Source organism: Sciurus vulgaris (genome assembly GCF_902686455.1).
Source record: "Sciurus vulgaris genome assembly, chromosome: 6".
Classification (NCBI taxonomy): Eukaryota; Metazoa; Chordata; class Mammalia; order Rodentia; family Sciuridae; genus Sciurus; species Sciurus vulgaris.
The window spans coordinates 172,662,040-172,790,791 of NC_136466.1; the positions used below are offsets into that span (position 1 = coordinate 172,662,040).

Below are 128,752 nucleotides of genomic sequence, written 5' to 3' on the forward strand. Positions count from 1 at the left end.
GCTCCTCTCCTTAGCCCCCTGCTCCCCACTGCTCCAGCTCTTTGCCCTGTTTGTTTGCTTCATGTGTTCATGTCCCATTGCTGTCCCCTCTTCAAGGTGGCAGGGCTGTCTCCTTTGCTGAAGCCCAGTGGCTGGCGCTTGGCAGACATGTGTAACAGGTCAAAGCTCATCACGTTGGTCATGGCTGCCACCCAGAGGTACCTGTGCAGCTGTTTAAGGAGCTGCTACTGTTACTCCTGAAATAAAAAATGAACTCAGCCCCTGAAGGAACACAAACGGATCAGAACCCAGTAGGTGTAACTGGGTTTGAGTCAGGGAAGTTTCAGGATGGTCTTTGGGTCTTGGAAGCAACACAGAATCTAGATAGATTGTGGTAGGGAAGCACTCTGCGGGGAGGGCATTGCCGGGGAAGCTGCACAGAGTACAGGAATCTGGGCAGGCAGGTCCAAGTTCCTGAGTGGAGGAAACGTCCACCAGCAGGAACAGTGTGTGCTAACCACCAGGATTTCAGAATTGGTTGGACTGATGGGGAAACTGTTGCCTTAATAAGCCAACAGGAGGCAATCTTCTACTGTGTTATCAGCTGCTAGATTTCATGGGACTTCTTGAAGACCAGCCAAGATGGTTCAAATGGAAGAGTCAAGATGGGAGGGAGGGGAGGTGCCCCACAACTACAGCCTGTGCCAGCTGACCAGCAGATGCAGCACTGCAGTATTATGCCTGCTGACAGCTGACCCTCGCTTTATTTTTTTTTTAATTTTTAGTTGTCAATAGACTTTGTTTTAAAATTTATTTATATGTGTGCTGAGAATCGAATTCAGTGCCTTGCCCATGCTAGGCAAGTGCTCCACCACTGAGCTACAAACCCAACCCTGACCCTCACTTTATGACCACCTTCTTTACCTAGTAACTTCAGTAAACATCAACTAGTTGAGCAATGAATAAATGTAAATAAAGAGCTTCTACTATGTTTAAAATTATAATTGTAAAGACGTTTTGAAACTAAGAAAAAATTTTCCAAAATGACCAAAGCCGTAGGACTTTACTTCAGACACTGACGTTTAGTGCATGCCCATTCTCTCTCAGTCTGGTAGGGTTTGAATGTACAGCTCTCACACGTTCCTCGGTTAACCAGGATGCGCAGAGATAGGTTGTCTCATTGCGAATTTTAATTCATTCTTCCAGCCACGAAGTATTAATTAAAAATCTTTCATGAGGGAGCGGCCCCTGTGTTGTGGGTTCCCGCAGGCAGCCGCGCCGAACCGGCCGTGCCGGAGCGCAGCACCACGTTTCTGGGCAGCGGGATAAAGGGCGAGTACATGAAGCGCTACCCGGAGTCGCGCTGGCAGTGCGCGCCCTGCTACCGCGCGCTTCTGGAGCAGCGACTCGCGCCCTGGCTCCGGAACGCCTAGCGCGGCTACTGCGTCCTGCGCCTCGGACAATGCGGACTCCCTGCCCAGCGCAGAGGTGCTGTGCGCACTCGCAGACCCTGCGGAGACCTCTGCGCGCCAGGAGTCCCAGCGGGCCGCTGGGGAGCAGGGCACCAAGGCATGGGACGAGCAGGACGCGGTGCAGCCAGCACTGCCAGTAAAAGATGTAGAAGAAAAATCCGACCAACCAACCAGGAGGAAAGAAACCGACAAGTTACATGCAGGTTCCTGGAACCTCAACAGCAATCACGTACCTTATTTGCTAGAGGAAATAGGAAAGTGGCCCCAAGTCCCGGAAGATCATCCAGTAAAAACAAAACAAAACAAAAAACAAGCACCCTTTTTCTCTTTAAGGCTGGGAGAAAGACACTGGAAGACAGAAGACTCCGGACATCAGTGTGTGCCCAGGAGCAGGAGATTCATGGACCAGCCAAGAACAGGAGGCAGGTGCGGAGAAGGAAGCTGCTGTCAGAGGCAACCTGTGCACTCATGGAGGTGGAGAAGAGCAGAAAGGGGAGGGCCCCTCCACAGAGAGACCCTGCGTGACAGTACGTGCTGCTGCTCACCAAGCACGCAGACACATGCCTGTCCTGAAGAGCTCACCAAGGGACCAGACAGTTGGACTAGGACCTGGGCCGAGACCTCCATCATGTAAGGCCTCTCAGAACGGCCAGAGGCTGTCGTGTCGATGGATCCTGTCACCTAGCTCGGCAGTGGAGAAGAAAGCTGAAGCCATAGACGCTTGGCTAGCCCACCGGCCCCTGCAATTCTTGTAAGAGTTTCTCAGAGACTCCCATCTTTGAGGTGCTGACACCAGATGCCTTTCATGAGGCTTCCGTCCCACGGGTGGTGCAGGTAGAAAGTGTCACCCATCCCAAGGGCCTCTGACTCCACACGTGAGGTCCTTGTCTTGCATGAGACTCGCATTTACTAATGCATGTGGTTTCCTTTGTGAGAGAGTACCAAGCAAGCAGCACTCACCACTACCTGGAGTCCACATGTGGAGAAGCAGGGCTATAGTGGCTACTGACAGGTAAAGAGGTGCTTGTGTTTCAGCTCACACAACTTTCACGTGGGTCCTGGTGTTCAAGGATTGGGCTGCAGAGGCCCCACTTCTCTGAATGGCTTCTGGGCACTCTCCAGTTTAACATGATGCTCATTCCTATGGACACAGTACCAGTCACTGTGTCTGGGTGGTCATGAAGTTGCTGTGGGTCAGTCGCACCTCCTTTTAACTACAGCATTTCCCTTTAGAACATGTGAGCTTCAGCCAGCCGTGGTGACAGGCTGTGGGCTCTAGCCTCTCCTGCGATAGCCGGCAGAACTCGTACCCTGAAACTACATGGTGTAACCTGGGATTGGCCCGTGGGAAGGCGCAGTGCGCAGTGGAAGACGTGGTTAGAGACGCCGCCACCGCCGCCTTCTCCGCTCTTCTTCCGCAGCACTCAGTCTTGACGGTGTGATGTTCGTGCTTCAGGTTGAACCGTCCGTTTGGTCCTGGCCAGCACCTTTCAGGAGTGCAGGGACCGGAGCAGGCACAGCCGTGTCCCAGCAGTGCTGGTCCTGTTTGCGTTTGCCTCCAGAGTGGAAGATGGTCTTCATGCTCATTTCTCAGGTGGTGGACCTCTCCACCGGCGAGGCCTGTCCAGGAAGGACCAGGGCAAGTGCTCTAGGGGCCGAGCCGGTGCTTGCCTCCAGCTTAGCACCTGCGGGGGTGAGTGGAAGCTGGCGTCGCGCCCGAGGCTGGGCAGGCCTTGGTTCTCACTCGGGGTCTCCGAAGTCCAATGCTCTGGGCACACAGCCAGTTCCACTCACATCAGTCACCATCTTGTCACTGTGTCATGCTGTGAGAGTGCATCCTGGGAATCTGAGCATTTGCATGGTCTCAAGGTGGATTCTGCATGGAGAACGCGCCTTGTTAAGCAGTGTGCTCACCAAGAGGAAGTTCTACACGTTGTCCAACACCCTGGCTAGGAAGTCTGGTGAACTTTGGTTCAACCTGTCACACATCTTCAAATGCTGTGGGGACCTGTGGGTCACAGGATCCTGGCACGGTGATGGTTTGGCTCCGGCAGTTTCACCCACTGGCTGAGCCTCAGGTTACATCTGACCATCGCAGAAAGATGGCTGGGGCACAGGCCAGGCTCCCGCTCCTCCAGGCCGGGGTCCACTGGACGCCTAGAAAACACACTTGTTTTCATGTGCTCTCCCCCGAACTCCAGGCAGAAGTGAGCCTGGAAGGCAGATGGGCCAATTCTTCCCTTCCTTTTAAGTAGAAGACAAAGGAACAAGGTTCAGGATGTGCGTGAACGACAGTACCGAGGGTGGTCCCTCTGCCCTAGCCCTCCGCGAGCAAGGTCATCTTTCCCTTTTTCAAGGGCACAGTTTCCTCCAAGCCTATGAATTTTTGAGTCATGACAATGTGATGTTCCTACATTCTTATTACTGGGGGTATTTGGCAGATGAAATGAAAGAAAAGCCTTCTGTGACCCCCCGCCCCACCCAGGGATGTTAGGTGAACATAGCAAGTGTCCTCGTAAACTGGGGTGGGCCGGACACAAGTGCGAGAGGCTGCGGCGGGGGGATGGAGTTGGGGGGGCTGGAGCAGGGCTCTGCTGCCCAGCGGGCACGTGAGCAGCCTGCAGCCCAGGCTTGGGCTTTTAGATCCACACAGGGCAGGGCGGGCAGGCTCTGGGGCCCTGCAGTGGAGCATCTTCAGTGCTGGACCAGGGCCTGCTGCTGGCCTGCCTGACTGCTGGACTCAGAGTCCAGAGAGCCCTGTGCTCAGACTCCCCTCCTTACCCTGGGCAGATGAAACCCCGGGAGGCTTCCTGGTCCTCCTCAACCCCACTGGAGCTACTTGGGAGCCTGAGGCAGAGTGCTGAGGAGTTGTTCTGGGAGGACAGAGATCTTGCTTCTCCCCAGCTTGGACGTTGTTAAAGGGGCATGTTAAGGGATAGCCACTAAGGAGACAGAAGTGTAGCTTCCCACCAATTGGAAGTGGGAGAAGGAAGAGAGTGCCCGGGTTCCAGAGAAGGCCGGGAGGAGCGACCGGACCACAGGACGCCGAACCCCGAGAGCTGCGGAAACGCGAGTCATCACCAGTCAGGGCGTAGGTCAGTGAGTGGACGCGAAGTGGATGTGTTTGCAAGAGAACATCTACAGGTGCAGACCAGGGAGGGGCTTTGGCACGCCAGCCAGCAAGGCTGAGGAAACTGGCAGGGTGATGCTGCCAGAAGGGTGGGTTCTGCCAGAAGTCACAGCCACAGGCAGTAGGAGGACACAGAAAGCCATGGAGAAAGACACCAATTCGCTATGTGAAAAAGCTAAACTGCTGTGCGGTGCAAGGAAAATACCCTTCAATGCAGAGAGGAGCTACGGTGGAGAGAACATTGGACGTTTGTAACTGAGTGGAGATTGCCAAGCGGGAGAAAGAAACTGCAAGTGACCCAAGGGTAACAAGGACGGTGGAGACAGCTCTCATTGGAGGCCAGACCTTGCCTCCCTTGGCCTCTGGGAGGGAGCCCTGGAGTCCCCAGCCTTGGCCCCCTGCAGCCTGGCTCCCCTGGTCCTGGGGGAGTCTGGTTCACAGGCCAGGCCTGCACCCCACACCCCAGTCCTGCCTGCCTTGCCCTTAGCTCCAGCCTCCCTAGGTGCAGCTGCCCGCCACGCATCTGTACCACACCTGTGCGCTTCCACACAGCACAGAGTTCCAGTGCTCCCTGCAGCTGCTGTCAGCTGCCCACACCCCCAGCATGGCAGCAGCAGGCCCTCCGTGCATGTGGCTGGGACTGTGTGGGTCTGTGCTCCTTTTGCAGGAGGCCCCAGCATGAGTGTCTGAGACCAGGCAGGGGACTCCTCAGAGACAACAGGATTAGTGAAAGGGGCAAGTGCCTGTGAAGTAGCTGCCCTCTCACCCCTGAGAAGACGCAGTTGGGTGTCAGGTGAGGAGAGTGCCAGGGTGCTGCCATGGGAGGAGCCCCATGGCACCAGGTGAGGGGACATCTCCATCTCCCAGCCCACTGTGGCAGCTGGGGCAGTGCCTGGGCCAGTGGAGCAGACAGACACCCTTGGCTCCATCACCATCACTGGGAAGGTAGGCCAACCCGTTTGGGTCCTGCAAACCGCAGAGCTAGCCCAGAAGAGGGGCCTGGCTTTCTCCCTGGGGGGTTGTGGTGAGGCCTGTTTTGATTGCCCCTCTGTAGTGAAGTGCCTGAAACCCATTCAATCAGGGTGGTCTTTGACCAGAGGAAGTGAAAGCCCAGTTCCCAGGCCCTGCCCCTCCCACACACCTGTCACCCATGTCCTGTGACAGGGTCCCCCAGAGTACCCTCAGCTCTGCCCTTACAGGATAGTTCAAGTCTGGGGGTCCTGAGGTACCAGAAGGTCCCAGCCCTTGGGGACGATGGGGGAGGGCCTGGTGAGGGTGTGGTGTTCCCTGTGCCCTTGGCTCCAGCATTTCCACCTGGGGGGCAGGGTGTAAACTCAACACCTTTGTCTCTCTTTGGAAATCCACCAATGACCCCACTGACACTAGACACATGCACCTGTGGCATTTTACATGGATTTTGCAAATGTGTGACAGAGGCAGTGCATGGAACTCTGCTGAGCTCTTAAGGCCCCAGGGGCACAGAGTGCAGGCGTGGCACAGAACCAAGGAGTCTCCAGTCTAGGTTCTGAGAACCGTTTCTTCCAGTAGAAATTATAAAATACAAAGAACAATTGTGTTCTTCTTCCTCCTTCCAGCACATTCCTCATTACATCTGGCTTTGCTATTTTCAGCTACAAAGGCAGAAGCTACACAGACCTGTGGTCAGCACTTGCAGGTCATCCTGAGGCACAGATGGTGCCTCTGCACCCTTTGCATCTCAGTGTCACCCAGCCTCACTGGTTTCTCAGGAGGCACGTGGTGACTGAGCATCAGAGCTACAGCCTGGAGGATGGCAAGGTGCTGGCCAGATGCAGCACTGGTCCCCACATGTCCAAGGTCCACAGCATACATGGGTGTCCCCAACTATAAAGCCTACAGAGCAGAGGTGTGGTTGCTGACTCAGTGTCCACAAAGCATGGCCTGCCAGGCAGCCCTCTCCTGGCTTCTGTTTGTCCTCCCAGAGGGGAGACAGGTTGAGTTGCCCTGAGGGCAGGACTGTCCAGGCCTCTGGGCACGTCAGCTCTTCGTAGGTTCCATGGTGCAGGGGTAGATGGGGTGTGTCTGGCTACTGTTGGCAAGCGTGAGACATCCCTGCACTCCATCTTCTTGGCCTCCTTTTTTTCAGGTTTCCATAGTTCTAGGACATGGGATGTGTTGACTGTGTGAAGTGTCTGTCTGCTGCACTCTCTGCCCTCCATCGGCCCCTGCAGAAGTGCTGGTGCCTCTCTGGGAGGCAAGCAGCCCTCTTGCGAAGTGCAGGGAGATGCTGAGGACCTGGCCTTGCCAAGCCCTCTGGGCATGCTGGGGTGGCACAGTCATTGAGGGGAGTGTTCTACCACCTGAATGTGAACAGGGCTCTCCATAGTCAGGAGCATGGCATTTGGTTAGAGAAGGAAGAAAAAATCTGGATCCACTTCTTAAGACTAAATCCATAAATTCCCAGAGAGCAAGGCAAAGCTGTGTTGGGCAGAACTGTGTAACATAGGGACACTGGGCCAGTGGGGGCTGAGTGTGGAAGCAGGAGCTGGACTTGGGGGCAGCGCCCATCCTGACTCCTGCATGAGGTGGCAGGAGTGGAGGCTAGGAGCCCTCAGCTCACCGTGACAGAGCAGCACCTGTGTCACCTTTGGAAAGGCTGCTGTGGGCTGGGCAGAGTGGTCGCTGTTGACCCTGGCTTGGGTGGGTGAGTGTTCTCTGTTCTGGGACACATTTGGCCCCATTCCTGCACCAGGAGAATTCTACACACCAGGCAGAAAGGGGGCCGGGCAGAAGACCCGTCCTGCTGACCAAACCTGAGTTTGGTCAAAGAGGATGTGTATCCCAACAGCTTCTGCTAAGCTGGGGCTGAACACTGCCCCCAAGCCACCAACAAGGACACCCAGGAGGTGGAGCCTGGGTCCACGCCCAGCAGGCTGCAGCATTCCCAAGACCCTGGGTGGGTGAGTCAGAGGACGAATGGCCCCTGAGGAAGAGGTGGGCCCCACACAAGAGAAACTTGCCTGTGGGTGGGCTGTGGAGACCCTCCCTTTCTGATTTCCTGGAGTGGACACTGTACGAGTCCAGAACATGCTGGCAGCAGCAGCTGGGAACCTCACCTGGAAGCCCCCAGAGGGCACAGCCTCTGTATCCTGCCTGTGCCTCCCATGGGCTCCATGCCGAGGTGCTTTGTGCCCAGGGACAGAGGAGCAAATAGTCCTCAGCACCCCACAGGGAATGCTGGGAAATTTCTGGAAGGAATGGGGTATGACTAACCCATCCACCTCCATGCCAAGCGTGGCCTCAAGCCCTGACTTGGAACTGCAGAGTACCTGCCACACACCAAGGTGAGAGACCTGGTGCCCTGGCCTCCAGATCCTGCCCAGGGGTGGATGTAGCCACCTCCCCCACGAGGCCAGTTTCACATGTCATCTGTGTGCCTCAGATGTCCTTCCAGCCCTCACTCCACACTGGCAGGTGGCGGGGGGGGGGGGCTCAGGAGGCCAGGAGATGTCACTGGAAGCTTCTGATGGTGGCCTTGGGGGCAAGGGTATCGGCCATTCCCTTAAACATTTTAATTTCTCAAAGAGAAACACTGCCCTCTTTGAGACTCAAGGTTGCGTGTGGTCACCTGTGATACCACAGGGACCTGAGTGCCCCAGCACAGGCACCACCGTGGTCTGCAGGGCCTGGAGCAGCACCATCAAGGGCACTGCTTGGACAGGCTGTGGTCACACCCACCACCTGGGGGAGGTGGCCAAGGCAGACTGAGTGTGGATGGACGTGGCCTGCAGGAGAGCCATAGCTAGGGCTGGAAGGCCGAGGTGCTTTTGGGGAACATCCTGGGCATGGCTCCCTGGCCAGAAGCAGCCCACAGGGCTGAGTCCAGGGGCTCGCGCTTGACAACAGGGGAGGCCCTGGGAGCCCTGCAGTCACAGCCCAGAGCCAGGTGCTGGCCCTCCGGGCAGCCGGGTGTGCAGAGGTGGACGGGGGGCTCTGGCTCCAGGCAGGCACAGTGTGCAGGGAAGAAGGGGACCAGTTCCCTGCTGGGTCCAGAGGTGGCCTGGCTGTTGGGGTGAGCCCCCATCACGCCACACGCAAGGCGTGGGGTGTGGACCTGGTGCCTGCAGTCCAGCTCTGTCTTTAGGTGCATCCTGGTAGGAAAAGTGACCAGCTGTCTCTTGGCTGTGTTGCTGGCTCCCAGCCACACCTGGCTGGGAGTGCAGATGTCCACTGTGTCCTCAGACCCAGAGTCATTTTCCATTTTGATTGGCACTTCCAGCAACAGCGCTGGATTGCATGGGGCCCCCGGGGGTACCAGCAGGCCAGGCAACTTGGCATCCTCTGTGGAGTAGCCCACAGCTGGAAAGCACTGTGCTCCGGGCACAGGGAGCCTGTTCTCTAGGCCACCCTGAGGGATGTGGCAGGGAGGATGTCCCTGTCCCTGCTGGAGGTCCCGCAGGAGTCTGCTCGGCCGGCTGCAGAAGGCACTGGGTGCAGGGCCTGGCAGGCGCGAGAGGGGTGAACTTCTGAAGGTAGTTGTGCTGCTGGCACTGAGCATGCTCTGGGTGTCTGGGCAGGGGACGCAGGAGCCATCGGACATGCCACGCATGGACAGCATCTCGCTCCTGCTGGGCTGCAGCTTCAGCTTGGCACTGCCAGCCTGACCATGCTTCTCTGTCATCCAGCTGGGGTGCCTCGAGGGTGCTGGCATCTCGGAGCAGCAGCTGTATGCCTGCGTTTCCCTCCGGCCCCTCCCTGAAGCACAGCCGCTCAGCACCCTCTCCCGCTCTGCTTCTTCCCCATCCCTGCAGAGCAAAGACAGCGTGGGCAGGGCGGCAGGGTGAAGGGCCTTGCCTGGGGCCTGACCTCTCCCGGAGGGTGCTGAGGTAAATCTGCACGGGTAAGCCCTGGCTAAGTCTGCAGGGGCAGCTGCAGGCCAGGCCCAGGCCACATGGTCCCTGACGACCACCCAGCAGCCTGCAGGCCTGTGCCCCCTCCTGTCCTGCCCCTCAGCTCCCATGGCCCTGAAGCCCAGGTGGGCTCGGCCCACTGCCCACCCCGCCACAGGAGCCATTTCTCTGGCGCATATGCCAGTGTCCAATAGCAGCTGGCTCAGTTCTACCACTGTGGGAGGGCTGTCAAACTGAAAAGCAGCTTCTGCGGCCAGACCAGGTGTGACAGGGGACCATGTGGCATCAGGACCACACCTGCATGACGGGAGACTGACCCAAGAGTGACATGCAGTGGTCAGTCTGGGAAGGGAGATGACTGGTCAGGGCCGAGTGGCAGGAACAGGGCAGCCAGATGGTGTGGTGGGGGACAAGAATCTCCAAGCAAAGCCCACGCCTCCCCACTGTCTCTGGGTCTGGACGCCCTCCAGGCTGGGAGGCTGTGTGGACAGCATCGATGGCAAGGCCTGGCCACCATCAGCCCCTCTCTGCACCCCTCCCATTGGCCTTAGGGGACAGGGGCAGGGTGGGATAGCCTGCGCCACTTACCCTGCAGCCCCCGTGGGGTCCAGGATGAGTCTGGGGCCACCCCTAAGGCACAGGCACGGGGCCCTGGCTGGAGCCCGGGTCCAGTGACCAGTGTCTGTCTGTGACCTGAACAGGGGAACGCAATTCTCACCACTGCTGCTTCCTGCGGGGGTCAGAGGGAAAGGCTGTCACTGGGGTCCAGGAGTAGCCTGGTCTGGGGTGGCATGACCCCCAAGTTCCTGAGACGTGCGACCCGCGTGACAGGAAACTGAACCGGGGGGGCCACCCGCTGCCCTCCAAGTGGCATTTCCATGAGTCCACAGGGCTGAGGGGAGGGCTGCTCTCTAGGGGACAAGCTGTATTTCGCCCCTCAGGGAAAGACACCAGAAGGAACTTCAAGAGGTACCTGAAGGGAAACCGGGCTTTGTGCGAAGGTCTGGTCTGCACAGAGCTGTGGTGGCTTTTGCCCTGTGAAGACAAGAGCGGGTGGCTGAGTGTGCAGACGGGGTGGGCGCTCGGTGACCCTGTCACCAAGGAGGGGCTGGAGCACCCACTTGCTCACTCCCAGGTCTGCCAGGTCCTTCCCCGAGTTACAGATTCCTGGCAATTCTGGAGCACATCCCTGTTTCAGCCAGGCTAAGGAATGTGCTCTGGGAGGTGAATATGCACATGCAACAAGTTTGATTCTGGGCTCAGAAATCTTCTTGGAAGGCCACAACGAGAACAGTGGACTCCAAGCACCAAGGCAGGATTTGTGGCAATGCCAGGGAAGAGTTGGGGCAGCTCCCTGAACAGTCTGCTTGCAGGGTATGAGCGGAGCCCATGGCCTGAGGATTTGTGGGGCCCTAGCCACGGCTCATGGGAGCTGGGCAGGCTCACACCCGCCGGTCAGTGTGCTGAGTTAGAGGCCTGCTAAGGTCTCCTTCCTGCTAGCACTTGCCACCCTTTGAAGTGGGGATCCACGGACAGAAACGCAGGTCCACAGATGATCTCCAAGAACAGCTTCAGGCTGAAGGGACAAGGCCGGGGGCTGGGCAGAGTCCCCAGCCCAGGCATAGAGGAGGTTACCTGGTGGTGAGGCAGGGTCTCTGGCCTTCATCCAAGGATCTGCAGAAGGGGCCAGCCCAGTGCTATGAGGTCCATCCCACCAGGAGAGAGGGGGCCAGACGTCCCCAAGGAGGTCCAGGAGAGCTGCCCACAGGCACAGCTGCCCTTAGCAAGGACAGGGCCTCCAGGAGGAGCCAGGCCCCTTGCTCCCTGAGCACCCTGAGGCTCCACCAGCAGCAGGACAGTGCCTGCATAGGGACGGCCAGATGACTCTGGCTACATCTGGGGTGGCTACTGGGCTGTGCTGGACAGTCCCACCTCTGGCCCCATTTCCTCCGGACCAGGCTGGCCGGGTCAGTGCACCATGGCCCTGGAGCTGGGCGAGCTCAGGGGTCTCCCCCTGGGGCCGCGCTCACTGAGGGCAGGGGAGGGGCTGGGAAAGCAGGGGGTTCTGAGAAGGTATCTCTGCACTCAGTGGGGAAAGTGAAGTCAGACATCTGCCCCCGCCATCTCCCCCAGAGGAGTCTGCCCAGAGGGTGGGAAACCTGCTCTCATGAGCAGCTTAAGTCACTCCCAGAAACACAGGTGGGCCCCATTGTAAGAAGCAGCAGACACGAGTCACCTAGAAAACCCAGCCCTGGTGTCTTCCACTTCTGAAAAGCTGAGAATCCAGATAGGACCAGGCCAGACGGACCAGGGCCCTGCAGCAGCAGAGCCACTGACCCTGGACGGGTCGCTGACGTGAGACATGCAAGCAGAGGGAAGCCCGAGTGGCAGGTGGCGGTGGGGCACTTGTGTGGAGTGGCCCTGTGGCAGGACAGGACAGCTTGGGTCAGTCAGGGCAGCAGGATTTGAAGCTGCCATCTGCACTTGTGAGTTTGAAGCAGTTTTTCCCAACAGTTGTTGCCTACATAGGGCCCGAGGTTTGGAATGTCCAAACTTCTCACCAACTACTTGACAGAAATGAACAAAGATGCTGGGCATGCTGCGTGTGCAGGAGCTTCGTGCGTGACGATCCCTGCTCACCTGGGGTCCACTGTGGCTGCGCTGTCCACCCGGTGCTTGGCCCTCAGAAACGCCCCTTTCATTTTCACCTCCGCCGAGGCAGGCAGAAGGACTGGCACCGCCGTGCAGAACAGGGAGAGCCGGGGTGGCAGGAGGCTCCCCGAGGGTGCCTTCTTCTTCTGTCCCAACAGGAATTTTAGTTTCCCTTGAAACTGCATCGTCTGGAGCGTAAAAGCAGAAAGAAAGGCACGTTCACGGCACGGAAGGACCCGCGCTGAGTGACGCAGGTGAACAGAGCGTGGTCTGTGAGCAGGTGCAGGAGACTGCTCCAGAGGCTCGGACGCCCATGCTCCTGGAGGTCTCCTCCTGCAGACCGGCCGGCGTGTCTGTGGCCGCTAGCCTTGCCGGGCTGAGGGCACTCTCGCGTGAGCGCTCAGGGGTGTGTGTGTGGTGTGCCGACCACACAGGCCAACCGAGCATTTGCTGGCTGCCCAATGAGAGCGCAAGCCACCAGCCAGCTGTCCCATGGCGATTTGCGGGCAGTTCTCTGAGGGTTATTTCAGTTTAGAGGCGCCCTTTCTAAATCGGTGTTCCTTCATTCCTAACACGAGACTCAGGGACGTCTTGACTGCATCAGTCTAGAACGTGTGCCCCGGGTTAAGAAGCCAGCAGCACTTGGAAACGTGGGATGAAAGGGAAAAGCCCTCGCTGAAGGAAGGCTGCTGTATTGCTGAGTTGGTCCCAAGTGCTTTCAGAGCAAGGAGGCCACCAGAGGCCCAGGCCTGCAGGTCAGGCCTTCCTTTCTTCCTCTCCTCTTTCCCTCCTCCATCCCACACTCCATCCTTCCCTTCCTCCTTCATCCACTCATCCACCCACCCATGCCCTCTCCTACCTACTCATCCATTCATTCAACAATATATTCATAGATTAGAAATCAATGAACAAACATTTGTAGCTCTGCGGGAAAAATACCAGGTTTGTACCATTTTCCAATTTCTTTGATGTAAATATTCCCACCATGGCTGATTTCAGGCTACTGACCTAATGTCCATCTGATCTTGAAATCCCTGCAGTCCTAATCGTCAGTCCTGTGGACAGCACCAGCAGCTGCAGGCCAAAGTGGGAAGAGCCTGCGAGGTGCTGCCTGTCTCAGTCAGTCCTCGGACAGGCCTGTGCCCTTCTCTGTGTGTGGAGAGACGGGCCTCCGAGCTGAAGTGCAGTCAGATCCTCATGTCTGCAGATACCACTGCAAACTTTAGAGCTGAACAGATTTCTCTGACTTGTCTCCTGCACTGTCGTTTCTTCACCATTTCCTCCTGGACCGTATTTCAGTCTCTGCTCTGTCACATGGTAAATGTCCCTCCCTGTGGGAAGCCAGCCTCATCTGGCAGAGTCAGACAGCTCCCCGTCTAGTTTCTCTGAGAGAATGGCTCCCCTAACTCACCCTATGCTGTCCCTCACAGCAGAAGCTCCTCCCAGTCGTGGCCCCTTTGCCTGTGTGTCATGAATAAGAGAGTGGGGCCACTCCATGTTGCTAGAGGCCAGAGCCGGTGTGGCCAGACCCGTCACGCCCCTCACTTTAAAACGAGTACTGGCTCCTGTGTGCTTGTTGAGTAGACAAGTCTTTGGATGATCGACTGGTTTATAGCCAACGTAATCCTCTGGCAGTTAACCCTTTTCTTGCCCACGTGGGATGTGACTGAGAGACCCCCACACCTCCCCTAAGCTCGAGCCATCTGGAGAGCGGGAGTTTTAATTAGTCAGGAATCGGCAATCCTCATTAGCCAGTAAGCAATAACCCTCTTAATTCCCACGAGCTTAGACTGAACCACGTCAACACGAGGCCCTCCAGGCAGCCTACTGCTGCGGCGGAAGATGGGGGCCGCCTGAGGCGGCAGACCCAGCGTGCAGGGAGCCTAACGTGTAACTACTCAGAACCACGCTTGAGAAGATGGACACCCATTTCAGACCAAGGAACAGGCGCAGGTCAGCCCTGGGGAGCAGTGACCAGACAGAGCAGAACCGCAGCGGAAACACCACCCTGGCGGGCGGCTAAGTCGCTTACGCTGCAGAGCCGCACATGCTGACCCAGCGACCCAGCAAGCACCCTGACGGGAGATGCTGGGTGTGGGGGCAGACCACTGGGGCGGCAGAGCCGGCCGGCACCGATCCCCAGGTCTGATGGCCCTGCTGACCCAGTGTTCAGAGGTGAGCAAGCAATGAGGGAGTGGGAAGGGGGTGCTGGTGCCGAGTGACTCGAGGGTTCAGGAGGTGGGTGATGGTGCTTAGTGACTCAAGGGTTCAGGAGGTGAGTGCTGGTGCCGAGTGACTCAAGGGTTCAGGAGGTGAGTGCTGGTGCCGAGTGACTCAAGGGTTCAGGAGGTGGGTGCTGGTGCTTAGTGACTCAAGGTTCAGGAGGTGGGTGATGGTGCTTAGTGACTCAAGGGTTCAGGAGGTGGGTGCTGGTGCTTAGTGACTCAAGGGTTCAGGAGGTGAGTGCTGGTGCCGAGTGACTCAAGGGTTCAGGAGGTGGGTGCTGGTGCTTGGTGACTCAAGGGTTCAGGAGGAGAGCGATGGTGCCGAGTGACTCAAGGGTTCAGGAGGTGGGTGCTGGTGCTTAGTGACTCAAGGGTTCAGGAGCTGAGTGATGGTGCTTAGTGACTCAAGGTTCAGGAGGTGGGTGATGGTGCTTAGTGACTCAAGGTTCAGGAGGTGGGTGATGGTGCTTAGTGACTCAAGGGTTCAGGAGGTGGGTGCTGGTGCTTAGTGACTCAAGGGTTCAGGAGGTGAGTGCTGGTGCCGAGTGACTCAAGGGTTCAGGAGGTAGGTGCTGGTGCTTAGTGACTCAAGGGTTCAGGAGGTGGGTTCTGGTGCTTAGTGACTCAAGGGTTCAGGAGGAGAGCGATGGTGCCGAGTGACTCAAGGGTTCAGGAGGTGGGTGCTGGTGCTTAGTGACTCAAGGGTTCAGGAGCTGAGTGATGGTGCTTAGTGACTCAAGGTTCAGGAGGTGGGTCATGGTGCTTAGTGACTCAAGGGTTTAGGAGCTGAGTGATGGTGCCGAGTGACTCAAGGTTCAGGAGGTGGGTGATGGTGCCGAGTGACTCAAGAGTTCAGGAGGTGAGTGCTGGTGCTGAGTGACTCAAGGGTTCAGGTGAGTGAACATACAGGTTAATGGAACCAGACTCTCTGCCTACAGTTCCCAGAGATGGGAACCCCCAGAGCCCACAGTCCAGGTGGGGAGATGGGACCCCCAGAGCTCAGAGTCAGGGTGGGCAGACCCCCAAGCCCAGTGTCCAGGTGGGGAACGGGGAGCTGGGACCCCCAGAGCCCCCAGTCCAGGGAGGCGGGACCCCTACCCTGGGTCCTGTTAGATGAGTCTGAGGTACAGTGGCCACAGGAGTTCACGGGCTGGGTCCTGGAACAGGCCTGGACGTTAAGCCCAGGGTTCCGTTCCAGCCAAGGCTTGGGTCAGAGGCCTCAGGGTGCTGACTGGAGGCCACCTGGGAGGAGGACAGGGCCCTCGGACTCTGAGGACACTGTGAGCCAGGGGAGTTAGGGGGTGCAGGGACCCAGGGGCAGGCTCTGCAGAGGCCAACACAGTGGGCCTGTGAGGTGGGCATGGGTGGGGGCCCTTGCTGGGCTAGGTCCCAGGAGGACGGTGCTTCCCTTCCAAGGAGGTGCTGGAAGGTTCCAGGCGTGGAACCCTGAGAGCGAGTCTGTGAGGGAAGGCTGGGCAGCCAGAGGCCGGGCAGGACTTTGCAGGATGGCTTCCTGTGCCTGGGTCCTGGCAGACACCCGAAGGCTGGGGTATGTCAGGAAGGCTTTAGAGGGAATGGTACCCAGAGGCATGATTCCCCTCGCACACAAAGCTACTCTCCATTTCCAAGTGCCTCACCTGTGTCCCCGTGGGTCCCACCTTCCTCGGCCACCCTCCTGTACCTGGCGGTGCCAAGGCCCTGTGCTGTTTTGGGGTGTGTGGGGCATGCTGGGCCTCGGAAGCCCCGACCAGGGCTCACCCTCTCTGGCCAGTGGGACCCAGATGTCAGAGGCCCGGCGCTGCGGGTCAGGCCCCGCCCAGGCCCCGCCCACTCACCAGAAAGCCAGAGGTGCTGTCCAGCAGGCAGCGCACACGGCAGACGAAGCATCGCGTCAGGAAGGCCGAGTACTCGGTAGGCCAGCCGGCGCCTCCTTCCTGTGCCCTGAGCAGACTTCTCAGCACGCGGTCATCTCCTGCGGGACAGTCCAGGGAGTGGCCAAGAGACAGCCACACGTCCCCAGGACGGCCACACACTGCGTGTGCTTCTGCTTGGGGGTGACGGTGAGCCCCTCCCTCCCCGCAGTCCTGCAGAGACGGCTGTGCCGAGGGTCCACCCTCGGGTCCCCTGCCTTCGCCCTATCTGTAAGACCTCACTGCTTGTAGACACCTGGGTTTGGCTCTCATCCAGCCCTGTGGGTGGAACCGCGCTGCTGCAGGAGGATGGGCCGCAAACCTTTCCAGGAATCATGTCAAGCCTGTGTGTGAGACACAGGGAACGGGAGCCCCGGGGGTGCCGCACCCTCAGAGCCGTTGCCCTGTCCCTCCAGCCCACCATCACCTGTGCCCAGTGGTAAGCTGGAGGCCAGGACACAGGGGAGCTCTGCACACGGGGCACCAGCCCTCGAGAGCCAACACTTCTGGGGGCTTCTTCAGACCTTGTAAACTGGGACAAGAAACTTCTGGGCAGAGAGGAGCCTGAGCAGGTTTGTGAAGAGCTGGGCTGCGCAGCTCCAAGAGGTGGCGAGAACCGGGTCTCCCACCTGGCAGGGTGCCTACGGTCTGTGCCCAAGTGTCCCAGGACCACGTGCTTGGACCCCAGCTTGTGGTGCTGCACTCTAAGAACGAGGGCCTGGTGTCAGGCGCCCAGGGCTGCCCACCCACCTGTGTCTGGGTGCACAGGGCCCAAAGCTGCCCACCCACCTGTGTCTGAGTATACAGCGCCCAGGGCTGCCCACCCACCTGTGTCTGGGTGCACAGGGCCCAGAGCTGCCCACCCACCTGTGTCTGGGTGCACAGCGCCCAGGGCTGCCCACCCTCCTGTGTCTGGGTACACAGGGCTCAGAGCTGCCCACCCACCTGTGTCTGGGTGCACAGTGCCCAGGGCTGCCCACCCTCCTGTGTCTGGGTGCACAGGGCCCAGGGCTGCCCACCCTCCTGTGTCTGGGTACACAGGGCTCAGAGCTGCCCACCCACCTGTGTCTGGGTGCACAGTGCCCAGGGCTGCCCACCCTCCTGTGTCTGGGTGTACAGCGCCCAGGGCTGCCCACCCTCCTGTGTCTGGGTACACAGGGCTCAGAGCTGCCCACCCACCTGTGTCTGGGTGCACAGTGCCCAGGGCTGCCCACCCTCCTGTGTCTGGGTGCACAGGGCCCAGGGCTGCCCACCCACCTGTGTCTGGGTGCACAGGGCCCAGGGCTACCCACCCACCTGTGTCTGGGTATACAGCGCCCAGGGCTGCCCACCCACCTGTGTCTGGGTGCACAGGGCCCAAAGCTGCCCACCCACCTGTGTCTGAGTATACAGCGCCCAGGGCTGCCCACCCACCTGTGTCTGGGTGCACAGGGCCCAGAGCTGCCCACCCACCTGTGTCTGGGTGCACAGCGCCCAGGGCTGCCCACCCTCCTGTGTCTGGGTACACAGGGCTCAGAGCTGCCCACCCACCTGTGTCTGGGTGCACAGTGCCCAGGGCTGCCCACCCTCCTGTGTCTGGGTGCACAGGGCCCAGGGCTGCCCACCCTCCTGTGTCTGGGTACACAGGGCTCAGAGCTGCCCACCCACCTGTGTCTGGGTGCACAGTGCCCAGGGCTGCCCACCCTCCTGTGTCTGGGTGTACAGCGCCCAGGGCTGCCCACCCTCCTGTGTCTGGGTACACAGGGCTCAGAGCTGCCCACCCACCTGTGTCTGGGTGCACAGTGCCCAGGGCTGCCCACCCTCCTGTGTCTGGGTGCACAGGGCCCAGGGCTGCCCACCCACCTGTGTCTGGGTGCACAGTGCCCAGGGCTGCCCACCCACCTGTGTCTGGGTGCACAGGGCCCAGGGCTACCCACCCACCTGTGTCTGGGTATACAGCGCCCAGGGCTGCCCACCCACCTGTGTCTGGGTACACAGGGCCCAGAGCTGCCCACCCTCCTGTGTCTGGGTGCACAGCGCCCAGGGCTGCCCACCCTCCTGTGTCTGGGTGCACAGGGCCCAGGGCTGCCCACCCACCTGTGTCTGGGTGCACAGGGCCCAGGGCTGCCCACCCACCTGTGTCTGGGTGCACAGGGCCCAGGGCTGCCCACCCACCTGTGTCTGGGTGCACAGCGCCCAGGGCTGCCCACCCACCTGTGTCTGGGTGTACAGTGCCCAGGGCTGCCCACCCTCCTGTGTCTGGGTGCACAGGGCCCAGGGCTGCCCACCCACCTGTGTCTGGGTGCACAGGGCCCAGGGCTGCCCACCCACCTGTGTCTGGGTGCACAGGGCCCAGGGCTACCCACCCACCTGTGTCTGGGTGCACAGGGCCCAGGGCTGCCCACCCTCCTGTGTCTGGGTGCACAGCACCCAGGGCTGCCCACCCTCCTGTGTCTGGGTGCACAGCGCCCAGGGCTGCCCACCCACCTGTGTCTGGGTGCACAGCGCCCAGGGCTGCCCACCCACCTGTGTCTGGGTGCACAGTGCCCAGGGCTGCCCACCCACCTGTGTCTGGGTGCACAGGGCCCAGAGCCACCCACCCACCTGTGTCTGTGTTTACAGCACCCAGAGCTACCCACCCACCTGTGTCTGTGTGTACAGCACCCAGAGCTACCCACCCACCTGTGTCTGGGTGTGGGGGCTGCCCACCCACCTGTGTCTGGGTGTGGGGGCTGCCCACCCACCTGTGTCTGGGTGTGGGGGCTGGCCGAGCCCCTGCCGGGGGTCCATGGCCCAGTGCAGCTGCCGGCAGAAGTCCTGGCGATCCTCCACGTGGATGTAGTCGTAGATGTTCTGGTGCATCACGTCCGTCTGAAACGTGGAAACAGCTGTTTGGCCTTACCCCGAATTCGTACTTTCTCCAGTGACCCCCACTCCAGTTGCTGAGCTGTGGAACTCCTGGGTCCGCCTGTCAGAAGCAAGCCACGTTCATGAAGAGAAAGTCCTGCAGAGAGAAGCATTTGATCCCCAGGAAGGATGTCCCCCATGGCCTGCATCTCCTGGCCAAGCGAGGATGCCCACTGCCCACCTTCAGGTGGGGGCTCAGAGACGGGACCTCTTGGGTGCCTATGGTCCCGCGTTCCTTGCTCAGCTCTGTGTCTCTGGTCCCATCACTGTGTGTCGTGGCCTGTAGTCTCCTGCTTCCTGGTACCAGGCTTGACCTGCACACTTGCGATGCCTCCAGGTGCCGCCAGCTCTTTCTGATCCTGTCTTCCCGTCTGCTCAGCACAAATCTGAGCCCCAGGGCGAGGCCAACCCTCGAAGTCACAGGGCCTTGTGGAAGCAGAGGCCTGATGGACAGAGGCGACCCACAGGTGACAGGCGCGGTGGTGAAGGCCTCAGGTCTCCTGGCCCCTTCCCTGTTCCCGCCTGCCCTCGGGACTCGGCCTGCCCTGCCCTGCCCTCCTGCGGCCTCTGTTTGATGGGACTCTTGCAGAACAGGCCACCTCTGGGTATCAGTCATTTCTAATCTGGTCACTGTAACGACCAGAGGTTCTTCCCAAAGAGGGGCGGCCCCTCGGGAATCGAGACCTTAGGAAGTTGTTACCTTCTAGGCTGCAGCTAGTAAGCTCGCCCGGCGTGGCTGAGCTCTGCTGTCTCTTCCAGGAATTCGGCAAGTGCAGGGTTAAGACCTGTGGGCCTGACCTGTAGGGTGGTGGGGAGGGTACCTGGCATGACTGCAGCCGTGACTGAGAGCTGGATTCAATTGCCCTCAGGCTACAGGGTTTTCGCAGAGAAGGGGCATAGAGCAGCTCAGATGTGCCTCGTCCTTGGTCAGTGTTGTCCTGGTCAGGACTCTGGAAGGGAGCCTGGGCCATAGGCAGAGACCCGTCCTGGCTGAAGTGCCCCTCAGGCAGCCTCCCTGCACCACCTGGGGCTCTGTGCTTCTTCAGGAGCTCTGTGAATGCAGTCAGCATGCAGGCTGGTGGGGCCACACTGTAGCTGGGCCATTCTGCAGTGGACACTAGGCTGCTTTGCACTGGCTTCTACAAAGGATGCCAAGTACATGAGGACAGTCACACGTGGCCACTGGGTCCCAGGGCAGGCCCAGGTGAAGGAAAGGCCAGGTGAGGGGACAGGCAGAAGTGAGCAGTTTCAGAGTGTGGAACGCACCCCCTTGGTGACAGCTGGAGCCCTCTCTTCCCCAGCGTGACCACTGTGGTGGACAGGCTTCCTGCTCACTGCAGCTCAAGCATCACCAAGATTAAGAGTGAGTGTCCAGACGCACGCCTGCCGTGTGCTGCCCATGGGCGCGTGTACACACGTGTGTGCGTGCTGCCAGTCTGCCCTTCTTGTGATCACCACCCCAGCTGCCTGTTCTTCCTGTGCCTGGGCTGTGTGCCCTGCAGTCCGACTCCTGCTCTTGGTCTTGCTTAGGAGAGCTTTCCCGACTCTGCCCTGCTGTCTTCTGGGAATGTCAGCATCCATACTCTGGGCGTGCGTGAGGGAGGAGATGAGAGTCCTCTGACTCCCGCCGTCTGGCTCCCTCTGCACCTCTTCTGCACAGAGCACCCTTCCCTCCTGCTACCGCAGCGGTGGACACTCACCAGGATTCCAGGCCCTCTGTCAGAAGGCTGCGGCTTGTGGGTCTGACGGACCTGGTGTGACCCGTGTGGCTCGTAGTCTGTGAAGCCGTGTCCCCGGGAGGGCAAGTCCCCAACAGTTCTCCTCTCCTGCTTCCTTCTGCTCTTTTTTTCTGGATAATTGTGGATGTTCTGGATGTTTAACCTCTGCATTTCCATGGAAATTTTAGAATTAGTATGTCGATGCCCACCAGAAAGTTGTCAAGTTTTTGTTAAAATTTCACCAACTCTATAACTTGGTTTGTAGAAAACTGACATCTTAATAACTAGGTCAGTCCCCAATCCATGACTATGGTCTTGTTGTACCTGGACTGGTCTGGTGCTTTGTATCTTCTGAGTGGAGGTACTGTGTCTAGTTGGTGGGTCGTTCCTTGGAAGGTGGTCTTTCAAACCCTGTTGAATGGCGTATCTTCTGAGTGGAGGTACTGTGTCTAGTTGGTGGGCTGTTCCTTGGAAGATGGTCTTTCAAACCCTGTTGTAATGGTGTTTTCCCTCTGGCTCTGACTGGAGGAAGTGAGGTGCTGACCCCAGCAGCAGGCAGGCGTGATGCAGAGCAGGTGGTAAGAGGGCCGTGACGAACACTCCACTTGCCCACAGGTTTGTGGGTGACCGTGAGCTTTGCAGAGCCACCGGAGGGTGCTTGTCCCCAACACTCTTGGCCTCCCCAGCCTCTCTCAGCTTAGTTAAGGGAAAAGGTGTGTGGGGGTCTGCGGTTTATCACTCAGGCACAGGTGGACCTGGGAGGACCAGCACAACCAGCTAAGGCAAGTCTACAGGCAGGGTGGACTGGGACTTTCTAGGAGAAACAGACAGCTCTGTTTGCATAACTAGTGGACACATCTGACTGCCCAGGTCTTGCCTGGCCTCCCAAGCAGGTCCATAAGGCAGTGTCCAGAGAATAAAGGTAAGAGGGGAGAGGACACACTGCTCAGTAGTGCCACATGGGCATTGCTGTCCAGGGCAGCTGGCCTCCAGCTCTGAGCCAGCACTGGGAAACCCGCTCCCAGCTGGGGCACTTTGCTCCTTCCCACAGTTCGAAACTTCCACCTTTTTGTGCAAGTGTGAGCCTGGCTGCAGAGTAGTAGCTGCAGGGGTCACTGAGTTGGGCAGCCTATGATGGTTCACTTGGTGACAGCTGCCACAGTGACCACGAGGGGCTGGCAGCTTCCTGAGCAGTGTCAGGAATCTAAACCCACCTGCTCATCACAGGCATGCTGGCCAGGAAGGCTTGAGGGACAGCACACTCAGGCCGCCACAGCAAGGAAGGGGTACTGACCTCTGGCAAAGCGTTCTGCGTGAGACGCTCACGAGAGCACAAAGCTGTTATGGCATTTCATAAAACGTTTTGCATAAACTAGAGGCAATGCCTTGGGAACAATTTCTTTAAGATAAAGGCAAAGCTGTTTTTCACTTCTAACACTGGTGGGAAATAAAAAAGCTTCCAGAAAACAGCAATCCCAAGATCAGGTTCCGGCCTGGAATCAAAGCCACTCTGCAGCATCTGCCTGTCCCCAGAGCTGAGTCCCATGTGAGACACTGCCGGGAGCCAGTTCCTGGTGTGCTGAGGGGCTCGTGGGTTGCCAGAGGCAGGCCATGGAATTGAGTTCCCTCTGAGCACATAAAGGCAGGCCCGGGGCCGGCTTGATTTCAGACCCTGAACATGCAACAAAGAGCCCGTGGTCCAGAGTTCTGCTGGGTGCAAGAATCATGTCATTGTGCCATGTCCTCACCTGTCTGTGTCCCTGAGCTCTGTGCTGTGAACAGCACTGGAACCCCACAGCGAGGGAGGCATCGAGTCCCAGCTGACCCTGACAGATGTGTCTCCACTCCCCACTGTGGGAGTGAGACCAGGGATCTGAGTACGGGTGGCCGACACACTCAGGCTGCCTGGGGGGGGGGGGGGGCGCGTGTTATCTGAGGGCTGATGGATTTGGTGCTGCCACCTCAGTCCCCTGGACCCCTGGAGAGCTGATGCACCACCAGGAGACAGAAAGTTCCCCAGCAGGAGACCACGGGGACAGCACTGGGCAGACCTGAGACACCACAGGCCAGCAAGAGCAGCTAAAGAAAGGCTGGGCCCCTCCCTCTGAGTGCGAAGGCTCTGCCCGTGCCAAGGGCTCCTCCTGGCTCCCGAGAGCAGGTGGGGGTGGACAGCTGCCCAGTGCATGGACAGGAAACGAGGCTCAGAGCAGACAGGTGGCTGTTGAACTGCAGAGCCAGCCTCCCCTGTGCTGTGTCCCCCCAGCTGCTGTGAAGCCTGAAGTTCCTGCATGTGGTCTTCCCACCAGGTCCTCCTCAGGGTGATGGGGCTGCCTAGGTCCAGTGATGGGTATCCAGAGGGGCGACCACCTGGTGCGTCGGCGGGGCTGCGTGTGCCCCAGGGTGCAAGCGAGTGTGCACACGAGGACACATGGTGTTCCCAGGGCTTGGGACAGGAAAGGAACACACGTAAGACCTGGTGTCACCAGGTCCTGTAGTTTGCAGGGAGACTGGTCTTGGGCTCAGGTGGCCGGAAGCTGAACTCACAGGCAAGGGAAGGAACTGCCATAGCTATTTCATTTCTGGGAGACTATTCGAAATTAAGTTTTTCTTGGAAATTAGATAGAAGCTGTGCTTGCAGAGGCCTTGGGCAGAGTTGGATTCTAACATGCCAGGGCTCCACACGCTTGAATCCTGGCTTCTGCTGCCCTTGGCTCTGTGCAGGCCTGGTTTTCTGCCTGACAGCGAGGTGCTGGTCCTAAGTACTCCACACGCTGCCTGCCACCCAAGTCTCCTCCACGCTGGCAGAGATGGGAGCCAGCTGTCCTGCCGGGCAGCCCAGCCCCAGGGGCCTCCTCCAGGGCAGCTTCCCTGAAGAGGTGCCTGCAGCCAGTCAGCCAAGGACCTCGGTGACCTCCCCGACCCTGGTCAGGACCTCTCGGCCGGCAGGGGTGTGCGAAGCTCAGCCCTGGGAGCTGCTGCTCCCTCGGTGGCCCTGGGGGACTCTCTTCACCCTGCCACTGCTCCGTGGCAACACTGCCATGTCCTTAGCAGGGCTGCCTCCAAAAGCTGGTCCCAGGCTGGTCCTCGCCCTCTCACTACTCCAAACACGAGACTGCGCAGGTGCTTTGGGGTGTCTGCTGCTCCGTTCTTCCCTGCAGTCCATGGCTCCCCCTGCTCCAGAACTCTGTCCCTCATCTCCGGAGGGGATGTCCCTGTGGGGCAGCCTGCTTCGTGCAATAAAGGGCCCCAGTTCTGCTTCTGAGTGCCCAGCGAGTCCAGGCATATGTGCATTCTCTGCTTGACCTTTTGATTCCCATCTGAATTTTTTTCCCTCCAGAGGTCAAATAAAAAAAAGCTCCTGTCCTCTCTGGGCTTCAGTGGGTCCCTTCTGTCCAGGGCCCTTTCCTGGCTGCTGTCCTCCAGCTGGTGCTCCAGGACTTTCAGCCCTGCTCAGCCTTCTGCCCACAGTCTGGAGCCCCCAACCTGGGCCGGCGAGGGGCCCGCAGCAGCCACAGTAGCAGCCCCCAGGTGCTGAGGATGAAGCGGGAGCAAGACCCCTAGAGCGTGGGTTGGGCACATGAACGCTGGTCTCTGCGGTTTCCTAAGCCGCACAGAACGACAGCCCAGCACCCACAGGGTGGGCTGCTGGCCTCACTTACCTGGTGGAAGCCCAGATAGTCCACGATCGTGGGCGACGCATAGAAGATGATCCCGTCGGCGCTCACAACCAAGGCGAAGCCATCGAGAGACTGGAAAACACAAGAAGGCTCAGCACACAAGCGTCTCCACCCTCTGCTTCCCGTCCAAACCCACGCCTCTGGAAATGCCCTCCAAACTTCAGGCAGTCCTGCCGGGTCCCTGCAGGTGGCCCCGGCCAGTGGTTGGGCCCACAAGGCCACAGGGTCAGTTCTCCTTCCTCTGCAGGGAGTCAAAGTGCTCTTGGAGATACAAATGGCATCACAGGGACCTGAGGAGGTCCCACGGACCAGGCGGAACAGGACAGGCTGCTGAGCTAGCGAGGCCTCCCCACCCTTCTGCCCACTCTTGAGGAAGGTCCCGGCGTCTCTGAGCTTTTGACATGGCAAGCACTGAGCTCCATCTAGTGCTCCTGTATCTGCGGAAATAACCTGGACTCCTCTCGTCTTCCTGACAGCCAGCTTCCGTGCTGGGTGGCCCTTGCATGGCTGCGTCCTTATGTTCTCCTGAAGGAGATTCTGTGCAGTAAGAATGGGCAACCCTCCCCTCCCGTGGTGTCAAGCAAGGTAATCAGGAGGCACCGCCCTCTGCTCATCTCCTGGGCCTGCTCACGCAGAGGGCCCCAGGCTCCTGGAGGAGCTGGTCTCTTTGCCTTATTGCCTTGGCCTGTTGGGGGAGATGCTGGCCCACACGGGTGGCTTCAATGCCACTGAGCGGTGTTTGTTAGTGTGTGCAGGTGTTTATTTTCTTTACATCCACTGTTTCCTGGAAATGCAACCGTCAGGTTTACTAGTGCATCTTATTTATAGCACTTCTTACAGTCATTAAGCCTCAGGCATGCTCACAATTGTGGGTCTTAAAGGCACATGAGCATGCTGTGCTGGACTACCTTTACTGAAGAAAGGTAAGCCCTACACCTTTCATATGTCGACTTGCCAGAGTCACGTCCAAGGAAGACACACAAGGGACCAGAGCCCCTGGTCTTCCATTCACCATATCTATCATCTGTGCATCACCTCTATCATCTATTTATTTTTCATTATCATCTTTCATCTACTATGATAATCATCTATTTTCTATGTAGCTATCCATGTATCCATCATATCTATCTACCCATCACTTCTATCATCTGTTTTTCTATGCTCTCTATCATCTATCAGGATAATCATATCTATGTATCATCTGTCTGTCTGTCTGTCTATCCATCATCTGTCATGCATTACCTGCCTGTATCATGACGCATGGATCTCTCATCGTCCTCCGTGACATCATCTCTCCCTCTCATCTGTCCCTCACCATGTCCAGGGAGCCCTGGTGAGCACTGCCATGCTAAGTGGAAGATCTCTCAGTATCTCATTGCCCTCACGAGTTTGGACCAGCCGTGTTCCCTTGGGCAGTGCGACAGCTGGGGCTTTGGCCCCCTGGACAGCCCTGTTCATAGACGACTCAGTTGTCCCAGTGGGACCCAGATGTTCAGAGCCTGCAGTGTCCATGAAGTCTCTGGCAGCTAGCAGTACCTCGAGATCCATGTCCCTTAGTTGTTTTTCCATATTTCTTATTGGTGCATCACAGTTCAATCCCCTTAGCTCCTGAACACGCTAGACACTTCCCCCCACTTTCTTTTGAACTTTGCCAGTCTGCTAAGTGGAGACTCACTTTCCCACCATGGGTTCCTTTCTGGGATTCCTGATGAGATGGAAGCCTCTCCACGTTCACAGGTGACCTGCTTCTCTCGCATGGTGAAGTGTGTATATGGGTCGTGTGCTGAACTCTACTGAGTTTTTATGTATCTGTTTCCAAGAGCTTGTGAAATGTTGATATGGAAGACCTGGAGGTGCCCAGGGTAAGGGCTGCACCTACATGCAAGCCCCTGTTCACGTGCAAGATGAGGAAGGCCCAGAACTGCTGATGCAGGGACCCAGCCCTGGCCTGCTGCAGAGCAGAGAGTGGCAGGTGTCCAACCCATAGGCTGAGGCTGGCATCAGGCCCAGGGAGCAGGCCCAGGTGCTTCAGGGAGGAGTACAGGGCCCTTGAGACCCATCAGAGGACCCAGGAACTCTTGACAGCCATGTGCCCTTGTTCCTGTAGGACTCCAGGGACCCAGGAGCTCTTGACAGCCATGTGCCCTTGTTCCTGTAGGACACCAGGGACCCAGGAGCTCTTGACAGCCATGTGCCCTTGTTCCTGTAGGACACCAGGGGACCCAGGAGCTCTTGACAGCCATGTGCCCTTATTCCTGTAGGACTCCAGGGACCCAGGAGCTCTTGACAGCCATGTGCCCTTGTTCCTGGAGGACACCAGGGGACCCAGGAGCTCTTGACAGCCATGTGCCCTTGTTCCTGGAGGACACCAGGGGACCCAGGAGCTCTTGACAGCCACTGTGCGCTGGTTCCTGTAGGACACCAGGGACCCAGGAGCTCTTGACAGCCATGTGCCCTTGTTTGTGTAGGACACCCAGGGACCCAGGAGCTCTTGACAGCCACTGTGCGCTGGTTCCTTTAGGACACCAGGGACCCAGGAGATCTTGACAGCCATGTGCCTTTGTTCCTGTAGGACACCAGGGACCAAGAAGCTCTTGAAAGCCATGTGCGCTGGTTCCTGTAGGACACCAGGGACCCAGGAGCTCTTGACAGCCATGTTCCCTTGTTCGTGTAGGACACCAAGGACCTAGGAGCTCTTGACAGCCATGTGCGCTGGTTCCTGTAGGACACCAGGGACCCAGGAGCTCTTGACAGCCATGTGCCCTTGTTTGTGTAGGACACTTGGGGACCCAGGAGCTCTTGACAGCCATGTTCCCTTGTTCCTGTAGGACACCAGGGACCCAGGAGCTCTTGACAGCCATGTGCCCTTGTTCCTGTAGGACACCAGGGACCCAGGAGCTCTTGACAGCCATGTGCCCTTGTTCCTGTAGGACACTTGGGGACCCAGGAGCTCTTGACAGCCATGTGCCCTTGTTCCTGTAGGACATCCGGGGACCCGGAGCTCTTGGCAGCCATGTGCCCTTGTTCCTGTAGGACACCAGGGGACCCAGGAGCTCTTGACAGCCATGTGCCCTGGTTTGTGTAGGACACCCAGGGACCCAGGAGCTCTTGACAGCCATGTGCGCTGGTTCCTGTAGGACACCAGGGACCCAGGAGATCTTGACAGCCATGTGCCCTGGTGCCTGTAGGACACCAGGGGACCCAGGAGCTCTTGACAGCCATATGCCCTTGTTCCTGTAGGACACCAGGGACCCAGGAGCTCTTGACAGCCATGTGCCCTTGTTCCTGTAGGACACCAGGGACCCAGGAGCTCTTGACAGCCATGTGCCCTTGTTCCTGTAGGACATCCGGGGACCCGGAGCTCTTGGCAGCCATGTGCCCTTGTTCCTGTAGGACACCAGGGGACCCAGGAGCTCTTGACAGCCATGTGCCCTGGTTTGTGTAGGACACCCAGGGACCCAGGAGCTCTTGACAGCCATGTGCGCTGGTTCCTGTAGGACACCAGGGACCCAGGAGATCTTGACAGCCATGTGCCCTGGTGCCTGTAGGACACCAGGGGACCCAGGAGCTCTTGACAGCCATATGCCCTTGTTCCTGTAGGACACCAGGGACCCAGGAGCTCTTGACAGCCATGTGCCCTTGTTCCTGTAGGACACCAGGGACCCAGGAGCTCTTGACAGCCATGTGCCCTTGTTCCTGTAGGACATCCGGGGACCCGGAGCTCTTGGCAGCCATGTGCCCTTGTTCCTGTAGGACACCAGGGGACCCAGGAGCTCTTGACAGCCATGTGCCCTGGTTTGTGTAGGACACCCAGGGACCCAGGAGCTCTTGACAGCCATGTGCGCTGGTTCCTGTAGGACACCAGGGACCCAGGAGATCTTGACAGCCATGTGCCCTTGTTCCTGTAGGACACCAGGGGACCCAGGAGCTCTTGACAGCCATATGCCCTTGTTCCTGTAGGACACCAGGGACCCAGGAGCTCTTGACAGCCATGTTCCCTTGTTCCTGTAGGACACCAGGGACCCAGGAGCTCTTGACAGCCATGTGCCCTTGTTCCTGTAGGACACCAGGGGACCCAGGAGCTCTTGACAGCCATATGCCCTTGTTCGTGTAGGACACCAGGGACCCAGGAGCTCTTGACAGCCATGTGCCCTTTTCCTGTAGGACACCAGGGACCCAGGAGCTCTTGACAGCCATGTTCCCTTTTCCTGTAGGACACCAGGGACCCAGGAGCTCTTGACAGCCATGTGCCCTGGTGCCTGTAGGACACCAGGGGACCCAGGAGCTCTTGACAGCCATATGCCCTTGTTCCTGTAGGACACCAGGGACCCAGGAGATCTTGACAGCCATGTGCCCTTGTTCCTGTAGGACACCAGGGACCCAGGAGCTCTTGACAGCCATGTGCCCTTGTTCCTGTAGGACACCAGGGACCCAGGAGCTCTTGACAGCCATATGCCCTTGTTCGTGTAGGACACCAGGGACCCAGGAGCTCTTGACAGCCATGTGCCCTTTTCCTGGAGGACACCAGGGACCCAGGAGCTCTTGACAGCCATGTGCCCTTGTTCGTGTAGGACACCAGGGACCCAGGAGCTCTTGACAGCCATGTTCCCTTTTCCTGTAGGACACCAGGGGACCCAGGAGCTCTTGAGAGCCACCCTACGCTGGTTCCTGTAGGATGAGGAGCTCTCGTTGAGGAAGAGCAGGGTGGGGACTTAAACGGAAGGGGCCAGCCACAGAGCTGTAGTTCCCAGGAGAAGCGGCACTGGGGTGAGGCAAAACCTGACCTTCAGTCATGGCATGAGGCTCTGTCCAACAGGGAGTGAGCCGCACATGAACATGGCCAGGACGACACTCGGTTGTACAGAGAAAATGAGCCCCGAGTCCTGTCTCTCCCCGTGCATCAAAGTTAATTCAAGGTGCAGGGTGGATCAGACCTCAGCCAGAGCCATGGAGCTCCCAGCGGACACACGGGAAGCACTGCCCTCAGCCCAGGCAAGCCTCTGCACCGTGCAGGACTGACCAGAGAAAAGCATCGAGAGCGCAGCGGCGAAGGACGCCATCCAGAGCACACAGAGCACTCTGCACATCAACAGTAAAAGACGAACAGCTCCATTGTGCAAAAATGAACAAAACATTGAATGAATACTTTTCCAAAGGAGCAGAGATGAAAACGTGCTCGCTGCCATCAGTCACCAGGAAGTGCAAACCAAAACCCCACGAAGACTCCATTTCACAAACCGACAGTTCTGCCTGAACAGCCAAGAGCATCACCACGGGATGTGGAAAACGGTTCCCAGGTCCTTGTAAAAATGGTCATATGTCACCCAGTGCCCAAAATGTCCACTCTGGTATTTTTGCACATAATTTATTTCTCTTTCATTTAAATTTAGAAACATCTTAGTAGCACTGTCACAGGACTATGCCACCATCTTTTTTTTTTTTTTTAAATATTTGCTCTGGTGCCTTGGTTTGGGGAGGCACTTTAAGGCTCTGGTAGGGAGAGATTTGGGGTGAGACCCTACAAGCACAGGAGACAAAAGCAGAAGTAGGTAAATGGGGACCTGTCCGACCAAGACGCTCGGCCGGGGAGGAGACGCCCGCCGGCAGTGGCGACCTTGGAGGGGCATCTGCAGGCCACCTCAGCCGAGGTACCACATGCAGAGCACAGCAGCAAGAGAGCAAGAACTGGACTCCAACAGGGCAGCTGGTCCAAGGAGACACTGCTGCCAGGGAGCCATGCAGATGTCAGCAGCTCCTGGACACCACTAGATGCAGCGACCGCAGGCCAAGCTCATCAGAACCAAAAATGAGCGACCACCTCTCCTATGAGGACAATCTTCATCAGAAAGATAAGGGCATTGTGCTGGGAGGACACTCAGGGAGGGCACCCTCGTGCCCCGCTCGGGGGAATGCCACCCACAGTGCCCAGGGGGCAGCTGGAGGTCCCTGAGACCTGCGACCCCAGCCCACTCCCAGGTTCCTGCAGAGGAAATGAAGCTAAGGCAGGACCCCACACTGTCCACCCACTGAGGAATGGTAGAGAAAACCTGGCTCTGTACAGCAGGACACTAGGCAGCCACAAAAATAAGGAAATCCTGCCACTCGCAGCAACATGGCTGAGCTGGGGACACTTGGGAGCGAAGACCGCCAGGCAACAGCACAGGCTCTCACCCGTTGCAGAAGTTAGGAAAGCTGGCTTCCTGGAATTGGGGCAGAGCAGTGGTCAGTAGGGTGGGGGCCAGGGCGCAGGCACCAAACACAGCCACAGGGCAGGGCGACCGTCGTCCACAACGCTCTGGTCCATACAGCTCTGGATGAGGACTTCACATGTCCCCAACACCAAAACATGGGGATGTGTAAAGAATGCAGTGCTCATCACCCAACCTTGATCAGTTCCATTGCATGAACATAATCGATTACTGCATCACACCCCATGGAGGAGCAAGCTCGCTACATCCACAAGCACCCATACCAAGTGTTGACCCGAGAGCATGGGCATGTTCATGGAAATACACCATCAAAGCTGTTCACAGCAGCAGTGTCCGTACAAATCAGAAGCTGGAAATGACCTGGCGGTTATCAAATGCAGGAATGATCGTACTGTGGAATATTATTACACAATAAGAAGCGCATTTTAAAAATCTAGTGATCATGCATAAGCATGAACGAATCTCAGAATCATTATGTTAAGTAAAGGGAGCTGGACACAAAAGCATATGCACCTGGATTGTTTGTGGGAAATCCAAGAACAGACCAAACTAATGGGCAGTGAGAAGTATCAGAAAGTGGTTCCCTGAGGCAGGTGGGAGGACTGAACAACAGTGGAAGAAGGACCTCTAAACAAATAAATTTGAGAACCCAAATAAAGTATGTATCTTTGTAATAAAATATAATTTGACAAAATTGACCCCATTAGAGATACAAGATGCAAAGATCAAATTCTGTAGAAGAAATACATAAAGTTATCAAGGAACTAACTACCCCACCAAAATGCACCAGATGATTTTTACATAGAATTCTACCGAATTTTCAAATATCAGATAATATCAGTGCCCTATGAAGTGCCCCAGAGTATAGAAAGTGAAGGGAAATCCTTTTAAGTATGACATTGATACTTCACTGGGATATGGAAAATTATAGATCAACACCACCTTTGAACATGGACATAAATGTGCTAAACAAAATACTAGCAGACTCTAATTTCACATGAATAAAATGATACAAAGATGACCAAGGGTATTTATTCAGGAATGCAAGGTTGGTTCAATGTTGGGAATCCATTAATACAATACACTACATTAGTGGTCTAAGATGTACGTTCACTGTGAACAAGTCTTCAACAGAAGTCAACACTGTCCTGATAAAAGAAAAAAACTCCAGAAACAGAAATTGTTGATGCTGTCTTAACATTGTGTGTGTGCATCTTACCCTGAGGGAGCGACATTCAAGGCATTCAAGATCAAGAAACCAGGCAAGGTGCCCCCACAGCCCACTCTAGCGGTGTGCAAACTGGTCCAAGCATGGCTGTCATGGGGACATACCACACCAGCTCTTATCTGCTGTTTGCATTCGCATTGCGGTGGCCGCACTGTGGTGGCCGCGCTGCGTGCTTGGAACAGACAGCTCAACCACAAAGCCCAAAGGAATTTCCATCAGGCCCTTAAAGAGGCGCTGCTAGGTCCTGCAATGTGCAGAGCTCAGCAGAGGGTGCTGACTGCTGCAATCAGACGTGAGAGATCCACCAGAGGCCTAAGGAATGGCAGCGAGCAAAGCCCCTCTCTCTGCTTCAGTGCATCCAGGAGGCCCTGGCAAACCCAGGAGGAAACAGCCAACTGAGGAATCAGTGAGGGAGGAGCACCTTTGTCAATAACCTCTAGGAACTAGAAAACTAGCCAAATGAGAGGACACAACAGCAGGTAGCACCCACGTACAGAAACGCCGAGGAAACTTCAAGCGCACCCCGCAGAATGCGCGCAGGACACACAGGAAGCCTCAGAGGCTCGGGGACGGGTTCCATCAGAACAAGCAGGAAGGATTCCCCAGTGGCAGGCGGGGCGAGAGCGCCGCGTAGCCACCTTCCCAGCTCCCAGGTGAACTGGGGGACGCCCTACGACTGGCGTGTCAGCAGCTGCTCATGGCTGGGACAAAGTACCGGACAAAATCCACCTGGGGGAGGAAAGACGCGTGGTTTCGGAGGTCGCTGCCACGGAGGGTGGGCTCCACCATGGGCCAGGGAGAGGCAGAGCACGGTGGAGGAAGCAGGTGGGGGTGACAGCTGCTCAGCTGAGCGGCAGGGAAGCAGGAGGCAGGGCAGGAGGGGGAGGCGGGGAAGCAGCACCTCCAGGACGCACCCCAGGAGTCCCCACCCCCAGCAGCACCACCAACCAGGGACCAAGGCCTCAGCACCCAGCCTTTGGGGAACATTCTGGAACCAAACCATAACCACTGACGAACATCATGGAACTCCCAAGGAGCTGACCATGGAGGTGGCACACACTCCACATGGAGGTGCAAGCAGGTGGCCACGGGTCACTGAGGAGATGCAGCCAGGAGGGGTCACATCTGCCAGCAGCACCACGGAGCGTCCGCCCAGGTCCAGCACAGACTGGAGCCTGGTGTGAACAGGTGCCATCCAAGTCCAGGGCGGAGCCGTCTGTGGCGTCCGTCAGTGTGTTGAGGAAGCACTGAGGAGTCCGGAGAGGATGCTCCCTCCATTCCAGGCTGGCCACTCAGCTTCCAGGGTGGGTCCCTCCTCCCACCTGCCCTCCAGCAGGGGCGGAAGCCCTGTGGTCACCAGGTGTCCCAAGGAGGCTGCTGACTCTCTCCTGAGCTGTGCAGCAGGTCTGGGCCCTAGGCCTCCCCCTCCACGCCTGGGCTCACACAGCTGGGCGTTTTGCTTCTTAATGGTTTCCCAGAGTCTGCCTCCAGACACCAGAGCCCAGATCCCAGCCTCCCCTGGTCCTGGGAGCTCCCGCCGTCCTCACAGCACCGTGAGGACTGTGCAGGTCACACCCTATAGACGGTCCCTGACTCCCACACAGGACAGTCCGGTACGAGGCAGAGCCGGTGCAGGAGACAAACCGGGAGCGTGGGGAGCCAGGGTCTCAGGCCAGGCGCTGCAGGACTGCAGCCCCCAAGCCCTCGGTGGCCCCGCTCCTGCTGGGCCTGGAGCGCCCACCGCCCACCTGCTGCTTCTTGCCCCAGCTCCCAAACCCCTGCACGCGGCCAGGGAGCCTCTGGCTGGCCGAGGGTGGCCAACAGGCCGGCCTTCCAGTGTTTGGCATCAGGCCTGGGTCACATCTGATGGCCAAGCCCATCCTCATCCGCCCCTGAAGGCCGACAGGTTTCCAGAGTCCACACCCACTGGAAACTTGCAAGGAACTAACCAGAAAGGCCTGTGCAGGCCTGGGCGGCTGTGGGCCAGTGCTGGCGAAGAGGGCAGGGTCCTGCGTGGCCACCAAGGCCATCCAAGAAGTGGCCCTTGGTCTGCAAGCATGTCCAACTCCCCCACAAGGCCCGATCCTTCTTGGGGGACATTTGGGATCTGCTGGTGTCACGGAGTGGGAGACCTCATCACTGACCTGCAGCAGGGACACGGCCCGTCCTTCTGGGGCTGGGTCTGCACCAGGAGGGGTGAGGCCCCCTCGGGTCTCCCCACACGGTCAGGGGCTTGTTGGAGGGTGCCGACAGCTGGAGCCACCTGCAGACAGCAGGTCTAGAGGAGGGTCTCCACCTCGGGCCGCTCCTGAGGTATTTAAAATCAAAGCCAAAGACCTCTCGTCCATCCTTCTACAGCTCAGAGGAATGCTTCCGGAGGGTTCTTCTCCTTACGCACCTTTGGTGTTAGCACTTGTGACAAGGCTGCAACCCCTGAAGTCAGACTGCTGTGTCCCTCATGTCACTGAACTCGTGTCCACCTCTTCAGAGACGTGACAGAACACACCAATGTGAGACCCACCACAGTGGCCACTCCCGAGTGCCCAGCTCTGTGGTGAGAGGCACACTCCTGGCCAGCAGCCGGCCCCACTGTCCTCCTGAAGAGCAGCTCTACACCTGGAGGGCCACCCCAGCAGCCCAGCCCGGCGACCTCCACGCAACCTTTTCTGTGCCTCCGGCCCCAGGACCTCCCATGAGTGGAAGGACACGGCCCTTGTCCTTCTCTGACTGGCCATCCGTGTTCAGCGTGTCTTGTCCTTCCTCCTGTCCTGAGTTCCACCTCTGCAGCTCCCACGAGTGAGACCATGCTGGCTTCAGCGAGCCAGCAGTCCTCCAGCTCCCTCTGTGCTGCTGCAATGGTCCAGACCTACTCCTTTTGAAGGCTGAATAGTAGTCCATCCTGCACACGAAGCCCATGCCCCTCACCCACTCACCAGCTGATGGGCATCAGGTGGTCTCCATGTCTCGCCTGCTGTGAACAGTGCTGCAGAGTTTGGAAGTGCAGATGGACCCTCAGTAGTTCTGTTTTTAATAGTAAGCTGTCCATACTCTTCCCATAATGGCTGTGCCTATTCACATGCCCACCAACAACGCAAGGACCCTCCTCTCCACATCCCACCATGTCTCTCTGGCCGCTGCCGTTCTTCCTAGGGGAGGCGCTGCCTCACTGTGGTTTTGATTTGCTGGTCCTGAGATTAGTAAGGTTGAGCATATTTTTCGTGTGCCTGTTGGATATTTATGTTTTCTTTTGAGAAATGTCTTTCCAGGTCTTTTGCACTTTTTTGTACTGATATTGAGCCCAGGGGCACTTGACCACTGAGCCACATCCCCAGCCCTCCTGATCTTGACACAGGGTCTTGCTGAGTCGCTCAGCTCAGCACCTCACTAAGTTGCTGAGGTCGGTCTGAACTTGCAAGCCTCCTGCCTCAGCCTCCCTGGCCTCTGGGACCACAGGTGCAGCCACTGCCCCTTGGTGTGCAGACTTTTGTGCAGTCTGCCTTCTCCTTAGAGTCTGGCGTGTATCTGAGCTGCTGCCTCACATCCGAGGCTGGCTCACTCAGGTCTCCTCCTCTGCTGGCCCTTTCCTCCGCTGTGTGGGAGGCGATCCCACAGGTCTGTTCTGGTCTTCTGTCCTCTCCCATGGACACTGGTGGCCCCCTGTCTGGCCTGGTGAGTACTGGAGGGAACAGGTGTGTAGGCAGCTGGGACAGCTTCAAGGGGGTGAGAGTTCACCTGATGCCTGTCCCTGCAATCCCTGTGGGACAAGGGAAGACTCGGGAGTGTGGACAGCTCAGTGCCCACCTGCTGCCCTCAGAGCTGTGGCTGGCACAGTGGCTGCACCTGTGACCCCAGTGACTTGGGAGGCTAAGACAGGAGGATGCAAGCTCAAGGCCGGCCTCAGAAGCTTAGTGAGACCCTGTCTCAAAATCAAAAGTAAAAAAGGCTGGGCTGTAGCTTAGAAGTAAAGCACCCTGAGTTCAATCCCCAGTACAAACAAATAAATAAAAGGGCAGGTGTCCAGTGTCCACTGCTGCTCAGGAGCCTGGCGGCTCCAAGTGCCCCACCTGGAGTTTCTGCCCTGCCTGCCTCTGCTTCAGGGAACATCCTGGAGTCCAATAAGCTGGTGTCCCTCACCTGGCGTCAGAATCTGGGCACGGATCCCCTGCTCCAATACTCAGGTGCAGATGGGGTGCGAGGTGACCTGGCACAGGCAGGGACTAGTCAGCTAGAGGGCAGTCGCAGGTCCAACGTACCCTGCGGGCCACTGAGGCCTGGCTGACCCGGCAGGTGTGGTCCTTAGCATGGTGCCTGCCGGGCCACACTGGGTTGGGCCGTTGCCCAGTACCACGGCTGCAGGACGTACTGACGTCCTCCTAATAATAGTTCAAAAACCAAAGAAACTTTCAGGGCTTGAGTATATAAAATGTCTTCTTAAAAAAGATTTTATGAGATTAGTCACAAGAAAAAACAATCTTAATTTTAACTCACAAGGCAGAAATTTTTTTTAAAGACCATAAAATGCTGTTTGTGGAATCATATGGATTCAATATCAGACTGACTTTCTGGTCCAAAATTGTCACGCCAAATAGTTGCACACATGTGGGACCATCTCCCAAATGTGCCTGGTGAGCGTTTGTTTTCTTTCCCTTTCTTTCTAATCCTGCAAGGGTTTGGGTTTTGTTTTAACATGGTACATGGAAAATGAGGTCCCTTTTCCAAGTGGAAAAAGGATTTGACCATGGGTTGCATTTTTAAGGGGGGGTCTCCTCTCCGGTCAGTTACTGAACGCCGCGACTCGCTGCACCTGCTGCTTGGGAAGGTGGGCAGCAGCGAGGCCCACTCACCAGGGCCACGGTGGCCACTGCAGGCAGGGAGGCCAGCGCCTAAGCATCTGGACTTCCTTTGGCAAACTCTTGGAATAGCCTGATTTCTTCCAGCCTCAGGCAGAAAAATAGCCTGCAAGTACTTCAAAGATTATTTTTGTCAAGGTCACGCAAAGGGAAAGAAGAGGGGAAAAGGAACAATTCTAAACAGCCCCCTGTGCTCCTCCTGGCAGAGGGGAAGCTGGGAGCCTGTCCTCCCCAGAGAGCTGTTGCCACGGCAACCGAGCAGCAACAGGCCGGCCAGTCACGCGAGCGGGCGGCACAGGCAGGCGGCAGGCAGCTGGCGCGGCCTCCTGGAGCCAGATCACTCGCGGGGCGCCACATGGGGCTCCTGTGCGTGCGAGCAGCCTTCTCGCTGGGGAGGGGAACGCCTGGCTGTTTACAGACCCCACAAACAGTCAACGCGGCCTTGAACCTCTTCCCTGAAGCAGCCTTGGAAACAGACACAGAGGTGTGCTGTGGCCAGAGCCCGGCAGCGTGGCCGTCTTGGCTGGCAGGTCCAGCCGCGGCTCCCCTGCCTCAGTCTCTCCTCCAGGTGAGCAGCTTGCTGCAGCATGGACACTGGGGGCAGAGGTGCTGGACAGGGATACCAGCACAGGCTGCACTAACCCTGGCCCAAGGCTGCCTTCTCCAAAGCCTGGGACGGGGACCTCAGGGGCCTGATGTCCCTTACAACGTGTGGCCCCAGCAAGTGAAGCAACCTCCCTGGCCACTGCTTCTCGACATAGCAGGGCCGCCTGTGAGGGTCAGCTGAGCCGGCCCTGAGCACCGCCCACCAGAGCAGGCACAGGACCCACATGGCCATCACCCTCAGGACAGGAGCTCTGTGCTGGACTGCTGACCCAGTACCAAAGCACAGTGCCATCTCCTAGAGGGCAAAGCTCAGGAAAGCCCAGCCTGAGTTGGGTGTGGTGGCACACACCTGTGACCCCAGCCACTGGGAGGCTGAGGCAGGAGGATGCAAGTTCTAGGCCAGCCTGGGCAACTTAGTGAGGCCCTGACTCAAAATAAAAAGTAAAGAGGGCTGTGGATGTGGCTCAGTGGCAGAGCTGGGTTCAATCCCCAGGACCAGACCAACCAGCTAACCAAACAGCCTGGCCCGTTCTCTGCATGCGGACCCCTCTGGGAGGGGCGGAGGGTACTGTGGCTCTCCTGCTGGGGTCCTGGAGCAGCGCTGCACCCTGCTGGCCCCGAGACCCGGAACCTCCCTCTCCAGTTGTGTCCTGTACAAGTGGCCTCAGCCCAGAAGGCCTTCGGGGCAGATCTGCCCCAGACAAGTTTCTAGGCCTTTCCCAGGAGAGCACAGGGCTGGCCTACTCCAGTTGCAGAGCCCAGGAAAGGGAGGCAGGGGAAGCCTCCTGGCAGAGCCCGGCTGTGAGGGAGGGCTGCTTCCTCCTGCGCAGAGTCCTAGAGAGGCCGAGTCTGTGCCGCGTCCAGCAGGAGCACAGGTGCCCCGCTCAGGGGCCACGCCCACCACTCTCCCTGGAGCGGGGAACTGGCAGGGCCCAGGGCTGGGGAGAAGGACCTCGAAAGGGAAGGCTCTCCTGGAGCCAACAGGGGCTCTGCAGCATGACCGTGCTGTGTCTCCTCAGCGTGTGGCCGACTTACAACCTGCCACAGCAACGTGAGCCCGAGAGACCCGGCACTCGGAACCCTGGGCCAGTGGCAGGACAGGGACAAAGGGACCACCTAGTGAGACTGCCTAGTGAGAGCAGATGGTCAGAGACTAATGGTGGACAGTGAGGGGACTGCTGGTGGAGAGTCAGGGGATGTAAAAGTCACAGAGAGGCCAGGCCCAGCCCCAAACTCCTGAACTGCCCTCTGGGGTAGGGGCAGGAGCCAGGGGCTCTGCCCACCTGGGAGGCTGCTAGACTCAAGACCACAGAACTTCACTGGCACATGTGAGAGGCGGCTTCTGGCAGGCACTGCCTTGGCGGCCTGGGACCTGCCTCTGCACCGTGGGATCACCTGTCCCCTGGGCTTGGCTGAGTCACCACATCCACTCACAGGCCAGCCACAGGGCCAGTGGGGTTCCTCCTTGCTGAAGCCGCGCTTACATGCTTCTCTGTGTTACTGAGCCCTCAAGGGAAGGCCACTTCAAAGGCACTTTGGAATGATAGGCCTAGCAATCATGGCGCACGGTGATAACGTAGAAAGGCCCAGAGGAAGCAGGAACCCTGGACCAGGACACGGATGCATGCTCTGCAGCCTGCTCACCGGGGAGTCCTCAGAACTGAGCAGGGAGCGGGCTGGAGGCACCAGGGAGTCCTTTCCAGGGAAGCTGGGCAGGAGCCAGGTCCCCCAGAAACACGGAACCCAGCCATGACCAGGTACCAGCCCCGGGTTCCTGGCCCCGGGACTTCATCCCCCACCCTCACCCCTCCAGAAGTCCAGGACGGAGGCGCTGTGGGGCGTTGTCTCTGCCCAGCAGCACCCATACCGATGACCTTGCCAGGCCCTGGAGCCCGGCCAAGCCCAAAGACACCAGCCGGATGTCAGCACAGCGTATTCCTGCTGCCGCCCTGGCCAGGAGGACAGGTGGCATCCCAGGGCCCGTGTCTCAGTCCCAGCCCTGCCCGGACACCGGGTCCCCTGCTTCTGGCTGCATGACGCCTGACCCTGACAGCACTGCTCTGCCCTCCTGGGCCAATTCATATGCTGTCTCCTGCTCTGCGCCCTGCAGCCCTGAGGGCTGGGGCAGATCTCAGGGTGTCAGCTTCCTCCTCCTGGCCTGAGGTATTGGAGGACACATGGCCTTCTGACCTGGTGCCCCTGGAGTGGAGGTGGTGGGAGGGAGAGGTTCCCCCCACTGCTCCATCCATGCCCCTGATCCTCTTCCTAGTCCAATACAACATCCCACAGGGAATGTGGCCAGATGTCAGTCCAGCTGCTGGGGCTCTGGGCAGCTTCCTCCCTGTGAAGCTCCATCTGGAAGGTGAGTTTCAGGTCTCTTTAGAACAGGCACTGTGCACACTTCAGGGCAGGAGGCCCAGCTCCTGGGACCAGCTCAGAAAACACACCAGAGCAACAGGGTGGCTCAGCCGCTGCTGCCACAGGCTGGGTAGCCCGGGCTCTGACACGCAGGGGTCCTCAGGGCTGAACCCATTGGCCTGTGGATTCCACTGGCAGAGGGAGATGAGAGGGGCGGGTGAACCTGGGTGGCAGGAGTCAACCTGTCTGCTCAACCTGGGCAGGCTTCTCTCAGGGACTGCAGAATCCCTCAATTTAGGAAGCAACTCAGCAAATCTTCCTGTTTGCAACCAGCCTCATCCCGCAGAACGTTGGTGGAGAGCAGGCTGTGCCTTGCTCTCAGTTATTTCACAGTTTCATAGTGTGTAGAACAGCAGCTCTCAGGCTGCACCTGCCCTGAGTGACTCCATGGTGTGCAGAACAGCAGCTCTTAGGCTGTGCCTGCCCTGAGTGACTCCATGGTGTGTAGAACAGTAGCTCTCAGGCTGCGCCTGCCCTGAGTGACTCCATGGTGTGTAGAACAGCAGCTCTCAGGCTGTGCCTGCCCTGAGTGACTCCATGGTGTAAAACAGCAGCTCTCAGGCTGTGCCTGCCCTGAGTGACTCCATGGTGTGTAGAACAGCAGCTCTCAGGCTGTGCCTGCCCTAGTGACTCCATGGTGTGTAGAATAGCAGCTCTCAGGCTGTGCCTGCCCTAGTGACTCCATGGTGTAGAACAGCAGCTCTCAGGCTGTGCCTGCCCTAGTGACTCCATGGTGTGTAGAATAGCAGCTCTCAGGCTGTGCCTGCCCTGGGTGACTCCATGGTGTGTAGAACAGCAGCTCTCAGGCTGTGCCTGCCCTGGTGACTCCATGGTGTGTAGAATAGCAGCTCTCAGGCTGTGCCTGCCCTAGTGACTCCATGGTGTAGAACAGCAGTTCTCAGGCTGTGCCTGCCCTAGTGACTCCATGGTGTGTAGAATAGCAGCTCTCAGGCTGTGCCTGCCCTGGGTGACTCCATGGTGTGTAGAATAGCAGCTCTCAGGCTGTGCCTGCCCTGAGTGACTCCATGGTGTGTAGAATAGCAGTTCGCAGGCTGTGCCTGCCCTAGTGACTCCATGGTGTGTAGAACAGCAGCTCTCAGGCTGTGCCTGCTCTGGTGACTCCATGGTGTGTAGAATAGCAGTTCGCAGGCTGTGCCTGCCCTGGTAACTCCATGGTGTAGAACAGCAGCTCTCAGGCTGTGCCTGCCCTGAATGACTCCATGGTGTGTAGAATAGCAGTTCTCAGGCTGTGCCTGCCCTGAGTGACTCCATGGTGTGTAGAATAGCAGCTCTCAGGCTGTGCCTGCCCTGGTGACTCCATGGTGTGTAGAACAGCAGCTCTCAGGCTGTGCCTGCCCTGAGTGACTCCATGGTGTGTAGAACAGCAGCTCTCAGGCTGTGCCTGCCCTGAGTGACTCCATGGTGTGTAGAACAGCAGCTCTCAGGCTGTGCCTGCCCTGAGTGACTCCATGGTGTGTAGAATAGCAGTTCGCAGGCTGTGCCTGCCCTGGTAACTCCATGGTGTAGAACAGCAGCTCTCAGGCTGTGCCTGCCCTGAATGACTCCATGGTGTGTAGAATAGCAGTTCTCAGGCTGTGCCTGCCCTGAGTGACTCCATGGTGTGTAGAATAGCAGCTCTCAGGCTGTGCCTGCCCTGAGTGACTCCATGGTGTGTAGAATAGCAGCTCTCAGGCTGTGCCTGCCCTAGTGACTCCATGGTGTAGAACAGCAGCTCTCAGGCTGTGCCTGCCCTAGTGACTCCATGGTGTGTAGAATAGCAGCTCTCAGGCTGTGCCTGCCCTGGGTGACTCCATGGTGTGTAGAACAGCAGCTCTCAGGCTGTGCCTGCCCTGGTGACTCCATGGTGTGTAGAATAGCAGCTCTCAGGCTGTGCCTGCCCTAGTGACTCCATGGTGTAGAACAGCAGTTCTCAGGCTGTGCCTGCCCTAGTGACTCCATGGTGTGTAGAATAGCAGCTCTCAGGCTGTGCCTGCCCTGGGTGACTCCATGGTGTGTAGAATAGCAGCTCTCAGGCTGTGCCTGCCCTGAGTGACTCCATGGTGTGTAGAATAGCAGTTCGCAGGCTGTGCCTGCCCTAGTGACTCCATGGTGTGTAGAACAGCAGCTCTCAGGCTGTGCCTGCTCTGGTGACTCCATGGTGTGTAGAATAGCAGTTCGCAGGCTGTGCCTGCCCTGGTAACTCCATGGTGTAGAACAGCAGCTCTCAGGCTGTGCCTGCCCTGAATGACTCCATGGTGTGTAGAATAGCAGTTCTCAGGCTGTGCCTGCCCTGAGTGACTCCATGGTGTGTAGAATAGCAGCTCTCAGGCTGTGCCTGCCCTGGTGACTCCATGGTGTGTAGAACAGCAGCTCTCAGGCTGTGCCTGCCCTGAGTGACTCCATGGTGTGTAGAACAGCAGCTCTCAGGCTGTGCCTGCCCTGAGTGACTCCATGGTGTGTAGAACAGCAGCTCTCAGGCTGTGCCTGCCCTGAGTGACTCCATGGTGTGTAGAATAGCAGTTCGCAGGCTGTGCCTGCCCTGGTAACTCCATGGTGTAGAACAGCAGCTCTCAGGCTGTGCCTGCCCTGAATGACTCCATGGTGTGTAGAATAGCAGTTCTCAGGCTGTGCCTGCCCTGAGTGACTCCATGGTGTGTAGAATAGCAGCTCTCAGGCTGTGCCTGCCCTGAGTGACTCCATGGTGTGTAAGACAGCAGCCCTCAGGCTGTGCCTGCCCTGAGTGACTCCATGGTGTGTAGAACAGCAGCTCTCAGGCTGTGCCTGCCCTGGTGACTCCATGGTGTGTAGAATAGCAGCTCTCAGGCTGTGCCTGCCCTGAGTGACTCCATGGTGTGTAGAACAGCAGCTCTCAGGCTGTGCCTGCCCTGAGTGACTCCATGGTGTGTAGAACAGCAGCTCTCAGGCTGTGCCTGCCCTAGTGACTCCATGGTGTGTAGAACAGCAGCTCTCAGGCTGTGCCTGCCCTGGTGACTCCATGGTGTAGAACAGCAGCTCTCAGGCTGTGCCTGCCCTGAATGACTCCATGGTGTGTAGAATAGCAGTTCTCAGGCTGTGCCTGCCCTGAGTGACTCCATGGTGTGTAGAATAGCAGCTCTCAGGCTGTGCCTGCCCTGAGTGACTCCATGGTGTGTAAGACAGCAGCCCTCAGGCTGTGCCTGCCCTGAGTGACTCCATGTTGTGTAGAATAGCAGCTCTCAGGCTGTGCCTGCCCTGAGTGACTCCATGGTGTGTAGAACAGCAGCTCTCAGGCTGCCCTGGTGACTCCATGGTGTGTAGAATAGTAGCTCTCAGGCTGTGCCTGCCCTGAGTGACTCCATGGTGTGTAGAATAGCAGCTCTCAGGCTGTGCCTGCCCTGAGTGACTCCATGGTGTGTAGAACAGCAGCTCTCAGGCTGTGCCTGCCCTGAGTGACTCCATGGTGTGTAGAACAGCAGCTCTCAGCAGCTCTCCAGCCTGCCCTGAGTAACTCTATCTTGTAAGCATTGATGTTCCATAAGCTACTCCATTTCCATTTTGTGTGCTGAGTTGGAAGATCTCCACAGGTTTGTGTACATGTCAGCAGGCACCATTTGCCTGGCTCCACACTAAAAGGCACAAGCTGGTAAGTAAATTAAATGTGCTAAGACGTTTGACCACCTGCTGACGCACTGATAAATCAGAAGCACAGGGACTCATATCGAAAAAAACCAGGCCTGTGAGCTCCTGGAATACACCAGACCAACGAATGATGCAGCCCCTCCCTGAGACCCACAAAAGGGGGTGTGCCCTGAGTTGGATGTGGCAGAACACTGACCCTGGCACCCTGTCACTTGTCATGATTCTCGCCCTGGAAAATCACCAGTGCAACAAGCCCCTGACCTCATCCTGGGGCTTCTGCAGAGCATGGTTTCTCCCGCAGAGGACAGGGCCTGGCCCGCTCCACACCAACACCTGCACTTGACCCTGATTGTCTGGACCTGGCCTAGAATCAGCTCCTGTGCTTGGCAGCTGTGCCCCCGGAGCTCTGCCTGACCTCTTGCAGTGGCTGCCTTTCTGTTTGCAAGTGCAGACTCTCAGTGCAGACCCTGAGCATGTGGCTGCCTTCACACTTTCTTACCTCTGCTGCAATACGTCACTGGGAGACTCACGGTCCCAGTGGTTAAGACTAGAGTCACAGAACTGTGACTGCTGGCTTATGACTACCTGGTGACCCACCTGGGCAGCCACCTGGGGCGAAGTGAGTTTGGATCTCCAGAAAGGCCAGGGTGCAGAGAAGCCTGGGCCATTGCCCAGGGCTGGACATCGTGGGGGGCAGCCAGAAAATAGGTGGAAAAACTCTTCTCCACTCTACTCCTGCTCCTTCCTAGGCACAGGGACTGTCCCTGCATGCAGGGCCGGGGTCACGGGCCAGGCCGAGAGGTGGGAAAGCTGGTGTGCCAAGCTGCCACCCTGGCATGCACCCTCCTCCTGCGCAAACCCCCTCACAGAAGGTATGGGTCCACGACGACATGAGGTGCCCTTCCATGGCCCCTCAGTAGAGGGGCCTCACCAGGCAGGCCGGCTCTCCCTCTAACAGTCCTGCCCCCGGGGGCCCCATGCCTGTCAGAACAACAGTGTCTGGTCCCCCACAGCAGGAGATCAGGAGCCACAGACCACGTGGGGTGGTGTCAGATCAGACCATTGTGCTTTAGATACAAGGTGCCCCAAAGCTCCTACATGAGAAATGCACAAGGTTCAGAGAGAAGTGCTTAGACCAGAGAGGTGCAGCTAACCCCAGGGTCAACCAGAGGAGAAGGGCTTAGACCAGAGAGGTGCAGCTAATCAGAAGGTCAACCAGAAGAGAAGTGATTAGACCAGAGAGGTGCAGCTAACCCCAGGGTCAACCAGAGGAGAAGTGATAAGACCAGAGAGGTGCAGCTAACTCCAGGGTCAACCAGAGGAGAAGTGGTTAGGCCGGAGAAGTGGTTAGGCCAGAGAGGTGCAGCTAACCAGAATGTCAACCAGAGAAGAGGTGATTAGACCAGAAAGGTGCAGCTAACTAGAAGGTCAACCAAAGGAGAATTGATTAGACCAGAGAGGTGCAGCTAACCCCAGGGTCAACCAGAGGAGAAATGGTTAGACCAGAGAGGTGCAGCTAACCAGAAGGTCAACCAGAAGAGAAGTGCTTAGACCAGAGAAGTGCAGCTAACCAGAAGGTCAACCAGAGGAGAAGTGCTTAGGCCAGAGAGGTGCAGCTAACTAGAAGGTCAACCAGAAGAGAAGTGCTTAGACCAGAGAGGTGCAGCTAACCAGAAGGTCAACCAGAGGAGAAGTGCTCAGACCACAGAGGTGCAGCCTACCCCAGGGTCAACCCTCAACAGGGTGGACTGTGGCAGGTGGGGTGTGGTTGGAGGAGCTGGGTCCCTGAGGTGTGTCCTGAGCAGCTGTCCTCCACCACACCCGCTCACCATGGTGTTCTGCCTCACCTTGCACCCACAGCTATGGAGGTTGCTGACCAAGGACTGAAACTGTGAGTCAAATAAACTTCTACTCCTGCATTTCAGGTCTTTTGTCACAGTGACCAGAAGCTGAGGAACACGGAGGCCAACAGGCCAACCAAGCCGGCCTCTAAATACATATGCTTCAGGAGACGAGGTCTTAGCAGGACAGCGGGGAGGTGCTGGGAGCAAAGCAAGCCACCCAGCAGCACCGGCTGGTGCCAGGGCACGGTCCCAGGACGGCCGGAGGAGCCCGCGGCAGCGACGGACCCCGCAGGCTCCCCAAAACCACAAAGAGGCTCACTGCAAGGAGGGAGAGGGCCACAAACCTCCAGAGCTGAGGGTGAGCAGCCTTGGCTGAAGGCACTCCAGTGCCGAGCCAGGAAATGGGGCCCGCGGTGGAACATGGAGTGCCTGGCAGGGATGCCGGATCCCAGGCTGCCCCAGAACGGCACAGGCGGTGCAGCCCGCGGCAGGGCGGCCGTGAGCACCTCAGGGCAGTGAGGTGCCACCAATGCGGTCCTGAAACAGAGAAGAAAGCTTCCCACATGGGATTCTTCCCTGCGGCCCAGCCCTGCAGCGCACAGGGACAGGACAGGGGCAGCCATGCCCAGGGTCAACCTGCACACCAAGCAGCCAGACGCTTGGTCTAGGGCCCCGGGGAACTCCGCCTCAGGAGCCGGCCACACCTGCATGGGGGGCTGGCCACTACTTGGAGGGCTGAGGGATAAGAATGCAGCCAGAGGAGGACCCGCCACCAGAAATCAGCCCCCAGACAAGAGCAGTGGCCAGAGGTCAGAGGGCAGCTGCCATCGAGGGGAGCTGAGGAGGGTGGTCCCGCAGCTCAGCCTGCAAGACAGCCCACGGAAAGGGTGGAGGGGCACACCGGCAGCAAGGGACCCCGCAGAGCGAGGGTGGCCATTCCAGCCCCCGCCCAGGTGAGAGCCAAAGCCGCACCCAAGACCCAGGCCACCAAGCTGCTGCCAGCGTCATGCCCCCCATGCATGGACGTCACCCCAAGTGAGAGCCAAAGCCACACCCAAGACCCAGGCCACCAAGCTGTACCAGTGTCACACCCTCCACGCATGGACGTCACCCCAAGTGACAGCCAAAGCCACACCCAAGACCCAGGCCACCAAGCTGTACCAGTGTCACGCCCTCCACGCATGGACGTCACCCCAAGTGACAGCCAAGGCCACACCCAAGACCCAGGCCACCAAGCTGCTGCCAGCGTCACGCCCTCCGCGCCTGGGCGTCATCCCCGCGTCCCTCCACTGCTGGTGTTCCTGGTCGCCGCTAGCTGACTCCCCGCCTAAGGCTGGCACCGTCCCCTCACCCCAGCTCCGCGCCCTGGCTCTGGGCAGGCCCCTCCTGGCCCTCAGGGCCCGAGCAGTGTGCCTGGAGTCCTCCCCAGTACCACCTCCCCCGCCGCTGTCCATGTTTCCCCCAGAACACGTCAAACCCAGCTCCACTGTGAAGTGCTGAGAGGGACAGCGGCCCTCAGCGGGAGCGCGGCCCATGGTGAACCTTGAGCTGCATCTGTCACGAAGCCCGGCTCGGCTGTGGCACGTGCCCTCCTCCACGTGTACCCTGCACAGCTCAGGCCTACAGAGTCCCTCAGCTGGACCTTGACCTTGGACTGTGGCCCACTGACCTGAGGCTGGAGCTGAATAAACCTCTGCTCCCGACAACCTTCCCCGTCGGTGGTGCTTAGCTCCATCAGCAGAGTGGACCAGGACATCCCTGAGCGTCCGCGCTGGGCACGCCCTTGAGGGAGGCGCTGGGCGTCTCCCCGCACCTCCCCAGTGCTGGTGGCCCTGCCTCTGCCTCCTGTGGTCCTCAGCTCCAGGTCCCAGACCTGCCTCTTTCACATCCTGGCTCTGGGGGAGGAGGAAACTGAGGCGCGGGCTGTGTGGGAGTGCCCACCCCACGGGAGGGCGCAGGAGTGTGCCAACCCGCACGGCTCCACCTTCCTGTCTCTGTCCAGCTTCTGATTCCTGACCTCGTCTGCGGGAGCATCCGCATCCTCTTGTCGCCAAGGATTCCAGGGCCCTGGGACCTGGATCGGAAGCTCCCCTCTGCTCGGGAGGCTGCTGGGTCTGGAGGTCTGATGGGTGTGTGGGCCGGGACCTCCTGGAAGACTCCCTCCTGGACCCTGCTCCTCCTGCGGACTTCGAGGTTTGCTCCCACACCTTCAACCGCTGAGCTACTCTAGTCCCCAAGGCCCCCGTGCCGCCTGCTGCCGGGTTGGTGTCTGTGCCTTTTTTCTGGGTGAAGAAACTCCCCACGGTGCCTGGAGAGGCACAGGTCAGAGCTCTGGAGTAGGTGTCCTGTGCTCGGTGTCCAGCGCTCCACAGGTCATGGGGTCAGGTACCATCCACTGGTGGCACACCCCTCACCCTCCTCCGCAGAGTGGCAGGCCTGGTGACCATTTTCGGCAGTCTCTGAACTGGCTCCAGGTGCCTGGGGTGGCCTGGTGACCATTTCCGGCAGTCTCTGAACTGGCTCCAGGTGCCTGGGCTGACAGGCCCTCAGCCGTGGGCTCCTGGTGTTGCCTGGGATTTGGTGTCAGCTCTTCCTTTGAGGACCGAGTGCCTGGGGGCCACTGTGCCTGGTGACTCCCCTGGCCTTCCCTGGTCAAGGACCGCACACACGAACACACGAAGCTATGGCAAACGTGGAGTGTGTGACTCCCTGCCTTAAAAGGACGTCCTTGACCTGGACTGCTGACAACCCACCTGCCACCTGCTGGCCCACCCTTAGCCCCCATGTCCATGCTGGCTGGCCTCCATGCTTCCTCTCACTGCCTTGCCAGCTATCCCAGGGGTCCCCTGTGAGCAAAGACGTGCCTGGCCAGCAGCGGCTGCCTAAGGGACCACGTGGCTTGTGGGTGCATCCTGCACTGGTGGTGCCCCAGGAGGACCCCAGATGTGGACAGTGCAGCCTGCCCTCCGTTTAGGCCATAGATACTGGGACTTCTTGGCCCTTGGGTCTCTGATCCGGTTCCACTTGAGACCCGGGTCCCAGAGCCCCCTCTAAGAGTATACCCAGAATGACCAAGGACCTCGCAGCAGTGCCTCCCTGGGAACCAAGCGCTCAAACACAAGGGACACGGCAGAACAGTAAGCCACAACCACATCACAGCACTAGGGTGGAACCTGTGCCAACAGGTGGCATCCTTCTGGAGGCTGGTGGAGACCCGTCTTCTGGCCTTTGAGTTCTTGGGGCTGCCCACATTCCCTGGCCTCCTCCTTCGTCTTCCATGTCCAAAGTCAGCAGGGCGACATCTCGCTGACCCTTCTCTTTGTGAAGGATGCAGGCAAGATAGGTTCTCCACTTCTCAGGTTCCTGTGGCTGCACTGAGCCCGTGTGGAGCACCAGGATCACCTCCCACCCCGTCTTTCCCTCTGACCACACGGGCACAGTCCCATACCACAGGCTCTGGGAACCAGGGTGTGAACACCTTTGGGCTACAGGTGTGCCTGCACACAGTGCAAGATCACCGCACGTGCTAGGAGGGAACGGACAGGTGTGCCTGCACACAGTGCAAGATCACCGCACGTGCTAGGAGGGAACGGACAATCAGCAGACGCTGACTCTGAAGTGACACAAACAGTGGCATTTTCAGGTAAGAATTCTAAAATAGCAGATATCATCACACTCCACATGGTACAGGCAAATATTCTTGAGACAAACAGAAAAAAATTAAGTCTTAACAGGAAACAGACTCTAAAAAAAAATCAAATGGAAATTTTTAGAACTCATAAAACATGAAATAAACATTTCACTAGATGAGCTCAATAACAGAATGACAGTGAGAGAGAAAATAATCAATAAAGTTAAAAATAATTCAATAGAAATTATTCAGTCTCAGAGTGAAAATATTAGAGAAAAAGAACAGAACATCAGGAACCCATGGGGAAATAAAGAGTTAACATCTATTTCAGCTGAGTTCCTGAAATGGAAGACAAAGAAATGGTGTTAAAATCTTTTGAAGAAAAATAACTTAAAATTCCCCAAATTTGGTGAAAGAAATAAGTTTACAGATTCAAAAGACTGGAGAAACTAAAACAGAATGATCTCTAATGTCCTAGCCCAGATACACCATACCTAAGGATTAAAATTAAAACCAAAGAGGAGGAAATAGCTCTCATGGCAACTAGAGAAAAAAGATCCAACATACAGGGGACAAGAGTTTGAGTGACTGTATTTCCCACGGAAACCGTGGAGATCAAAAGCAAATGGTATCTTTAAAGTGCTGAGAGAACCACCTGACCAGAATTCCATGCCAGCAAGAATACCAGAGACAACAAAGAGCTCACCGCCAGCAGCTCGCGCTGCCCCAAGCGCTGCAGGAACCCTCGGGTGGGGGGAAATGGCCGGGGGGACCTCAGGAGGGGAGCCTCCACGCAGAACCATCTGGGGCGGTGTGACAGGCCGTTCTCACCTCGCACGTGTCTTAAAGTAGGACCAGATGGTGAGGACAGTGTCGTGTGAGGTGTCTACGAGTGTAGACGTAAGGCACACGGCGACCCACGTAAGGGGGCCGGGTCATGGAGTACTGGAAGCCCACCTCTAAGTGTCAACGTGTGTCCGCGTTTACGATCCTTAGAGCACTTAAGAATGATAAAATAAACCCCCCCCCAGAACCCAGTAGATGGATCAAAGTGGGGTGCTAATAAATACCCCCATCATCCAAAAGGGATGAACGATGAAGTAGGGGGACAAAAACAAAACACGATGGCAGACTGAAGTCCCATGACATCAGGGTCACCCTAATGACAATGTTCTGAACGTGACAACTAAAAGGTGGAGGTTGTTTTTCCGAATGCTAGCAATGAATGACTGGAACTTAAGATCTAAAAACAGTCCCATTCATAGACTGCCGCTGGGTCTCCACCCTCAAAGGCAGCTCCTCACGCTGCCCCTGCCGGCAGCCCTCCTCCTGCGTCTTGCGGAGGCTGAGGGTCAAGTGGAAAAGCTGACGCTGTTGTTTTTGTTGCTTCATTTAATTATTTTGCTGTTTGGGACTATTCTTAAGTTTCAGAAAGCACCTCTGGTCCCGACGTTTGGGAGTCCCTGTCCTAGAAATGGGAGGAGAACCCAGCCAGCTCCAGCCAGAGCAGACTTCCAGAAGCAGACTCAGAGACACGGACCAACGGGGAAGAGCTGGAACTTGCTCCTTGGCTCCCCAGCTAACGGTGCAATTGCCTTCTGCAAAGCAGAGGGGAAGACCAGTTGTGGCCTGGCTGGTGATGAAGGGTGGGTGGGCTCCGGAGGACCCTGGGAGCAGGGAGCAGGCGGACCCTGACCCCAGCCTCGGGCCCTCCCACAGCCTTCCTCAGAATGTCCACCCAGAGGGAGGCTCCAAGAACACCCTCAGGTGCTGGGCAGCAGCGCAGAAGTCAGCAAGGTCCACCTCCTCCACCTTCAGGCGCCTGGCTTTCAGGTCCAGAGTGTGGGGTGGGGTGGACATCAGGCCGGGTTACAGAGGCAGAGGCAGAGAGGGCGGCAAAAGCCTCCTCCAGAGAGTGGACAGCAGCAGAGGAGCCCCACAGTGGGTCCTCAGGAAAGGCCGTGGTCAGACTTGAGCTCAGTACAGAAGTTTAAAAAGGGCCTTATGGTTATCAGTTTTGAAAACACATAAGAAAAAGAACAACCCCAGTTATCTCTACCAGGAACGAACCTCAAGCTGCCACGCGCTCCAGCTCCGATTCTGCCACCAGTGAAGAGAACGGTAATAAAGGATGAACAACAGAATCCCTGAGCATTTGCTGACGACTCAGGCGATGAGGTTTGGACTTCACTTCCACACTGAGAGGACAGGGCCCCCCGGGGAGCCGGCACCAGCCAGAATGCTCAGGGCGAGGGTGGCTGTGCTTCCAGACTCGCGAGGAGCTGGGAGGGAACCCCGGACCCCGTGAGGACGCGGCCCTTTCACGTGCTCAGTGTTGAAGAGGCAGCGATTTGTAAGTCCATCAGTTCTCATAGAAGAATCCCCTTGGCAGAGGCTGGAGACCTCCGAGAAGCCGCCACCCCACATCAGAGATACCCCCTTCCAGGCCTGCTGTGTTCCAGGAGCCCCTTGGTGCTGGGGGAGGTCAAGGAACTAGAAGTGACCAGAGTTGCTCACGGTCAGGGTGGACACGGGGCAGAGGACTCCAACTGCACCTCACAGGCAGGACCCAAAAGGGCAGGGCCAGCACAGTGGTGAGCACGCCTGAGCAGGGCCTGTGGCGGGGAGGCTGGGGCAGGCCAGGCGGCCGACCCTCACCAAGCCTGAGACTGGCGCCCAGCAGGCCACAGCCTTCTCCTCTCTGCTTTGCACAAGTTCCAAATTCCCTCAAGAAAAGCCAAGAGTGAAGGAGGCAAGCAGGTGTGGCCTCGGCCCGAGGGTGCAGGCCTGTGTGTGTGGGTGGCTACAAAGACCTAGCTTCTCCCTCAGGGCACTTGAAGGCCAGACGGACCCACACCTGGGCACTGGTGATGGATGATTCGATGGCCCGTGCCCTCCCACAGCCCACACCCCCATCCAGCCACAGACGATGCCGGGCACAGCAGGGCACGAAGAAGCCCCCCAGAGATGAGAAAGCGGAGATCTCCCACACCTGCCATCTGCACAGCTTGGGGCACAGCCCAGACTGGCCTAGCAAGTGTGGGGTACAGACGGACACTGCCCACTGGCCCTGGGGCCACCCCATCCCCATTGCTCTGCTCCATGTCAGACCTTGCGCCTGCCAGTTCCTGCAGGGTCCTGTGGTGGGCCTTGGCCCCATAGACTGTTCCCTCCTGCTGCCCCAAAGGTGTTGCAGACCCAGCAGGAGTGGCCAGCTCTCAGGGCTCAGCAATCCCTCCAGGCAGAGAAAAGCCCAACTCCTGGTGAAATAAGAACGGCCCTGCCTGACTCTGCTGCCAGCCCAGGCAGAACTCACACGGAGAAGCTCGGTGCTGACTTTTCTGGATCCTTAACTTGGAAAATAAATGGCTTAATTTTTTATTAGGTTCTGTCTCAGTGACAAGTAAAACCAGACAATGAGGAACGAAGAATGATCCTGATCTAGCACGTGGGTCATAAGGCCAGGGGTGGCTCGGTTCCATCCTGGAGGCTTTGCCCCAAGAAACTGCCCACCACCCACTCGCCCCAGCCTCAGCCATCTGGGGACAGTCTTGAGCACCGTGTGTGAGTGCATTTGGGGACTTCAGCTTATTGTTACTCAAAGGGCCCCTGGCGAGACCCCGCACACCGAGGATCGCATAGGGTCACAGTTCAGAGGAAACTCACCTCCAGCAGCAGCCGTCCCTCCTGCACGGGGCACACTTGGCATGGACTGTCTTCAGGAGCGGGGCCCCTGGCCAGCTGCACACGCATCTCCTGCACCGCTGTCAGAGAGGAGCAGAAGTGAGCCTTCCCGACCCCTAGGCCAGCAGCGGCTCTTCTTGAGCCACACTTTTCTGCTTTCCCCAGCATCCATCCCACGGTTCTTGCTGGACGTCCAGTCTGGGCTGTGCTGCCAGCCTGTGCAGGACACCCGGAGTCCCCCTGCAGCTCTGGGAAGCCCTACAGCTCCGAGTGGTAGGGGCGGCAGGAACTGGAACCAGGCCTCAGGTCAGCATGAGGGGCACGGTCTAAATGGGGAGGGGCTGGCCCTCAGGAAGGTCCTGCCAGTTCTGCCCTCCGGACACTCTCAGTCTGCCCCCACCTGGACAAAGTTCAGCCCGCCGCCACCCTGGACAGAGTTCGTTTCTGCCAGGTCCTGTCTAGAGTTCAGTTCACAGGGTCCCTGCAGCTCCCTCCTGAGACTCTAGCCTTGGTGGACCCCGACATGGCACTGTTGGTCACCTTCTGAGATCAAGCCCTGCCCAGGGTCCCCTCCCAGGCAGGCCAAGCTCCTGTGTCCACTGCCCCCAGTGCCTAACGCTCTCTTTTCCCCTCACCTGACAGGAGCAGGACAAGGGCACGGGTCAGACCAGAGACCACATGTGATGGGAGAGGAAGGCCCCAGGACACCCTCTGGGGAGGACGGAGCAATCTTGGGGCACCTTATTGTTTTGGGGCAAAGTCTATGGGGCTCAGACAGACTCCTTCACAGCACTACTGACCAAGTGCTGACCTTGGGACCCTGCTCTGGCCTCCAACTCCACACCAAGTATCCTTGCAGCCATGAGGAGCCTCCACCCAGGCTTCCAAGAGGACAGAGGGGTCAGAGGGTCCCAGCAAGGAGTTGGCCCAGGTGCTCAGAGGTCCCACAGGTGGCCACCACTGTGGGCCTCCCGGGAAGGCCAGGATGGGGAAGCAGCTTCCTTTGCTCCTCAGACTTGAAGAGAGCTGTTCCCCTGTTCCAGGGATCCCTGTCCACTCAGGCAGATGTGACCCCAGGCACTTGTTCTGACCTTGAGATACAACAAGCTGGTAACATGCGCACCCAAATCATGATCCTTTTCTAAAATGACAAGTAGGCACTGGTCCTGGGAAGGACTGTCTCATCTGGTTTTGGACCCCATCAGATCTGCCCACTCTCGACTGTCAGGGACATCACAGAGCTGATTCCAAAGCAGCAACCCCAAGCCCCTCATGCCTGCATGGAGCCAGGTTCCCATGAAGGTGGGCTGCAGACTGACTCTACTCCCACTGGCCAGGGAGCCCCGCCTGTACAAAACAAGCTAGCAAGGGCCCAGCACCCTCGAAAGAGACTCACTGCCTGTCCACAGCCCACCATCTTCTAGAGAGGCTGCAGGCTGGGCTGCTGTCAGGACGTGGAAGTGGCGCTTGAATGAAGTGTGACCGCTACTCAGGCTGGGCTGGGCATCTCCCAAGTTCCAGAAGAGAGGGGTTCTGCCACTTGTACAGTGTTCTGGAGCGTCTCCCTCCCCAGGTGATTCCTCCCAGACCTCTGTCCACTTGTCCACACTAATGCACCCTCTCCCTCCCTTGGGCTCTCAGCACCCTGGTGTCCAAGGACTAGCACATGGCCATGCTCTGAGCCAGTTAGAAATTCATGCTCCAACCCCAGGTCCATGTGCACCGCTCTGAGGTCCAGCTGCTGTTTGACCTGCCTCCCCATCAGACCTGGGCCTCCCCCCAGGATGAGCTGGAGCCACTGTGGAAGCTGACCCCTCACCCTGCCTAAAATGGGCTGGCAACCTACACTCCCCTGGGGAAACCAGGCTGGGAAAGGGGATTCAGACCCTCTGGTGCCAGGTGGACAGGGACAAAGAACCCCATCAGGAGGCGGCCCTCCCCTGGCGAGCCCAGGAGATGGTGACGTGCGGTAGCTGCATTGTGGCCTCTCCGCCCTCCCTCTCAGAAGCGTGGCTCCAGCGTGCGGGTCTCCTACGGCTCAGAAGCCCTGGATTTCTGTTCACTGCACTAAGTATAGAAGCAACTTCACTTTTTAAAAATTGTTATATATGCATATTTAGAAGCTTCCCCCCAGCAGAGTGGGCAGAAAGCAGCCCGGGCGCCACCACGCTGGACGCCTCCGCCCTGTCCCAGGTGCCTGAGTCCAGCAGCAGCAGGCGAGCCCCAGGCTGGCGGTCAGGGAGGCCCGGCCCCGGCCGCCGAGGGGCCGGGCCTGGGCGGGGCCAGTCGGGGCCACTCCGGGCGGGGGCCGCCCACGCCGCCCATCGCGTGCCCCGGGCGCCGCCGCTTCCTCCTGCGGCCGCCGCCGCGTCACGCGAGGGCCGCCGATCGCGTGCGAGCGAGCGCCGAGGTGCCCAGCCAGAGGCGGCGCCGCCCGGCGAGCCCTGCGCGGGCGGCTCCCAGGAGCAGGTGGCCCCTCGGGGAGGCGGCGAAGGAGCCGGGGTCTCCGCGGCCCCAGGCCAGGCGGGGAGCGCCTGCGGCCGCGGCCATCAGGCCTCAGCCCGCTGCCCTCCTCGCCGTCCGGGGACCCTGGGCAGGGCCGCAGGGACAGGAACAGACCGCTGCACTGAAAGGGTGGGCAGCCCTCCCTCCGAGCCCCAGGGCTGCATTCCCGGGCAAGAGAGGCCAGCCAGGGCCCTGGAACCCAGCAGGATTCCGTGTGGGCGAGCGCTCAGCGCTGCCAGCCCCAACCTCCCCCCTCCGAAACGCAGAGGGTGGATCTTCCGCGTGGGAGATTTACAGGGCCGCCCCAAGCAGCCCTCCAGTTGGTGCAGAATCAACTGGAACCAGCGTTTCTCACTAGGTTGATTTTTTGCATCCCAAAGAGTTTCATTTGGAATAGCCAGAATTTGAGGAATTACCATGGAGAGAGTTGAAATAGCTGAACCTGCAGCAAGGCAGGAAGGGATGGGGCCTGGACTGGGCCATCCAACTTTGCAGGTGTCCCACCCTACTACCTCCTTGCTCTGAGACCTTTCTTCCACACCCAGGGGACACGGCAAGGACACTGTGCCATGGGGACCGTTACCTCACCAGTGGCTACAGAGGGGTCATGTGCCTCAGCCTGGCACAGTGTCCTTGGTGAAGGAGGAGCGTACAGACCAGGCCATCTCTGGTTCTGGACAGCATTGCCATGCCTGGAAAGTGGCAGCCTCCTTGTCCCAAGCTCCTTGAATTCAGGTCCTTGACCATGAGCAGTGTGGGCCAGCCAGTCCTGTGGCCACCCTTCCAGTGGTCAGGGATAAGGCTGAGCAAGCCAGCTGGAGCAGAGATGTTCCAGACTGGCGGCTGAGTTTCCTGATTGTTTATAGGACTGAACGATGTTTATTTTAGATCTTCTGTAGATAGAGAGGAAGGCCCCAGGGGGATGTGGGGATCCTGGAAAAGAAGGTAGGAAAACAGACAGAAGTGAAGAGAGGCAGACAGACCCAGAACAGGGAAGGGGGATGAGCCCCGCACCTCATTCGCACTCAAGACCCCCCTGCATGAGCTGCCTCTCCTCCCTCTGCACCCCGGAGGGCCTGGCTGGAGCTTCAGGCAGGCTTCAGTGGTAAGGAGCCCTAGCTGCTCGTCCACGGAGACTCCGCCCACAGCCCCACGACCCCCTGTGCAGGAAGGAAAGGGGGATGGACCCACCGCCAAGGGCTGGGGACAGGGGCAGGCGAACAGCAGTGTGGGGGCAGTTACGGCTGTGTGCTGAGGACATGCTTCAAGGTTCCACCAGCCCACACCTGTGAGGATGGCAGGGTGTGGGGACCACAGTGACAGAGGTGCACTCTAAGGCCTGTGGGACACAGCCAGCTGTGCTTGTCCCCAGCATTCACAGCAGTGTACTGGGGCAGAAGCAGTCAAACAGGAGGAAAAGCCCAAGACCCTGCTTCCATTGTCCACCCTGCACTAGTGGGCACAGAAATCCCAAGAACCATGGTTTACAGGGACAGGTTCTGTGGGAGTCGAGTGAACAGGGCAGACGCGGCTCCCTCTAAGAAAGCTTCCTGAGGTGGCCCAGCCACCACAGCCATCTGGGGACTCCCCCAGTGCTGGCCTCACGGCCCTGGGGACACGAGAGACACCTTGTCATCCAGGACATTTGGGTCAACAGGTCCTGCCAAGCCCCTGCTGCACCTTCTGGGAACTGGGACACAGGACGCCCACCACAGGGGCCTCATGGCTTCAGAAGAGAAGCCCAGGGCCCCATTTCTGGTCAGCTGCAGCTCTTGGGGAGAGAGGTCCACAGAGGCCCTTATTAGATGAGGACTGTGTCCAGCACCGTGGTTATACACCAACCTGACGAAGCACAGCTGCCCACATGGGAATGAGCGCTTCTGGAGAGCACTTCTGGAGCAGGCTGAACGGCTGCCCAGTAAGAGAGGTGCAGCCTCCCCGGTGGGAGGATAGCACTCTTCAGCCTGAGGAGAACAGGGGTGGCGAGGAGTTCTCCTCGTGGCAGGACACCAGTATCTCAGCACTGGCCAAGAGCCCAGAGCCTGGTGCCACGTCTGACCTCCAGGCTGAGGCCACACCCTGGGCAGGTGACCTCTGGGTCAGTTCTTCTTCCGTTACATGGGATGATCAGACTAGTGTGATGGAGATGTGTCCCCATCACCTGAACCTGCCCATCATCTCTGCCCCACACGCCTCTTGTCCAGGAACCTTGCTTGCTGTAGACTGGGGGTCCAGGAGGTGGCAGGAGACCTCTTGTCACCTTGGGGACCATGGCTGTGTTATAGAATGACAATTAATGTGATGGCAGATGCCCATGAGAGCAAGTGTGGAAATGAGTTTGTGCACATGTGAGTGAGATGCTGAGTGTATAAGGGTGTGTGTAAATGCTACATGCTAGTGTGGGTGCATGAATGTTATGGATGTGTGTCCACCCACAAGCACTGTGTGAGAGTGTGTGAGGGTGTGAGAGTATGTGTCCACCTGTGAGCAGTGTGTGTGAACATGTGTGAGCACAGTGTGTGAGGCTGTGTGGACACTTGGTGTGACCAATGTGAGCATGTGTGCGTTTGAGCACAATGACGTGTTGGGTGTGTGTGAACACAGCAAGGGTGCATGTGAACTGTGTTGGGTGTGAACATGGCCAGGACACATGTGAACTCTGCTGGGTGTGAGCATGGCCAGGACACATGTGAACTCTGCTGGGTGTGAACGTGGCGAGGGTGCGTGTGAACTCTGCTGGGTGTAAGAATGAATGGGGGGCGAGGCTCTGAGGAGGGTGGGCATGGTTGTGGGCTCGGCTAACGTGGTGTGGCTCACACGTGGCAGAGCGAGTGTGCGTGGAGGTGCCTGCAGGGGAGGGGAGGCGCGGTGCAGGAGGCCCCAGCAGGTGCACCAGGAGGGAAAGGCACAGGCTGGGCCTTCCAGGGTCCTGTGCTGCCGCTTGTGGGACAGGGGGTTAGAAAGGGCACTAGAAGCCCTGATTCCCCTAGGAAGAAAAGCACCCAGAATATAAATGCACACATTCCCTCCACGCAAGCATGGGGCCTAGAAGATTGGAGCACTGTCCCAGATGTACACTGCGTCAAGCCGATGCATTTTCTGTAGAAAGAAGTTCCAGATTTTTCAAAATGCACCAGTGAGCTTTAGAGATTTCTCACTTCCATACAGATCAAAAAGCACCACAAAGATGCATTTCCTCTGAGGTCTGGAGACCGGGGAGCAGCAGCCTGCAGTGCCCCGTGGTCTCCTGCTAACCACTTTCTGAGGTCACACAAGCCAGGCCACAGGGCTCTGGTAACTGCAGACTCACACCATCCTGCAGAGGAAATGAGCCCTTGCCCCAATCCCTGAGACTCCGGGAAGATGCAACCAAAAATAACTCCTTGGGGGAAAAAGAGCATTAAGTGTATACAATGTGGACCCATGTTCTCTTCCTGATGTGAAACATCTGGAATAAGCTAATCATTTGGTCATTCTTGATAAGTTTCAACTAGAAATGCAAGACATATTCTTGTTAAGTTTCAGCAAAACGTATCAAAAGAAAGTACCAGGGTAAGTCAAAGTCAAGAGATGTTTTTTAAAACAAAACACAACAAAACAAAAAAGTGCTTGCTGAAATCAGATATTTCAAAACTCAATATTTATTCCATTAATAAAGCACAGGTGTGCTCAGGTGTGAAGAGGAGCGTGCATGGGCACTGCCCCCCAGCAGTGAGGATACTAGCCCTTTGCACCTCCACAGGTGCAGACCTTGCCCCACTTGTAATGTTCATGCCCATGAGGACGGTCCAGCTCAGGGGTCAGAGAGAGCAACCAATTTGTTTATAAATAATGAACTTATGAGTAAATTCATAAAGTTACATAACCATGAACTTTCAAATAACACTGACGTGGAGTTGGCCTGCCTGCAATCACCAGGTCTTTGGCTTCCTCCCATGAACCATTGCACGTCACCATGGCCTCCAGCTGCCATCAGTCTTGCAATGTCACCATTGGGAGATACAGCCCGATGGAGTAGAAGGCCTTAGGGCCCAATGCTGCCAGTGCTGGGAACTCAGATGGACGTGGCCACATGCCACTTTCTCAGCATCATGGTCTGCCGCCATCTTGAGATCAGCAGGGAATTAGGACACAGAACCCAGCCACTTTCAGGCCATGTGTGAGGAGGAGGGAGAGGAGGGCAAGAGGTTCTGTCAGGTCCAGGTGGCATGATGACGAGCGCATGGCCAGGGGTGGCTGCTCAGGGGTGGCTGAGTAGGCCAGAAGGAGGAGGCCCTGAGATGGCTGGACAGAGGTGCCAATGCTCACCCAGCCCCAGAGAACCCAACGAATAAACCTCTGCATTCCAAGGTAAGTGGCCAAGGGAGCGTGCTGGAACTCAGCATGGAGGGATGCGGGCCCTGCAGAACAAGAGGCCTGGAAGGCGGCAGAAAGAGGACAATGGGGCGCATGTCAGCTGTGACCCCCGCTCCAGGGAGGTCATTGGAGAGCCCCAGCAAACCCATCACCACAGCCTCAGCAGCCCAGCCACAGGAGAGCTCCATGGTCACCACAGGCCTAGAGCCGAGGCTGGGGCTGGCTGAAGCCTGCAGGGCAGCTTGGCTTCAGAGGAGCTTGCCCAGGGTGCCCCCATGCCATCCTGAGGATGGAGCCCCTGTCAGAATCCACGCGCCCCAGGGCACAGCCTCTTCAGAAAGTGGGAACACTGGTCATGTACACAGAAGAATGAAATGCAAACAAGAAGCCAGCACAAGAAAGGAATCAAACTCACAAGCAAAGCATAGATGCAAATGAAAGAGGGAAAAAGAACCAAGTCTCACCACTGCAGAAAACCACAAGTGTAAACAACGGGGATACGCAATGGAACAAAGAATAGACAGACAACCAGAAAACAACGCAGGAGTCCGTTCTTATCACTGACAGCTTTGACTGTAAACAGATTAAATTACCTAATCAAAAGATGGAGAGTGCTTGAATGCATTAAAAAAAGACCCAACTATACACTGCCTACAAGAAACTCGCTTCACTAGTAAAGACACACAGACTAAAGGGTTGGAAAAGATACTCTAAGCAGATGATCACCAAAAGTAAGCAGGAACAGCTGTGCTCATCTCAGATAAAATAGAATTCAATCAAAAATTTCTTTAAAAAAGGGCTGGCATTGTAGCTCAGTGGTGGAGCACTTGTCTAGCACACATGAGCCACTGGGTTGGATCCTCAGCACCACATAAAAATAAATAAATAAAATAAAGGTATTGTGACCATCTACAACAAAAAAAAAACCCTTTTTTTAAACTGAAAAAAAGAGAAAAGAAAGGCCACTACATGAAGATAAAGGTATCAGTTCAACAAGGAAATAATCATAAACACACATACACCATGCTGAGACACCGACCATATGAAGCAACATGGTGAGATCTAAGTGGAGGAGGCTGCGAGGCCGTCAGGCTGTGTGACTCCTCACTTGCATCAGTGGACAGACCGTCCAGATGGAAAAACGAAAACGGCAGAAATGATATTACAGGCAAGGAACCCAACTCACACCTACAGAGCATTTCGCCCCACAGCTGCAGAGCACATTCTTCCCATCCACGCGTAGAACATTCTCCAGGATAGATCACACGTGAGGCCGCAAAACAAGCCTCAAGTTTTCAAAAAAATCAAAATCATGTTGACTTCTCTGCCACAATAGAATAAGATTAGAACTCACCAAGAGGAATTTTAGAAATTGCATGAATATATTGAAATTAAAAAGCAGGACTTGGAATGACTGATGAATGCACAAAGACACTGAGAGAGAAAGTTTAAAACCTCTTGCAACAGTGGTAGTGGAAACACAACATACCCAAACTCACAGGAGACAGCAAAAGAGCCCACAGGGCAGTCTCTAGCGGTGAGCACTTGCAGAAGAGCCAGAAAGACCTCAGATAACCAACTGACCATCAGTACAAGGATCTAGAAAGAAAAGAACACATCAAACCCTCGACAAACGGTCGACAAACAGCGCAGAGGGGACCCTCAACAGACCCTGGTGGGCTTCCGCAGAACTCCTCGGCTTCGCTTTTGCTCCTGTTGGCTACTTTTGTTTTGAGACAGCGCCACGCTATGAGAACACAAAGCCCCAGCACCTTTCCCAGACAAGCCATGGAAACCTCACAGCCAGGCCAACATCCTGAGCTCCCAGCTCTGGTGGACTCCAGGCCACTCACTGCAGACGGCTCTGCTCCCCGGGAAGGGCAGTGGCACAGTGTGGCCCTGCTCTCTGGCAGAGTCACACTTAGTGACCCCCGGAATGCTGTTTCTCCGCTCCTGGGTTTCCCCTTGGTAATTAACAGAAACTTTATTCAAGACTACAAAAAATCTCCTTTCTCACCCACTTTCACACTAATTTCAGCACCCGTGGCTGCTTTTGCCTGAGTTTTACTGCAGTGGTCAACAGATGACCGGCTCAGATCACCTCTCCTCTCTAGCGTTGCCTCTACTGCCTTTGTCCGTTAGCAGTGTGTTTTGAGGAGAAGTCCAGGTTATTTTACATTTGTTCATCTCTGTCCCAACTTGTTCACTGGGTCGTCAGCCATTGCTACTGTGATTCATCATAATTCTGGAGTCCCCTTGGCGTGGCAGTGGCCCCTTCACAGTGACACAGCTCTGCCACTCTACTGCTGCCTTGTCTTCTAGAGCATGAACTTCTGAGGTTACCTTGTCTTTTTTCCCCTAATCCAGCTTTGGTACGCGCCCCAAAGCCCTTGTTTCTTTTAGTAGTGTGGGGTATTCAGAAAGGAAAATCTGCATGTGTATTAGCTTTTGTTGCTGTGATAAAAGACTGGACAAAAACAACTTAGAAGAGGAAAAGTTTATTTGCAGCTCATGGTTTCACAGGTTCAGTCCATGGTCAGCCACCTCCATAGCAGAATACCATGGTGGAAGGGTATGGTGAAGGAAAGCAGCTCAGGACATGGCAGCCAGGAAGCCGAGAGAGAAAGAGAGAGAGAGTGAGAGACAGAGAGATGTGCCAGGGATAAAATATAGACCCCACAGGCATGCCCCTGGGACCTACTTCCTCCAGCCACACCCTACCTGCCTTTAGTTATGACCCAGTTAATCCATTCAAGTGGATTAATCCACTGATTAGGTTATGGCCCACAGAGATGGGCTATTTCATCTCTGAATATTCCTGCATTACCTCTCACATGAGCTTTTAGGGGACACTTCATATCCAAGTCAGAACAGGATGTTAGGTGTGCTCACTGCTCTTGGGGTGTCACTGCCCCCAGGTCCTTCAGGGGGCAGATGTGGATCAAACACCCTTTACATATGTATGCATGTCTCCATCTTTCTTTATACACTGGAAGAATCCTGAGTTCACACCAATACCTCCAATTCCAGTTCAACACCACAGATTCAGTATAGAGTGGAATTATTTTTCCTCCTATATTGTGTGGCAATTTCTCTGGGGAGACAACGACTGACTCACTTTCTTTAATGGTGTCATGATTATTCAGGTTTTCTATTCTTCTTGAGTTAGTTTTAAGAAGCTTTGTTTCCTAGGAACTCACTCATTTGCTTTCAGACTTCAAACTTACTAGCATTCGTTTGTTCCTAACAGCCTGAAGTTATCTCGTAACTCTGTAGCATGTATGCATATTCCTAATATTGCCTCTACGTTCCTTGATATCGTCCTGTGAACGTGGGTACCTTATCTTTCTAGTACTGGTCACCCTTCTTTCCTTGATCAATCTCCCATCTTTTTGATGTTTTGATATCCATCAACACATTACCTTATACTATGTCCTTTCTCTGGCTCTATTTCTGTTGCTCATACTGCTCCTGATCACGACTACTGAAGCTGAGTGTGGTGGCACAAGTCTGTAATCCCAGTGGCTCCAAAGGCTGAGGCAGGAGGATGGCAAGTTGGAGGCCAGTCTCAGAAATTTAGTGAGACTCTGTATTGAAATGAAAAATAAAAAAGGGCTGGGGATGTAGCTCAGTGAGTAGAGCACCCCTGGTTCATGACCCAGTATGAGAATAAAAAGACTACTTAATTAAATGGTTGACTCATTAATTTTTAGCCTTTCTTCTTTTATATGTAAACACTTAAGGTTATTTATTTATAAGTATTGCTTTGTCTACATCCTGTATATTTTGGTTTGTAAATATATTTCTAAGTTCCATCATGTTTTCTTCTGTGGTCTAAGAGTTATTCGCAAGTGTGTTTATTTATTTAAAAAGGGTTTTCAAGTTATCTTTTTATCACTTATTTCAAGTTTATTTACATTTGCGGTCCCATCATAAATTCCTTATGATTGTGACTTTTTTTTTTTGGCACCAGGGATTGAACTTAGGGCCCTTAACCACTGAGCCACATTCCCAGCCCTTTTAAGTCTATATTTTGAGACAGAGTTTCACTAAGTTGCTTAGGGCCTGGCTAAGTAGCTGAGGCTGGCCTTGAACTTGCAATCCTCCTGCCTCAGCCTCCCAAGCCACTGGGATTACAGGGGTATGCCACCATGCCGTTTGATTTTTGAAATTTATTGAGACTTGTTTTATTGACCAGAATGGTTTCAATGCATTTAGAAAGCCCATGTAGGCTTGAAAAGACATGGATTCTATAGTTTCTGTTTTGGGGTATAGCACTTTATGTACAGCCATATGTGTTTTGCATTTTTCAAATCATCTATAATTTTTATTCTTTATTTGTTCTGCTGAATCTGAGTTATTTGAAATCTTTCTAATATGAATTTATGTGTTCCTTTTTATAGTTCTGTCAACATTTGCTTGATATATTTTGAGATATTAGAAGCACACCAATTTAAAGTTTTTTTCCACTTGGTGAGATGAATTGCTTAATAATTATGTCAAAAATCTCTCCCTCCCTCCCTGTCTAGCTGTATTTCCAATAAAGATTTTTACACCAAAATAGATGTTTTGACAGAAACGTAGACTCGTCAGACTTTTGCAGAATCCTTCCTGTCCTTCACTTCTGCCTTCCTGGGCCCTGAAGTATTGGATATGCTCTCTGCGAATAGCGTGTGTGATCTACTCCAATGATCTCTACCTTTTAAGTGGCAGGTTTAGTCCATTCATGTTTATTGTGTTGCTTCCTATCTTTGCCACCCCTGTAGAGTTTTTTCCCTACTTTCTGGTCTTTTTCTTTGGATTATATTTTCTCGTTCTCCTTTTTTTCCCTGTTAGTTTGAGAGTTAAAGCCCGTTTCTATATTGAAGTTAGAGAACAGCTTCCAGGGTCATACCAGGACCTGAGAGCGCTCTGACCTGAGTCACCATCCTCAAACGCACTTTCACGGCCCTGCCTTATTCCTGTTCTGTGCTCACTACGTGTCGTGCAGTGAAGTTCAGGTGGCTTCACCCGAGGAACCACCTTGCCGCTCCTCGTCGCTTCTCATATCACAAATCCTCGCCTGGAACTCCCGTCCTCCTGATACGCCCTGATACTCCTCCTGAGCTCTCCCTGTGTTATCAGCGTCCCTTCGTTTTTAGTCTCTGAGCATTCCTTAATTTCTTGCCAACTCATCATCAATTCTGGAAGGGTTGGCATGCTTTATCTTGCATTTTTGGCTGCTATCAGCAGAATTTTGAATTGGCTGCTTGATGGAAGTAGAAGAGATGAGACTCTGAATCCCAGGGGCAGGCACGTTGAAGTGCACTTGCATGAAGAGGAAGGAGCTCTTTCAGCATGAGTCTCAGCAGAGGCCCCAAGACAACAGGTGCCACTGTGCCCATGTCCCAAAGAAAGCTGGACAGAGGCGGCACTGGGGAAGGAAGTCCAGAGTGAACAGGAGGGTGTCCTCAGAAGGGCTGTGAGTCCCTCCCCTTCCTGCACCATGCGAGCAGGGGCTTCTTCCCTCAGACCCAGCAAGAGGCCTTGGGAGGACCCTTGGCGGCTCTCTCCTGGCCACGTCCCTCTGACTCTAATCCAGGGGTAACATCCCTAGAGCTCTCCAGGGACAGCAGGCTGCAGTGGGGAACTGGCGCCCTGGCAGCTGGAAGGGGCAAACCCATGGGCCTGGTGGGCCACACTGCCTGCACCCCAAGCTGGGGGTTCAAATTCTGCCTGAGGTGCCTGGAGACAACAGCAGGGCCAGCCTAAAGAGGGAGGTGCCGGGGACCAGCTGCGGGGCCGTTGTCCACACTGGGCTGTGCAAGGCGATCAGAGCATGGCGGTCTCCCCTGAGCCCGGGACACCCGAGAGCTCCCTGGGTCCAGCCCACAGCTGTGCCAGCCTCGTGGGAAGTTCCTGGCCTGCTTCCTCTCCTGCTGCTCCCACCCAGGAAACAAGCTGCCTGTGCAGAGGACCAGGGAGAAGCAGCCCACCTGGCTCACAGCCTCAGGCAAGGCCACCCGAGAGAGCTCAACTGTCAGTGTGTCACGAGACTTACCCTGATGACCAGTAAGCCTGCTGGGGCCACCTGACAGGAGATGCTGAGCTAGTGGGGGGACAGCAATGCCCAGAGCTGTCCTTGACACAGGGCATGGCAAAGCAGCCCTGCCAGGACAGGGCCAGGGAAGCCCAGACTTGAGGCCAGCTCCTCCCTGGGTCCTGGGAAGACCCAGCTTCTCAGGGGGGAAGGAACAAGTCCCTTTCTTCATGGCCAGGCTTACCTCCTGGAAGTGGCTGAGAGAGGTAGGAAAAGCAAAATCAGCCCACGAGAAAACCAAGAGTGACCTTGCCCTTCAACGAGGGTGACTAGACGCAGTCCACTCACCCCAGGAGCTCCCCACAGCTCACCTGGCTCCAGCACCCACACTCAGCCTAGGCCCAACCCTGAACATCAGCTAGTCAGACGGGGCGAGGCCGAGGGGCTCCTGCCACCGCTCCCCTGAGCGTGGAGCCCTGAGCAGGGGATCATGGGCTTCCGAGTGTCGCCGCCCACGGCAACAATCCCGCGGATATTTGTTACCGCCTGCAGCAACAGTTGCGCAGGTATTTATCGGAAGTGGACTGAAAATAAACTACTTCTATTCCTGTGCTGCTTCCTTGCTTGTTTGCTTATTCTCTAGCCCATAGAGGAAAAGAGGCTTGCTTGATTTTAGAGGAAGAGAAGCTTTGAGAGAAAGATAGGCTTTACTTATAGAAAGAGAGACTTTGCTTTTAGAGGAAGTTTTAGAGAAAGACAGGCTCCTACGCTTACCAGAGATCTATTTCTCCTGAGAGTTCTGCTGCTTCTTAGAGGTGCGTCCTGCCTCCTGTGAACTAGGTGCTATCTATCTGAGGTGCTTCTTAGTGGTGCGTCCCGCGTACTGCGATCTGTGATCTACGACCTAGAGGTGTGTTCTCAGTCCTCCGCTCTACGATCTGCCTTCTGCCGCTGCCTGCTGCTTACTGCTTGCTGCTTCTTCTTTCTGCTTCTTTTTACTGCTACTTCTTCTCTCTACTAGCTGCTGCTTTTTGCCTTCTGCCTACCGCCCGCTTATATTCCCTCCAGGAGGCGGAGGGAGGGGCCACGCCAGTTGAGATCAGGCGAGGAGCCAGCTGCCCCTTCCTTCTAGGGAGCGATGCGCCCATTCCGAGTCCTCACCAACATCGGGGCTAATGCTCCGCCTGAACGCGAGGGTGTGAGACGGGAGGTGCTCCAGGACTGCCTCCAGCACACGTGGGTCCTCGGGCAGCTGCTGGGCAATGCAGGCCACCCCGACTCCTGCAGGCTGCTACAGCAGCACCCACTCTCCGCTGCCCAGATCCGAGACTGCTCAGGCTGCTCGTGACAGAACGCCACGGCCCAGACCCAGGGCGCCCCTTCTCACTGCTGGGCCTGGAGGGCAGTGCAGGCGCCCCGACCCGGCTTCTAAGGCACCGGCCGCCTTCAGTGTGGCATCTGCCTTCCGCTGCCCTGCCGCCCTTCTCAGCGCAGGCCTGGTGTGTGGGCCTCTTCTGTCTCCTCTCATAGGGTGGAAACCCCCCTTAGGGCCTCATTTGACTGACAGCTTCCTTAGACCTCATCTCCAAATGCCACCAGGCACTCCAGAACGGACTGGGAGTCACAGCATGCAATCCCCGAGACAAGTCAGGAGAAGGCAAATGCTGCAGGGGGATCAGTCTCACTGCGCTGCTTGGGCTGGCCTGGGACTCCTGGGCTCAAGCGATCCTCCTGCCTCAGCCTCCCATGGAGCTGGGAAGCACCACTGCACTCGGCCGAGAAGGACAATCCCATCTCCAAAGCTAAAAATCGCATGCTTAGCTTAATAACTGCACCCTTCACGACAGGGCTTGAGGACTCATGCTGGTCTCAAGCACTGGAAGTGGACAGGGCAGGGGCTCCAGGAGGGGCCCAGGCATGCGTGCTGAAGGCTAAATGCAGAACCCAGAAGCAGCAGCCCCGAGGCAGGGAGAAGGAGGGCCAGTCACAGTGGTCTCCAGGTCCTCCTGGGGTCCCGGCTGGGCCTCCCCTTCCCTTCTGCTTGATGTTCTGAGTGCATCTCTCTGGCCCTTCTCTCCACAGAATAACCTGCGTGTTTGATCAATGCTCCTGAGTCCTCATGAGTCATCAAGAGGACGCTGTCCATGTGCCAGGCCTGGGTGGACTGTGGGTCCTTCATCGGCAGCACCTGAGGCCCTGCGTTGCAGACCACATTTCAGGCCCTGTCTGCTGCTGACAGGGAGTCCCTGGGAGGGCAGGCGCCTTCCAATGGGCCCTGTGGGTCCTTCTGCTCTGTCAGCATGACCTGGCCAACAGCTGGGCTTCAGCAAGGGCTGAGGCCTCTCAGACCTCCTGGTCAGTGTCCAGGGCCACAGGTCCCACATCGCTCAGGCTTGGAAAGGCCCAGCTCTGCTCCCTGCCCCAGGACAGGATGTGACCGCCTCTTCCACATCACCTCCCCCATGGTCTCTTCACCCTGAAATTCCCTTCTGTGGACGATGAAATGTACAAGGTGGAAAATCCCAGCCCTGACCGTCGCCCACAGAGGCGGCAGGAGGGAGGGTTGTGTAACTTGAAAGTGCTGCCCCTGCGCTACACAGAAGCCAAGTAAATAAAAATAAAATAGCCCACAGCCTCTAACCACACATCCTGACAGACCTCCGGCTGTCTTCACCCTCTGAGGTGGAGACTTTCCGGTTCATGTCCTTCCCAAAGGTGACTTTTTATGAAGTTTTAATGAAAGTTGCTTGTCCATTTCGGAGTCAGGAAGCACAGACTAAGATCCACTTTCTGTAGCTTGACTCTCTTCTAAGCACTCAGTGCACATGAATCCAGGAAGGTCTGAGGGCTCACAGTGCACAAACCTGTAGGCGCACAGCCCCGGGGTTCAGGACCCTTGGTGGAGAGAGCGTGGCAGAGGCAAGGGGCGTCTCGAGAGCTATGGATCAGAGCGGCAGGGCTCCCTCTGCGCCTGCACGGCACAGGCACGCGACCCAGCAGCCTGCTCTTCACCACGAGCTCAGGAGCTGGGCGTCGGTCGGGAACTCACTACGTTTGTTGGTCCAGAGTGGGGGTTCAGAGGCACAGGACCCCTGAACCGGCCAGAAGCAGCAGAACTGGGGCTCTTCTGTCCCATCCAGTGAGGAAGCAGCCAGGCCTGCAGTCTGGGCCCCAGTCTGACCCAGAGGTTGGGTCTGTGTGTCAGTGCCAGGAAAGTCAAGTGACCACACCTTGAGCCACCCAGACACGGCGCCTGTCCCCTGCTGCCCTTGAGGCTTACTAACGTCCCCAAGGCAGCTGGGATCTACTCAGCCCACGTGGCTCCTTTATTTTCATATATACGTTTTTTTGCACTTCTGTGGAAGGAACTCAGGGGTGCTCTACCATTGAGCTACACCCCCAGTCCTTTTTATTTTATTTTGAGACACAGTCTCCCTAAATTTCCTAGGCTGGCCTTGAACTTGTGATGTTCCTGCCTTGGCCTCCCAAGTCTCTGGGATCACAGGTGTGCACCACACCTGGCTTGCGTGGTTCATTGATAAAAAGGATGCTCCACAGACCGCAGATCTGGAGGGCAGACTTGCCTCCTGCTCTCCACAGGTGGGCAAGGATGGACGATGCACCCACTCTCCTGCACTCCCTGACCCTCCTGGAGAAGACATGCAACGAGTTGGCACCGAGAGGTGGCGGATGGGAGCCACCTGGCCTGGGTGGAGAGGACGTAAAGCCAGTGCACTTCCACAAGAAACTGGAAACCCCCAGGGAGGAGCCACATGTGCTGTCACCTCTCCACTCAGGACAAGCTCTGCTGTCACCGTGGGACTCAGATTCCATGAGGGACTCTGCTAGTGTGCAGAGGATCAGGCAAAGGCACGCGGAAGACCAGGGCGGACAGCGCCCCAGATGTCAGTGCCGAGCCTCCTGTTCCCTGCCCCAGGGGCATCTAGGTGCACCGAGGTTGGGGGTTCCAACAGGTGGAGACAGGCCCCCTTCCGCTTTAGGACACATAGGGGCCCCGAGAGCCTGGCAGCCCTCCCACAAGGCGGAGCAGCGGGGCCCTGCCTGCAGCACCCACGGCTGCACCCGCCCTGTTGAATCCAAACCTGTAGGCACACGGCCCAGGAGCTGACAGAGCCCCTCCCAACCCTCCCGCAGTAAAGCCCCCGTCCTCAAGTGCAGGTCTCTTTGAGCCCATCTGAGCCCACGGTACCAGGACCACCCAGAGCTGCAAGTCTAAGGAGGCAAGAAGGCAGGACAGGGCCACTGCCTACGTCACCCAGGGCCAGGACAGGACCCAGGCCACTGCCTGAGTTACATGCTAATAAGAAATTAGGTGCAGCTCTGAGTATGGCTGGGACAGAAAGTGGAAGGCTGGTGGACAGAGGTGGACAGAACAAAGGCCCAAAAAGCTGGGAAGGGGCCACCCAGGGTATCAGCAGAAGCCAGTGTAGCTGGGGGTGGGCAGAAACCATTGACCCTGTGCAAGAGCTGGGCTCCCAACAGATAAGGAGCAGCTCCTGCTGGGGAGGGGCCTGACCTGCAGTGTAGACGGGGGTATGCACCCAGCAGCTGCAGCATCCACCGTGCCCGGGGTGGGAGCCTGACCTGCAGTGTAGATGGGGATATGCACCCAGCAGCTGCAGCACCCACCGTGCCCGGGGTGGGGCCTGGCCTGCAGTGTAGATGGGGGTATGCACTCCAGCAGCTGCAGCACCCACAGTGCCCAGGGTGGGGCCTGGCCTGCAGTGTAGACGGGGGTATGCACCCAGCAGCTGCAGCACCCACCGTGCCCGGGGTGGAGGCCTGACCTGCAGTGTAGATGGGGGTATGCACCCAGCAGCTGCAGCACCCACAGTGCCCAGGGTGGGGCCTGGCCTGCAGTGTAGACGGGGGCATGCACCCAGAAGCTGCAGCACCTGTGGTGCTTAGGGCAGGTCAGATGGCTAACGGTGGCTGCCACCCCAGCTGTGGCTGGGCCTGGTCCCTCACAAAGCAGACCCCCTGTTCTGGAGCCCCTAGTTGTGGGACCCCGGAGGCTGAGCAGGGCCAATACCTGTAGGCCTCCTCCAGAGCTACCGGCTTCTACGCTCAGTGCGCCCAGGGACATCCTAGCACAGCGATGCAAAGCCCCTGCCCGAGAGTGCTGGGGAGCAGCCAGGGCCCGCACACCTGGCCCCAGGAATGCGCACAGTCAGGGCCTGGCTGAGCAAGGCCGTCTGGACAGGCAGGAAGGGCAGGTGCACAGGCACCACACCATCCTCTCCTGGCCACAGCTGGACCCAGGTGGGACCCACTGCTCTCAGGCAGAGCCTGAGGGGGGCTCCAGGTGGCCAGAGTCCTACCTTGGAAGAAGCTCTTCACCCGTAGGTAGCTGACGCTGAGGCGCAAGACAGAGAGCTTGTCCAGCTTGGCGATGACGTCGGGGGGGAGAGGCAGCAGGCTGGCCAGGCGGTCCAGCTCGGCATTCAGGCGGTCCCGGTGCCTCTTGGAAGGGTTCGACTTCTCGAGTCGCAGGGCGGGCCTCCTGCAGGGAAGAGGCTTCATCAGGCAGGAGCCCCGGCCCCAGGGGCTGGGGACCTGGTCCCAGTCACCGAGAGGCAAGCGCTGGCAGAACCGAAGCCCTCCTGACAACACAGAAAGCAAGTGCCCACCTCAGGCTTCAGCCCAGGGACAAAGACCAGTGGCAGAGGACAGGGGGCAGGGGAAGTCCACATGCTCCCCACCTCCCTTTGCCACTGCTCCGTGGGAGGAGGACACTGGCCAGGCAGTCCAGGCTGTCCAGGCAGGTGGAAAGCTGTGTCATGCCCCTCCTGTGGTCCTTGGTGCCTGTCAGGCTGATATCGTCCAGGAGAAATGGAGTCCCACAGCCGGTAGCAGCCCTGAGCCCAGACCCACCCACGGGGTGTTCGTCACCAAGGACGGAGGCTGCCTCAGGCATCCCACCTGGCCTTTCCACCAGCAGACGCCCCGAGGTCCATGCTGGCGGACGCTGCTGCCCTTGCCTTTCCAGGAGGAACACAGTGCCTGCGTTCCGGCCCAGCCACTGGTGGCCGGCCTTGGGCTGTTCCCAGGCTGGTCAGCGTGAACGCAGCTCTCTGAGTGTTCACATGACAGACTCTGGACACGTGCTTTGACCTGTCCTGGCACGGCCAGGATTGCTGAGTCACGGGGTCACTCTGGCTGGCCGTGAGGAGACACCAAGCGCCCTCCACAGCCGCAACCATAGGCTGTGGGTTCTACACCCTCCATTAGGCGGTGTCCTTGTTCCTGCTGTAGCCACATCGAGGTAGGAGGCAGCACTCCAATGGACTGTGGTCTGCACTTTCCTCATGGGCTGTGAGCTCAAGCATCTCCTCCTGAATGTCTTGTCCATTCACACCTCAGTTGTGGTCTAGACGAGAGGTGTCCCCTGAAACTCCCGTTGTGAAGGTTCAGCTGGGAGGTGACCAGATCCTAGGGCTGCAAACCCAGTCTGTCCACCCCAGTTTGCATGGATGAGTGAGACTGGGCAGGCGGGGCGCGGCTGGAGCAGGTGGGCCCTGGGGTGGGCCTGGAGGACACCTCCTCCCTGCAGCCCTTGTCCTCTCTTCCAAGTCTGGCCAGGAGAGTGGAGCAGCGATCTGACCTCACTCCCTTCCACCAGGATGGCCTGTTTCTCCTGGACCCAGAGCAATGGTGTCTCCCAACCACAGACTGAACCTGAGAAAGCAGGAGCCAGAGTGGACCTTTCCCCACATGTTCTCCAGGACTCTGGCCACGATGAAAGTCTCACACTCCACATCTCCTTAGAGAAATGTCCACTCAAGTCCTTTGCCATTTTAATTTGGGTTGTTTGTCTTTTTGGGTGTCAGGGACTGAACCTGGGGTGCTTCTCCACTGGGCCGCATCCCCAGCCCTTTTTTAATATTTATGGACGGGGTCTCGCTGAGTTGGCTGGGGCCTAACTAAGTTGCTGAGGGTGGCTTTGAACTCAGTCCTCCTGCCTCAGCCTCTGAGCTGCTGGGATGGCAGGTGTGGTCACCACACGCAGCTGCCCTTTTGTTTTTGAGTCATAAGAGCTCTGGACTTGCTCCTGATGTGAGACCTCATCAGACACAGGCTTTGCAAGTGTCCTCTCCCAAGCTGTGGTCATCTTTGGTCATCTTTGGTCATCTACCACTTCCAATGATGTCTTCGCTGCCTCCCCAACTACTCAAGTTGCCAGCCGAATTCAAATAGGGCAGAGGGTCTGGGGATCCGCTGGACCGACACAGTGCAGACAGCACCCCTGCCAGAGGAGAGGTCCACCCCGTTGGTGACAGACACCCAAGACCTTTCTACAAACAAGGGACACCTCGGGTGGGGGCGGGGGTCAGAGAGGAAAACCAGGCAATGGCAGATGACAGATGGCTGATGGCAGCGGAGGGTGCAGCAGGGCAGGCACAGAGCAGACGCCACAGGTGCCCGGACACTGCCAGGGGGCAAGGCGCTCCTCTGGGGCTGAGTCCATCAGCAGCCTCGTGCTCAGGAGCCCAGCCAGCTCACAGGCCTCCTGGCGCCTCAGCTTCCCGCGCAGTCCTGAGGGAGAAGCGGCCGTGCCTCTCCATGTGGGGTGGTGCCTTAACGGAGCTGGGTCCCTGCACCCCTGGCTTTTCCTCCTGTGGCTCCAGGGCAGGCACCACTGCCTAGGGAAGAAGAGGTGTCCAGAGAGCTCGGCAACGTGACCGCCCTCCTCCAACCCTCAGAGCACCTGGCCACCCCACACCTGGCTCCCCAATCCTAACCCATGAAGCAGGCAGGGACCCCCACTAAGGTGGGCAAGAGACACGGCCAGGGGCCAAGGGCCAGGCAGGTTTCCAGCTCAAGTCCAGGAGCAAATGGAAGGGCACATGGACAAAGACCCTCCTGGCTGAGAGGCTGGAGGTGACAAGGCCAGGGCTCAGCCATTCCTCATTAGCACAGGAAGGAGAGAAGAAGCCAGCCAGCCCAGGTGGGCAGACCATCCTGCAGACCCAGCAGTGCTGAATGCCTGCAAATTCGTGGAACCAGGCTGGAGACACTGTGGAGGGACCTGGGTGAGTGCCGGGGACTTAGGAGCTGCTCTTCCCCAAGGGACCCACACTGTATGATCTCAACCAAAACTTCATCGGGACTTGGCAGAAACTGCAAAGCTGATTCTGAAATGCAACGGAACCCGCAGGACCCAGAGCAGACAGTTAGAGCACTCACCCCTGGCGTTAAGCCATCTCTGCAGCCTGGTACTGAGAGGATAGAAATGCAGATCAGAGAGCAGAACAGAGGTCCTGGAGAGAGGCCCACACGTGCTTCACAGGGCTACCGGCTGGACAGGGGTTGACAGGAAAGGAAAGTCTCCAGTAAATGGCACCAGGTCCCCAGACATCCCTGAAACACGCCACATGGAAGGCAGCCAAGATGTGAAACCTGCGATAGGGCAAGGAAGCGTGTGCAGGAGTTGCTGAGCCCTAGCAGTCAGGCCCCGGGACACATGCAAACATGTGCTCTGACAAACCTGTCTCTGTCAAAAGGTTGTAAATGTCTTTTGAAAGTCAATCCGCTCCCGCCCCCGCCACAGAGCTGGGGATTGAACCCAGGGGTGTTCTACCACTTAGCTACAGCCCCAGGCTTTTTTTTTTTTTTTTTTTTTTAGGCAGGGTCTCCCTAATTGCTGAGGTTGGCCTCCAACTTGTGATCCTCCTGCCTCAGCCTCCAAAGTCACTGGGATTACGGTCAAGCACCCCTGTGCCTGGCTTGAAAGTCTATATTAAGAAAATGGAAAGGTAAGTCATAGATTGGAAGAAAATATTCCTACAAGGGCTTGATCCAGAATATGTAAAGGATCCTTACAAGTTAACAATGAGAGGACAAACAAACAAGAAGAAGAGAAATCATTTCAACATCATTCACCAGAGCACACGTGGATGGCAAACAGGCTCATGCACTCACTGAAACCATTATTCACCAGGTTAAGGCCGATTAAGCCTGGCGAGATCCTACCCCCGCCCCCATGGCTGAAACCAGGAGACTGTCCCCAGGCCGAGGGCACTTGGGACCTGGAGCGCTCTGCCGTGGCTGGGAACAACAGCAGCCCCAGGACCCAGCACCACACCCCGGGCATCTGCGCTCACAGGACCGCAGGCAGGTGTTCACTGCCCCGCCTGGGGAAGGGGGAAGGAGCTGGCTGGGAAGGCGGACCATGAGCTTGGAACCCCTGCACCAGCAAAGGAGCGCATCATGCAACGCGCAGGATCCCACCCGCACAAAACGCCGGAAACGCGCACTCATCTGCAGCAGCAGGAAGCAGACCAGAGGCTGCTGGGGCAGAGGTGCAGGGCGGCCGGGGGACCAGGAAGCTGGAGTAGCGGGTCGGTGGTGACCTGGATGTGAAGCACACCCCAGAGAGCGGGAAGCACGTGCCCCCATGCCGCTCTGAGCTCAGACACGTCCCTGGCGCAGCTCGGCCACTCCAGTGGACGCTGCTGATGCCCCAGGCATTCGCCTCTGGAGAAAGTAGCAACTGAGAATCACCACAGCACCCGAGGTCGGGCGCAGCTCTGCGCCTGTGCCCTGAGGGTGCTCGGGAGCCCGCCGGGCCGCGCCAGTCTCAGGCGTCCCCACAAACCCCTTCGTGGCCATGTGCCAGCTCCACGCCCCACACCTCCACCGCTCACCTTCCAGGGAGAAGAGGCAGCCCAGGCAGACCCGAGCCCACCCACCTACAGACCAGAACGCAAGGCACCGCCTAGCGCAGCCCTTGGTCCTGGCAAGGAGGCCAGAGCCCAGCGGATGTGGGCAGCCAGCGCCAGCAGGGGGCTGCAGGAGGGGCTCCCTGGACGCCAACAGCAGAGCCAGCTTCCCCGGGACACCAGGATATGTCACCCAAGGGTGGACACCCAGCCTTCACAGGGGCGCCCCCGCCTGCACAAGCCAGCCTCAGCCGCCTCGCGCCTGGAGGCAGGCAAGTGCGCGAGCGTGGGGGGCTTCTGAGCTCCCCGGCTGAGGCGCAGTCCCCAGGGAGGTGCTCTCCAAGGGCTTGGCAATCCTCCCCTAGCACTGACCTGCCCCTCTCACACCTGCCTCCACTGAGCCACGCTGCGAGGCCGCTGAGGGATCTCGCAGAGCCAGGACCAGGCCTCGGACTCCATCTCGAGATGTGAGCTGCATCGACCTCCGTTCTCTGTACATTACCCAACTGAGGTGCTTGTCACAGCACAAGAAAGCAGACTGACACAGCGAGAGTCTGTGTCACCTTCAAACGACGATGCCACGCTGCCCACGGCCACCGAAGGTCAGTGTGGAAACGTGGCTACTCAGCAAAGCAAATCACCAGGAGAACAAAGTGATTCAGACGCCAGAGCCCACACCGGAAAGCGTCCAGCTGATCAAAAGCTCTGAGTTAAAGAGAGACGTGTGTGTGTTAGAAGACAAAAGAGGAAAACCCCTTTGTCATCGTAGTGTGAAGTCTACTCGGTCACAGAGGAAAGACAGATAAGCTCAACTCCACATGAGTTCAAGGTTTCTGTGTGGCAGACGCCAAAGCGAGGTGGAAACGGGGGAAAGCATCTGACACCCCTGGAGAGGACACAGGGTCCCCAGTGCCCAGCAGGCTTCTGTGGTACGAAGCACAAAAACACAAATCATCCCTCAGGAAAATGAGCACCGGGTTCAACCCATAGTTCATGGTGCAGGACACGGGGCAGCTCTGGGCCTGGCTGGGAGGAGACAGGCAGCTCTGGGCTTCACTGAGGAGACGGGCAGCTCTGGGCCTGGCTGGGGAGGAGACGGGCAGCTCTGGGCCTGACTGGGAGGAGATGGGCAGCTCTGGGCCTGGCTGGGAGGAGACGGGCAGCTCTGGGCTTCACTGAGGAGGAGACGGGCAGCTCTGGGCTTCACTGAGGAGGAGACAGGCAGCTCTGGCCTGGCTGGGAGGAGAGACCTGAATCACAGCTTTTGGGGAAGGGGGCTAAACCGCTCCAGCTCGGATGCTGAGTGGGGGTGGCACCACCAGAAGCAGGCCTGTGCCACTGAGGGGCAACCCACCAACCCCCCACGTCAGCGCCAGGCTGGGGTCTGATTTGCCTGCGTGCAGGCCCACACCAGATCTGGTTGGCAAGTGTGGCAGAAGACCCTCCTGGGACAAAGCCCTGGGCTCGTGGCAGGGCAAGCAGCAGCAGCTGGCATGTGGTTCACCCACGTCCCCACGTCCCACAGGGCTGCATGGGAGTCCTGGGCTGATGCCACGTGGGCACAGTGGATTTGCGGGGCAGCCGAGGATCCTGGAGCCTTGAAGACTCAAGCCAAAGGCAGAGCGGAAGTGAGTGGCACTGTGCCACTCAGCCACACACCAGATGGCACTGCCGCTGCAGAGGCCTCATCACAGGACAGGGGAACCTACTCGGCCACACACAAGATGGTGTGAGGCTCTAGAACCTGACCTGTGCTTCGGCACCCTCTGCAGGGGGCTGGCAGCAGAGGCACACTGTGCATGGCCACCAGGAGGCCCAGCCCTGCAGCGCCCACCCTCCTCCCGAATTCCCTTTCTCAGTGAAGACACAGCGTCCCTAGTGGCACCTGCTGGGCAGAGGACACTCACTGCTTCTGAACAGGCTTTCTCCTCTTCCTGCCCGCATACGTGCACTCCCCCGGCGGGATCATCATCCCTGGGCCTGAAAAAGAAAGGGCAAATCAAGCTGGTGGCACCAGGGGACCCCGGTGACACCCCAGGATCCACCATAATGTCCCAAAGCCACCAGCAGCAGGAAGGTCAGCTGAGGCCACTCTGCTCTGGGGGCCCCCCATGCAGGTCAGCTGGGGCGGTTGTCAGCACCACAGCATTGTCCAAGGCAAGGGACCACTCCTCGCAGGCACAGGCGCCAGGGAGGATGGCCGAGGCCCAGGAGCCACTTCCAGGAGCCACACTGTGGCAGGTCTCTCCTGCTGCCTCTCCACGGCCTCTACTTGGACCCACAGGCCTCTCCCTGCTATGGGAAACCTCTTCTTGGCTCTGCGTGCTGGGCTCCACTCTGGCCTCCAGCTTGGCCACCCAGCTCATCTGCCCCCACTCCTGGAGGGTCTTGACTCTCCAAGCACGGGTGTCAGAGCCCTGACAAATGTTCTTCAGGGAGAGGCAGCCGCCCAGGCGCTGGGCCTTGGGGGTGCTGAAAAGACCTCACCTGACCTCAGGCACATGCTGTCTGGAGGAGGAGACAGACAAACCCCTAACTGTACCTGGAAGCGGTCGTGAGAACACCAGAAATGTGTGCTGGACCCCTTGGAATCTAAGACACAGGTAAGCTGAGTAAATGCACAGAAGGGCCACCCCACAGATGCCAATCGAAGGCATCTGCAGCCTGGCAAGGTCCAGACCAGGGGCCTCAGAACGTGGGCGTCACCAGGGACAAAGCAGTACCACACAGCGGTCACATCTCCAAGAGGACACAGCGCCCTAAATGTGAACATACCCGGCAGCAGGGCTTCCAAACACAAAGACAAGCTGCCTAAACGGAAGGATGCTCATTGGAGATGTGGCCATGCCTCTCTCAGTGGTCAGTAGAACAAGGAGAGTGGACATCAGCAAAGGGCACAGATGTCCAAACAGCAGCAGGCCGGAGCTCACAGAATGTGCAGAATATGCCATCCAATGACATCAGGGTGCGAGCTCTTCACACAGAACGCCCGCCGGGACAAATGGTGTCCCGGATGTCAGCAACGGCAGGAAGCACATCTCCAGACCATGCAACCAAACTAGAAAGGTAGCCGGGAAAACCCCAAGTGCCTGGGAAGCAGCACACTTCAAAATACCACGGGCCAAAGAGAAAGTATCCAAGAAATTTTAGGAATACTCTTAACGGAACAAAAATGAAAACCTAAGTGCATCCAGAGTCACAGGAGGCAGCCATGAGCACGACAGAAACTGACACGGTGAGAGGAATGAGCCGTCTCAGAGAGCAAGCCAGGTGTGCACCACAAGCAACGGAAGAGAAAATGGACCCCGACAAAGCAGAAGGATGGAAACAATGAAGAGGAAGAGTCAGTGGGACTTGTAGCTTAAGAGTAAAGGACAAAAATCTTGAGGGGTTCCTTGAAACTATCAGTGAAATTGATGAATCTCTCGCCAGAAGCATCAAACAAATAAGGTTATGATTTGCAGGAAAGAAAGAAAGGACATCATTATGGCATGTACACCAAAAGGAACGTAAGAGAATAGTGTTGTGGACTGAAACATGCCCCCCAAACTCCTATGCTGGAGCCCTAACCCTGCCCAGGACAGTAGAGGCCAGGGCCTGCAAGATGACAGGGTCATGCAAGGTTACAGGGTGGAGCCCTGCTCCACAGGACAACACCCAGGGAGGAATGGACACATTGAGCTGCTGTCCCACCCTGTGAGGGCATATGAGAACAAAGCTACCTGCCAACCAGGAGGACACCTGCCCAAAACCAAGTCCTGCTATAGCTTGGTCCTCCCTGTCCTCCTGAAGAATCTGGGAAAGGTCCTTGTGCAAAGTCCTTAGTCTGCAGTATTTTGTTATGGCACCCAAGCAACTAAGACAGACACTCTACATGATTCGAACATTTAGGTGGAATGGAAAACTCTGAGATAAAACACCCACAACTCACTCAAGAAAAGAACAGATACCCTAGATGTCCTCTGTCTACTCCAACAAGAAACAGATATCCCAGAGAGAACTGTCTACTCCAACACACCGTAAATACCTCAGAGTCCTCTGTCTGCCCCAACAAACCAGATCTATGGTTTGAATGTGAGGTGTCCCGCAGAAGCTCACATGTGAGACAGTGCAAGAAGGTTCAGAGGAGAAATGACTGGTTTGTGAGAGTCTTAATTCAATCAGTGATTTAATTCCCTGATAGGGATTAACTGGGTGGCAACTGAAGTGGTGGGGTGTGACTGGAGGAGGTGGGCTCTGGGGCTGTGGCTTTGGATTATATATTTGTATCTGGAGAATAGAATCTCTCTCTGCTTCCTGATCACCTCATAAGCTGCTTCCCTGTGCCACACTCTCCTGCTATGATGTTCTGCCTCACCTTGAGCCTCGAGGAATGGAGCCGGCCTTTTATGGACTGAGGCCTCTGAAACCGTGAGCCCTCAGATAAACTTTCCTCCTCTACAGTTGTTCTAGTTGGTACTTTAGTCAGAGCAGTGAAGAAGTTGACTGAAACAAACTGGTACTGAGAAGTGAGTCATTGCTGTGACTAACCTGGCCACGTGGTTTGGAAGCTTTTTGAGTTTTTGGAATTGGTAGGAGGAATTTTGAGATGTTTAACAGTGCAAGTTGGAAATGCTCTAGGTTGTTGTAAGGGGAGATTAATGGCTGATTCTGGTGGCAGCTCAGAAAACCAGAATGTTAATAGGACTGGGACAATGAAGACAGAGCTCAAGAGGGTTCAGAGGACGACTCCGGGAATTTGGAGTAGAAGCCATTCATGTTATGGTCTGGCTGAGAAGCTATCTTCATTTTGCCTGTGTCCAGAGACTTTCTGAGGCTGATTTTAAAAGTGATGGACTTCTTTTTTTTTTTTTTAATTTATTTTCATTGTAAACAAATGGGATACATGTTGTTTCTGTTTGTACATGGAGTAACGGCATACCATTTGCATAATCATACATTTACATAGGGTAATGATGTTTGATTCATTCTGTTATTTTTTCCTCCCCCCACCCTTCCCACCCCTCTTTTCCCTCTATACAGTCCCTCCTTCCTCCATTTTTGCCCTCCTCCCACCCCCCATTATGTGTCATCATCCACTTATCAGTGAGATCATTTGTCTTTTGGATTTTTGAGATTGGTTTATCTCACTTAACATGATATTCTCCAATTTCATCCATTTGCCTGCAAATGCCATAATTTTATTATTCTTTATAGCTGAGTAATATTCCATTGTATATATATACCACAGTTTCTTTATCCATTCATCAATTGAAGGGCATCTAGGTTGGTTCCACAGTCTGGCTATTGTGAATTGAGCAGCTATGAACATTGATGTGGCTGAATCTCTGTAGTATGCTGATTTAAAGCCTTTTAGGTATAGGCCAAGGAGTGGGATAGCTGGGTCAAATGGTGGTTCCATTCCAAGCTTTCTAAGGAATTTCCACACTGCTTTCCAGAGTGGCTGCACTAACTTGTAGCCCCACCAGCAATGTATGAGCGGACCTTTTTCCCCACATCCTCGCCAACACCTGTTGTTGCTTGTATTCTTGATAATCGCCATTCTAATTGGGGTGAGATGGAATCTTAGAGTAGTTTTGATTTGCATTTCTCTTATTACTAAAGATGGTGAACATTTTTTCATATATCTGTTGATTGCTTGTAGATCTTCTTCTGTGAAGTGTCTGTTCATATCCTTATTCCATTTGTTGATTGGGTTATTTGTATTCTTCGTGTAGAGTTTTTTGAGTTCTTTATAGATTCTGGAGATTAGTGCTCTATCTGAAGTATGAGTGGCAAAGATATTCTCCCACTCTGTAGGTTCTCTCTTCGCATTGCTGATAGTTTCCTTTGCTGAGAGAAAGCTATTTAGTTTGAATCTATCCCAGTTGTTGATTCTTGCTAAAAGCGATGGACTTCTTAATCTGGTGGAAGAAATGTCTATGCAGCATAGCAGTCAGGTGGCATGGATATTGTAGTGGCTTTTAACCAACTATATTGTGATAATAAGGAACAGAAAGCAGAGCAGAAAGATTTGGAAAAAGTGAACTTGAAAGACTGGAGTAAAACTGGGGCTAAGGAAGTTGCAGTTTTAAAGATGTCTCTGCCACTAGAGAAATGCTAAAGACGGGAGACGATAATAAAGGTGGCTTGAGGGCATCTCAGGAGCTGGCAAGACACATCCACCTCAAGCTCAAGGGAGTAAAGGTGAAAATTCTCTTGAGAAGAGGTCAGTGGGCACCCTTCTTGCACAAGGGGGCCTAGGGAGGTTTTTCAACATGCTCAGCCACCCAGACCCTAGAGGCTGCTGCAGCCAGGGGCCCTGGAGCTTGGCTACTGCTCCAGATGGCGGCAGACCTTGGCGTCAACCATGTGGTGCTGGTTCTGCAGGGATACAGGATGCTGGAGTTAGGGGGTCATGGAGTCTTCCACTGAGATTTCAAAGGAGGGCCTGGGAGGCCAGGCAAAGTGCAGCAGGGTCAGAGTCCCTGCAGGCACCCCTGAGAAGGCAAGGTGTGGAGATATGAGGAGGAAGCCGAAGCTGCGGTGGAGACCCCTGAGATTAAGAAATGACAATAATGTGGGACATCATCCTAGGAAAGCTGCAGAAATCAAGCAGAGACAAGCCAACAGAAAGGCCACTTGGGCTGCAACCCACAAGGCCACAGGGAGAGTGCTACACAAGTCCTTCAGAGAGGACATCATGCCATGTGCCCCAAATACCAGACACAGAATACAGGACTTGTTTGCCTAGCTGGATATCTGTCTTGCTTTGGTTCCATCCCTTCTTTCTATGCTGCTAATTTTGTGAATGGAAATGTTCACTCTGGGCCATTATATATTGGTACTTGAAAGTTGCTTTTAATTTTATAGGAGCGCACAGTACAAGATTGCCTCAAGCCTCAGAGAAGACTTTGGACTGAACTTTGAGCAATCTCGGAACTATTGAGATTATGGGGACTCTTGGAAATGGACGAAATGTATTTTTCACTGTGAGATGGTTGTGAGCTTTTGGGGGCCTGGGGTGGGATGTTATGGTTTGCATGTGAGGTGTCCCCGAAAAGCTCAGTGTGAGACAATTCAAGAAGGTTCAGAGGAGAAATGATTGGGCTGTGAGAGTGTTAATCCAATTGGTGATTTAATCCCCTGATAGGGATTAACTGACTGGTTTCTGAAGTGGTAGGGTGTGGCTAGAGAAATTGGGAATTGGGGGTGCGGCTATGGGGTACTATATTTTGTATCTGGAGAGTAGACACTCTCTCTGCTTCCAGATCACCATGTAAACTCTTCCTCCATGTTGTTCCTATCTCACTGGAGCCCTGAGGAATGGAGCTGGCTGTCTACAGATTGAGACCTCTGAAACCGCGAGCCCTCAATCAACTCTTCCTTCTCTAGAGTTGCGCTGATACGGTCATTTACTCACAGCAACAAAAAGCTGACTAAAACACCGGATACCCCAGAGAGACCTCTGTCTACCCCAAAGAAACAGATACCCCACAGAGTCCTCTCTACCCCAAAGAAACAGATACCCCAGAGAGTCCTCTCTATCCCAAAGAAACAGATACCCCAGAGAGTCCTCTCTATCCCAAAGAAACAGATACCCCAGAGAGTCCTCTGTCTACCCCAAAGAAACAGATACCCCAGAGAGTCCTCTGTCTACCCCAAAGAAACAGATACCCCAGAGAGACCTCTGTCTACCCCAAAGAAACAGATACCCCAGAGAGTCCTCTGTCTACCCCAAAGAAACAGATACCCCAGAGAGTCTTCTGTCTACCCCAAAGAAACAGATACCCCAGAGAGTCCTCTGTCTACCCCAAAGAAACAGATACCCCAGAGAGTCCTCTGTCTACCCCAAAGAAACAGATACCCCAGAGAGTCTTCTGTGTTCCCCAAAGAAACAGATACCCCAGAGAGTCCTCTCTACCCCAAAGAAACAGATACCCCAGAGAGTCCTCTGTCTACCCCAAAGAAACAGATACCCCAGAGAGTCTTCTGTGTACCCCAAAGAAACAGATACGCCAGAGAGTCCTCTGTCTACCCCAAAGAAACAGATACCCCAGAGAGTCCTCTGTCTACCCCAAAGAAACAGATACCCCAGAGAGTCCTCTGTCTACCCCAAAGAAACAGATACCCCAGAGAGTCTTCTGTGTACCCCAAAGAAACAGATACGCCAGAGAGTCCTCTGTCTACCCCAAAGAAACAGATACCCCAGAGAGTCCTCTGTCTACCCCAAAGAAACAGATACCCCAGAGAGACCTCTGTCTACCCCAAAGAAACAGATACCCCAGAGAGTCCTCTGTCTACCCCAAAGAAACAGATACCCCAGAGAGTCTTCTGTGTACCCCAAAGAAACAGATACGCCAGAGAGTCCTCTGTCTACCCCAAAGAAACAGATACCCCAGAGAGTCCTCTCTATCCCAAAGAAACAGATACCCCAGAGAGTCCTCTGTCTACCCCAAAGAAACAGATACCCCAGAGAGTCCTCTGTCTACCCCAAAGAAACAGATACCCCAGAGAGTCCTCTCTACCCCAAAGAAATAGATACCCCAGAGAGTCCTCTGTCTACCCCAAAGAAACAGATACCCCAGAGAGTCCTCTGTCTACCCCAAAGAAACAGATACCCCAGAGAGTCCTCTGTCTACCCCAAAGAAACAGATACCCCAGAGAGTCTCTCTACCCCAAAGAAACAGATACCCCAGAGAGTCCTCTGTCTACCCCAAAGAAACAGATACCCCAGAGAGTCCTCTGTCTACCCCAAAGAAACAGATACCCCAGAGAGTCCTCTCTACCCCAAAGAAACAGATACCCCAGAGAGTCCTCTCTACCCCAAGGAAACAGATAATCCAGAGAGTCCTCTCTACCCCACAGAAACAGATAATTCAGAGAGTCCTCTCTACCCCAAAGAAACAGATACCCCAGAGAGTCCTCTGTCTACCCCAAAGAAACAGATACCCCAGAGAGTCTTCTGTCTACCCCAAAGAAATAGATACCCCAGAGAGTCCTCTGTCTACCCTAAAGAAACAGATACCCCAGAGAGTCCTCTGTCTACCCCAAAGAAACAGATACCCCAGAGAGTCCTCTGTCTACCCCAAAGAAACAGATACCCCAGAGAGTCCTCTCTATCCCAAAGAAACAGATACCCCAGAGAGTCCTCTCTACCCCAAAGAAACAGATACCCCAGAGAGTCCTCTCTACCCCAAAGAAACAAAAACCCCAGAGAGTCCTCTGTCTACCCCAAGAAACAGATACGCCAGAGAGTCCTCTGTCTACCCCAAAGAAACAGATACCCCAGAGAGTCCTCTGTCTACCCCAAAGAAACAAAAACCCCAGAGAGTCCTCTGTCTACCCCAAAGAAACAGATACCCCAGAGAGTCCTCTCTACTCCAAAGAAACATACCCTGGAAAGTCCTCTCTACTCCAACAAGGTCATAGATAACCCAGGTACTCTCTGTCTACTCTAATAAAAAAATTAATAACCCAGTGAGTATTCTGTTGATTCCATGAGGAAACAGATAACCTAGAGAGTTTTTTTCTATTTCAACAAAGAAATAGGTACCCCAGAGAGTACTCCATCTATTCCCACAAAGAAACATAGTCTGTATGTATGGAAGGATAGTACTTTGTCTATTCCAATAAGAAAAATCCTGGTGAAATGGCTTCACTGGTATATTCTACCAGTTTAACGAAGAGTTCTCTACCATCTTTGTCAGAAAACTAACAAAGCATTTAAACATTAATTCATGTATGAGTTCAGTATTAACCTCATTTTGAACACAGACATAAAAATCCTCAATGAGTAGCTGGGGTTGTGACTCAGTGGTAGAACATTTGTCTCACACATGTGAGGAACTGGGTTCGATCCTCAGCACCACATTAAAAAATAAAATAAACAAAATAAAGATATTATATCCATCTACAACTAAAAATATATTTTTAAAAAAATCCTCAATGAAATGTTAGCACATGGACCTATCAATATGTACAGAAGATAATACAAGCCAGGCACAGTGGTACACACATGTACTCCTAGTGACTCCGGAGGCTGAGGCAAGAGGATCAAGAGTTCAAAGCCAGCCTCAGCAACTTAGTGAGGCCGTGAGGAACTCAGCAAGACCCTGTCTCTAATAAAATATAAAAAAGGGCAAGGGATGTGGCTCAGTGGTTAAGCAAACTGGGTTTAATCCCTGGTTTTAAAAGAAGAAGAAGAAGATAATACATTTCACCTAAGTGGGGTCCATAGAGGAATTCACAGATGCTGCAACACCCAAGAACCAATCACCACATTCACTGTATTAACAAACTAAAGGAAAAGATATGAGCATCTTAATACATGCAGAGAATCACTGACAGAATCCAAATCCATATGCTAATTTAAAACCTGGCATCAAACTAGGATAGAAGGGAATGTAATTAACCAGTAAAGAACATCTACAAAAAGCATGCAGCCCACATACTACCTAGCAGTGAAGAATGGAGCTTGCTCTGAAGCCTTGAACAAGGCAAAGATGCCCTACTCCATGGTAATCATTGCATCTGTGTATCAGCCAGGTAATAAGGTGAGAAAAATAAACAGAAGTCATGAAACTGGGAAAGGAAACGTCAAACATTATGGTTTGCAAAAAACTTGATTGTACAGGTAGAAAATTCCAAAAATTTGACTTAAAAACCTCCTATAACTAATTACTGTACTGAGCAAGGTCACAGGATAAAAGAACAATATATAAAAGTCAAATGTACTTCTACAAATTAGCAATGAAGCCCTAGAACTCAGAATTTAAATACCAGTACCGTTTAAAATGGCACCCCTCAAAACACACACACATGCACACACAATACTTAGTTATTTCCACGGTCCTAATGTGTATGAGTAGGCCCCTAAAGAACAGAAGGAAAAGGAGTAATAGAAAAAGTTAAGAAATAATAGCAGAAATTTTTCCAAATGTAATGAAAGTGGTAACCTGCAAGAAGCCCAATGAACCCCAAGCACAAGAAAGATTACACCAAAGCACATCGTAACCAAATTGCTCACAACCGTAGCAAACGGAATGATTTTAAAAGTCAGAGAATAAATTGGGTTCAGAGAAGCAAAACCCAGGACAGTAGAATCCTTGTCAGAGACAATGCAGGGGAAAAGAGTGAATCCACATTGTTAATGTGCTGAAAGAAAAACACTCTGAACCCCAGAATTCTACATCCTGTGCAAACGCCCTTCACAAGTGAGCGAGGACATTTTCAGTGCAGGAAGACTGAGGACCCCTCGCAGGGGCTGCAACAGCACTAAAGGAAGCCTCTGGGCCAGAGGAAACAGGCCAGGGAGGACCACCAAGAGGAGGGTGGCGGCAGCCTGGGAAGACTTTCATTTTCCACCGGTCTTTAAAGGATGGTTGACTGTCCCATGGGGGCTGTGCCTGCAGAGACACCAGAGGCCAGCAGGGGGAGGTGCTGTTCATGAGGTGCATGCAGCACTGAGCCTGCTGCCCTCCAGCCACCCTTCCTTGTCCGTTCTGTGGGAGGGAGCTGGGCCCTGGAGCGCTTCTCCTCAGCTGAGCCGAACTCCCTGCCAGGGGAGGGCAAGGGAGGCTTGCAGAAGGCCGGCCTCAGCTCCTCTCCGGGCCAGAGGCTGGAGGCGCTGTGAACTCCTCCACCCTCTGGGGGCTGGACTGCCTTGCCCGGCAAGGCCTGGCCCCAGCTTCTGGGCTCCCGCAGCCCCACAAGCCAGAGCTCCCTCTGCCTCAGGTCACTACTGTTACTATTTCTAAACACTGAAGTTCCTCAATTCAAATCAAAACTTAGACTGAACAGGAAAGTGCAGGAAGGACATGGAGAGCCAGGGATTCGCTCAGACGCCAAGTGGGAAGACGGTACAGCCAAGAGGCCCGGGTGGCAGAGCCGGGTTCAGGCGACACGGACTACCTGTGCTTGCTGATGGGCAGACCGACTGGTTGTGTGCAGAATACCTGAAAAGTCATGTCATTAGAAGTACAGGCTTTTAAAAAGCACTACAAAGAGAAAATGGTACACAGAAGCAGCCACACTGTGGCCAGCTGATTCCTAGACAGAGTCCCACGGCTGCCCACAGTGAGAGCAGGCTTGGACACAGTAGGATCCCTATGAGCTGCAGAGGGAAGCTGGGCCCTGCCCTCACACAAAGTGAGAAAATGACTCAGCATGGAGGAGACCTAATTGTAAGAGCTGGAACTAAGACACAGGATGAAATTCTCACAGCCTTAGGTCCAATGATGATCAAAAGTGGCATCAAAAGCAAAGAAACAAAAGAAAACTCTGGATAAACTGGACCGCTTTGAAATTAAAAACGATACTCCACAGGACGCTATCAAGAAAGAGAAGCTGGGTTAGGGACATGCATGTGGGGAGGCTGAGCAGGCTCACGAGCCGGGAGCTCACCGTGAGCCTGGGCAGCACGTGAGACCCCACGCAGAAGGGAAGCAAAACATGAAGTGAAAGACAACGCGGAACAGGCGCGAGCTGTGGTCTGGCTGTGAGGAGTGCCCAGCAGCTCCCGTGTGGGAGATGCAGGAAGGTTCAGAGGGCAGGCGACAGTCGTGAGTCCTGACCCAGGCAGTGACTGACCCCTGATGGGCCCTGAGTGGTACCTGAGGGCAGGTGGGCGTGGCTGCAGGAGGCGGGCCTGGGCGGGGCTTGGGGTGTGTTTGTGTCTGGAGAGTGGACGCTCTCTGCTTCCTGGTCATCATGTGAGCTGCTTCCCTCTGCCACGCTGGTCCACCCTGAGGCTCAGCCCGGAGGAATGGAGCAGCCTTCTATGGACTAGGACCTCTGAAACCTGAGCCCTCAAATAGACCTCTCCTCCTCTACGATTGTGCTGGTCAGGTCTTTTAGCCACAGCAGCAAGAAAGCTGATTGAAACAAGTAGAAATGGGCAACACATATCCGAGAGGATCTAAAATCCAGAACGGGGGACTCTTGCACTCAACAACCAAAAGGACAAGAAAACAAAATACAGGCAAGGACTTGAGCTTCTCCACAAACGCTCACGAGTGGTCGGTGCACAGAGAGGCCCCGCTTCCTGAGCGCTGAGTCCTGAGCACGCACACCAAGGGGACAGCAGTCATTTAAGGGGTGGGGACTGAAACAGGCGTGGCAGAGCCACCAGAGTTCACAACAGAGCCCCACACGACCCAGCAGTCCACTCCGAAGGACGTGTTCAAGCAGAACCTGCACAGAAACACGCATGATGTGTCTACAATGGACAGGAAAGACGTGCCTGTGCACATGACAGAAGAGCCACAGGCAGGGACGGGCAGTGACACAGCAGCAGGCTGAGCCTGGTGGAGGGCACCGAGGACGGAGGCGAGGGCATGGCTGCACACACAGGAAGGCCCAGAAGGCGCGGCAGAGGGTGGCAGGGAGCCGGAGCTGCTGGAAGGCGGGGCCCACTGGCAGCGCAGCCTTTGAGTGTGCCACACACCACAGGAGTCACATTCACAGCCCGCCACAGCCGCCGTGATGGTGCCTCAGTAGAAGTCATGAGTCACACGCACACACAGACGTGAACATGCTTCTGGAGCGTTCACCCGACCCTGAGGCAGGGGAGGCCTGGGCTCCCTGGGCTGGGCCCAGATGGGGCTCTGGAGGGGCGCCGGGGTTGGGGGCTGGAGGGCCTGAGGGCGTCGAGCCCCCTCGACTCCCAGAGAAGCGGGCATGGGGTTCTGGACGCCGGGCGGGTGGCTGTGTGGGGTAGAGGGGCAGGGGCGTGGGGCTGGCCTCCCTGGAGTGGTGTGGGGCTGCCTCACCCTCCGAGCCTCCCAGGGCTGGTCAGTACTTTCCAAGAAACCAGAGTGGGCACGTGGAGGGGAAGGCCAGCGTGCAAGGCCATCCCCTCTGGACAGCAAGGTCTTTCAACCCAGACAGGAAACTCCCAAGCCGCACCCAGGCCTGGCCCAGCTTGGGGAGGACAAGCCACGGACATTTCCCGGCACCCTGAAAGGGCCAGGCATGCAGCAAACCCACCGAACGTCCCCCCAACTTGCAAACAGGGAAGAGGATGGGCTGACCATACACCCCCAGAGACCCCAACCTGGCAGTGACCAACCCTCGTGCCACATGAGCCCCGCTCTTCAGAGCAGGAAGGGTTTTAGGGCTGTGGAAGTGGGTGACACCAGGAAGATGGAGGAGGCAGGGGCTGCGGGCGGGAGGCTGGTGCTGATCCTCACTCATCGCCGTCCACACTGCCTCTGAACCCAGGAGCCCAGACAGGAGTCCAGGTGCCCTCCCCAGGCTTACCCGGCACTCACTGGGGACCAAAGCCACTTGCTCCCAGCTGTCCAGCTCAGCACTGGCAGGCCTAGGACGCAGGTGCTGGCACAAAGCACCCAGAGTGGCAGCGCTGAGCCAGACACCACCGCGGGAGCTTGGGGCAAGGAGCCCACAGTCGCCCTCCCGTACGCCAGGCTTCTCCTGAGGCCTGCGGCCTGCCAAGGGTCCTGGGCACAGGTGGTGGTCTGCACAGCTGCCCGCCCCACTGGGAGCCCTGTTCCTTGAGCCAGACTCCCAGCACAACTCTCCTAGGGGCTGGGTTGTCCTCCAGACTCAGTCTCCTTCCCTGCCTTGGAGGCAGGGACGCCTCACAGATATGGGGGTAGGACCCCTGGTGGCCTGGGCCAGGATCCTTCCTGGTCACAGACCCCTAAGTGGCCCTTACAGGTAAGCCTGCACTGCCCAGTGGGGCCTGCCACGGGCAGCCCATGGGCCTCCTGTCGACTAAATGGTGGCTGCACTTCTCCAGAAATCTGAATCTTTACAAGACACAATAGTAGCCCTATTCATTTTAGAAAACAAGCAGAAGAGGAGCAAAGGGCCCCCTCGCTGCCCACAGCTGGGTTCTCCAAGCTCGTCTACTTGCGTTTTCAACAGCCCTGGGACCACGTGGAGTCAGGGCCTTGCTGGGGATGGGAAGTCACACTTGGTCAGAGCCCAACTCTACCAGTCACCTGCAAAGATGAGGGTAGGTGCCACCTCGATGTCATCTGTGAATAGGTGACAAGTGTCAACTCACAGGACTGCTGTTCCCTGGACCACATACCTACAGGTCCTTGTCCCAAGACCTCCGCCCTCAGGGACTTAGACCTGGAAGTCTGCAGAGAGGCAGGCGGTCCCAGTGGTGGGCATGGGCTGGCAGCTCGGCCCATCCTCTGTTACCTGGAGCATCTTCTGCTACGGATCACCTGGCCAGGCCAGGAGAAGACATCACCCCCTGTCCACTCCCAGAACTCTGGGGGCCAGATCCCAGGGCACATGCACACACACGTGTGGGCGCACACACTTTGCAGGCTCCACACAGACTGGAGCCTGCTGCTGGGCACACAGGCCTAAGGAAGCAAGCCCCCTCCCTCCTCAGGCCTGCTGACCCGCTGAACCAAACCCTGGAACCACCCAGGAAACAGGCCTGTGAGGCTACACACAGGAGCCAGAACTGCCAAGGCCTGGGCCCTGTCGGCACAGTCCTGGGGGACCAGTTACAGCTGGGGACAGCCCCTTCCCGGCAGGCTGTACAGGCACTCAGGTTCCAGTAAGGACGGACTTCCTAGTCCCTCTCCAGAAGTATCCACGCTCTGGGATTTTCAGCCACTGAAGACACTACCGGCAAAACTGTTGCTGCCACTAACAGCGAATTCCCGGAACCACGGAATTCCCTCCCCAGCACGGGCCCTGCTTGGTGCCGTCTGACCCCGACCAAGGGCCCCACTTTGCCACCCTCACGGGGCTCTGCCTGCTGTGTCACTGGCTCCTGGTGGGGCTCAGGTGGCCTGGAGGGAGCCCCCTGCTCTCTGCTCAAAACGCTTTGGAAGAACTGGCGCAGAGAGCAAAGGGCAAATCAGCTCGGCTCCCCAACCGCGCAGGAACGTCCATCAGCAGCAGCGGAGGGAGTGGGTTCAGAATATTCCCGGGCGGGGGAAACTGAGGACGGTGGGAGTAGACTGGCTTCCCTCCAAGGTCTGGGTGTTCGGGGAGAAACCCCCACTGACCCCAGAATGCCCGCCACGTCCAGCAGCCCCCGGGCCTCGAGGCGCAATGCGGGTGTGGAGGAGAGGTGCCCAGCGTCCCTGGGCGACTTCGGCGGCCCGAGGTGGGGAGGCGGGGAAGCTGGCGGAGCCCGCAGAGGGCACTTACCCGGGGCCGGCGGGGCGCGGAGGCCGAGGCGGTACCACGCGGGGAGCCGCCCTGACCCGGAGCTGTGGCCGTGCGCTGTGCGCGCTCGCATCTCGGGGACCCGGAGGCAGGGCGGGCGCAAAAGGACGGCCCCACCCCGGCACGCGAGCCGCCCCGCCCCGGGCGGTCCAGAGGGGAGGCGGCAGGGGGCGCGCGCGGGCGTCCTCGTCCCGGCCGGTGCCGCCGCGCTCTGGTCCCTCCAGTCTGCGGGTCCCCGGGGTCGTCATGCCCGGCGTGGGGACGCTCGCGCCCCTCGAGGGTGCGCGGTACGCCCAGGCCTGCGAGGGCTGGGGTCGGACAGAGCTCTGCTCCCCTGGAGGCCCCGCGGCCCTCCGAGGTCTGGGCTCCCGGCGGGTTCGCGCCCTGCAGCTCGCCGAGTGCGCACCGCCGGAGCCCCAGACCCACGCTCCAGCGTCCCGCGCCTGCTGCACCTGCGCCTGGGGAGGCGGACCGGCTAGCCTCGGCTGAAGCCAGACCCCTTCCCCCGCTAGCCTGCCCGGGGCCAGGCCCTGCGCGGACCAAGAGGCCATGTGGAGCCAGCGTGTGCTGCCTTGCCGGCTGTTTAGAGAATGAAAGGGTTTGCAAAGCGTAATGCATTCATGATACTTTTGAAAGTTTTTGACCCTGAACTTCCCAGGAATGAGACCTGCACCAATCATGTTGGTGGTTTACGTGAGACGTCCTCGCCTCAACGTTTCAGGGTCCTTAAGGGCGGTCCGGTTCGCTCTGGACACCCGGACTCCCCGCTGCCCACGGGTCCCCGTCACCGACCCCCTGAGCCTTCGAGCCTTCCGAATCTTCCTAGATCCTCGGGTGCGCCCCCAGCTCCTACGCTGCAAGGCCTCGGGCTGCGCCTTCTTCCCATCTCAGACAGTCCTCTGTCCCCTCCCTCTCCCCTCCTAGACGCATATCCCGATTTTGAAACCAATTTACTCTGGGGCGTGGGTCTGACCAGGTGTGCAGTTCTGGCCCCTGGAAACCCTCCCATGTCTCCGCCCAGCGCCTGAAAGACCTCCCAGGCTCCTGGCTGGCCCCCCTTCTCATGCCACCTCCCTCCCTGAGGCCGCGTGGGATCGACCCCCTCCATGTCTAGCCCCTTGGTTGCTCCTCGCCTGCCCCTTGGCATCGACTTAGGTCTGCATCCAAGCCCCATAGGCGGCGCATGCGCTCATCAGCCCCCATGGTCGGTGCTCTGCAGCGCAGCCAAGGTGTTCCTGCGGGCTCCCAACAAGCCCTGAATAAAATCCTGCTTTCTGACTGCTCACCTCCCCCTTCTCCCCCGCCGAGCTTTGATAAAATGGTCTGTGCTCCGCGGGCCTTGGCACTTGCCGCCTGCTGGGGGCGCTCTTCCCAGGTGCTCTGGGCGGCTGTTCCTAGTCCCCAGAGGACGCTCTGCCCCTGAAATGCAGCGTCTGTCTCCTCGCTGCTCTCTACCCTGGCAAGAGCGCTGTCTGATGGGCAGCAGAGACTCAGGAATACTACTGATGGTTCTATGTTTTTTTTTTTTTTTTTTTTTATATGAAACAATGTGAAACAGTATTGCTGGATTTAAAAATCATTAGTTGTATCTTGATCCAATTTTTGTGAAATGGACTATGTACGAAAGAAATTGGGAAGCTCTGAGGTCACCAGTGGATTTAACTTCTTACTTTCAAAATGTCTACGATTCATGTACGTTTCGTAAGAAGCATGGTGTGTTGCTGGGGAGACAGCTCAGTCGGTAGAGTGCTTGCCTTGCAAGCAGGAGGGCCTAGGTTCATCCCCAGTAGCGCCAAAAAAAAAAAAAAAAAAAAGCATGGTGCACTTTTGTGAACCGCGGTGGCACACACAGGACTGTAGGCACAACGTGGTGGCACCTGGAGTGTGTCGTGCCGGGGCCCAGATCTGCTGGGTGCCTTGACAATCCCTCCTGAAACCTCTGGAGCCTCCCAGAGAGACTGGCACTTCCCCTAGGTGGGAAGACAGCCCCACGTCGTAGGACGGGCACAGGTCCATTCCCTGGCCAGAACCAGGGGAAGGAGTGACTTCACTGCTGCCAGGCTGCCCTGTGGAGGTGCCCCAGGAAACATGGTCCCCGCCCGTCTTCCCCTCAGGTTGTGCTCAATGACACAGGCCACTGGTTCCCACAGTCCTCAGGTCCCTACCAAAGGAGGGGCCACCCGTAAGGCCCCAGGGCCCAGGTGGCTCCCGGTCTCCCAGGCAGGGTTACCAGGCACAGGACCTGTCTGCCTCTGTGACTTCCCACTCAGACAGGTGTGGGGGCCTTGCATCGTCACGACCACCTGCCCCCACGGGTCCCCATGCAGCTGGACCCCCACGCACAGCACCCTCTTTCTGTCTTGAAGTGCAGGGACTCTGTTGGGGGTCCTCCGTAGCTCTCCCTTGTCCCCTCCTCCATCGGCCCCTCAGCTGGAATCAGCACTGTGCTTCTGAGCACTCCCTACCCAGACTTCCACCAGCTGGGCACGGATCCTCTCCTTGAGGCTATGCCTCTCCCAGGGCTCTGCATGTGAAGCTGGCACTCACAGGGCTGGCAGCCTGGGAAAGACAGCCCAGGCCATACCCTGTCTGGACGTGGTCATTCCAGCAGGCGCCTATGGCAGCACCCGTGGCTTTGCAGGTGCCCAGGGCGATTTCCAGCTCCACACCTCCCAAAGAGTCCCGAGTCAGTTCGGAAGCGTGGAAGGACCAAGTGCTCTCTGTACTGAGCATGTGGAGGTGGTGGCCCCCACTGCTTCTGGCTCTGCCTCCTGCCCTCTCCTCTCTACATCCCTTCGAGAACTGGGCAAAGCCTGGGCCTCTTCTCAGGGAGCAGGGCTCTGTGGATTTCTCTGGGGCGAGGCCAGGACCCAGACTGCAGGCTGCTCCCACCAGCTATGTTACGCAGTAGCAGTGTCTCTTGGCATCTGCCCCTCAGTCAGGGCTGTTGTCTGCCCCAGACTCTCTGGGAGGACAGAGAAAGGTCTGGACGTTTTGTCAAAAGCCACTGGGAAGTTCCCACCAGTCACTGTGATGACTGTCCTGCTGCCGGTCTGACTGCATCAGGTACCTTCTCCCATCTGGCTGTGCAGGTGCTGCGGCTCTAGGGCAGCCGCAGGGTGAAGGAAGGAATGTTTGGGCTGGGCGCACATTCATGTCCCATCTGCACAGGTAGCTGAGGGACCCACGTGCAGACCAGGAGGCCGAGTAACCAGAGTTCCAGGTGCCCAGAAGGCCCAGCAGGTAGGAAGGAGCAGCAGCCATCCTGGAGGCCAGCAGGGCCAAACTGCATTCAAGTCCTGTGCCGTAAGGGGTCCAAACAGGAAGTAGACTAGGGGATCCACTGGTCAGGGACTCCTGAATGGATAAGGTGCATTCCTGAGCCCCAGTGCCTTGACCTGAGCAGCCACTGACACCACCCCACTCTGATGGTGGCCTCCACCTGCTGCTCTCTGGAGCCGTCTGCCTGGAAGGGTCTTCCCTGCCCACCTGCCTGTCTCCACTCCTTCAGTGTAAAAAGTCCAGCCACCGGCCACCCTCACCACCTGATCTGGGGCTTACCTCCAGCCCCAGGGCGGGATCCTTGTGCACCCTGTACCTCACTTCAGCCCAAAGCCCAGAACACCTGGTGAGTGGACCTTCGTGCCCCCACACCCTCTCACTGCCCTCTCACTGTGGGGTGGGCACCTCATGAACCTCCAGGGCCCCGGGTCCTGTCTCCCCTTGGAGCCTCTGCCCCCAGCACTGCCCTCATCTGCGCTCCCCAGGCCTTCCTCTTCTGGTGTGCACGCTTGCTTTTGCTGGCACCCCTCAGCGTTTCCCAAGCAGTCTCTGGAAAGTACATGGTTCAGCTGATGGACTGCCTGCCCCAGGACAGGGCTGGAGTGCAAGATGGCTGCTCCCACAGCCCCAAGTGGCTCCGGGTGGGTGCTGGACAGCATAGCTGGCCACATCCTGGTCCCCTGAGCCTTGGATGCCCATGGAGGCTGCAGGGCCTCCTCCATCCCAGGGACCAGGTACTCCCTGCCACTGCACAGCCTTCTCTGCACCCCACACGCTGTGGCCCTTCCACACCAGCCTCACGCATTGTTCTGGAAAATCCTCCCCACTTTGTTTTGAAAATCTCTTCCCTATAATTTCCTCTACTTCTTAACCTTTCCCTTTGCAGGCAGTCCACATTTAACTCCTTTTGTAGAGGACCCTGTTCCTTTCTAAACGAGCAACTCTTTGCTCATCTCTCCCAAGGTGCCATTGTCGACTCTAGGGATTTGGGGTGTCTTTCAGGCCCTTGGTTGTGTCCCTTACAGGGGTGAGGTGCACTTAGTGCACGCATACTTACAGGCCAGGGCCTGCCTGGCCAGTGCACTCTCAGGCAGGCCATGGGGTGGCGCTGCCCTTGCCCCCTCCGTGGGCTTCTCAGGTGGTTGGTTTCTCAAGGCTTCCTGCAGCCTCCTGCCTGTGGCTTGAGGGTCTCACCTTGCAGGACACAGGCTTCCCCTCAGCACCCCAAGCCTACCAGGCTCCCAGGAACATTGGCCTGTCCCTCATGGCATAGGAGCAGGTGTGCGCCGCCCTGCGGGGAGAGTCCAGTGTCCTGACATATTGGCAGCTAGTTTGAACTTACTTACAGCAGGATGAGGCCCAGCCCTGCTGGCCTGGGTGTCATGGGGTGGAGGAGAGGACACCACAGAGGTGCCCTCACCGTGCACCAGGCCCACTTATCCATATCCCAGGCTGACCACCACTACCTCGTGATTTGCACCTCTACTTAATAAAGCAGACAAACACATATCTGTGAACAGAGCAGAAAGTCTATAAACAGTGTCTCACATTTATGCTAAGATCAATCAGCATGGCAGGAATGTCTTTCAGTGACACAGCAGGGACAACTGGATATCCACATGCAAGACAATGAGGTCAGAGCCTCACTTCATACCATAGGTAGCAATTAAAACTGAATCGAAGACCTCTGCATAAAAGCTAGAACTGTAAAGTCTTTGAAGGAGAGGAGAGCACTTGATGACATTAGATTTGGTACTGATATCTTGGTTATAGCATCAAAAGCAGATGATGAAAAGAAATGGATGCATAAATTGGACTACATAAAAGTCTGGAACTTTTTTTTGCATCAAAGGATACAATGAACAGAATAAAAGGCAAACTACAGAAAGGGACAAAATGTTGCAAATAATATCCGGAATATAAAAAGAGCTCCTGCAATTCAACAACAAAAGATTAATGACCCAATTTTAAAATAGGCAAACATCTTGAAAAGATTTCTCCAAAACACATATAACAAATAAACACAGGAACAAATGTTCAAAGTAACCAATTATTAGGGAAAGCAAAGCAAAACCACAATGAGATACCGTCACATACCCATTAGGATGACTACTGACAAAAGAAAGGAAAAGGAGCAGAGGAAGGGGAAAAGAGAAGAAGTGTGTGTTGGCAACGATGCAGGGAAATCGGGGCACATGAGCCCTGGTGGCAGTGATGTAAGTGGTTCAGCCACTGTGGGAACAGTGGGGCAGTTCCGCCAAGACTCAAAACAGAGTGGCCAAGCCAGGCATGGCGGCTGTGCCTGTGATCCTAGTGGCTCAGGAGGAGTTCAAGCACCAGGCCAGCCTGGGGACTTAGGGAGACCCTGTCTCCAAGTAAAAATACCAAGTGTGGGGTGGGTCAGAGGTGGAGTGCCCTGGGTTCGGCTGCACATTTCCACTGGTAAATGAATGCTTAAACAAGCCATCACACCGCCATGGTTTATTCTGCCTTGAAAAGGAAGAACATTCCCACACCTGAAGCAATTTGGGAGAAGCTCGAGGACATTGTGCTCAGGGAAGTACACCTGAACAGGACAAGCGCTGTAGGGTTCCACTCCGCTGAGATCCCTAGAGTCAGCCATTGGACTCAGACAGAGGTGGAAGGGGGTTTCAGGGTTGAGGGGTGGGAGTGCGTACTGAATGCAGGCAGAGCTTCAGTTTTGGGAGATGGAAAGTTTGGGGATGGTGGGTGGCGATGGTCACACAGCAAAGTGAAGATTGTTAACACTGCTGGATTGTGCACTCAGGAATGGTAAGCAGATCCACAGACCGACAGGCAAGAATTCCCTTTACCTGCCACCAGGCAGTATGTCTGTCTCTCAGAGACACAACACGCAGCTCCTGAACGTCTGGGGACTCACACGCCAGTCAGATAATCTCACATGCACATATACACGGGTACCATGTAAACCCACAAGCTGCCCTTAATGCTGAGAAGCCAGGAGTGTGGCCGGCCCTCGACCCACGTGATCAGGTCACATAGTGTTCTGGCTGCTCACCCCCCAGCGGCAGAGGCCCCAGGTTAGCAGGAAGAATCTGGCACGAGCATCCTGGGGGCTGATGAGCCCATGGTAGGGAGACCAGATCCCTCAGCCCCTCTTCTGTCCATGATGCCCCTCCCTGTACCTGCTCACACCACCTCTGCCTAGGCTGTGGGCTCCACGGTGACCAGGTGGTGGCATGGGAGGGACAGCCTCGGCTTTTCATGGCCTGTTTCCTCTCAGGAAGGGCCCTCTGAAGTTGACTGGTGGGACTCCAGGGTGGAGAGGGGCTTCTTCATTTCTGTGCTCAGACAAGGTGCCCATCTGTGCACACACCAGCCACGTGGCAGGAGGGAGTATGGTTTTGAGGACCTAGGAGAGGACTTGCTGCAGTTCTCAGCAGGCCTGGGCTCCCCAGGTTGGTGCCTTGTCCACACTGCCACTGGCTCTCCACTCACTCCATCCTGACAGCCAGCTGCATGGACAACAGGCCGAGGGAGAGCTGCCTAAGACACAAGTGTCCAGGCCGCAGCCCACAGCCACCCTTGCACTGCTGTGAGCACCCTCCCAGGGCTGGCAGGTCCTCTGGTGTGGCCACACTGCCCCCGTGTGTCCGAGGCCGTGTGCGTCCCGCAGGCTGATGGTGCCATGGTGGGGGTGGAGAGGGAGGCACGGCATTTCACTGGGCCCCTTTCCCAGGGCGTCCTGGATCTTTCTGCCCAGTCCCCATCAGGGACCTGCTCAGGGTCTGCAGTGGGTGGGCGGGGGCAGGGGGCCGTGCTCCACTTCAGGTAAGCACCTGCCCCACCACTGACCACGACCCTCAGGCCTTCGGGGAACAGCAGTGAAGTCCCCACCTCAGTTCACAGGCCATGGTCTCCACTGGCCAGAACATTCCAGCCCAGCCATTATGATTTCCTGAAAGCGGCTCATACCACATCGAGCTCAGACCCTAAGACACTGAACCCTGACAGGTACTTCCCTCCGTTGTGTGTGTGGTACAGATACACGTGTGTGGCACATGTACTCCATTCTCAGGTGTGCAGCAGGTACATTATCAGGTAAATGGCAAATATTCCATTCCCAGGTGTGTAGCATGGGCGCTCTTGGGAGTGGGGCTAGGTACTTTGTTCTCAGGTGTGTAGCACAGGAGTTCCATTCCCACTGTGCAGCACAGGAACTCTGGTGTAGCTAGGTACTCCACCATCAGGTGTGCAGCACAGGTGCTCTCAGGTGTATGACTAGGCACTCTGTCCTCAGGTGTGCGGCACAGGTACTGTTCTCAGGTGTGTGGCACAGGTGCTCTCAGCTGTATGACTAGGCACTCTGTCCTCAGGTGTGCTGCACAAGTACTGTTCTCAGGTGTGTGGCACAGGTGCTCCCAGGTGTATGACTAGGCACTCTGTCCTCAGGTGTGCGGCACAGGTACTGTTGTTCTCAGGTGTGTGGCACAGGTGCTCTCAGGTGTATGACTAGGCACTCTGTCCTCAGGTGTGCTGCACAGGTACTGTTCTCAGGTGTGTGGCACAGGTGCTCCCAGGTGTATGACTAGGCACTCTGTCCTCAGGTGTGCTGCACAGGTACTGTTCTCAGGTGTGTGGCACAGGTGCTCCCAGGTGTATGACTAGGGACTCTGTCCTCAGGTGTGCTGCACAGGTACTGTTGTTCTCAGGTGTGTGGCACAGGTGCTCCCAGGTGTATGACTAGGCACTCTGTCCCCAGGTGTGCTGCACAGGTACTGTTCTCAGGTGTGTGGCACAGGTGCTCCCAGGTATATGACTAGGCACTCTGTCCTCAGATGTGCTGCACAGGTACTGTTCTCAAGTCTGTGTCACAGGTGCTCTCAGGTGTATGACGAGGCACTCTGTCCTCAGGTGTGCTACTCTGTCCTCAGGTGCTCTCAGGTGTGCTAGGTACTTTCTGTGCTCAGGTGTGCAGCATGGGTACTCTTGGACATGTGGTTAGGCACTCTGTTCTCAGGTGTGCAGCACAGGTCTTCTCAGGTGTGTGGTGCAGGTGTACTGAGGCACAAGAGCAGGGAGACGAGACTGAGTGGGCTGATCATGGGGCCTGTGGGCTGAGATGAGGAGCAACCACCACATGCTCCTCCAGCAGCAAGTGACCCCCCTGAAGTGGAGCTGGGACCCCAGAGAGAGTGGAGGTGACTGGGGCTTTTGCTGGAAGGTAGGCAGGTGCCACGAAACAATGAGGGGGCAACGTACACTGGGCCTGTGGTCTGGGGTGCACACACTGACCTCACTGGACTGGGGTGGGGTCAGCTGTGGGTCTGGGTCACAGCTTGTCAAAGTCCAGGAGGGGACCATCATGGATAAGGGTAGAAGTCCTCATGTGCCCCAGGAAACCCTGCGATGGAATCACACGAAGTCCCACAGGCCCCTTGGTAGTGACATCTACAATGCACTCTGCCATCACAGCCCCGAGATGATCCCACCCACCAGACCTCACGGTCAAGAAGCCCTTGCCCCTCAGGTCCATCCTAGGCCAGCCAGGCCCCAGGGGACCCTGTGCACACCCATGTCTTGTCGGTGGGCCCACCGGAACCCAGAAGTCCTTACGCCTCCCCAACCTGAGCACACCACCCACCATGCTTTGTGCAATGCTGACGGGGCTGTGAGCGGGTGTGGGGCTGCATGGACGGCCTCATCTCTGTGGGACGCCTTGTCTCCCTGTCCTGCTGGTCTCACCTGATGTGGCTTCAGGCAAGCGAGTGTGTCTAAGACGGTGGATGCTGGGGACATGGGCACGTTTCTTCCCTGTTTGATGTGAGAAGCTAAAAGCAGGCCTTGAGTCTGTGCCTTTATTGCTTATGCTGCCTGTTCCAATGAATACAATGAACTTTTAGAAAAGTAAGGCACGTGAAAGCCTTCTGTGCAAGTTCCATATTACTTTAAGATTCTACTGGCTGACAGAAGCATCTCCACTGCAGAGCTGGAGATCTGGGAAAGCACATGATACATTCTGGGAGCAGAACACCTGAGCCATTCATCATTGCGCTTAGCCTCACAGCACAGTCAGCAGGCCAGCAAGCCCAGGGTTGTTACCGTGACGTAGTGGCTGCTACAACTGCAAAGCCCTAGTCGCTTATCCACATATGTACAGTCAGGTCCCCAAGTGTTAACCCACAAGATCTGACGGAAGATCAGCATCCAACTGTGTCTGGGTCCCGATGTGTAGAGGAGGAATTTGGCATTTTCAGTCTTTTCTCATACGTTGTGCTGCTGTCCACGAGGCTCGCATCACACAATGCTGAAGACCATGGAGAGATACTGCTCATAGGATACCTGAATCCAGCCGTCCTGATCCGTGTCGTAACGTCTGAATATGTCTGTCAGCCTCTGGGAAAAGAACAGCATTTAGACTCTGGTGTTTGCTGAACAGAAGGACAGGATGAGAACACAGGGTGGGGACACCTGGACATCTGGGAACACAATCTCAGAAGCGTGTCTTCCTCATGAGGGATGAGGGACCCTGGTGATGGACACCCATGCAGGGAGGCCCAGGCGCAGCAGCTGAGCGCTGTCTACAGGGCAGTGCAGTTGGAGGACACGGGATGAAGGGTAGGGCAGGTCTAGCTCCAGTAGAGCCCAACTGGGCACCTCCTCCACTCTGGGTCACGGGCTTGTCAAAGTTCCCGAGGAGCATCCCCATGGGTGGCAGCTCCCGAGGACTCATCTTGGTGGTGACCTGGGCCAGGCATGGCTCAGTCAGGGAAGCCAGTCTTAACACAGGCTCCTGCCCTGGAACCCAAGCCCAGTGCAGGAGGGCCAGCCCCTCGGGTCCACCCACCTCCTGTTCGGCCTGCCCCTGTCCTCCACTAGCCTGAGGGCCCAGGCCAGTCAGAAGCAGAGGGGCGACCACTCAACCCTGAGAACAAGCTGAGAGTGCCACTCCAGAGATGGACTTGGCAACCCTGACCCGCTCCGAAGACCACCAAGGATAAGACAGGCAGGCACAAGGGAATTCCGTGTGACAGAAGAACCTGACAGCCCCAGCCCGTCGAGGCCCAGCAGGGTCTGCAAGGCCCTACCTCCCAGACGCCAACCGCAAGCAAGTTCCTACGTGGGAGTCACTGGCACAACACTGCCAGGAGGTTTTGATCAACAGGGGTCATGCTGGTTTGGTTCTTTTCTGTTTTGTGGCCCTGAGGACTGAGCCCAGGGCCTCACAGGTGCTAGTCAGGTGCTCTAACACAGAGCACACCCCAGCCCTCATTTTATTTTGAGATAGGGCCTTGCTAGGTTGCCCAGGCTGGCCGTGAACTTGTGGTCCTCCTGCCTCACTCCTCCAATTCGATAACAGGTACAGAATGGACCCCCAATGTCTCACAAAGGCCCACGTGTTGACGGCTTGATCCCCAGGCCGTGGTGTGATGGGGAACCTTCAGGAGGTAGGGCCCAGCAGCAGGAACTGGGTTGACTGGGGGTGTGTTCTTACGGGGGACATGGGGACAACAGCCCCATCTTTTTTCCTGTTCACTTCACACCTACCATGAGGTAAGCATCTTCTGCTGCCAAGTATTCCTACCACAATGTGCTGCCTCTGCATAGTCCCAGAAGCCACGAGCCAAGCAAACATGGCCTGAGCCCTCCAGAACTGTCAGCCAAAATGAACCCTTCCCCTTATTAAGTGGGTTTATCTCAGACATTTGTTCTAGTGACAGAAAGCTGACTGCCATAGTGGCTACCCCACCTAGCCCAGGTGTGCAGCGGGCTCTGCCTCCCAATGACATATCGCTCAGAACATGTCCTGCTATTTAGTGACATGTGATGGTGTAAGAGAACACTGGAATAGTTAACTCTGACTGAACAATGGGAAGCCTGAGCATGTAGCTCAGAGGCAGAGCTCCTCCTGGCATGTTTCAGGTCCTGGCTTCCATCCCAGCAACGCACAACAAAACAATATGTACAGAACATGGGTAACTTTTCTTTTAATTTTATTTGTGTTTTTCTAAGATTTCTACAAGTTTTCATGTCCTTTTTTTAAAAAAAATAATTTCAAAAAAGCCTCTCCTTTTTTGCAGTGCAGAGCTGGGGAAGAAAGCTAGGGCCTTATGCATGCTGGTCAAGCACTCTACCACTGAGCTACATTTCCAGCCCCTCAAAAGCCTTTTTAAAAAAAGACAGATGAAAGAACTCATTCTGAGGGAATTTTTACTTATGGGCCATGGCTTTCTGCTTTTAGATTCCCCACTTCTAACCTTCCAGGGTGAGTGTGGACCCAGGAATTGGCAACATCCCCCACAGAGCTGCAGGGCGTGGGTCTGGGGGCAGAGGGCTCCTAATGGGCCTTGGTCCTAGTGGGACTGTTGCTGAGAACCCAAGGAGACCTTCCCCAAGACAGCAGGAGAAGGGCCAGATGTCGACTACTGGAAGAAATCAAAACCTTGACCCCCACAGCACTTCAGAGAGTCCAAAAGGTGAGTCACGCTGCACCTCTTTCCCGGGTGTTCAGCAGACACTGAAAGCACAATCCCACACCAGGGAACACTGAGCAGTAGGCAAGGCAAGGCTATCCCTGTCTGGAGGTCAGAAGCATGAGACCTGGGAGAGCTGTTCTCCAACCCTCAGTGAGAACAAATGATGTGTCCAGACACTGTTAAAGAACCTGGAGGCTGCACATGGCGGACCACAAGCAACACACTTTAACTGCTCCATCATTTGATGGGAAAAAATTGAGAACAATTACCAAAATTCTACATTATGTCTAAAAATCAAATGCCACCAAAGCCTCTCAATGATTCCAAAGTCAGCAAGTGTGCCCTCTGCCTGGACTCAACTGCAGGACTGGCCTGTGGAGACAGGTTCTACTCCAAAGGAGTTCAGGGAGTGCATTTGCTTTCTGTGAAATGGAGCCTCCATGAAATGCCCCTCCATGGGGTGGGGGGCAGCGAGGAACGTGCAGGTTGAACACACCAACCCTGAGTTAACAATCGTCGGATCTACTCACTGTACTGTTGTCTGTGCTACTGTTTGTTTGAAATCTGTCACAGTAAAAACTTTAAGGGGTTCCGACCCACAACTTTCCCAGAGCTCACAGCTGCAGAGCATGGATCGCTACCTAGAAGTGACAGCAGGGCTTCATGGGACCAGTGGGCGGGCTGCTGCATGCTGCAGTCTCATGCTGCTGGACAGGGACCTGTCCTGAGATGTGTCACTGTTCCTACCTGCTGCAGTATGCTCATACAAACGCCGTGGCCCAGGCCCATGGCCTAGGCCCATGGCCTGGACACGTCCTCCTGATGCAACTGAGGTGTGGTGAGCGGAGACATGCAAGACTGCTGCAGGCACAACAAGGCACACCATTCACAGCGGATGGTGCACCACACTCTAAAGTAGCCAGCACAGCAAGCACGCAGGCTCGGAGCTCACTGTCACCAGCATCGTGATCGTGTGTGCACACAATCAGACAGCTGGCAGCAAAGCTCTCTCCATTGATGTCGATCACTGTAAACGGGGCACCGACTGGTGCTTGAGGTCACAGCAGCTGCTATGTCACCAGCAACAGGCATCTCTCAGCTCACTGGACCTTGTGGGATAGAGATCACCCGTGATGCAGTATTGTTACGTAGCACATGACCATTTCCAAGGGCAGGAAAGAAACTACTGTCTATACTTCCACTGACAGAACTAGTTACTTATCCAAAGATAAGGCTGCCTTTCAAAGCTCCAAAAACTCACGCTACACTGAAGAAAGAAAATGAAGATGAAAAGACCTCCCACGTTCATGGAATTAATATTGTCAAAATGGCCATGCTACCAAAAGTAATACCCATCAAAATAACTATGACATTCTTCAAGAATTTTAAAAAAAACAGTCCGAAAATTCATTTGGAAGAATAAAAGAGGGCTGGGGAGATAGCTCAGTCGGTAGAGCGCTTGCCTTGCAAGCACAAGGCCCTGGGTTCGATCCCCAGCACTGCAAAAAAAAAAAAAAAAAAAAAAAAAGAACAAGAGAACCAGAATAGCCAAAGTAATACTGAGCAAGAAGAGCAACACAGGAGGCAGCACAATACCTCAAAATACACTACAGAGCTACAGTGACAAAAACCAGCCAGCACAATAACTCAAAATATACTACAGAGCTACAGTGACAAAAACCAGCCAGCACAATACCTCAAAATACACTACAGAGCTACAGTGACAAAAACCAGCCAGCACAATAACTCAAAATATACTACAGAGCTACAGTAACAAAACCAGCCAGCACAATAACTCAAAATATACTACGGAGCTACAGTAACAAAACCAGCGTGGTAATGGCATCAAAATAGTCATGGAGACCAATGGAACAGAATAGAAGATGCAGAGATAAACCCACATACTCAGACATCTGATACTTGACAAAGTGCCAAAAATATATGTTGGAGAAAAGACAGCCTTTTTAACAGATGGTACTAGGAAAATGGGGTATGCATATGCAGAAGACTGAAACTAGGTCCCTATCTCTCACCCTGCACAAGTCTAATCAAAGTGGAACAAAGACTTAGGAATTAGAACAAAACTCTGAAGAAAATACAGGGTCAACACTTCATCATATAGGTGCCAGTACCAACTTCTTTAACAAGACTCCTAAAGCCCAAGAAATAAAACCAAGAATTAATGAATGGAATGGCATCAAATTAAAAAGGTTTTGCATAGCAAAGGAAACAAGAGTGTGGAGACGGAGCCAACAGAATGGGAGATCTTTGCCAGCTACTCTTCTGACAGGGCATATAAAAGCTTAATAGGATGGAGCTGGAGAATATCATGCTAAAGGAAATAAGCCAATCTCCCAAAACCAAAGGCCAAATGTTTTCTCTGATATGCGGATGCTAATTCATAATGGGGGGCTGGCACTAGGGAAGAATAATTACTTTAGATTAGGCAGAGGGGAGTGAAGGAAGGGGAGTGGGTAAGGGGGAAGGAAGGATAGTAGAGTGAAACAGACATTGTTACCCCATGGTATATGCATGACTGTGTGACTGGTGGGATTCTACATCATGTATAACAAGAAGAATGAGAAGTTATACTCCATTATATATGTCAAAGTGCATTCTATTGTCATGCATAACTAATGTAAAACAACAATAACAAAAAAACACAAATAACTCAATAAATAGGCAAAAGAAATAAACAGACTTTTCTCAAAAGAAGAAACACAAGTGGCTAAGAAACACTTAAAAAAATGTTAAACATTTCTAGCAAAATACAAATCAAAAACTACACTAAAATATCATCTCACTCCAGTAAGAATGGCAATTATCAAGAATACAAACAATAATAAATACTGGTGAAGATGTGGGGAAAAAGGTACACACATACACTGTTAGTGGGGCTGCAAATTAGTACAATGGCTCTAGAAATCAGTGTGGAGACTCCTCAAAAAACTAGGAATGGAACCACCATAAGATCCACTTATTCCACTTGGTATTTATCCCAAAGAACTAAATCAGCACACTACAGTGATACTGCCACTTCAGTGTTTATAGCAGCTCAATTCACAATAGTTAAGATATGGAACCAGTCCAGGTGCCCATCAACACATGAATGGATAAAGGAAGTGTGACATACAGACACAGTGGAGCTTTACTTAGCCATAAGGAATAAGGGCATCTGCCAGTCAACGGGCAGAATTGAAGAACATCATATTAAGTCCAACAAGCCAGACTCAGAAAGTCAAGGGGGTAATGTTTTCTTCATATGCAAAAACTAGAGCAAAATAAGAAAAAAAAAAAAAAAAAAATGGGGGGGGGGGACCTGTATATTTAAAGAGAGAGAAATGAATGGAATAGGAGGAGGAGGAGAGGGAAGATGGCAAAGGGGAGGAACGTGGACTGAGTCTCACAACACACTATGTACACCTACGACTGCACCTCAGCGAACTCCACCTTCCTGTGTGTGTAGAAAGCAACAGTCAAAACAAACAAACGAATGAATGAAGGGAACACCAGTAGAGAGGAGGAAGAAGACTAGGCAAGGGAGAGGGGAGGTAAAGGATGGGGAATGGAGATCAAAACGGAGTTTACCAAATTCCACGCATGTGTGATTTTGTCGAAATGACTCCAACTACCATGAATAAATAATGCTTTAAAAAAAAAAAAAAACACCAAAAAACCAAAACAAACCCCCCGCCCTCTCCCCCCCAAAACCCCCTTATACAACAGGCTTTATTCATTTAATGGATGGGAAGGTGCCCTGCTCTGGTGTAACCCTTTCTGCCCCCAGCCCAGCCCCTGCAGAGCCGCTCCCTCACCTGCAAGACAATGCATCCCTGGATGAAGTCATCAAAGGCGATCTGCCCTCGTCCTTGTCTGTCAAACTTCCGAATCAGGATGTCATGGAACTGGTCAGAGAGCCGGTAGCCTGGGAGAGGAAAGCCAGAGTCAGGAAAGGCAGGCGAGGCGGCAGTGTGCCACTGCTCACGCTCTCCCCCAGACCCCCACGCCTCCCCACAGCACCAACTGCCACTCCGTTCATTGCACTCTGAGAGCTGAGACACTGCCTGACCGATCATTCCAAGCCACATGTTCGTTTCCAGGACTGTGATGTGACCTACCTAGAGGCCAGTGCCATCTCCCTGGAGGACGATCTGTCATCTCCTGAGTACAAGCATCTGTTGGCTAACTGAACCCACACACAGGGCAGGCAGGCATGGCAACCCAAGCCCCGGAGCACCTCACCCATCTGCTAAATGAGCGAAGCCCTGAAGGACTCGCTGCCCTGGCTGCTCGATACCAGAGAGTGCTCTGAGAGCTAAGGATCACAGAAGGTTCCAGTGAAACAAATGGAGATGTGAGGAAAGGGGATCGATGAGGACCCCTGGCAGGTCAGGATTCGTGACATCAGGGAACTGAGGACACCAGGAGAGTCGGCCTCACCAAGTTAAAAATCACCCAGGGTTACTGAGCAATGATTGAGTCCTCTGCAATTTACTGGGGAGATCTGGAGAATATCTCCAGTGGGGATAAGGCTCTGAAGGAAAGTGGAGGAACCAGATGCAGGTGGATACCCCTGGAGGCAAGAGGAGGATGCAGTTCACCTGCTTCCTTCCCTCGCCCCCCCACTACCTGTGTGGCCGTGGTGTCCTTACTGATTCAGGAGACAAGATCCAGGTGCCAATATAGTTTTACTGGTTTTCAGTCTTGCTGGGGTCTTTGCAAGTATATGCACACCTATTTCTGATTGAACCTCATAGTTAATCACCTGTATGAACATTCAATCATTTCACTATAAAGACTCAAAACACACACACACGTTCACAGTACCTTCCAGAGCACCGAGGGCGAGTTGGGATTTAAGTATGGGGCTACTAAGTGAGCAGTGGCAGCATCACTTCAGGATCTCCAACCGAGATCAGAGAGCGAGCACGTGGGGAAGAGACGCCACTCATCTCCTCACACCTACCAAGTGCCTGGCAGGTGAGGCAGCAGCCCTGGCTGAGCCCTGTTCTGCTGAGGACAGGCTTGCAGGGCCACAGGGCACTGCAGGTCCAGGGTGGATGGGGCGACAACAGCCACTGCTGGTTTCCTGCCAGCACTGGAGAAGCCAAGGAGATGGGAACAAAGATACAGGATTTCCAGTCTGAACACATGACAGAAACGACTCCACTGATCCTAGAATCAACTCCAGTTTCTCTGGTTATTGGCACTGTTGCAGGAAGTCGGGCAAAGTGAGCAATGAACAGGAAGACCAGGAAAGAAGGCTCATCCAGGAGGCCAAATCCGGCTACGTGGGAGCCAAGAGGCACTCTCTGCCCACAGCCACAACCCAGTCAGGCCAGAGGCCACCTGGCAGACCCAGCGTGCTGCCTGTGCTTCTCCCCACTGGACAAAGGCTGACTTCTGAAATACAGCTCTTGAGCCAGCAGCTCTGACCACCACATACACCATCTGTTCCAGTCCCACCCAAAAGGGCAAGGCCACCTGAGGCCTCCCAGCCTGTGAGCAGCAGCGGACAATGCCTCACAAAGGGCACTGCTGGGAAGTCTGGCCCTCTCAGGCCTGTTCTCCTCTTCCAGACAGATCAGGTGGCGCTGCTCCCATCCCAGCAGGGCTGCAGGGTTGCAGTGAGGCTGTGTGCAGACGCTTTCTGCCCTCCAGTCCTCACCTCTGCCAAGCCCACTCTCCTGGAGCCCCCAGAGGCAATGGGGGCCCTTTCCTGGAAAGCGGATGGGAGCACTCCATCCCGAGTCTGCTTCCAAACCCCAAACAGCCTGTGGTGATGGAGCAAAGTTCTTCCCTACCCAGGAACTAACAGGAGGAAGATGCCACCAGAAACTGCCCGGTGGACACCTGTGGTACAGGCCACGCAACCTGTGGACCAGATGGTCAGCACCAGTCCAGAGCCCGCTGCCCACCAGCAGCCCCACCACCAGGAGTAGCATGGTCTAGGAGACAGCACTGCAGTCAGAACACGACTGCAGTGTTCTGGGAGGAACTGGACAGACGTCAGTGATCACCAGTGGACAAGGAAACAGGAGGAAAGTTAAACAGTCCGTGGCCTGTGTAGCACTGACCTGTGTTCCCAGCCAGTCGATGGCATGCGAAAGGAGATGGGGCTGCTTGTCAGGCACGATTGTAAAAACACTGTTAACCTTGTGAGTTGCTGGCACTGACCTCCTAAGCAGGTATCCACATGCTCCAGCTGCAGAATGAGGGACGCAGGGGACATGGGCCTCAAACTTGCTCAGAAAACTTCAGCCACAAAGGGGAGAAGCAAACAGAGTGAAAAGATGGAATGGCTAAAAATGAGCAATGGACAAGTGGAGGTTTGTTATACTTCCACAGAGTTTTCATTATAAAAAACTAAACCACAGAAGTTGCCAGAGGTAGGGTGCGGGGCAGGAGAGACTGGGTTCTGAACACACTGCCCACCAGAAGGGGCAGCTTAATGTAGGTGAGCCAAACTTCAAGTCAACAAACAATCCACGCTACACTTGCAGAGCCTGCCAGGGGCCACGCTGGAAAAGGAGTCATGCCCACTCAGGTCTCCACACCTGGCTGTGTTAATAATGATAGTCTACATGGTGGAAGGCTCATCAGACCCACCAAGTGGCCCTACCAGAGTCACACAAGGCCACCTGGGCTGGCCTGAGATGCCCACTATTGAGCTACTCCATTACCTGAGAGCAACACCTGTTCTCAGAAGTTAAAACAGAACAGGAATTTTTTCTTCTAAGGTCAACTTCTTAACAGGTACAATGGAAAATCTTCCAAAGTAACGAATGTGCAAACGGGATGACATGTTCCTTTTCATGGAAGATAAGGGCAAACAGCCCTGGAAAATCGGAATCAAACTCAAGACATTTGGCGGGAGGTACTACACAGGACACTGCTTCTCCAGAAAACACTTGGGAAGCCAGAGGACTCTGGCTCTGCCTGTGAGGCAGCCTGTGCTCCTGACCAGTCACAACCTCACCACAGCTACAGACACAGAGGTTCTGAGGTGTCCCTGGTTTGAACAGGTCACAGAGAGCCCGAGAGACTGAGGAGCATCAATGTTTCCACTGTGAGTTCCAATGACCCAATAGTCACTGTGCTAAGTACAAGATCCAAGGCCTTTAAATGTGGGGCAGGCTGATGTTCTGTGGCGCTGAGACTGCACACAGGCCCAGCTCTATCCCCAGGCCCATGTAGCACTTGCCCTGCTGGACTGCCCTGGGCCTCCTGTGCCTTCATTGGCCCTCTCTGCCTGGAGGTCCTTTGTGCGCCTGCACCAGGAGACAGGCCAGCCAGGACCTCACCAGGTCCTGGTGAAGACACAGCAAGGTTATGTGTATTCAAAATTCTAATTTAGAGGTGTCCTATCCAAATCCTGGCTCACAACTGGTGAGTTCCCAACACCTTTCCTAAAACCAGCCCTATGGACAAGTTCGTGGCGCAAGAATGAAGAGGAGGAGGAGATGGCCATGAGCCACAGGTTGGAAGGACAAGTGGGGAGAAGTGTAAGAGCCACATCAGCAACCACAGCCGATACTGCACTTGAGCGTAACAGGACTCCAACAACCACAGTACTCTGGACTGTGATCTAACTTGCATTACTCTTCTTAGAAAGCACTTGTGAGCATGCTTTTCAGTAAGCACAGGAGGGTCTGGTAACACAGGCCAGATGGCACTGAGCAAAACTGCCTGAAATGAGTCTAGGTGGAATCATGACCGGCCTTGGGCTGGTCCCAAACAGTGTGGTGTTTCCTTTGTAGAACCCCAGCATCCTTTCAGGCTTAGGACAAGTTCTGGAAAGCCTTTGGTGAGCTCTGGACAGGTACTCTGAACACTCGCAAGAGGCACGGCATGCTGTCACACAACTACATACAACAAGTGTGTCCACGTGTGTCCACATGCCACACAGACACACACTAAGTGCACTTGAGAATGGGCAGCTGCTCTTCTTCTCTAACTCTGCACACAATTTGGAAGGACTGAGAGTTAGATCTGATAACTTACAGAACTGCCTCTTAGGGTCACTTTATCACTGTGTGTTTTGATGCATCAGGAAACATAAACTGCCCCACACCGTTTTCTCATACCCATTTGAAATTTTCAAAAGCCTCATTCTCAATTTTGTTCATCAAATCACCCCACAGCACAAAAACTGAAGGTTTGCATAGCCCTTATCTCATTTTGGATGGAAAACTGCACAAAAGACTACATGTCAAATATAAGCTTTCATGCCATAAATACTATCAAAATATGACCCTGTACAATATAATGCGAACAGAAATTTCACAAGGATTAGGTTAAAAATCAGTAAATTGAAAAAGGTAAAATAAAACTCCAGGGGCTTCTAGGTTCCAAAATGAAATACGCTACACAATCAAAACAAGAGAATTACCAAAACCTGAGAGTGCCTGCTTGAGCTCGTTCTTGTCGATCATCCCGGAGTTGTCCCTGTCGTAGGTGCGGAAGACATTCTGCCAGTCTGTGATGTACTTCCACACGCCTGTAAACTCACTGAAGTTCACACCAGCCTTGTTCTCCCGGTCAAACATAGCTGAGACAGAGGAACACAAGTCTCAGTCAGGTCTCTGAGTTGTCCTTCAGGACGCCAGCATGGGACCAGCCTGCTGCTTACCACATGCCAGCTCATAAACACTTCTTAGCTGAATGGGACCCTGCCTGGCAGGGGCTTGGGGGACAGTTACCCAGCTCTGGCCCTTAAATAACAAAATGCAGACACAGCTGTGTGGCAGACTATCGGTGGGACCGCAGTGACAGTCAGAACAATGCTTCACACCAAGGGAGGCTTTGGAAAGCAGGCCCTCTATTGGTGTCCGCCTCACCTGAGGTCACCAACGTTGAGGCCACCAATGTGCAGGAGTCCAGCAGCCCCCACTCTCCTGATCCAAGTCCCAGGAGAACGGGAACCTGCCATACCCAGGAGTAGGAACAGTGCTCCCAGGGCAAGGGCAGTCTGTTCTTGTTAGAAAAAGACCGAGCCTACTGTCTCATTAGGGTCTCATTTTTTTTTTTTTTTTTTTTTAAATAAGATCTCATTTTTCATTTTTCAAAAATATTAGTATAATTCCAGGTCCAACTAATAAGAATCAATGACTGCATTAACTGTAACTGCAAAATGGCTAACAAATATAACAACTCGGTCTGAATTGCTATTGTAGAGAAAATGATGAACTGCCTGTTGTCTTAGGAGACTAGGCCAGACTGCAGGGAGAATGCCCCTGGGTCAGTCAGAAGTCCACACAGTTCAGCAGCACTTCACATCATCAAAGAACACGTGAAGACCGAGCATCCACACTCCTCCACACAGTGCAGAAGCATATCTGCAACCATGAGCTGTTTTTAACATCACTGCCCCAAGCATGGACTGTACAGAAGGTGTGGCATTCCAGCCCACCTCTGCATCAGGGCAATGCCAATGAGGACACCCAGCTGAGGTTGCACAGAGCAGCAGCTTCCAGGTCAGCCTCTGGCAGGGAAGTGCACACGCCCCACACCCTGCTCTGTGGCCATCTTTCCTAGTGCAGATGGCCACATCCTTGCTAGCACACCCATGAGCTACCTGGATATCTTTACCCACAGTAAGATGCAGTGTCTGTGGCTTACACCACACACCCTGCAATTCAGCACTAAGCTCGCGTGTAGCAAAAGCACGGTGGAAAACAATCTGAACCCAAGATTCCAAGTCAAAGGCAACCAGGAAGGGAACTACGTCTTTGGAAGAGTAGGAGAGAGAAAAAAAATCATCTCTCAGAATGAAAACTTTCAGAAACTGGAAGAACAGTTAACTTTTCCTGAGAATATATGAGTGACTCTTCCTCTTTGATCTGGAGCTCAAGTCCCTGCTGCCAGGGAGACTCAAACTGAGAAACCCAAATCCTGGCTGTAGAAATAAGATGGATATTTCTGGAGGAAGTATTCCCAGCTTGGGCCTGGTTTGCACACATTAAGTTCAACCACACATGAACACACAAAGCAAAGAGAAATTACTAAAATACCAAGGAAATTAGTCATGTGTGAGGTTCAACAGGAACAACTCAGGCACTAATCACCCTCTCAAGGACTCAGTGGGGTCAGGAACACATGGTGAAGTAGACAGAAGTTTAACATGTAACCCCCTCCCTCAGCACTGGGGACTGAACCCAGGGCTGAGAGCATACCAAGGAAGCCCTCTACCACTGAGTTTCACCCCAACCCTTTTAATTGTTAAGCCAAGATCTTGCTAACTTGTCCAGGCTGCCCTTGAACTTGCAATCCTCTTGCCTCAGCCTCCTGAGCAGCTAGAATTATAGATGTGCACCACCATGCCTGGCAAATACTTAATTCTTCAATAAAAACATTTACTTAAAATTTAAGAAACCATCATATATGATATTCAAAGAAATAAAAGACAAAAATGAACAAGTAATGAGACTATGAAAAATAAAGCTTGAAATTAAATAATAACTTAGAAATTTTATACATATTTTACCTTTAGAATTTAAAAACTCAAAGTACCAGTTAAATTGTAAATTAAAACTAAAGAACCTGTAAAAGTTGTATAGACAGAGGTGAGAAAACCAGAGGCAGGAGGGCATGCAAGGGCCAGCACCTCCTGAATGGGCTCCAGAAGGCACAAGCTTGTCCAGCAGCTCCCAGAGTAGCTGCCTCACTTTGTCTGCAATACTTACAAATGATTGACCTGACAGTCACTGGGTTAAACGGGGTCCACGTGCCTGCAAACAAACATAGCAACGATTAAACCAGTGGCTTGCCCCAGAGCAGAGGTTCTCAGCAGGGGCCTAGACCCAGGAGCACCATGACACCTTCTGGTTGCCATGACCAAGGAGGAGCCTAAGCACTGCGTGGGCAGCATCCCGTGATCTGCCAGATACGCAAAGTTGTTTATGACCAGAGCTGGTGCTAACTCTCTCTCTGGGGCTCTGGCTAGGCGAGTTTCTGGGGATAACAGGCATGGCTGGCCAACTTTCTAGGACAAGACACATGGTCACAGCTTCTTACACAGAGGAGACAGGAAAAGCAGCAAGGGAAAAGTGGGTGGGGAACCAGGTGTGAGCCTACAGAGTGTGGCCAGGGCTTGCTCAGCTGTGCGAGCAGCCACAGGGCTGCTGTCCAGAGCACAAGGGTGGCGGGATTGCGGGGGTTCCAGGGCTTACCTGGGGTCAGTCACTGAGCTCCATTTACCCAGAGACAAGCATTTGCCACAAATCACATCCTGGTAAAACCACCCAGGCCAAGAGGCACAGCTCAGCTCATGGCCCTTGAGGGGGACAAAGCACTCTTCCCAGACATTCTAGGAGCTCAGTTCTCAGGAGACAGATGAGGGCCAGTCACCCAACAGGCTCTTCTTAGGAACCTGAGGACCTGGGCAGCCCGTCCTACAGAGCTGACCTTACCCACCCAGGGATCAAAGCATAAGTATACACCTCTGCTCCATCACCCATGCAAGGGGACCTGGGTTGGGGAAGAATGGTGATGTGAACAGATAATTATTCTACAGGAAATTGTGCTGCTTGTATGGTCTAAATGATCTCAATTTTTTTAGGATAAACTAGAACTCTATTAGGTAAAATGTCCTCAGAAGAAAGTAAGTTTTTGTTTTTTAAGTACAGTTAAAAAGTGCCCCTTCAAATTACATCAGTATGTTACACTACGGCAAATCTACTTCAAAAGCACAAAAAACAGGCTTGAGAAAAATTCATTTCTCATTATCCCAAAATATAATGTGGATATCAAAAAATAAAAAGCGTGTACTACACAGGACAGTCTGGCAAGTTTCACAAGGCCAGAGAACACCTGCTCTGTGCTGCTGCACGCCCTAGAGCCACAGCCCTCCTTGCAGCAGACCATCAGAGCTGGCTCCCAAGCCAATGGAGCAGCAGAGACACAGTCGCTGTCCTGTGAGGGCACCCACCACGCTCCAGCTGGCTGGGCCTCTAAGCGCACGTGAGGGCACTCCGCCTGTACTTCCTCCATCTGCACTCCCAGAGGCTGTGAGGACACTGACACGGCAGGTCAAGCACTTGCTCAAGTTCACACTACTGAAACAGGGAGAAAAGGATGTGCATCCAGGCAGCACCAGGGCCCAACTGAGCCTGCAGGGTGTACAGGTGGTCCTGCTAGTGAGGGTGAACATCCAACTACCAACAACAGCTGTGAAAGGTTCACGTAAGACCTAACCTTGGTCAGTACTCTCAAACATCCAAGCAAAGGGACACAAAGAAGAAGGTGAGCCTTTACCAGTCCTGGTACAGAGGCCACAGGAAGCACCATCTCTGAAGCACGCCTCCACAGGCCTCTGTGGCCCTCTCACCACACATGCAAAGCACGATGTGAAGACAACCATCCACTCCTCGCTTGGAAAGTCTGAGGCCAGGATTTGCCGAAATGTGGCTTGCTGGATGGCAAATGCTCTTAAGGCCTTTCTAGTAACCCTGCTTTGCTCCTCCGCAGAGCAGGAGGGGCACTGGAGACACCAATCGCAGTTGGAAGGAGTTAATGATGAACACAGAAGAGAAAAATCAGGAAGGCACAATAGTCAGGGCAGAGATAATGCAATCTCGACTGTCAAACACAATCTAAAGAAATTGTGTGTGAAATGATAACCTAGCATCTGAGACCCACACAGCCTGGATGCTGGGGAATGGTGTCCGTGGCACCTGCCATTCTGAGGCAAGTGTGTCATGCTGAAAACCCACATCCTCAGAAATGAACACTAAATGCTGGGTATAGGCCAATGGCGAGGGCTTCTCCTCAACGCTGCCAGGCAGCATCCAGGAGTCTAGTGTTGCCCACTCCCTTGTCCAGCAAATACAACATCCAAGAGCTTCCCACTAACAAAGACAGACCTTTTGACATTTTGTCACATCTTAAAACTGTCCCTTTACCCAGGTTAAATGGCACACCTCTGGAAAGGCAAGTGTTAGTCAGCTTTGCATCCCTGTGACCAAAACACCTACCAGCAAGAACAACTTAGAGGAGGAAAGGTTTATTTTGGCCCAAAGTTTCAGAGGTTTAGTCCATAGTTGGCTGACTCCATTGCTATGAGCCTGAGGTGAGATAGAGTGTCATGGTGGAAGTGGGAGGTGGAGCAAAGCTGCTTAGCTCACGGCAGAAGGGAAGCAAAGTGAGACAGGAAGGGGCCAGGGCCAGATATGGGGAAGGGCGTAACCCTGGCACCCTACTTCCTTCAGGTATACCTCACCTGCCTATAGTTTTCACCACCACCCAGGAATCCACTCCAACTATTAATGCATCAAATGGATTAATGCACTGATGAGGTCAGAGCCCTAATCAGCCAACCATTTCACCTCTGAAATTTGCTGCATTGACTAACACACGAGTTTTTTGGGGGACATTCTATATCCAAACCATAACAGCAAGCTGTAACTACAATAATCAGAAAAGATGGCCACACTTGAGGAAATACAAAAGGCATTTAATAAAGAAAAATGTCTCCAATGCTACCTCGCTGCAACCATCAAGAATGACTCCTGAGAGCCCCCAACACACCCATACACAAGGGCCACCATCCTCCTAGCTCCTGAATGCCCAGTTAAGAACACCTCTCATGATTCTGCTGCAATATCCTCACTTTCCAATTTGGTCTAGGGTTTCAGCAGTTCCTACAGCAAAAATGCTGTATGGCCCATCTCCAAATTCCTTCAGTAATTACCTGGTGTTCTTGATGATCCTTTCCAGAGGAGTCACTAAGCTTCTGAAGACATTCAAGGACTTTCAAGACACGGGACGAATTTCTGTGGCACAAAGCTGCACTTCCCGCCCCTCACCCAGAAGCAGCACCCTGGCTCCTGTTTCCCAGGAGGCCTGTCTCTATGCGCCCACGCACCAGCTCGGTGGGCTCCGAGCAGCACTGGCGGTGACAACCAGGAAGCCACTCACATGGCAGGTCGAAACACCCCTTCATGTATGGGCCCTGACTGCTATATACTAGGAAATACATTCCAGAAGGGAAATGCTTAGCTCAGGCTCCAACTCACCATTGGACAGCGCTTGCTGAAGTTCATTGTCTGATATCACCCCACTCCTGTCCTTATCAACTCTGCAAAATCAAGACGACCAGGAAAGCTGGTGATGAAAAGTGCAGGAAAAGCAAAATACGGCAATAACGAACTGTCTGTCCCATAACCTTACGCTCGTTCTTGAACGTTCCTTGGCTCTGTCACTTGGCTCTGTCAGAATGTCACATGCCCCGTGCCAGCGGGGGTTCAAAGACTTCCCCAAGACCCTACGGGCCAGACCTGTCTCACCTGTCTGACTCACACCTGAACCAATCTGTTTTTCACAAGCGCTACAAGGTTCTCCGGGGGCAGTTAAGTCCTTCCCGGGCTATGGGTCACTCGAGCTACGGTCATCGGTTCAAAGGGCCACTGGGACTAAGGCTGCGAACCGTCACCAGCCCCGGGGACGCATGTCCACCTGCCCTTCCTGGGCCGCCACCCTCCTCCGCAGACGGGTCTGGCCTCTCCTGCCTTCCTAAGACGAGCACCCGGGTGGCTGGGACCGGACCTCGAACCGAGCGGGCGCCACCCTGGGCTCTGCTCTGCACCTCGGGCCGGGCGAGGGTGGGGAGGGCCTGGGCAGGACGGAGGAGGCGGCGGGGTGCCGGGGGAGGAGGCCCGGAGGTCGAGGGAGGAGGCCCGGGCGGCCCCGCCTCACCGCTGGAAGACATTCCACAGGAAGCTCTGGTCCGGCAGCGCCGCGCCCGCAGCTGGCCCCGGGCCGGAGCCCGGGCCCGGGCGATAGGAGTAGGCGGCCATGGACCCAGGCGCCGGCGGCAACGCGGCTCGACTCGGGTGGCTCCGCTTCCGCCTCAGCCGGGGGCGGGGCCTGGCGCCCACGCCGCGCACGACACTTCCGGGAGCGCCGGAAGTGCGCGTCCTCGGGTCACGGGGCCCGGCGCGGCCAATCCCTCGCGACCCGGTTGCCGGGCAACGCCGGGCGTCCGCCCCGCCCGCGCGGGCCGTGCCTCCTGCGGGGCCCCGCGCGCAGCCCGCCTTTGCCCTCGCGCAGCGCCGCGAAGCGGCGGGGAACGGAAGGCCGGCTCCGGGCGCACCGGCTTCCAGAGTGCGCCGGGACCCGGGGTGGGAAGCGACGCCGAAAGGCTCGGGGGTGGATGACGCCACGTTGTGTGGGAGGAAAAGGGTGGGCGCGAACACGGAGGACGTGCAGTTCCACACGCGCCCCGCCGCCCTTGGCGAGGGCGGCCCGCCGCGCTGGGCGGGCGACTTCGGGCGCTGGGACGGGGCGGGGCGAGCCTCGCGTCTGAGCGCGACCTCGGCCTCCCTGGGCCCCGGCCGCGGCGAGCTCACGGCGGGCGGCGGCTCCAGCTCCCTGCCTGGCGCCCGGCGGCGCTCCCCGGCCGGCGGCTCGGCTCGCCCTCCGCGTCCCGACCAGCGCCGCCTCTCCCGCGGGACGGCTCGTCGTCCGGGCCTGGGCTGCGGCCCTGCTCCGCGCCGGCCGGGGGACGGTCGTGGGGACGAGCATCAGCCGCCTGCGCCCCGGCCCTCGCCGCAGGTCCGACCGCAGGCTGGCTGCGCCCCCGTCCTCGGGGCGTCCGGGTGGGTTCTGAGTTCTCCCCGAAGAGCGCTCGCGTGGTCCGCGGCGCCTTCCAGAGTGTCCACAGCTGTTTGCCCCTGCTTCTGAAACGCTGTTCTCCCCGGTGCAGGCTCCGTTTCCGTTCTCTGGACCCACGGAAACCACGACCAGACCTGCCGCTGTCTGTCCCGCCTGGAAGCCACGGCCAGTCTTCCGTCCTCCGAGGCACGAAGGAGCGCTGCCCTTCATTCCGGGTCGTCCATCCATTCAAGAGAAAGCAGATGCTGAGATGGGGCGTCACCCAGCCACACTGAACCTCAGAAGTCACAGCCGAGAAGGTACTGACTTGCCCAAAGTCAGACAAGCGAAGGGAGGTTCCAGGCCGGATTCTCTGCGCTCTCCCAGCATCGTCAGCACGGCGAGGCTGGTGGGAGGGGGGTCAACCACGATGGAACTCAGGTCTGGAGAGGGGCTCCCGTGAGAACGCACAGTGCACGAGCTCCCAGGCCGGAGGTTGTAAGCACCTGTGCTAAGCCAACCACCCTGAGCTGCTCCAAGACACCTTTGCCTTTTACACGTTATCTCCACAGTCCCTGTGACTTGGAGGTGGGGTGTTGCCATGGTGGGTGGACACTGCCCAAGCCCTCTGCAACGGTAAGAGGCAGACCGCCTCACCAGGTGCAGACACCTGTCTCCTCACCTATCTGGGATTGAATTCTTCCTAACTAGTTCTGCTCTAAACTTTCCAGAAGTCAAGAAATTAAATGAGAGATAACACTCTCCTCCCTACATTAGTGATAATCACGTCATGTACCCAGATATTTGGGGTCTTTGACATAATTTTTCTTTTTTGGTACTAGAGACTGAACCCAAGGGTACTTTGCCACTGAGGCACGTCCCCAGTCCTTTTGGGACATGGTCAGGCTAAGTTGCCAAGCCTGGCTGAATCTTGTAGTACTGACTCAGCCTCCCCAAGCACTGTGATTATAGGTGTATGTCTCCACAGAAATGATAGACCTAATTTTTATAAGCTGGTTAGAATGTGCCTTATTTCCTTAAGGTTCTGGATTCCCCAGTCTTTCTGCATAATGCACCTGCTAGTTCACCTTGGCTTTGGCACACAGCAGGCCCTCAAATGAGTGGATGACCAAGGAGTTCTGCGCCCTTATACTTGTACATGAGGACACATGTGCACACATTTGTGTACATCTAACAACAGCAACTCTAAGCCACTTGGCTCATTTTCTTACTCAGGTTCACCAACAGCTGGATTGTGACCAGCACACTGACAGTCCTTTTTCAGTGACTTTCTCCTTACAGCTTCTGGCTGTAGATTCTAGGGATAGAACTGAATGTGCCCAGTACCCCCTTCTTCTCTCAGGATGACAGTTTCTCCCATGGCTTCAGCCATTATTTTTTCAGAATTCAGAATGAAAAAGAACAACCTAGCACTTTATTTTACTTAAGCTTTTGATGCTTAACCTGTTCCACAAAGGCTCCCATGCACATCCTTGTTCTGTCTCAGAAAACTGTTCTGGGCTCACCTGGCACGTTTACAGTCCTCACTCAGGAACTAGCGATGGTTCCTTTCCATGGTGAATGACACTAGAGGCCACAGTCGAGGTGCTTGCTATACCCACTGCTCCTGGGGCAGAACTAGGAAATGTGGAGTTTTTAAAGGAACAAGGATGAGTTCATACCTACATTTCCTATACTTTGAATTACAGGTTTTTAAATTAACTCTTGGATTTCATTGTGTTTTTCTCAGGAAAAAATACTCAGTTTTAACATTAAGATAGTTATTGGCTTTAATCTATACTGCACATAATTTTGAAGGATGAATACCAATAAAACTAGTACAAGATTACTGAATGAAATTTAGGATTACATTGTGGCTTTACTTGTCTTTAGAATACAGTGCTATAGTTCACTGATCTGTACAAAGTGCTATGTTCTTACATTGTTGACATATCCCCAAAAACGTAGCAGTCCCTGGTCATGAAGCACGAGGGTGGCACGTGGCTGATGCCAGGAGGCCCTCCTGGCCCAGCGCTGCAGCTGCTCGAGGGCGTGCTCCGGAGTGACAGTGCCTGCGTGCAGCCTGGACCCTGAAACCAGTGCCCACTGGGAGAACCAGCTGGGCAACACCAGAGCTCCATCCCCCATACATCCTACTTCCCAATGGCTGCTCAACATCACTTCCAAATGCTTGTCACTGGTAGAATTTCTGTGAATCCGATTCAAGGAGACAGACAGCACACATCTCCGTCTAATTTTCAGTCTTAGCCATTCTCTACAAAGGAAAGGAGATTGGAACAGTGCAAAACATTATTCAGGCCCACGTCTAACCTGGTCTTGACAGGGCCCCAACCGCGTCCTGCCTTCACCTTTAAGGTATGTGAAGCAAAAAAACAAGAAGCAAGCAGATCTGTACCCTTCTATTGCACACACTGCTGTGCACCACGTCAAGGGATCCCTCCGTTCTCACAGTTCACACCTGCTGCACACTATGAACACACTGCTGTGCACCACGTCAAGGGATCCCTCCGTTCTCACAGTTCACACCTGCTGCACACCATGAACACACTGCTGTGCACCATGTCAAGGGCTCCTTATTTCTCCCAGTTGACGCCTGCTACACACCATGAACACACTGCTGTGCACAATGTCAAGGGCTCCTTCCTTCTCACAGTTGACGCCTGCTGCACACCAAGAACACACTGCTGTGTACCATGTCAAGGGCTCCTTATTTCTCAGAGTTGACGCCTGCTGCACACCATGAACACACTGCTGTGCACAATGTCAAGGGCTCCTTCCTTCTCACAGTTGATGCCTGCTGCACACCAAGAACACAGTGCTGTGCACCATGTCAAGGGCTCCTTATTTCTCCCAGTTGACGCCTGCTACACACCATGAACACACTGCTGTGCACAATGTCAAGGGCTCCTTCCTTCTCACAGTTGACGCCTGCTGCACACCAAGAACACACTGCTGTGTACCATGTCAAGGGCTCCTTATTTCTCAGAGTTGACGCCTGCTGCACACCATGAACACACTGCTGTGCACAATGTCAAGGGCTCCTTCCTTCTCACAGTTGACGCCTGCTGCACACCATGAACACACTGCTGTGCACCACGTCAAGGGCTGCTTCCTTCTCACAGTTGACGCCTGCTGCACACCATGAACACACTGCTGTGCACCACGTCAAGGGCTGCTTCCTTCTCACAGTTGATGCTGCTGCACACCATGAACACAATGCTGTGCACAACGTCAAGAGCTCCCTTCTCACAGTTGACGCCTGCTGCACGCTATGAACACACTGCTGTGCACAACGTCAAGGGCTCCCTTCTCACAGTTGACGCCTGCTGCATGCTATGAACACACTGCTGTGCACCACGTCAAGGGCGCCATCTCACAGTTGACGCCTGCTGCACGCCATGAACACACTGCTGTGCACCACGTCAAGGGCTCCCTTCTCACAGTTGACGCCTGCTGCACGCCATGAACACACTGCTGTGCACCACGTCAAGGGCGCCTTCTCACAGTTGACGCCTGCTGCACGCCATGAACACACTGCTGTGCACCACGTCAAGGGCTCCTTCCTTCTCAGAGTTGACGCCTGTTGCACGCCATGAACACACTGCTGTGCACCACGTCAAGGGCGCCTTCTCACAGTTGACGCCTGCTGCACGCCATGAACACACTGCTGTGCACCACGTCAAGGGCTCCCTCTCACAGTTAACACATGCTGCACGCTATGAACACACTGCTGTGCACCACGTCAAGGGCTCCTTCTCACAGTTGACGCCTGCTGCACACAATGAACACACTGCTGTGCATCAAGTCAAGGGCGCCCTCCCTTCTCACACTTGCCTGCTGCACGCTATGAACACATTGCTGTGCACAACGTCAAGGGTTCCTTCCCTCTCACAGTTGACGCCTCCTGCACACTATGAACACACTGCTGTGCACCACATCAAGGGCTCCTTCCTTCTCACAGTTGATGCCTGCTGTACGCTATGAACACACTGCTGTGCACGACGTCAAGGGCTCCATCCTTCTCACAGACACCTGCTGCAAGCTATGAACACACTGCTGTGCACCACGTCAAGGGCTCCTTCCCTCTCACAGTTGACGCCTGCTTCACACTATGAACACACTGCTGTGCACCACGTCAAGGGCTCCTTCCTTCTCACAGTTGACGCCTGCTGCACACTATGAACTCACTGTTGTGCACCACGTCAAGGACTTCTTCTCACAGTTGACGCCTGCTGCACACTATGAACTCACTGTTGTGTACCACGTAAAGGGGTCCTTCTTCTCACAGTTGACGACCGCTGCACACTATGAACACACTGCTGTGCATCAAGTCAAGGGCGCCCTCCCTTCTCACACTTGACGCCTGCTGACGCTATGAACACACTGCTGTGCATCAAGTCAAGGGCTCCTTCCTTCTCACAGTTGAAGCCTCTTGCACGCTACGAAGACACTGCTGTGCACGACGTACAGGGTTCCTTCCTTCTCACAGTTGACGCCTGTTGCACGCTATGAGCACTCTGCTGTGCACCACGTCAAAGGATCCTTCGCTCTCACAGTTGACGCCTGCTGCACGCTATGAACACAATTCTGTGCATCAAGTCAAGGGCGCCCTCCCTTCTCACACTTGACGCCTGCTGACGGTATGAACACACTGCTGTGCATGAAGTCAAGGGCTCCTTCCTTCTCACAGTTGAAGCCTCTTGCACGCTACGAATCCACTGCTGTGCACCACGTCAAGGGCTCCTTCCTTCTCACAGTTGACGCCTGCCGCACGCTATGAGCACACTGCTGTGCACCACGTCAAGGGCTCCTTTCTCACAGTTGACGCCTGCTACACGCTATGAACACACTGCTGTGCACCACGTCAAGGGCTCCTTCTTTCTCACAGTTGACGCCTGCTGCACGCTATGAACACACTGCTGTCTGTTCACGACATCAAGGGCTCCCTTCCTTCTCACAGTTGAAGCCTCTTGCTCGCTATGAACACACTGCTGAGCACGACGTCAAGGGCTCCATCCTTCTCACTGTTGACGCCTGCTGCACGCTATGAACACACTGCTGTGCACCACGTCAAGGGGTCCTTCCTATTCACAGTTGACGCCTGCTGTACCCTTGAACACACTTCTGTGCTCCACGTCTAGGGCTGCTTCCTTCTCACTGTTGACACCTGCTGCACACCATGAACATACTGCTGTGCACCACATCAAGGGCTCCTTCCTTCTCACAGTTGACGCCTGCTGCAAACTATGGACACACTGCAGTGCACCACGTCAAGGGCGCTCTTCATTCTCACATTTGACAACTGTGTACACTAAGAACACACTGCTGTGCACCACGTCAAGGGCTCCGTTCTTCTCACAGTTGACACCTGCTGTACGCCATGAACACACTGCTGTGCACCACATCAAGGGCTCCTTCCTTCTCAGAGTTGAGGCCTGCCGCACGCTATGAGCATACTGCTGTGCACCACCTCATGGGCTCCTTCCTTCTCACAGTTGACGCCTGTTGCACGCTATGAGCACTCTGCTATGCACCACGTCAAGGGCTCCTTCCCTCTCACAGTTGACGCCTGCTGCACACTATGAACACACTTCTGTGCATCAAGTCAAGGGCGCCCTCCCTTCTCACACTTGACGCCTGCTGACACTATGATCACACTGCTGTGCATCAAGTCAAGGGCTCCTTCCTTCTCACAGATGAAGCCTCTTGCATGCTATGAACACACTGCTGTGCACCACGTCAAGGGCTCCTTCCTTCTCACAGTTGACGCCTGCTGCACGCTATGAACACACTGCTGTGCACCACGTCAAGGGCTCCTTCTTTCTCACAGTTGACGCCTGCTGCACGCTATGAACACACTGCTGTCTGTTCACGACGTCAAGGGCTCCCTTCCTTCTCACAGTTGAAGCCTCTTGCTTGCTATGAACACACTGCTGAGCACGACGTCAAGGGCTCCTTCCTTCTCACAGTTGACGCCTGCTGCACGCTATGAGCACACTGCTGTGCACCACGTCAAGGGCTCCTTTCTCACAGTTGACGCCTGCTGCACGCTATGAACACACTGCTGTGCACCACGTCAAGGGCTCCTTCCTTCTCACAGTTGACGCCTGCTGCATGCTATGAGCACACTGCTGTGCACCACATCAAGGGCTCCTTCCTTCTCACAGTTGACGCCTGCTGCACGCTATGAACACACTGCTGTGCACCACATCAAGGGCTCCTTCCCTCTCACAGTTGACGCCTGCTGCACGCTATGAACACACTGCTGTGCACCACGTGAAGGGCTCGTTCTTTCTCACAGTTGACGCCTGCTGCACGCTATGAACACACTGCTGTCTGTTCACGACGTCAAGGGCTCCCTTCCTTCTCACAGTTGAAGCCTCTTGCTTGCTATGAACACACTGCTGAGCACGACGTCAAGGGCTCCTTCCTTCTCACAGTTGACGCCTGCCGCACGCTATGAGCACACTGCTGTGCACCACGTCAAGGGCTTCTTTCTCACAGTTGACGCCTGCTGCACGCTATGAACACACTGCTGTGCACCACGTCAAGGGCTCCTTCCTTCTCACAGTTGACGCCTGCTGCACGCTATGAGCACTCTGCTGTGCACCACATCAAGGGCTCCTTCCTTCTCACAGTTGACGCCTGCTGCACGCTATGAGCACACTGCTGTGCACCACGTCAAGGGCTCCTTCTTTCTCACAGTTGACGCCTGCTGCACGCTATGAACACACTGCTGTCTGTTCACGACGTCAAGGGATCCCTTCCTTCTCACAGTTGAAGCCTCTTGCTCGCTACGAACACACTGCTGAGCATGACGTCAAGGGCTCCATCCTTCTCACTGTTGACGCCTGCTGCACGCTATGAACACACTGCTGTGCACCACGTCAAGGCGTCCTTCCTATTCACAGTTGACGCCTGCTGTACCCTTGAACACACTTCTGTGCTCCACGTCTAGGGCTGCTTCCTTCTCACTGTTGACACCTGCTGCACACCATGAACATACTGCTGTGCACCACATCAAGGGCTCCTTCCTTCTCACAGTTGACGCCTGCTGCAAACTATGGACACACTGCAGTGCACCACGTCAAGGGCGCTCTTCATTCTCACATTTGACAACTGTGTACACTAAGAACACACTGCTGTGCACCACGTCAAGGGCTCCGTTCTTCTCACAGTTGACACCTGCTGTACGCCATGAACACACTGCTGTGCACCACATCAAGGGCTCCTTCCTTCTCAGAGTTGAGGCCTGCCGCACGCTATGAGCATACTGCTGTGCACCACCTCATGGGCTCCTTCCTTCTCACAGTTGACGCCTGTTGCACGCTATGAGCACTCTGCTATGCACCACGTCAAAGGCTCCTTCCCTCTCACAGTTGACGCCTGCTGCACACTATGAACACACTTCTGTGCATCAAGTCAAGGGCGCCCTCCCTTCTCACACTTGACGCCTGCTGACGCTATGATCACACTGCTGTGCATCAAGTCAAGGGCTCCTTCCTTCTCACAGATGAAGCCTCTTGCATGCTATGAACACACTGCTGTGCACCACGTCAAGGGCTCCTTCTTTCTCTCAGTTGACGCCTGCTGCACGCTATGAACACACTGCTGTGCACCACGTCAAGGGCTCCTTCTTTCTCACAGTTGACGCCTGCTGCACGCTATGAACACACTGCTGTCTGTTCACGACGTCAAGGGCTCCCTTCCTTCTCACAGTTGAAGCCTCTTGCTTGCTATGAACACACTGCTGTGCACCACGTCAAGGGCTCCTTCCTTCTCACAGTTGACGCCTGCCGCACGCTATGAGCACACTGCTGTGCACCACGTCAAGGGCTCCTTTCTCACAGTTGACGCCTGCTGCACGCTATGAACACACTGCTGTGCACCACGTCAAGGGCTCCTTCCTTCTCACAGTTGACGCCTGCTGCATGCTATGAGCACACTGCTGTGCACCACGTCAAGGGCTCCTTCCTTCTCACAGTTGACGCCTGCTGCACGCTATGAGCACACTGCTGTGCACCACATCAAGGGCTCCTTCCCTCTCACAGTTGACGCCTGCTGCACGCTATGAACACACTGCTGTGCACCACGTCAAGGGCTCCTTCTTTCTCACAGTTGACGCCTGCTGCACGCTATGAACACACTGCTGTCTGTTCACGACGTCAAGGGCTCCCTTCCTTCTCACAGTTGAAGCCTCTTGCTCTCTACGAACACACTGCTGTGCACGACGTCAAGGGCTCCTTCCTTCTCACAGTTGACGCCTGCTGCACGCTATGAGCACACTGCTGTGCACCACGTCATGGGTTACTTCCTTCACACAGTTGACGCCTGCTGCACGCTATGAACACACTGCTGTGCACCACGTCAAGGGCTCCTTCCTTCTCACAGTTGACGCCTGCTGCACGCTATGAGCACACTGCTGTGCACCACATCAAGGGCTCCTTCCTTCTCACAGTTGACGCCTGCTGCACGCTATGAGCACACTGCTGTGCACCACGTCAAGGGCTCCTTCTTTCTCACAGTTGACGCCTGCTGCACGCTATGAACACACTGCTGTCTGTTCACGACGTCAAGGGATCCCTTCCTTCTCACAGTTGAAGCCTCTTGCTCGCTACGAACACACTGCTGAGCATGACGTCAAGGGCTCCATCCTTCTCACTGTTGACGCCTGCTGCACGCTATGAACACACTGCTGTGCACCACGTCAAGGCGTCCTTCCTATTCACAGTTGACGCCTGCTGTACCCTTGAACACACTGCTGTGCATCACGTCAAGGGCTCCTTCCTTCTCACAGTTGACGCCTGCCGCACGCTATGAGCACACTGCTGTGCACCACATCAAGGGCTCCTTCCTTCTCACAGTTGACGCCTGCTGCACACTATGAACACACTGCAGTGCACCACGTCAAGGGCTCTCTTCATTCTCACATTTGACAACTGTGTACACTAAGAACACACTGCTGTGCACCACGTCAAGGGCTCCGTTCTTCTCACAGTTGACACCTGCTGTACGCCATGAACACACTGCTGTGCACCACATCAAGGGCTCCTTCCTTCTCAGAGTTGAGGCCTGCCGCACGCTATGAGCATACTGCTGTGCACCACCTCATGGGCTCCTTCCTTCTCACAGTTGACGCCTGTTGCACGCTATGAGCACTCTGCTATGCACCACGTCAAAGGCTCCTTCCCTCTCACAGTTGACGCCTGCTGCACACTATGAACACACTTCTGTGCATCAAGTCAAGGGCGCCCTCCCTTCTCACACTTGACGCCTGCTGCACACTATGAACACACTGCTGTGCATCAAGTCAAGGGCTCCTTCCTTCTCACAGATGAAGCCTCTTGCATGCTATGAACACACTGCTGTGCACCACGTCAAGGGCTCCTTCCTTCTCACAGTTGACGCCTGCTGCACGCTATGAACACACTGCTGTGCACCACGTCAAGGGCTCCTTCCTTCTCACAGTTGACGCCTGCTGCACGCTATGAACACACTGCTGTCTGTTCACGACGTCAAGGGCTCCCTTCCTTCTCACAGTTGAAGCCTCTTGCTTGCTATGAACACACTGCTGTGCACCACGTCAAGGGCTCCTTCCTTCTCACAGTTGACGCCTGCCGCACGCTATGAGCACACTGCTGTGCACCACGTCAAGGGCTCGTTTCTCACAGTTGACGCCTGCTGCACGCTATGAACACACTGCTGTGCACCACGTCAAGGGCTCCTTCCTTCTCACAGTTGACGCCTGCTGCACGCTATGAGCACACTGCTGTGCACCACATCAAGGGCTCCTTCCTTCTCACAGTTGACGCCTGCTGCACGCTATGAGCACACTGCTGTGCACCACATCAAGGGCTCCTTCCCTCTCACAGTTGACGCCTGCTGCACGCTATGAACACACTGCTGTGCACCACGTCAAGGGCTCCTTCTTTCTCACAGTTGACGCCTGCTGCACGCTATGAACACACTGCTGTCTGTTCACGACGTCAAGGGCTCCCTTCCTTCTCACAGTTGAAGCCTGCTGCTATGAACACACTGCTGTGCACCACGTCAAGGGCTCCTTC

At 55.4% G+C, this 128,752-nt stretch overlaps 2 protein-coding genes and 1 long non-coding RNA gene across 6 annotated transcripts; 1 reads left to right on the top strand and 2 right to left on the bottom strand.

Annotated features, from left to right (window-relative positions):
* Nucleotides 1–8,286: 8,286 nt before the first annotated feature.
* AHRR (aryl hydrocarbon receptor repressor) lies at nt 8,287–91,431 on the bottom strand. Of its 2 annotated transcripts, XM_079144924.1 has the most exons (11): nt 91,318–91,431; nt 77,097–77,169; nt 70,849–71,030; nt 52,609–52,706; nt 24,521–24,610; nt 18,981–19,107; nt 16,183–16,319; nt 12,111–12,310; nt 10,444–10,505; nt 10,059–10,200; nt 8,287–9,365 (listed from the first exon to the last, which is right to left on the bottom strand). In XM_079144924.1, exons 1-11 carry the CDS (start codon nt 91,406–91,408, stop codon nt 8,363–8,365), a joined length of 2,205 nt encoding a protein of 734 aa, XP_079001050.1. In that variant the 5' UTR covers nt 91,409–91,431; the 3' UTR covers nt 8,287–8,362. The 2 variants fall into 2 exon arrangements, with proteins under 2 accessions (XP_079001050.1, XP_079001051.1); XM_079144925.1 differs by lacking the exons at nt 77,097–77,169; nt 91,318–91,431 and adding an exon at nt 73,715–73,887.
* A 6,858-nt stretch (nt 91,432–98,289) lies between these two features.
* LOC306664152 lies at nt 98,290–100,183 on the top strand. Its single transcript, XR_013764663.1, has 3 exons — nt 98,290–98,849; nt 99,081–99,156; nt 99,514–100,183. It is a non-coding gene; the product is annotated as an uncharacterized lncRNA (long non-coding RNA).
* Nucleotides 100,184–100,443: 260 nt separating this feature from the next.
* Nucleotides 100,444–118,224, bottom strand: PDCD6 (programmed cell death 6). Of its 3 annotated transcripts, none has more exons than XM_079146050.1 (6): nt 117,771–118,210; nt 117,092–117,153; nt 113,762–113,806; nt 111,475–111,627; nt 106,892–107,001; nt 100,444–100,995 (listed from the first exon to the last, which is right to left on the bottom strand). In XM_079146050.1, the coding sequence occupies exons 1-6, from the start codon at nt 117,869–117,871 to the stop codon at nt 100,897–100,899; spliced, it is 570 nt and encodes a 189-aa protein (XP_079002176.1). In that variant the 5' UTR covers nt 117,872–118,210; the 3' UTR covers nt 100,444–100,896. The 3 variants fall into 3 exon arrangements, with proteins under 3 accessions (XP_079002176.1, XP_079002175.1, XP_079002177.1); XM_079146049.1 differs by having other exon boundaries at nt 111,469–111,627; nt 117,771–118,047; XM_079146051.1 differs by lacking the exon at nt 111,475–111,627 and having other exon boundaries at nt 117,771–118,224.
* Between the last annotated feature and the right edge of the window lie 10,528 nt (nt 118,225–128,752).

Excerpts from the sequence above, each read along its gene's own strand:
- AHRR (XM_079144924.1), bottom strand. The coding sequence starts at position 91,408 with ATGCGAGCGCGCACAGCGCACGGCCACAGCTCCGGGTCAGGGCGGCTC. Across the intron at positions 24,611-52,608 it reads AGGGACGGCTGCTGCTGGAG|TCTCTCGATGGCTTCGCCTT; the intron begins GTGAGTTTCCTC and ends TGTGTTTTCCAG. Across the intron at positions 19,108-24,520 it reads ACTATCTGGGCTTCCACCAG|ACGGACGTGATGCACCAGAA; the intron begins GTAAGTGAGGCC and ends TCCACGTTTCAG.
- PDCD6 (XM_079146049.1), bottom strand. The coding sequence starts at position 117,871 with ATGGCCGCCTACTCCTATCGCCCGGGCCCGGGCTCCGGCCCGGGGCCA. Across the intron at positions 113,807-117,091 it reads TCAGCAAGCGCTGTCCAATG|GCACGTGGACCCCGTTTAAC; the intron begins GTGAGTTGGAGC and ends GTTTGTTTGCAG. Across the intron at positions 107,002-111,468 it reads GCAGGCACTCTCAGGTTTTG|GCTACCGGCTCTCTGACCAG; the intron begins GTAATTCTCTTG and ends TTCCTCTCCCAG.